At 35.7% G+C, this 137,868-nt stretch overlaps 1 protein-coding gene and 1 pseudogene across 5 annotated transcripts; both read right to left on the bottom strand.

The window, feature by feature from the left end:
• Positions 1-22,566: 22,566 nt before the first annotated feature.
• On the bottom strand, positions 22,567-38,930 carry LOC118010861 (annotated as a pseudogene).
• Positions 38,931-48,515: 9,585 nt separating this feature from the next.
• Positions 48,516-105,988, bottom strand: LOC118010479 (UDP-glucuronosyltransferase 2A1). 5 transcript variants are annotated; one of them, XM_035004870.1, is made up of 6 exons: positions 105,269-105,988; positions 93,713-94,340; positions 60,557-60,705; positions 55,243-55,330; positions 53,787-54,006; positions 48,516-49,570 (listed from the first exon to the last, which is right to left on the bottom strand). In XM_035004870.1, the coding sequence occupies exons 1-6, from the start codon at positions 105,986-105,988 to the stop codon at positions 49,291-49,293; spliced, it is 2,085 nt and encodes a 694-aa protein (XP_034860761.1). In that variant the 3' UTR covers positions 48,516-49,290. The 5 variants fall into 5 exon arrangements, with proteins under 5 accessions (XP_034860761.1, XP_034860765.1, XP_034860764.1 ...); XM_035004874.1 differs by lacking the exon at positions 93,713-94,340 and adding an exon at positions 57,920-58,051 and having other exon boundaries at positions 105,271-105,988; XM_035004873.1 differs by lacking the exon at positions 105,269-105,988 and adding an exon at positions 57,920-58,051 and having other exon boundaries at positions 93,713-94,430.
• Between the last annotated feature and the right edge of the window lie 31,880 nt (positions 105,989-137,868).

Here is a 137,868-nt window from a genome sequence, read left to right as displayed (position 1 = left end):
GTTGATTCATTACCATTAAACTCATAGCCAATAGTGCTGTTACTAATGGAACTGAATGAAGTTTAGCTAACAAACATATTTTCTCCCTGATGCACATCTGCTTGTCTCTTCAAAGGAACACTAGAAAACACTTCAGCATTGTTTTCAGGGGCCATTCTAAACAGTGAAATCACCAAGAAAAAGCATAAAAATGCAAAAAAATGTGTCATTAAATACACCAGGAAAGGGACACTTATATACAGTATGAGATGCATACTGTTGACAGTCAATTTTTTGCTGTTCTATGTATATCCATGAGTGACCATGAAAGTACCACAAGTATTGATTTTGAAGTTACAAATAAATTTTAGTCAGTAGACAAGTTTAAAAATATGGCATCTGCAAATAATGAAGAATGACTGTCTTAGAGGTTTTTATTCTCACACCAATCCAATGAGATAGGTAAGTAAAACCCTTTTTTCCTTCCCATTTTTCTCTTTTTCTTGTACATCCATATTTTATAGGAAAGGTATTAGTACCAGGATTGGGCTTTGTGTATATTTACTGGCTATCATGTCATGTATTAAAACACAAGATTCTTTTTATCTCTAACATAGACTTGGAATACTGTCACATATTTTCACTGTACTATAACATTATTAGTATGTGATACTTTTAAATAGTTGATCACAATTTACTTGAATAAAATATGATTAGAGCTCCCATACTACCTCAGTCTTACTTATCATAGTATCATTTGTACTTTACTGAAAATAACTGCAAATACTGTTTAACATTTGTAGTTTTCATAGCTGCCTAGTCTATAAGTCCCCAAAAGAAATGACTGCATCTATCTCATTCAATGTCCTTCAGTGCAGTGTGAAATCTGAATACACATTTGTTGAAAAAATTATCCCTTCTTACATGTTGGACAGCAAAAGACTGTTTTATAATGTCTGTATCCACATGATCTTGCATTTCTTTCATACTTTTCACAACTGTTATGTAGCCCAGAATCATCAGTGATAATGAGATATGAAACACTATTATATGAGGGAATGGTGTGAAGAAATTTTATACAGTGCCCCGACTTTTTTCCATAACGTGTCTGAATTGCAGATGGAAAACTCTTTCCAAGAGACTCAAGTTTTACCTTAGACAAGGTTTTGGCAGGTTTACAGGGGAATGCTCCAACAAATTCAAAATTAGGTAAGGGGGGTGTGAGGAAATTCAAAATCCCAATATTTGTATCAGCCACATATCAGCTTTCCCCATCAATTCACATAATTTAGTGGATCTTCCTGAGAAAGGAAATAGAAAAATGAAAATACATAAGTTTGTGATTTTTTGTTTATATTTTCTTAGAAGATGTAGTAATAAAATTTCAGGTCTCTGTAGAGCAGGATGTTCAAAGTATACCAGTGTTTTAAAGTTTAAACAAATCTTTAAATAACAAAATGAAAAGAAAACCATGTATGTGAGAGAGTTACATATCTTTTTAAAATTTTATTTTGTTTTGTTATGTTATGTTAGTTTTTATGTTAAAATTTTATTATGTTATGTTAGTCACCACACAATACATCATTAGTTTTTGATGTAGTGATCCAAGATTCATTGTTTTCTTAACACCCAGTGCTCCGTGCAGTACCTGCCCTCCCTAACCCATCCCCCCAACCCCCGTCCCTCTAAAACCCTCAGTTTGTCTCTCAGAGTCCATAGTTTCTCATGGTTCATCTCTCCCTCTGATTTCCCCCCATTCATTTTTCCCTTCCTTCTCCTAATGTCCTCCATGCTATTCCTTATGTTCCACAAATAAGTGAAACCATATGATAATTGATTTTCTCTGCTTGACTTATTTCACTTAGCATAATCTCCTCCAGTCCCATCCATGTTGATGTAAAAGTTGGGTATTCATCCTTTCTGATGGCTGAGTAATATTCCATTGTATATATGGACCACATTCTTTATCCATTCATCTGTTGAAAGGCATCTCAGCTCTTGCCACAGTTTGGCTATTGCAGACATTGCTGCTATGAACATTGGGGTGCATATGGCCCTTCTTTTCACTACATCTGTGTCTTTGGGGTAAATACCCGGTAATGCAATTGCTGGGTCATAGTGTAACCTTATTTTTAATTTTTTGAGGCACCTCCACACTGTTTTCCAAAGTGGCTGTACCAACTTGTATTCCCACCAACAGTGTAAGAGGGTTCCCCTTTCTCCACAAACTCTCCAACATTTGTTGTTTTTTGCCTTGTCAATTTTTGCCATTCTAACTGGTGTAAGGAGGTATCTCAATGTGGTTTTGATTTGAATTTCCCTGATGTCTAATGATGATGAACATTTTTTCATGTGTCTGTTAGCCATTTGTATGTCTTCTTCAGAGAAGTGTCTGTTCATGTCTTCTGCCCATTTTTTGACTTGATTGTTTTTTGGGTGTTGAGTTTGAGAAGTTCTTTATAGATCTTGGAAATCAGCCCTTTAACTGTAGTGTCATTTGCAAATATCTTCTCCCACTCTGTGGGTTGACTAACTGTTTTGTTGACTGTTTCCTTTGCTGTGCAGAAGCTTTTTATCTTGATGAAGTCCCAAAAGTTCATTTTTGCTTTTGTTTCACTAGCCTTTGGAGATGTATCTTGAAAGAAGTTGCTGTGGCTGATGTCAAAGAGGTTACTGCCTATGTTCTCCTCTAGGATTTTGATGGGTTCCTGTCTCACATTGAGGTCTTTCATCATTTTGAGTTTATATTTGTGTATGGTGTTAGAGAATGGTCAAGTTTCATTCTTCTGCATGTGGCTGTCCAATTTTCCCAGCACCATTTATTGAAGAGACTGTCTTTTTTCCATTGCATATTTTTTCCTGCTTTGTCGAAGATTATTTGACCATAGAGTTGAGGGTCCATTCTGGGTTCTCTATTCTGTTCCATTGATCTATGTGTCTGTTTTTGTGCCAATACCATGCTGTCTTGATGATCACAGCTTTATAATATAGCTTGAAGTCAGGCACTGTGATGCCTTTCAGCTTTGATTTTCATTTTCAACAGTCCCCTGGAGATTCAGGGTCTTTTGTGATTCGATACAAATTTTAGGATTGTTTATTCCAGCACTTTGAAAAATGTCATTGGAATTTTGATCGGGATGGCGTTGAAGGTATAGATTGCTCTGGGTAGCATAGACATTTAACAATGTTTATTCTTCCGATCCATGAGCATGGAATGTTTTTCCATCTTTTTGTGTCTTCTTCAATTTCTTTCATGAGTGTTCTGTAGTTCTTAGAGTATAAATCCTTTACCTTTTTTGTTAGGTTTATTCTGAGGTATCTTATGGTTTTTGGTGCTATTGCAAATGAAATTGTTTCTCTAATTTCTCTTTCTACAGTTGCATTGTTAGTGTATAAGAAAGCAACTGATTTCTGTGCATTGATTTTGTATCCTGCCACATTACTGAATTCCTGTATGAGTTCTAGGAATTTGGGGGTGGAGTCTTTTGGGTTTTCCACATAAAGTATCATGTCATCTACGAAAAGAGAGAGTTTGACTTCTTCTTTGCCAATTTGAATACCTTTTATTTTCTTTTTGTAGTCTGATTGATGTTGCTAGGACTTCTAGTACTATGTTGAACAATAGTGATGAGAGTGGGCATCCTTATCGTGTTCCTGATCTTAAGGGAAAGGCTCTCAGCTTTTCCCTATTGAGGATGATATTCACTGTGGGTTTTTCATAGATGGATTTTATGAACTTGAGGAATGCTCCCTCTATCCTTATGCTCTGAAGAGTTTTAATCAGGAAAGGATGCTATATTTTGTCAAAGGATTTTTCTGCATTCATTGAGAGGACCATATGGTTCTTCTCTCTCCTCTTATTAATGTGTTCTATCACATTGATTTATTTGCAAATGTTGAACCACCCTTGCATCTCAGGGATAAATCCCACTTAGTCGTGCTGGATGATCTTTTTAATGTATTGTTGGATCCCATTAACCAGAATTTTGTTGAGAATTTTGGACTCCATATTCATCAGGGATATCAGTCTGAAATTCTCCTTTTTGATGGGGTCTTTGCCTGGTTTGGGTAATGCTGGTCTCATAGAATGAGTCTGGAAGCTTTCCTTCTGTTTCTATTTTTTGAAACAGCTTTAGGAGAATAGGTATTATTTCTTCTTTGAATGTTTGGTAGAATTCACCAGGGAATCCATCAGGCCCTAGACTCTTGGTTTTTGGGAGGTTTTTGATCACTACTTCAATCTCATTACTGGTTATTGGCCTATTCAGGTTGTCAATTTCTTCCTGTTTCAGTCTTGGCAATTTATAGGTTTCCAGGAAGGCATCCATTTCATCCAGGTTGCTCAGCTTCTTGGCATATAGTTGTTGATAATAATTTCTAATAATTGTTTCTATTTCCTTGGTGTAGTCATGATCTCTCCCCTTTTATTCATAATTTTATTAATTTGTGTCCTTTCTCTTTTCTTTTGGTTAAGTCTGGCCAGTGGTTTATTGATCTTATTAATTCTTTCAAAGGACCAACTTCTAGTTTCATTGATCTGATCTACTGTGTTTCTGGTTTCTAATTCATTGATCTCTGCTCTAATCTTAATTATTTCTCTTCTAATGCGTGGCTTAGACATCGTTTGTTGTTGTTTTTCTCATATATCTATGAGGTCCATCTGGTCCAGGGTGTCATTCAAAGCTCTTGTTTCCTTATTGATTTTCTGCTTAGATGATCTGTCCATTGCTGAGAGTGGAGTATTGAGGTCTCCTACAATTAAAGTATTTTTATCAATCTGACTCTTTATTTTGGTTAACAGTTGGCTTATGTAAATGGCTGCTCCCATGTTGGGGGCTTAGATATTTACAATTGTTAGATCTTCTTATTGGATAGACCCTTTAAGAATGATATAGCGTCCTTCTGTGTCTCCAGCTACAGTCTTTAGTTTAAAATCTAATTTGTCTGATATAAGAATTACTACCCCAGCTTTCTTTTGAGGTCCGCTGGCATGGAAGATGGATCTCTATCCCTTCACTTTCAGTCTGGATGTATCTTTAGGTTCAAAATGAGTCCCTTGTAGAGAGCATGTGGATGAGTCATGTCTTTTTATCTAATCTGCAACCCTGTGCCATTTTATGGGAGCATTTAGGCCGTTCACCTTGAGAGTGATTATTGAAAGATATGAATTTATTGTCATCATGTTGCCTGTGAAGACCTTGTTTTTATAGTTTGTCCCTGTAAATTTCTGTTGTATATCACTCTTGGGGTCTTTCTCCTTTTATAGAACCCCCCTTAATATTTCTTGCAGGGCTGGCTTAGTGGTCACATATTCTTTCAGTTTCTGCCGGTCTTAGAAGCTCTGCATCTCTCTATCCATTTTAAATGAGAGCCTTGCTGGATAAAGTATTCTTGGCTGCACATTCTTCTCATTTAGTACACTGAATATGTCTTGCCAGGCCTTTCTGGCTTGCCAGGTCTCTGTGGATAGATCTGACGTTATTCTGATGTTCCTCCCTCTGTATATAAGGAATCTCTTCCTCCTAACTGCCCTTAAGATGGTTTCTTTGGTTCTAAGATTTGTGAGTTTTACTATTACATGCCAGGGCTATCACTCACCGGTGGTGAAGGATCCCCACAGCTCCCTCCCCATTCCATTTATCCTTCGATATCTGCCCACAGAATCACAGCTCCCCACTTCATACCTCGAAACCAACTGCCTGTAATATTCTGTTTGTAGAGATCCAGATCTATCTTTTTACATCTCAGGCTGATTTCATGGGTCTTCAGAGTGGTCTGGTGGATACCCAACTCAATTCTGGGGACTGGTTGGAATAGGGTCCCCTACTCCCCTGTCATCTTTTCAGGGCTCCAAGTGAGTTATATATCTAATAAAATACTCTCACTTCTGCATCTGTCTAGGTTCAAATATTCAATAAAGTAACTTCTCATGTATTACAAATTCAAGATAACTGGTACATTATATTTCTAAGTCAATATTCCTCTGGATCATTTCTATGATTAATATGGCATTCTAAATGGCCATCTTGTTTTCCATTCCATAGTATTTGGATTTTATCTGTCTTACGATATTTGTGATATTTTTACTTAATCCTATGGCATTTTAAGCATGTTTTGTTTTCTATACTAACTGGTGATCCTTATCATTTGGGGAAGACCCATGTGACAGAGTTTCACATGGGCTATGGGCCCAACTCAGAAATTCAGTTTTTTGCTCACTGAAAATGAAATGCCCCAAGGTCGATGTCAGTGGTTGAATGAGAAATTGTTTTCTAAAGCTCATACTGATCTTCCACATTAAATATGGATCTGCAGCCTGAAGAATTTGCATTGATCACACTTGTCTCAATCTAGTCTCCAGTTGTATTCAGCCAACTACCACAGCATAGATAGTTTGTTAGAAACTGACTATCCTTTAGGGGTGTAGGGAAAGGCAAGCAGAGAAACCCCAGTGGCTCAAAGGTCCTCCCTAATGATGCAGACCTCACCACGAATCAACAAGCCTTTCCTTCCATAGCTTGCAGACTCATCCTTGCTTGTATATTTTACAGAATAAAGGTTATTGCAGGACCAAATTCCTGGACTTTCTGAAATCAATAAAGTGCATGATGAATGAGATACACTAAATGAAATGATTTCTTTCATCTTCATATCCATGTCATTTATTTTCTGTCCAAAAAAACTTGAAACATTCTGACATGTATTAATTATTATGATTTAATGTAAAGGGGAGGCTGCTTGTTAACTGGTTGGAAAAAATGGGAGCTCAAGAATTATACCATGATTCAGTCCATCAAGTATCTTCTTGGATCTAAATTTTTGTCTCTAGTCTCTGGAAAAATAATAAAATGGAAAAACTGAAGATAAATATTGCTAAGTATGTGGGAATGGGTGCTAAGGGAGATTCACTCACAAAATGCTGTAAATTCTCCTTTTTATATATTTGTAATTTGACCAAGAGATCCCTTTTGTCAATTTCTATCCCTAGAATAAATCAGCAATGCTGTAATGGGTGCCTGTTCAGGGAAAGGTAAACTACTTCTGGAAAGCCAGGCTGAAAAACTGACTTTGTTATAAAAATCTATTTGCATTGATTTCTTGCATCTCTGTCCCCTTATTTATCTAAAATGTTTCCTATGCTTCTTTTTTTGTCTCTTTTTTTCCCCTAATTTTTTATTTCAAAATTTTTAATTTAAAATTTCTATTTAAATTTTTATGGCTAGGATTCCTTTGTGTGTATATTTGTGTGTGTGTGTATCACTTCTTCTTTATCCATTCAACAGTAGATGCACACTTGGGCTGTTTCCATAACTTGGCTATTGTAGATAATGCTGCTATAAACATCGGGGTGGATGGATCCCTTTGAATTAGTATTTTTGTATTCTCTAGGTAAATACCTAGTAGTGCAATTGCTGAATCATAGGGTAGCTCTATTTTTAACTTTTTTAGGAACATCCATACTATTTTCCAGAGTGGCTGTACCAGCTTGCATTCCCACCAGCAGTGTAAGAGGGTTCCCTTTTCTCCACATCCTCACCAACATTTGTTGTTTCTTGTGCTGTTAGTTAACATATAGCGTAATATTGGTTTCAGGAGTAGAATTTAATGACTCATCACTTACATATAACACCCAGTGCTCATCATAACAAGTGCCCTCCTTAATACCCATCACCTATTTACCCATCCACTATCCACTTCCCTCTATCAACCCTCAGTTTGTTCTCTATCGAAAGAGTCTCCTATGGTTTGCTTCTCTCTCTCTCTCTTTTTCCTTCCCCTATGTTCATCTCTTTTGTTTCATAAATTCCATATGAATGAAATCATATGGTATTTGCCTTTATCTGACTGGCTTATTGCACTTAACATAATACACTCTAGCTCCATCCACATCATTGAAAGTGGCAAAGTTTCATTGTCTTTTTTGATGGCTGAGTAATATTCCATTGTATAAATATCAGTTTCTTCTTTATCCATTTCATATGCTTCTTTGTGACTTTGGATTATTTCATCTTTTATTCCCATTGACCCACCCACCATCCACCCATTCCACTCACTGTCTATCTTTCTACTTTGATTGTTTGTCTTTTGATGCCCAGTTTTCTTTCATATTATGTGCAAGCCCTTATATAACATTATCTAAGAGGTTATTCTCTATGACCTATGATTCTTGGTTAATTTTTAATAGATTTATCTTAGAAATTTTGGTCTTTGTATTATCTGTTTAGTGTTTTTGTTTGTGTGTTTTGTTTTGGCTTTTGGTCATGGATCTGCTCACCTTCTCATCTCACTCACATCCAGCTTTTTATTTTGGTTGTTTGTCATTTGTCCTATTTTCCTTCACATTACCTTGCAAGAACTTGCTATGGAATATCATACAAAATTCATACAAAGTAGTCATACTTGCTTACAGATAAAGTATATTTTTCACTAGAAACAGGTTTGGAAAATATATTTCCTCACAACAGACCATCATTTGATTCCATAAATGTATTTAATAAAGTTTCTTGCTGTAGTATATTAAAAATGGCTATGTATTCTTCTTTTTTTTTAATTAGTTTCAGAGGTAGAACTTAGTGATTCATCAGTTGCATATATAACACCCAGTGATCATTACATTAAGTGCCCTCCTTAAAACCTATTACCCAATTATCCCTTCCCCCCACCCATTTCCCCTCCAGCAGTCCTCTGTTTGTTTCCTAGAGTTCAGAGTCTCTTATGGCTTGCCTCCCTCTCAATTTTTATCTTTTTTTATTTTTCCTTCCCTTCCCCTATATTCATCCATTTTGTTTCTTAAACTTCCACATATGGTATTTGTCTCTGACTGACTTATTTTGTTTAGCATAATATTGTCTAGCTCCATCCACATTGTTGCAAATGGCAAGTTAAGAAAATCCATCACCATGTGATGCATATTCAGTTAAGACTGGATTTTTTTGATAACTTTTTCTTCGTTTTTTTTTAGATGTTCTTTTGGACAGAATGGTCTCTCTAGTATTTATTTCACTGACAACTCTGCTAGGAATTGCTGAGTGGAAAAAAGGTTATCATCTCCTGCCAGAAACAGAATATATGCAAGAGGCATTAGAGCAGGGAGAAGATTTAAATCCAAATATTCTAATGCTAAATTCAGTGCCCTTTCTCCTAAGTGACGTCTATCTTTAAGAGAAAAAGAATATTTTTTTCTTTTGCTTTTATTGAAGATATGAATTCAAGTTCTGATTCTAGATCAGATTCATGTTATGCTGAAAAGAGAGAGAATAGAAAAGACAAAGTCATGAAGAAGATAACTTGATAAACTTATTCTTCTTTCCAGCACATCCAATTCTATTTTCTTTGCTATCTTGTATAAGAGACATTTTATAATGTAAAATTCCATTTTTTTTTTTGCTTGGATCCCCACACCTGGAAGCCACTACCACTTGTAGAAATGGATCCAATGATATTTAAGACAATGACTTTATCTATAATCCTTTTGCTTAAAAAGTTGATTTTTTCCAAGTAATTAATCTATAGGAAATATATCACAATAACATTATCATTTTCAATATCACAAGAATTTGACTAATAAAAAAGAGGATTGAGCAATTATTCGGTTGATCACCATATCTATAAATTCTACTCCCACATTGTATATTGATCTGTTCTTCTTTGTCAGTCTTTACTATCACTTTAATCCTAGCCATTTTCATATCCAAGTTGGATTTACTGCAATAGCCTTCTAATATCCTACTTTCATTTTCACACTGCTGTAACCCACTTTCTACGAAGAAATGTTCCCTATTTTTAGAAAGTCTATTTCAGAGAATGTCAGTATTGAGTAAAATACTTTAATAACTTTCTCTTTTATATAGGTTAAAATCTATATTCTCTGAAATGGCCCCCAAAATATCCTGACTAATATTCTAATCTTGTTACTCTACTTTCTTCCTCCACCCATATCAACTTTCTTTGAGCTTGTTTTCTTCTTCAAATCTTCATTTAAATTCTAGTTAGTTAACATACTGTGTGGTATTGATTGTGGGAGTGGAATTCAGTGATTCATCACTTACATACAACACCCAGTGCTCATCCTAACAAGTGCCCTCCTTAATAGTGCCCTTCACCCATCTAGCTCATATCCCACCCACCTCCCTCCATCAACCCTTAGTTTGTTCTCTATAGTTAAGGGTCTCTTATGGTTTATTTCCCTTTCTCCATTTTCCCCCCTCCCATATGTTCATCTGTTTTCTTAGATTCCACATATGAGTAAAATCATATGGTATTTGTCTTACTCTGACTGATTTATTTCACTTAGCATAATACACTCTAGCTCCATTCACGTCATTGCAAATGACAAGATTTTATTCTTTTCAATGGCTGAGTAATATTCCATTATATGTACATATACACACATAATATATATGTATATATACCATTTCTTCGTTATCCATTCATCAGATAGACATTTGGGCTCTTTCCTTAGTTTGGCTCTTGTTGCTAATGTTGCTATAAACATTAGGTGCTGCATGTACCCCTTCAAATCTGTATTTTTGTATCCTTTATACCTAGTAGTGCAATTATGAATTATAGGGTAGTACTATTTTTAACTTTTTGAGGAGACTCCATATTGTTTTCCAGAGTGGCTGCACCAGTTTGCATTCCCACCAATAATGCAAGAGGGTTCCCCTTTCTCCACATCCTTGCCAACACCTGTTTTTTTGTGTGTTGTTAATTTTAGCCATCCTGCCATGCGTGAGGTGGTATCTCATCATTGTTTTGATTTGTATTTCCCTGATGATGGGTGATGTTGAGCATCTTTTCATGTGTCTGTTTGACTTCTGGATGTCTTCTTTGGAAAAATGTCTATACATGTCTTCTGCCCATTTCTTAACTGGATTATTTGTTCCTTGGGTGTTGAGTTTGTTAAGTTTTTGTAAATTTTGGATACTAACCCTTTATCGGATATGTCATTTGCAAATATCTTCTCCCATTCTGTCGGTTGTCTTTTAGTTTTGTTGATTGTTTCCTTCACTGTGGAGAAGCTTTTATCTTGATGAAGTACCAATAGTTCATTTTTGTTTTGGTTTCCCTTGCCTCAGGTGACAGGTCTAGTAAGAATTAGCTCTGGCCAAGGTCAAAGAGGTTGCTGCCTGTGTTCTGTAAGATTTTGATGGATTCCTGTCTCACATTTAGGTCTTTCATCCATTTTATTTTTATTTTTTTATTTTTAAAAATTTTATTTATTTATTTGACAGAGAGAGCACAAGCAGTGGGAGCAGCAGACAGAGGGAGAAGCAGGCTCTCTGCTGAACAAGGATCCCAATGCGGGACTTGATCCCAGAACCCTGGGATCATGACCTGAGCCAAAGGCAGCCACTCGACTGACTGAGCCACCCAGGCATCACCTTTCATCCATTTTAAACTTATTTTTGTGTATAGTGTAAGAAAGTGGTCCAGTTTCATTCTTCTGCATGTGGCTGTCCAGTTTTCCAGCACCATTTGTTGAAGAGATGATCTTTTTCCCATTGGACATTCTTTCCTGCATTGTTGAAGATTGGTTGACCATAGAGTTGTGGGTCCATTTCTGGGTTTTTTATTCTGTTCCATTGGTCTATGTGTCTGTTTTTGTGCCAGTACCACACTATCTTGATGGTTACAGCTTTGTAATATAGCTTGAAGTCCGGAATTGTGACACCTCCAGCTTTTCTTTTCCTTTTCAGGATTGCTTTGGCTATTTGGGATCTTTTGTGGTTCCATGCAAATTTTAGGATTGTTTGTTCTAGCTCTGTGAAAAATGCTGATAGGGATTGCATTAAGTGTGTAGATTGCTTTGGGTAGCATAGACATTTTTAACAATGTTTGTTCTTCCAATCCATGAGCATAGAATGTTTTTCCATTTCTTTGTGTCCTTTTCAATTTCTTTCACGAGTATTCTATAGTTTTCAGAGTACAGATCATTTACCTCTTTGATTAGGTTTATGCCTAACTATCTTATGGTTTTGGTGCAATTGTAAATAGGATTGATACCTTGATTTCTTTTTCTACTGCTTTGTTATTGGTGTATAGAAATGCAACAGATTTCTGCACATTGATTTTATATCCTGTGACTTTGCTAAATTCCTGTATGAGTTCTAGCAATTTTTTGGTGGAGTCTTTCAGGTTTTCTACATAGAGTATCATGTCATCTGCAAATAGTGAAAGTTTGACTTCTGTGTTGATTTGGATGCCTTTTATTTCTTTTTATCGTCTGATTGCTGAGGCTAACACTTCCAGTACTGTGTTAAATGGTAATGGTGAGAGTGGAATAATCCCTGTCTTGTTCCTGACCATAGTTGAAAAGCTCTCAGTTTTTCCCCATTGAGGATGATATTAGCTGTGGGTCTTCTGCATATAACTTTTATGATATTGAGGTGTGTTCCATCTATACCTAGTTTGTTGAGGGTTTTTATCAAGAATGGATGCTGTATTCTATGAAATGTTTTTTCTGCATATATTGAGAGGATCATATGGCTCTTATCCTTTCTTTTATTAATGTGGTGTATTACATTGGTTGATTTGCAAATACTGAACCACCTCTGAAGCCCAGGATAAATCCCACCTGATTGTGGTGAATAATTCTTTTAATGTACTGTTGGATTTGATTTGCTAATATCTTGTTGAGAATTTTTGCATCCATGTTCATGAGGGATATTGGCCTGTAATTCTCCTTTTTAGTGGGATCTTTATCTGGTCTTGGAATCAAAGTAATGCTTGCCTTGTAAAATGAGTTTGGAAGTTTTCCCTCCATTTCTATTTTTAGGAACAGTTTGAGAAGAATAGGTATTAACTCTTCTTTAAATGTCTGGTAGAATTCCCCTGGGAAGCCATTTGGCCCTGGACTTTCATTTGTTGGGAGAGTTTTGATTATTAATTCAATTTCTTTGCTGGTTATGGATCTGTACAAATTTTCTATTTCTTCCTGTTTCAGTTTTGGTAATTTTTAAGTTTCTAGGAATTTGTTCCACATTGCCCAATTTGTTGGCATATGCTTTTTCATAATATTCTCTTATAATTGTTTGGATTTCTGTGGTGTTGGTTATGATCTGTCCTCTTTCATTCATGGTTTTATCTATTTGGGTCCTTTTTCTTTTCTTTTTTGATAAGTCTGGCTAGGGGCTTATTAATTTTATTAATTCTTTCAAAAAATCAGCTCTTATTTTCATTGATCTATCCTCCTGTTTCTTTGGGTTTTTTTATTTCTATATCATTTATTTCTGCTCTGATCTTTTCTTTTTTTAAAAAGATTTTACTTATTTATTTGAGAGAGAGAGAGAGAGCACAAGCAAGGAGGGGGCAGGCAGAGGGAGAAACAGGCTCCCACTGAGCAAGAAGCCTGATGCAGGACTCAATCCCAGGATTCTGGGATCATGACCTGAGCTGAAGGCAGATGCTTAACTGACTGAGCCACCCAGGCATCCTTTCTGCTCTAATCTTTATTATTTCCTCTTTTCTGCTGGCTTTAGGCTTTATTTGCTGTTCCTTTTCTAGCTCCTTTAGGTGTAAGATTAGGTTGTGTATTTGAGACTTTTCTTGCTTCTTGAGGTAGGCCTGTATTGCAATATACTTCCCTCTTAGGACTGCTTTTGCTGCATCTCAAAGGTTTTGGACTGGTGTGTTTTCTTTCTTTTTTGTTTTTTTAAAGATTTTATTTATTTATTTGAGACAGAGAGAATGAGAGAGAGAGAGCACATGAGAGGGGGGAGGGTCAGAGGCAGAAGCAGGCTCCCTGCCGAGCAGTAAGCCTGATGCGGGACTCGATCCAGGGACTCCAGGATCATGACCTGAGCTAAAGGCAGTCGCTTAACCAACTGAGCCACCCAGGCGCCCCTGGACTGGTGTGTTTTCATTTTTATTTTCTTCCATGTAATTTTTTATTTCTTCATTAATTTCCTGGTTGACCTATTCATTCTTTAGTAGGATGTTCTTTAACCTCCAAGTATTTGTGGTCTTTCCAAATTTTTTCTTTGTTTGACTTCAAGTTTCATAGTGTTGTTGTCTGAAAATATGCATGGAATGATCTCAGTCTTTCTGTATGTGTTGAAGGCTGATTTGTGACCCACATGTAATCTATTCTGGAGAACGTTCCATGTGCACTTGAGATGAATGTGTATTCTGCTGTTTTAGATAAAATGTTCAGAATATATCTGTTAAGTCCATCTGGTCCAGTGTGTTATTCAAAGCCATTGTTTCCTTGTTGATATTCTGCTTAGATGATCTGTCCATTGCTGTAAGTGGGATGTTAAAGTCCCCTACTATTACTGTATTATTGTCAATGAGTTTCTTTATGTTTGCTATTAATTGATTCATATATTTGGGTGCTCCCAAGTTGGGGGGCATAAATATTTAACATTGTCAGATCTTCTAGGTTGATGGACTCCTTAATTATGACATAATGCTCATCTTCATCTCTTGTTACAGTCTTTGTTTTAAAATCTCATTTGAGGGTTTCTGAGTGGTTCAGTCCGTTGAGTGTCTGGCTCTTGGTTTCCGTTCAGGTCATGATCTCATGGGTTATGAGATTGAGCCCCGTGTTGGGCTCTGTACTCAGCAGGGAGTCTGCTTGAGATTCTCTCTCTCCCTCTCCTTCCCACCCCTGTTCTCTCTCCCTCTCTCTAAAATAAATAAGTAAATCTTCAAAAAACATCTAGTTTGTCTGATAGAATAATGGCTACTCCACCTTTCTTTTAATATCCATTAGCATGATAGATCATTCTCCATATCCTCACTTTTAATCTGCAGGTGACTTTAGGTCTAAAATGAGTCTCTTGTAGGCAGTATATAGATGAATCCTTTTTTTTTTTTTTTAAGATTTATTCATTCATTTGAGAGAGAGGGAGAGGTTGGGGGGAGGGGCAGAGGGAGAGAAAAGAGACAGACTCCTCAAGAAGACTCCCCACTGAGTGCAGAGCCTGACGCAGGGCTCAATCCCAGGACCCCAAGATTATGACCTGAGCTGAAATCAAGAGCCAGACACTTAATGGGCTGAACCACCCAGGTGCCTCTGGATCTTTTTTTTATTTTAATCCATTCTGATACTCTATGTCTTTTGATTAGTTCATTTAGTCCATTCACATTCAAAGTGATTATTCAGAGATATGAATCTAGTGCCATTGTGTTACCTGTAGAGTTGGTGTTTCTGATGATGTTCTCTGGTCCTTTCTAGTTTTTGTTGTTTTGGTCTTTCTTTCCTCCATAGAGTCCCCCTTAAAATTTCTTGCAGGGTTGGTTTTGTGGTCACAAACTCCTTTAGTTTTTGTTTGGGAAACTCTATCTCTCCTTTTATTTTGAATTGACAGCTTTGCTGGATATAGAATTCTTGGCTGCATTTTTTTCCCATTCAGCATGTTGAACATTTCCTTCCACTCCTTTCTGGCCTGCCAAGTCTCGTGGACAGATCCACTGAGAACCTGATCTGTCTTCCCTTGTAGGTTCCTTTTTCCCTTTGCTGCTTTCAGGATTCTTTCCTTGTCTGTGTATTTTGTGAATTTGACTATCATATGCCTTGGTGATGGCCAGCTTTTGTTGAATTTTCTAAGAACTCACTGAGTTCTTTAACTCTTAGTCGTGGTCAATTACCTTTCCCTCTTTTCTTCAGCCTCATTATTTTCCATAATTTTATCTTCTATATCACTGATTTGCTCCTCTGATTCATCCATCCTCATTTTTACGAATTGCATTTGTGTTTGCATGTTGGTTATAGCATTTTTAATTTTGGGCTGACTAGATTTTAGTTATCTCTGTAGTAAGGTATTCTGTAGTGTCTTCTATGCTTTTTTTCAAGCTCAGCTAGGATCTTTATAATCATTGTTTTAAATTCTAGGTCAGACATCTTACTTATATCTGTATTGGTTAAATCCCTGGCCATGAGTTTTACCTCATGTTCTTTCTTTTGGGGTTAGTTCCTCCATCTCATTATTTTGTCTAGAAAAGAAAAGAAGAAAGAAAAAAGAACAACAAATACAAAGACAAACAAACAAAAAAAACAACAAACCCAAACAGACTAGATCCTGGGTGTGTTTTGGTCTGTTAGAAGAATCTAGATCCCCAAATAAAAAAATAAAATAAAATGAAAATAGACCAAAAAATATATATATGAAAATTACACATATAAAAATTTAAAAAATTAATAAAAAAATTTTTAAAAAGAATTGAAAATATAAGAAAATAAAAATAATAATAAAAATAGAAGAAACAAAGAATAAACATAAAAAGTAAGCTTGGTCCTATTTCTCCTAGAGCTGAAGCTCTGCAGCACTCTATGATCAATAAACTTTGTGCAAGTGAGTTTGTGCTGGTCTTCTGGGGGAGGGGCTGCTGGGCTGATTCTCTGGCTGACTTGTTTCAGTGGAAATGCACCTCCAGGCCTCTGGGAGGCCTCTGCGGCATAGCTCTTGTCTCCACTAGGTGGCGCTGAAGGTTTTTAACACTGATGGGTGGGGTGAAAATGGCTGTGCCCTACCCTCCTCTTTAGCCCCAGAGTAGCCCCATACTCTTCAGTAAGCCCTCACAGAAAAGCAATCAATCACCCTATTTGTTTCCCTGGTTTTCTGTGAAACCTGCACTCGCCCTACCCATGTCCCAGCCTTTTTATCTCAGGCATGTGACTTTTCAGTTTCAAAACTCCAAATTTCAAGGGATACCTGTGGCAAGGACCCACACTGTTCTTCCAGGGGAGAGTCTCAAGTGCTTGCCTCCCATCCCAGGAAAGTGGTGGCAGGACCACAGGTCAGTTCACAGTTGATAGCAAAAAGCTAGCACCAAGACCTGCTACTCTCTGCAGGCTTCCTGGCTTTTATGCCTGGGAACAGCACAACACCTTGATGCCCATTTTTCCTGTGACTTAGGGGTTCCTCAGACTACGCTGTCATTCCTGGGATTCTGCCCCTCTTTGTCACCTGAGCATCTTTAATCCAGGCACCTCCCCCATGGTAGCGAATTTAGAAGTTCGATTTTGCGCTCTGCTGCTTCTAATACTTTGCGGTAGCGTCAGTAAGCAGGTTCCTTCCCCGTCTCCGCATCCACAGCTATGTCTCCTCCAAGTGAACTTCCACACCTCCTACCTTCCAAAACATAGTCCCCTTTCTGCTTGTAGCCTTGCAGTTTTTGTTCTCTCAGACCTCTGATTGAGTTCTTGGGTGTTCAGAATAATTTGATAACTGTGTTTGAAGGTCAAAACAAGCTCAGGGTCCTCCTACTCCTCTGCCATCTTAACTCCCTCCCAAGACATATATGTGAAATCTAAAAAAAGCGAACTCATAGACACAGAGAATGGAATGGTGGTTTCCAGAGATTGGGGTTTGGGAGAAACAGGGTAATTATAGTCAAAGGGTACAAACTTCCAGTTATAAGATGAATAAGTTCTGGGATCTAATGTGCAGCATAGTGATTATTATTAATAATGCTGTATTATACTTGAAAGTTGCTAAGTGAATAAATTTTATATTTTCTCATCACAAAAAACAAATGGTAGTTTGTGATGTTACAGAGATGTTAACTAATGCTAAGATGGTAATCATTTGCAATATAAAAGTATATCAAATCACCTCAAACTAACACACCGTTGTATGTAATTATAGTTCAATAATGCTGGAAAATATTTATGATTTTAAAATAACACTAGTATATGATTTAAAAATCCCCTAAATAAAACATTCTTCTGAATTATATATGTTATGTACCACAGAAGAGCTAAGGCCTTTGACCCTCAGTCAAGGAATTCATCCGTTATCAATATTACTCTCACAATGTTATTGGGTGCATCCTGGCCTGAGTGTCAACAATTTTGCTCTTTATTAGGAAAAAAGGTGCTTGTTTTTTGTTTTCTTAATTTTAGTAAGTCTGGAAAAATAAGAGAGTGTACTTTCTCTCGGATGAGTTCTGTAGTCACTACATGTGTACATTATTATAAACTTGTTACAAAGTTTCCTCAGTTTCTGCTTTCATTTGTCGACTCAAAGACTATTCCAAGTTGTTTGAACTGCTTAAGAAGGTATTGACTTCCCTTTCTGGCTATAATGGCATACCTGGGGCCAGACTAACCTTCTACCATAAATAACTAGAAAATTGGACAAATTATGATAACAACTATTTTCAGATGAAATATACGTATCACAGAAATATGATAACTAAGAGAGGGTAAATGAATAAGGTGAACCCTAAGATCTCTTGAGCTTTCCAAGTATAGAAACATTCCAGATTACACTGAGGAAGAACAGGATCTCCAGAAGAAACTAAGAAAAAGAAAGTGGAGTTTGAGGAGACTAAACCTTTGGAATAGAAACACATAATTTGGAAATTCAAAATAGCCTCCACTATTATCTACTGAAAAATTAAGCTATTCAGAGAGGGCTTTGTTTTGACATGTTAAAGTCAGTTTTCACACATGGCCTTAAACTGTATTCACTTTAATATCACTTTTATAGCTCTCAGCCTTGTCAGCTATTTACACTGAACATTCCAGGTTGGTGGAATGTGACCTTTTAGCAGGGCCAATGCAGATAATAAGATAAACTCACTGGGGTGTCCGGGTGGCTCAGTGAGTTAAGAGTCTGACTTCTGTTCAGGTCATGATCTCAGGGTCCTGGGATTGAGTCCCACATCGGGCTTCCTGCTCAGCAGGGAGTCTGCTTCACCTTCTCCCTCTGCTCCCTTCCCCCCACACCTGTGTTCTCTCTCAAAAAAAAAAAAAAGATAAACTCATTAACAGTATAAGTAGCTATTTCTGTCAGGGTAAATAGTCAGATGGAGGGATTCAATTTAGGAAACTGGCCCACAGGCATCTGGTTGTTTACTCAAAAGTGCCATATCAAGCACTCAGTGTTTGATTCTATTGCTAGCAGATTTGATACTCTAGACACTCAATGTTGGGAATAGTTAGATCAACTTTGGTAAATGGGGGTATATACATTGAGGTCTATGCATAGCCTCATTCTGTTACCACAGTCACTTTGCTAATTTGCTCTTGTGGTCAGCATTGTGGTGGTTGATGATAGAGGTTGGCTGATGTCAACTGGCTGACTCATTTTGCCTTTTTTATTGTTTAGCACCTATTCTGTGATGGATGTTGTCTGGTGGGCATTAACATGGTGTCACATGGTTGAGTGCTCCGTCTCTTAACAGAGCCCTATAGCATGCCAGGACTTGATTTTCCAGTCCATGTAGTTCTTCAGTCCAGATGGCATTGTCTCACTGAGTTTTGATTCTCGCGTTATACTTGCCACAGACTCCACACAGCTTCTTCTCTCACTACTGATTTTTTTTTAAAGATTTTATTTATTTATTTGACAGAGAGAAACAGTGAGAGGGGGAACACAAGCAGGGGGAGTGCGAGAGGGAGAAACAGGTTTCCCGCTGAGCAGAGAGCCTGATGCAGGGCTTGATCCCAGGACCCTGGGATCATGACCTGAGCTGAAGGCAGACGCTTAATGACTGTGCCACCCAGGTGCCCCACTACTGATACTTTTAATACCATAAAACATACCTAGTAATACAGCCTAAGACAGCCTAGACCTACTGCAGAGTACTTTCCTGCTCTGGAACCACGTAAAATTAGTAGTCTCTTATGTTACCTGTTATATTAGCCAGTAAATGGAATATGCTTACTTTAATTCCTGAAAAGACCTACAAGTTACTGTCTTCCTTTTAATGGTATCAACCAATGAAAGACAAAACTAAAAGCTGCAAAATAAAATGTGTGCGTTTATTTGGGATATTAGGAATTGCAATGGGGGAGACATAGAGTTGACTAAAATCAATACGGTACTTTGGAGAGACAAAGGAGGTTAGAGTTTTTAAAGAAGAAAGACAATAAGTTGTTTTGAATGAAATCTGATTGGTTTTGGCATAGCTGTAGTACACTAATCTATATGTGATTGGTTGCTAGGGCAAATGCTAGGCAGAAAGTCCATTTATGTCTGTTCTAACATGCAGCAGATGCCTTGGCTTTTAGCTGAGTTCTGCAACAACTCTGAGAATTAGAGACAGGAGATGTGCATAGACCCTACTTCCTCCATGTCCTCATGGCTCCATTTTAAATAACCCTTTTAGCAATGTTTATTCTATTTCATTTTATTCTCTCCATTATCAATAGAGAGAAAGGTAAAATGTGAAAATCTGTTCTCTATTTGGGAATGATAACCTCAAATACCCTTAACTACTGGATCTCAATTTTTTATTGATGTGCCGGGGTTTGTCTCACATTTCCTGGATCTCATGTGTTTTATACAGGCCTCCAAAATCCCAGCCACTTCTTGAACATCCTGTCTCATTTGCATAATGTCATCAACATAGTGGGTTATTGCAGTTTCTTGAAGGTAATCCATATCTCTTTGGTCTATCATAGGAAGGAAGAGGAGAAAGTTTATTTTATATAATCCTGAGGCAGAAATGTAAATGTGTGCCATTGACTGCTCCAAGAGAATGGAAATTGTAAAGAATGAGAAATGTTTCTGATCCTCATTCTAGATAGGAATGGAAGAGAGCACTTCACCAAATCAATGTCCTCATACCATGTACTCGAAGATGAGTTAATCTGATCTATCAGGGATTTCACATTGGTACAGAAGCTGGGATTGGAACAACTACTTGGTAGAGTTTCCAGAAGTCTACTATCAGTCTCCAGGATCTGTTGGTTTTGCAGGGGCCATACTGTTAATCGATGGAGATGTAATGGAGTCCGTCATCCTACATCCTTTCAATTCTTTGAGAATCTAAGATCTTTAACTTAAGATCTTTAATTTCTACCATCCCCAGAAATGTGATGTTATATTCTATTTGTACATTGACTGTGGTTAAGGTGGTGGTGGAAGGAAGATGTTTCAAGGATATGGTGGGTTGAATAGCGGTCCTTCCAAAAATATGTTCAAGTTGTAACCCCCAGAATCTATGAAAGTGAACTTATTTAGAGAAAGAGTCTTTGCAGTATAATTAAGAATATCAAATAAGTTCATACTAGATTTAAGATGGGCTCTAAATCCAATGTCAGGACTACTTATAAGAAGAAAGACTGAGGTAGATTTAGATAAATGCAAAGGAAAAGGTAGTGTGAAGATAGAGACAAAGATGGAGGGAAGTCATAGCCAAGGAACACCAAGGGTTGTCTCGGTAGGCATCAAAAGGTAGGATAGAGGCATGGAATGGATTCTTTCCCAAAGCCTGAACTTTGATTTCAGATTTCTAACCTCCAGAACTACAAACCAATAAATTTCTATTGTTTTAAGCCACTAAATTTGTGGTAATTTGGTACAGCAGCTTTAGGAAACTAATGAAAAGTGCTTCTATTTGCCTTTTTTCCACTATGATCTTATCCCATAGGCCGAGGTTGCAATTTGGGGCTTGTGCCAATGACAAAGTACATCTATTCATTATATATTTCAGGGACTGAGAAAATCACCAGTTGGGATGCTGTTGTCTGTTTGGGAAAAAATTGAGGGGATCATTAGCAAGTACATGTACTGTGATGTTACAGGATTTTTCCTCTGGAGAACCCAGTCTCTTCATCAATCAGTGTCACAACCACTAGTGCCTTTTCTTTCAAAAATATATAGACCCATTCACCATTGCTGAAAGTAGGAAAAGTTTCACAGTTATCACAATTCAGGGACTAACTCTGTCTTACCTCAACAGTGGAGTATTAGGTAAGTGAATTGTTTATTTATTACATTTTCCCTGCAGTAGTTAAATAGAAACCTTATTTGATTTGTGTGTATTATATAATAATAATAATAAATGTTTATTTAAAATTTTTTTTTAAATTTTAATATTTATATTGTATTATATTTTATATTTTAATTTTTATTATTTTTTAAAATTTTTATTATTTTATAATATATGTTTCTATTAATATATAATATGTTTTATTTTATTTATATATATGAATATATATTATATATGTAACATATATAACGTATGTAACATGTTATATATTACATAACACATATTATATAACACATAACATGTTATATATTATATGTTATGTATATATCACATATATTATATGTAACATATGTGTTATACATAATTTATAACATGTTACATATATATATAATATATATTTATATATATAACTAAAAATATTTTATATCTTTTAGGGGTAGTGAAGAAGTGGAAATATGATAGTTTCTCAGTTAAGATGTATTTAGACCATTATAGACAGTTTGTGCAAAGTAACCTGTAATACTCTACACCTCCCTCCAGTTAAACATTGGTCCACTATATTTACATTCTTAGGTCTTGTTTATTTAAAGAACAACATATGCACTGTGTTTTTCACAAATCCTAATGTCTATGTTATTTACTGCTGTATAATCCGCCATCTTACATCTTAGGTTTTAAACCAGCAAATATTATTTTCTCATTATCTTGTGGACCAGCAATTTGGGCTGGGCTCAGGGAAATGTTTCTTCTTTGGGGCTTACCTGGGCTCACTCATTATGCAGTTAGCTATCAGCTTAGCTAAGGAGAAATGGTCTAGGACTAAGTGTCACTCACATGGCTAAGGTTTGCTAGATTAACAGGACACTCTGATTCTCACTTCATGTGGCCTCTTCAGAGGGCCAAACTTAGAAAGATCTATTCCCTCCTTTTCTTCTTTCCTGTTTTACCAAATTTTTGACAAGAGAACAAACAACATTTTGTGACCAAGAATATAGCAGTTGCCACACAGGCCAGCAGGAACCCAATCACATCCAAAGAGTGGTACTGGAACTAGGTGTGGTTGTGGGCAGCTGGCTGCAGGTGCTTGGATCCTTTGTGGCACATGACAAACTCAATCCAGAAGACTGCTTGATCCAGGGACTTCACAGGTTGATCGCGGTGAATCCTTGATAACCACGTAGCATTCTGTTTATAACTGGAAGGCAAATACAAAGAAATTAATGAAATTTTGTTAAAGTTAGTTTTGTAATATGTGTTCTAAAAATTAAACAATATAAGGTCCATAGAAATTGTTGTTATATGAAGTCTGCTCTTTGCATAGGATTTTAACAAGTATAGTGGGGAAATTGAAAAAGAACTATATTATTAACATAATATGGTTAAATTCAGACAGAAAAAATCAGAATATACCTGTTATTAATTTAAGCCTTTTTTTGTTCCCAAGAAGGAAGTTTAGTACTGTATGAACTATCACTTCCAGGAGATTTCCCAGATCAAGTTAGTGAATGACCCAAGATTGTGGGAAAAGATCCACTGAAAGGTTCTTAAGCATGACTGCTAACATTTTCTCATACGGTGCATAACACAACCAATGATAATCCTTTAGAAAGCACTAGTACTTATGAAGGATCATTAATGACTCTTCTCAAAGCACTGAGAAGATCTGCACTTATCATTGTATTGATGTTCACCTCCACAGCTGCTCCTTTGATCTTCATATGGAAGACGTTATTGTGCTGATCAGCAAACATGGGAACTCCCACAATAGGGACTCCATGAAAAATAGCCTCATAGATCCCATTTATTCCACCATGAATGAGAAAAGTTTTGGTTTTGTAATGACCTAGTTAGGGGTTATAGTGAGAAGTGGGTGAGGATTTCATTATAATAGGTTAACAGGATTTCAGAGACAGAAGAGGAAAACCTATGGGATAAGTTATTGAAAGAGGCAGTATTTTCTTCAGAGGCTAAGCACATTGCTACTACAGAAAATTGCTATCCCAGGAAAAGGAAGCATTAATTCCTTCTGTGTGGCCTGAATTTTTTTTTAATTTTAGCAAGTATGAATCTATAAAAGTAATGACCACATCTTTAATTGTATCATTCAAAATTGAGGTAAAATGAGAAACACTTAAAAATTGTTAAATATCAGTTGAATTTATTAACTGTTAAACAATTATTCATCTTATCCATCCTCCAACTCTACAACTTTAATTCCCCATGATCTTACCAAGATTATTCTAGGGTATCCAATCATGGAGCTGAGTATTTGTTCCTAATGTGGCCAGTTTATTTTCTTTGTATCTCCATAAAATCTGTAGAAGGCAGTGCATATATTTCACAATTAAAACCACAGGATAATGACATCTTAAGGTTGTAGAGTTACTTATTTTTTTTTAAGATTTTTTTTTTTTTTTGAGAGAGAGAGAATGAGAGAGAGAGCACATGAGAGGGGGGAGGGTCAGAAGCAGAAGCAGACTCCCTGCCGAGCAGGGAGCCCGATGAGGGACTCGATCCAGGGACTCCAGGATCATGACCTGAGCCGAAGGCAGTCGCTTAACCAACTGAGCCACCCAGGCGCCCTGTGGAGTTACTTATAAGTTAAGCATCCACCTTGTTTTAGGTGACAGTTGAGAGAAGAGTATATAGGTTTTGGGGAGGGTATGTGTTGTGGGGAGCGCTGTGTTTTGTGTAAGATTCATGAATCACAGACCTGTACCCCTGAAAGAAATAATACATTATATGTTAATTTAAAAAAAAGAGAGTAGGGGCGCCTGGGTGGCTCAGTTGGTTAAGCGACTGCCTTCGGCTCAGGTCATGATCCTGGAGTCCCAGGATCGAGTCCCGCATCGGGCTCCCTGCTCGGCAGGGAGACTGCTTCTCCCTCTGACCCTCCCCACTCTCATGTGCTCTCTCTCTCATTCTCTCTCTGTCAAATAAATAAATAAAATCTTAAAAAAAAAACCAAACAAACAAAAAAAAAGAGAGTATATAGGTGTAAACACTGAAAGACATAGTGGGACTGTTTACAACCACTTTTTTAAAAGGGCTTGCACTAGTCCTCTATTAAGGATACAATTTGTCTGTTGTCACTTAAACTTATTTATTATTATTTTTTAAAATTGAATTATAGTTGACACACAATGTTACATTAGTTTTAGATGTATAACATTGTGATTAAACAAGTTTATACCTTATGCTATGCTGACCATAAGTGTAGCTACCATCTGTCAGATTGGTTATCTTTTCCTGCTCCTTTTCTTCCTACCTCCTTTTACTTCTTTTTTCTTTATTTTTATTTTAGGTAAAAATGACATAGTGGGTTTGCTGATATTGCATTGTTCAACAAAGTATCTTGTTTATAATTAGCATTTCAACTGCCTTTTAATTCTAGAAAGCTCTAATTAATTAGAAAGACTATATGAATGTAGACTTCGGCTTTCATGTTCAACTGCAGTGGATCAAATCCTAAAACAACCAAAGATGTGGAAGATATTTTTGAGCATGATTCAGCTCTATCTTTGTTATGTTAGTTCTACCTTTTCCTAGTCCTTGGAGTGAATACACTTCAGAACTATTTGGGGAGAAGTCAGCACAGGCCTTAAGATTTCAAATACTAAAACACGAGCAGTATGCTTAATGTTTCATCTCTATTGTATTAAAAACAAATGATTCCAAAAAGATATGTTTCCATAATAATGGCAAGTCTCAGTAGGCAGGGCTCAAGTGTGCCAACACATGTTACTGTAATGTTTACAAATTTTTACTAATACTGCTACCTGTTATGTTACATGTAAAATGAGATTTAATTTTAAATGGAAAGACACCATTAGCCACACTCTCTTTCCAGTTGGTAAATAGCTGCCCAGCAGAATCAAAGGTTATACTTAACCTTCTCTGGAATCAGGGCATAGGCTGCAGCAATGAGGTTGGCCTTTTTTTGTGTGAGATTTTGGATAACTGTACCCAGAGGAAAACACCACAATATGATCTTCACCTGAGTTCTGGACAAATTCTTCTATTTCCTGCAGAAAAAAAAAATTTCTTTGTATTACAAAGATGCAGCATCATAGGGAATAAAATAAAGTTCACTTGCACGTGTAAAATGAAGATTCAAGAGGCGTGGTTAGACTGTTTGTATCTTTTGACACCTAGAGCCAACTAGTCGCTCTCTCTCTTTTTGCCATCCAAGTCTCTTTAAGAAGAAGTATGTGTCTAAAACTTATGGCTTAAGTACATAATCATCGATTACTGAATAGCTATGGAACCAAGCCGTTATACAAAAGGATAAGGTGATAAGAATACAACACTTTTCATGATTGATGGACACCATTATTCACCAGGTTTAATTTTATTAAAAACTGAGTGATTTGCGAACTTTTAAAAGATATTCCTCAAAAGGAAGCCCTGAAATGGGTCTGAATTGGGCTTCTGAAATTATTATTGTAACAGTTTATATTAATAAATTATTACTGTGTTGATCTGCCCTTTTTAAAAAATATGGTTTCCATGGTAACTTTCTTACATTTAGGTATTCCCTTATTAATAGGGCTAAGAAAATATTTATTAGCATTGTGATATATAATAATGTACTGTAAAAGGGGATAACACATTTAAACTGCCTCTATAATTATAAACTACTTTTAGGGGACAATGATTGTCTGTCATCCTATTTATAAAAGCTCCCACCTCAATAGACATGACTTACATATCCTTAATTTGAGACTCAGCAAAGAACTGATATGTAGTTGCCTCTCTAAATTAAAGCCCTGCCATTTGTATTTATGCAAGTTGGCAGCTGCAAACTCTGGGGTTGGGCCAGTGTCATGTATTCTCTATGAAAACTTTTGTGGCATCATTGAAATAACCATGTTCTCAAATTAAAGGCTATTAAGTGATCAGAGAAGAGATGACATCAAAGTTGAGAGTAAACTTGCATTTTCAGCTTTGCTAGTATTAGCAGATAATTTCAGACATCCCAGAAATTATTATTTTAATATTTATATTGATTCATGTCCCTAAATACATGAAGTTTGAATTAAATTTTATATATGTATCATATGTATATATATATACTAAATTCATTGGATTCTTGATCAGAGGAACCCTCATTGCTTTTTTTCTTGTTTTTATTTTTAATTCCAGTTAATTAACATATAGTGTTATATTAGTTTCAGGTATACAATATAGTGATTCAAGAATTCCATACATCACCTGGTGCTCATCATGACAAGTGCATTCCTTAATCCCCATCACCTATCTAACCTATCCCCCCACCCACCTCCCTTCTGGTCACCATCACTTCTCTATAATTAAGAATCTGTTTCTTGGTTTGTCTTGCTCCCTCTTTTTTTCCCCTTTATTCATTTGTTTTGTTTCTTAAATTTCATTTTTGAGTGAAATCATATGTTATTTGTCCTTCTCTAACTGACTTATTTTGCTTAGCATTATACTCTCTAGCTCCACCCATGTCATTGCAAATTGCAAGATTTCATTCTTTTTATGGCTGAATAATATTCCATTGTATGTACATACCACATCTTTATCCACTCATCAATCAGTGGACACTTGGGCTGCTTCCATATCTTGGTTATTGTAAATAATGCTGCTATAAATATAAGGGTGTGTGTTACCCATTGAATTAGTGTTTGTGTCCCCTCATTGTTTTTTAATCTCTGTATCCAGTGTTAACCTCACATAACAACCATAAGCCATGATTGGTACTCATGCTGCACAAACTTCTTATCAGTAGGTAAATTGAACTTGTAAGGGGATAATTTTCCTCCTCTTCATCATCTTATCTGAGATGATCTGAAATTATGTGACTTTTGTATGTGTGTGTGTGTGTGTAAAAGTGGAAATTCAATGATAAATTATTTAGAATGGGAGATTATCTAGAGAGCCAGAGAAATTGTCACCTCTCTTCTGATATCTCTAGTTAGAAATCAGTTCATTATATTAAGTCTTAATAGAGTTTGGTTTGCAGCTGTAACTTGATTGGTAAGAAAAAGGGCATTCATAATCCTGAAATGAAATTTCATCAATATACATTTTACTAGAAATAGAAATCAAGAATTCTGGAAACATCATGTATCCTGCAATCTTCTTAAAAGGATTTGGTTAATATTCTCACAGTACAAGTAAATAAAGATTTTCTTCCTCACTCTTTATGGATAGTTAAATAGCTCCTCTTTTGTTTCTCAATACCATTTCCTTCCAATATCCCTGGTACTCCACATATTTTTCTTGGAAGCCCTAAAAATGTGGTATATAATTTTATTTTTCATTTCAAAAGGAACCCGTTATCAGATTGGTAAAAAAAAAAAAATCAATCCAAATTTGGAATTTTTCTCATTTTCATGAACTCTCCTTTATGCTGATGACCCTCAATATTTCCTTTGCTGTTTGCTAAGCTTTAGACCTCTATTACCCAAATGACTTCTAGAAAATTCTACATGAAAAGTCTACTGAGTAGGATTACTCCTCTAAGTGGTCACAAAATAGAGCTCATTGTATTAATTTTAAACAAATTGTAACTCTATGTGTTTCCTATATCATTAGAAGCCATCACTATCAAATAAACATTCAAAATGGAAATCCAGGAGCCTTCCTTCTTTCCTTGCTTTCCCTCAACTGTTATTTCCTTTCGTTCACTAAATACTGTGGAACCTATCCCAAAGTGCCTCATGAAAGCATGCTATCTCTCTACCATTATGATAAGTGCCTGTGTTTATAACTCCATCAGCTTGTTTAGGAAGACTACAGCAGTCTCCTTAGTGATCTTCATGGCTCTAGTTTCCTGTCACTTCAATCCATTATCCACTCTATAGAAATAATATTTTGAGATGTACTTCAATCATGCCATTTTTCAGTCTAATTTCTCAATAGAATGCCTAAAACACCTTTTTGTAACTTAAGAGCCCTCCTGACATGGAAAATGGAAATGGAGTGGCCAACCAAAGATGTTCAGTATCATGTCTTTGTTGCTATGACTAATCTTTAAAGGAAGATCAGGAGTCATATCATAAGGAATATAAAAATCTTTCAACATAACAGTCTTACCTTAGGTAAAGGTATGGTGGGCTTGCTGTGAAATTCTCTGACAAATTTAAAATTAAGTAGGTATGGATGAGGAAATTCAAAATCCCAATATGTTTGAATTAGCCAAATTTCAGCTTTCCTCAGAGTCTCCCATAAGTAGTGGGTCTTCCTGGAGAAGATGAAGGATTGGGTGGAAAGATTAGCCTATAAGTTAAATGAGAAAATTCCATCACCAATTTACTGATAAGCTATTAAGGGAAAAATAAGTTTAGGTCTTTTAGAATAATATGGCTTCTAGATGTGAAATGAAAGGGAGCATTACTGCAATGGTATGGAATAAAAGAAAGAGAAAAAGAAAGGAAAACATAGTTATATGTAAGTCTATTTTCACAACAGAAAATAAACCAAGGGCTAGAAGGAGGAAGATGGTGGAGGAGTAGGGGACCCTAGTTTCATCTGGTCCCTGGAATTCAGCTAGATAGCTATCAAATCATTCCAAACACCTGTGAACTCAACTGGAGATCTAAGAAAAGAATTGTTGCAATTCTACAAATAGAAAAATGACCACTTTTTGCAAGGTAGGAGGTGTGGAGAAGTGAATCCAAGGCAATGTATGTGAAGATAAACCATGGATGGAGGGAGCCTCTGTCAGCTGGCTACCAGAAAGTGATATAGCAGAGGAGCACAAAATTGGACCTTTTAGAAATCGGCTCTGGTGGAGGACTCCCTGCCTGAAAGGCACTCAGGTGGCAAAAAGGGGCAGAATCCTAGGTGGGACAGTGTGGTCTCAGGATCCCTGAGGTCACAGAAAGAATGGATGTGCCTGAGTGTGGCAGAGTTCACAGACATCAGAGCAGGGAAGCAGGCTGCAATCAACAACCCCAGGAGTGGGCTTGTAGCTCCATGTTGCCATAAACCAGGAACCACGGCATGATTGGGTGACCACTCTCCAAGCAGGGGCCCAACAAATGGCAGAACCATGGCGAGATCTCCCTCCATCCCCTGGGAGGAGCAGCACAGTTGCAGGCCACAAGAGTCTGCAAAGTTTGGAGACTCAAAACAGGGTTGCGTGCTGGAGATGAAGATGCTTGGTCACAGGCTGGGTGAACACAGAGTGTGAATGGAAACCAAGGAGACAAGCGTGATTAACTGCTTTTCTGTGAGAGCTCACTAGAGAGTGAAGGGCATGAACTTTCAGCTCCCAGACTAGAGTGGGGTGCCTCCATTTTCATCCCCCTCACCTGCTCCAGATCTCCAGAGTAGCTTACATTGAGCCCAGCCCCTGGCAAGGGTGGTGCAGTTTTGCTGGGGGGCAAAGACACCTGAGAATCAGCATAACAGGCTCCTCCCCCAGAAGACCAGTAGGAACTTCCAGCTAATAGCAAGTTTACCAATCACACAGAACTGTAAAACTCCAGTGCTAGGAGAAATTAGTATATAGAGTTCATGGTTTTTTCTCATGATTCTTTAGTCTTTCAAATATTTTTTTTTTTCCTTTTCAACTAATTTCTTATTTTATCAACTCTTTTTAAGTTTTTTTAATTTTCATTTTTACATTTATTTTTAATATATATATTTTTTCATTTTTGGCTTCCTTTCATTGTATTCAATTTTACTTTTGTATATATATAAGTTTCTCTTTACAATTTTGGGATCTAGTTTCTTCTTACAAACAGACCAAAATACATCCAGGATCTAGTGTATTGCTCTATTCTACTCACTTGTTTGATTATATATTCTCTCTCATTCTCTCTCTCTCTCTCTCTTTTTTTTTTTTTTTTTTGTTTCTGATCTCTTTTGATCTGTTTAGGGTAAATTTTTCCAGGGTTGTTGCTATTTTTGTATTTTGTTCTCTCATTTATCTATTCTCTGGACATAATGACAAGATAGAAGAACTCACCCCCCCAAAAAGAATTTGAGGCAGTACTGACTGCCAGGGACTTAATCAATATGGATTTAAATAAGATGTCAAACTAGAATTCAAAATAATTATTATAAAGATACTAGCTGAGCTTGAGAAAAACATAGAAGACATTTCTGGAGAAATAAAAGATCTAAAATTTAGTAAGGTTGAAATCAAAAAGGTTATTAATGAGATGCAATAAAAATGGAGGCTCTAGCTGTTAGGATAAATTAGGCAGAAGAGAGAATCAGTGGTATAGAAGACAAAATGAGGAAAATAAAGAAACAGTGAAAGGGAGATTAAATAACTACTGTATCATGAAGGAAGAATTTGAGAGACAAATAATACCATAATGCAAAACAATATTAGAATAATTGGGGTCCCAGAGGGAAGAGGAGAGAGAGGAGCAGAAGATATATTTGAGCAAATTATAGCTGAGAACTTCCCTAATCTGGGGAAGGAAATGGGAATTCAAGTCCAGGAAGCAGAGAGAACCTCCTCAAAACCAACAAAACTAGATCAACACCTTGACATATTATAGTGAAGCTTGCAAATTTCAGAGACAAAGAGAAAATCCTGAAAGCAGTTCAGGACAAGAGGCCCTTAACCTACAAGGGTAGAAACATAAGGCTGGCAGCAGACCTGTCCACAGAGAACTGTGGCAAGGTACTGGCATGATATATTCAGGGTGGTAAATGGGAAAAATATGCAGCCAAGAATACTTTATTCAGCAAGGCTGTCATTCAAAACAGAAAGAGAGATAAAGAGTTTCCAGGACAAACAGAAACTAAAAGAATGTGATCACTAAACAAGCCCCACAAGAAATATTAAAGGGGATCCTTTAAGCAAAGAGAGAGCCCAAAAGTAACATAAGTCAGAAAGGAACAGAGACCATATACAGAAACAGTAACTTTACAGGTAATACAGTGGCACTAAATTCATATCTTTTAATAGTTACTCTGAATGTAAATGGGCTAAATGCTCCAATCAAAAGACACATGGTATCAGATTAGATAAACAAGCAAGACCCATCCATATGCTGTCTAAAAGAGACGAATTTTAGACCTAAAGTCACCTCCAGATTGAAATTGAGGGGGTGGAGAACCATTTATCATGCTGGGGTAGCAATCCTTATAGGAGACAAATTAGATTTTAAACCAAAGAGTGTAATAAGAGATGAAGAAGGACACTATATCATATTAAAGAGTCTATCCAACAAGAAGATCAAGAATTGTAAATATTTGTGCCCCTAACATGAGAACAGCCAATTGGTTAAATAACAAAATTAAAGAAACATATTGATAATAACACAATAATAGCAGGGTACTGTAACACCCCACTCAGAGCAATGGACAGATCATCTAAGCAGAAGATCAATAAGGAAACAAGGGCTTTGAATGACACACTGGACCAGATGAACTTCACAGATATATTCAGAGAATTCCATCCTAAAGCAACAGAATACACATTCTTCTCAAGTGCACATGGAACTTTCTCCAGAATAGATCACATACTGGGTCACAAATCAGATCTCAACAGGTACCAAACGATTGAGATTATTCCCTGCATATTTTCAGACCACAGTGCTTTAAAACTTGAACTCAGTAACAAGAGGAAATTTGGAAGGAATACAAATACATGATGGTTAAAGAGCATTCTAATAAAGAATAAATCATTCAACCAGGAAATAGAAATATAAACCAAAAGAACAGTAGAACAGATCAATGAAACTAGAAGCTGGTTCTTTGACAAAATTAATAAGATCAATAAACCCCTAGCCAGACTTATCAAAAAGAAGAGAAAGGACCCAAATAAATAAAATCATGAATGAAAGAGGAGAGATCACAACCAACAACAAGGAGATACAAACAATTATAAGAACATATTATAAGCAACTATATGCCAACAAATTAGGCAATCTGGAAGAAATGGATGCATTCCTAGAAACATATAAACTATGAAAACTGAACAGACCCATAACCGACAAGGAAATTAAAGCAGTAATCAAAAATCTCCCAGCAAACAAGAGCCCAGGGCCGGATGGCTTCCCAGGGGAATTCTACCAAACATTTAAAGAACTAATACCTAGTCTTCTAAAGCTGTTTCAAAAAATAGAAATGGAAGGAAAACATCCCAACTCTTTCTATGAGGCCAGCATTACCTTGATCCCAAAACCAGACAAAGACCCCACCAAAACGAGAATTATAGACCAATTTCCCTGATGAACATGGATGCCAAAATTCTCACCAAGATACTAGTCAATAGGATCCAACAGTACATTAAAAGGATTATTCACCACGACCAAGTGGGATTTATTCCTGGGCAAGTAAGTGTGGTTCAACATCCACCAAAAAAAAAGCAGAAAAAGCAGAAAAAGCATTTGACAAAGTACAGCATCCTTTCTTGATTAAAACTCTCCACAGTGTAGGGATAGAAAGAACATACCTCAATATAATAAAAGCCATATACAAAAAACCCACAGAGAATATCATTCTCAAAGGGGGAAAAAACAGAGAGCTTTTCCTCTAAGGTCAGGAACACAACAGGGATGCCCATTCTTACCACCTTTGTTCAACATAGTACTAGAAGTCCTAGCCTCAGCAATCAGACAACAAAAAGAAATAAAAGGCATTCAAATTTGCAAAGAAATCAAACTCTTACTCTTCGTAGATGACATGATACTTTATGTGGAAAACCCAAAAGGCCCCACCCCCCAAATTTCTACAACTCATATAGAAATTCAGCAAAGTGTGCTCGCTTCGGCAGCACATATACTAGAAATTCAGCAAAGTGACAGGATATAAAATCAATGCACAGAAATAAGTTGCATTTCTATACACTAACAATGAGACAGAAAAAAAGAAATTAAGGAGTCCCACTTACAACTGCACCCAAAACCATAAGATACCTAGGAATAAACCTAACCAAAAAGGCAAAGGGTCTGTGCTCTGAAAACCATATAACACTCATGAAAACAAATGAGGAAGACACAAAAAAATCGAAAAACATTCCATGCTCATGGATTGGAAGAACAAATGTTGTTAAAATGCCTATGCTACCTAGAGCAATCTATACATTCAATGCAATCCCTATCAAAATACCATCAACTTTTTTCACAGAGCTTTCACAAACAATCCTAAAATTTATATGGAATCAGAAAAGACCCAGAATAGCCAAAGGAATGTTGAAAACGAAAACTAAAGCTGGAGGCCTCACAATTCTGGACTTCAAGCTCTATTACAAAGATGTAATTATCAAGACAGTATAGTACTGGCACAAAAACAAACACATAGAATCAATGGAATAGAATAGAAAACCCAGAAATGGACCCTCAACTCTATGGTCTTTGACAAAGCAGGAAGGACTATCCAAAGGAAAAAGAACAGTCTATTCAATAAATGGTGCTGGGAAAATTGGACAGCTACTTGCAGAAGAATGAATCTGGACCACTTTCCTACACCATACACAAAAATAAACCAAAATGAATGAAAGATCTATGTGTGAGACAGGAATCCATCAATCTCATAGAGGAAAATAAAGGCAGGAATCTCTGTGGCCTCGGCCGCAGCAACTTCTTGCTACACACGTCTCCAAAGGCAAGGGAAACAAAGCAAAAATGAACTTTTGGGACTTCATCAAGATAAAAGCTTTTGCACAGCAAAGGAAACAGTCAACAAAACCAAAAGGCAACTGACAGAATGGGAGAACGTAGTTACAAATGTCTTATCAGATAAAACGCTAGTACCCAAATCTATAAAGAACTTATCAATCTCAACACCCAAAAACAATCCAATCAAGAAATGGGCAAAAGACATGAACAGACATTTCTGCAAAAGCATACAAATGGTCAACAGACACATTAAAAAAATGCTCAACATCCCTTGGCATCAGGGAAATACAAATCAAAACCACAATGAAATACCATCTCACACCAGAATGGCTAAAATTAACAAGACAGGGGTCAAGAAATGTTGGAGAGGATGTGGAGAAAGGGAACCGTCTTACACTGTTGGTGGGAATGCAAGCTGGTGCAGTTACTCTGGAAAACAGTATGGAGGTTTCTCAAGAAGTTAAAAATAGAGCTACCCTACGACCCAGCAATTGCACTACTAGGTATTTACCCCAAAGATACAAATGTAGTGATTCAAAGGGGTACCTGCACCCCAATGTTTATAGCAGGAATGTCCACAAAGCCAAACTATGGAAAGTGTCCAGATGTCCATCGACAGATGAATGGATAAAGAAGATACGGTATGTATATATATATATATATATATACACATATATATATATATATACACACACAGTGGAATATTACACAGCCACCAAAAAATGAAATCTTGCCATTTGCAACAACGTGGATGGAACTAGAGGGTATTATGCTAAACGAAATAAGTCAATCAGAGAAAGACAACTATCACATGATCTCACTCATATGTGGAATTTAAGAAACAAAACAGAGGAGCATAAGGGACGGGAGGGGAAAATAAAACAAGATGAAATCAGAGAAGGAGACACAACATAGGAGACTCTTAACCCTAGGAAACAAACTGGGGGTTGCTGGAAGGGAGGGTGTGGGGGGTGGGGTAACTGGGTGATGGGCATTAAGGAGGGCACATGATATAATGAATAGTGGGTGTTAGATATAATTGATGAATCACTGAACTCTACTTTTACAACTAATAATACATTATATGTTAATTAATGAATTTAAATAAAATAAAATAAAATTTAAAAAAAGGAAATAAACCTGGGACACCTGGGTGGCTCAGTTGGTTAAGCATCTGCCTTTGGCTCAGGTCATGATCCCAAGGTCCTGGGGTCGAGCCCTGCATTGGACTCCCCCCACTCAGTGGGGAGTCTGCTTCTCCCTCTCCCTCTGCCTGCTGCTCTGCCTACTTGTGCTCTCTCACTCTCTCTGACAAATTAATAAATACATCTTTAAAAAAGGAAATGAACCAAAGATTTAACTACATCTCCAAACTATAAATAATTTACCACTTATTTTTTGCTCCAATTGAATAGTAGACAATAGATAAACTCTGTAATATCTATACCAACTCAGTTGTCAATGGTTTCTAGTTTCCTAGTCAGGTATTTGTTCATGCCCGACTGTCTGTTATAATTTAGGATCACTCATGTTGTAAGATCCCATCAGTATCAGCTCACCTTATCCTTCTGAGTTATATCTCCATCACTTCAGTTGATGGGTCACTATTTTATTAGTGAGAACTTCCTGAGTAATGCAAATTCATGATAACCCTCCTTTTAGAATATGAGGTAAACAGGTACTTGCTGCAATTATCATACACTTTGTTGTTGCCTTTTGCTGATGTGCTTTGAAGGGAACACATTTTGGGTATTACTTTTAGGATTTTTATGCATAAGAATGACTAATTGCAAATAACCAAGTCAGTCATTTCTATTTACCAAAAAATATGTTTTGTAACTGAGAGAAAGAGACTGAGATAAGAATACTTTCCACTCCAGGAGTCTACTCACAGTTGGTGGTGATATAACAGCCAGGGAGAAAAGCCTCATTTTAGAGTCATCCCTTTTTAATGTTTGAAATTATGTCCAAGGTCCACAGTCCAATGCCAATAATTTGATAGTAAAGTTTTGTCCAAATACATTTTGTTTGCAGTTGCCAGAAATTAGATCAGAACTCCATTTCTTAGCTTCTGAATTAGTGTTTTTGCCCGTTAGATGTCTACTTCCTTGTGAAACAAATTCTGCCTTAATTATGAACCCCTAGGTAATTATTTTCTATTAATCATTCTCTTGTTTCACTTAATCTCTCCCCACCCCACCCCCAACCAGATGAGTTAGTTTACATGACCTTAGGCTTCATTTTAGAAAGATAGTACTTACAGCAGTAAGTTTAAACCATTTAAAGCAATGGTTCACAATAACTAGTAGAGAGAGGATGAAAAGAAAGAATGAAAGTAAATTTAAGTATAAAAAAGCCTGTAAATGATTTTGTAACTCTCATTCAAAATGTTAAACATAAGGAAATACAGACATGAATTGGTGAAATAAAATTGACCAATATGCCTTTTCCTTTAGTTATATTATTCACATATAGTTGAGTTATAATCATGGTAGATAATTCTATAAAACATATATAATTAAGTTTTTATTAAATTTTAGCTACCAATTATATATTATTATCAAATGAATCTATTATTTTAAGCTACCCAGAGAGCCAAGTAAGATAGTTCTTAATTTTAAAGAATTCTTGGGGATTGCCTGAAGCATGGCCAGTATACACTTTTGCTTAATAGATAATGCCCTTCCCCCCCCCACTTCTTTGATAATACTTCTGTCCTCTTGTTATCAACTTGAGTCCTTCCAGAGGTCTTTACTCATAATCCTATTTTACCGAAGTGTGGCAGTGACTTATTTATAGTTCTATTTCTTTAATTTGCCTCTGAAGGTAGACTTGAGGCCAAGATTCTTACTTTTTTTTTTTACCTAAATCTATATAGAGCCTAGCATGTAGTATGTATCTGTAATGTGTACTGATTATTAAATTAATTAATTATAAAAAATCATGCATTTAAATTCAAGTCATGTCTAAATCTAAGGATTTTCGAAGTGAGCTCCTTTGGACATTAGTTCTTTGAAACAACTAGACATTTAGTGAATTAGATAATATTTTCTAATATGAACCTCTGTTTGTTAGTTCATATCTGTGCATACTATTCAAAGATAGTTGAAGTGGAAGCCTGTCTGAGTTGAATAATTCAAATCATACTTGAGTTTATGAAAACTGCAGAGAAAAAGCATTTTTAGCAGAAAAGGCAAGGAAATGAAAACAGGTAGAATAAATGTATCTCAGTGAAGTAAAAAAAAAATTACTCTCTTTTACTGCTAAGAAACAAAGTTTTTTAATTTTCTAGTTACTTTTTCAGGTTTTTCTGTGTGGCACTCCCTCCAAGAAGTATAAAGCATTCTAGGAAACTTTTCAATGACCAGACATGATAAAACTTTCCAAATAGGATTTTCTGAAATTTCATCTACAATTTATGAGAGGGACAAAAATGGTGAGCATTTGGTTCCAATAGGAATGGTACAAGATTTGGTATAATCATCCCCATTTATCAACAACTTTTGGAGCAGATTCAGGCAAATTACATTTCTTTGTTAATTTTGTTGTTAATGTTGACATTTCAGTTTATTACTGGTGTCAGTAAGTAGGTTATCTTACTCTTAGAATAAATATTATACTATTTTTGCCAAGAATATCTACAATTTCCTCCAATATGAAAACTCCTGGTATTGGACTTATATGTCATATCCAAATATGATGAACAATCCATTTTTCAGAGGATTAAAGATCTTGTGTGTTTTGTTTTGCTTTGGGTGTGAATTTAACAAGTATGAAGGTATCTTATGGGAAATGATTTGATAACTGTAAAGAGTAACCATAGCAAGAGATTTCTTGTCTCCATTCCCACTTAGTTTTTGATAACCAGATCATGGCTATCACTTGTAGAGTTAAAATGAAAGATAGGTGTTTTAAAATGTATTTCCTTCAATGACCTAGATTTCACTTAAATCTTTCTAAATTTCTTGTGATAACAGGTTTAAAATGCAGAGCAGAGTCTTTTAGCTAATGCCTCACTTCAAACTGTTCCCAAAAATGAATGTCATAATCCTGGATCCAGAAGTCAAAGAAAACAGAAAGCATTGTATTTCTCACTCTTTCCAGAAAGGTCATTCTGTCTGTTAGTCCTTAACCAACTGAGCCACCCAGGCGCCCTGTCTGTTAGTCCTGTCATGTGACTAACATAGGAAAGTAGAGCTGGAAGTTTTCCGCAATGTTTCTCCTTCATGCTTCCTACAGAGACTCTTAAAGTGATCACAAAAGGGACTGCAAGCAGTTCAGCCACCAGCTCTCCACAGGCCATCAAAGGATCTATAAGCATTGCATTGTAGTCTGTTTCCTGAAGTGTGATTGTAGATTATACTCTCACATAGGACTTTGATTGTCTCTGTCATAAAGAAATCTCTCAGTTTTATTGTTGACTGCCAAGATGTTTACTTTGGCAAGACTTTAAAAGCTAGGTCTATAAGTTTATTATTTGAATTCTCAAATAATGTTTCGTTATCTGGTGAATGGATTCCCTTGAAGTTCAGGAGGGAAGTCTTCTTGTAGTCAATGAGGTGAGTTTATGAAGGAGTCGACACTGTTACCTCATGGCTTCTCTCTGTGAGTTTGTCCAGAATGATCTTTACGTTAAGCCAGTGTCTCACGTCGCAAGACCACCACCAGAATCTTCCCACAGAATTCACAACCAGAGTGGAAGAACTGCAGCAGCAGAGTCGCCATGGCCCCCTTCATGACATCATGACAGCAGCACCCTCACACACAGCTCTGCACTGGTCACAGTGTGTTGCTGCCGAATGCAGAGGTAAAGTGGCAGTTTAGCTACAGAACAAGTTAAAACTTAATTTTAAAGGAAAAAGTTGATTCATTGCGTGCAAGTTTTATGTTTGTTGAGAGAATAAAACAGGCAAAAATACCTGGGAAAAATTATTCCAAACTTGTAGAACTTAAAATACATGAAATAGAGATACATTTATTCTCTGGATTGGCAATGAGAGAAACAACAAATAAGGACACCCTCAAATTAATATTTCACACATAGGAACACACACCCAGTAACACCCATTCCAGACTATGTTCAAAGGTGCCCGGTGGTTTAGGCAAATATATTCCACATTTTTCTCCCAGTGTGGAATTGCAACTAGTTTGCTTAAATATGTTTGGATACCTAGGGGAATATTTTGATAAGAGTCATATAAATAGTTCAGGGTATTCAGAATTCCAGAGGAAGAACACAGTTATTCCTATTTGGAACAATTAGGAATAACTTTAGTAAGGCGGATAGCACATGGGGTGAGATGAAAGCTCTGGTAGAATGTAGGCAGAGTGCGGCAAAAAGGCAGATCTCACAATAAATAGAAGGATGGGAGCAGTTCACTGATATTGGAAAGTATTCCAGTGGATATGGAGCTCAGACAAAGCCATGGGCAATAGGTTATAGAAGAAAATTGGATTGAAATAGGAGACATTTAGTCTCGAATGATATACAATGACTTTAGATTTTAATTTATAGGCAAAAATTATTTACTCAGGTTTTAAAGAAAATCAGTCACAAGATCAAATTTTTCCTTTAGCAAACAGTTCTGGCAGCTAAACATAAATTGGCATACAAAGATAAGAGTTTAAAAGAAGAGAAATGATAAAAAGTGTGGATTAATAACTTAAACATAGAATCATAATAGCCTGAAACATGGGCAGATAATAGTAAATGTTAGAAACACAGTTGAAATTTATGTGTATTGATTAGATCTGTGGCTAGAAAAAATGTATTAGAGCAAAGATATATGGTTTTGTAAAAATATGTGAAGAAATGTGATTTCTGCCTCAATAACCAAAAGGCTGATAATATAATTATGTAAAGTATAATACACAAAACTCACAGCAGGTCTAAGAATTATGATCTATTTGAGATTTTTTTCTCATGGTGATTGATTTAATAAGACAACTCTATGGAAATGTTCATATGCCCCTTGGATATTCAGATTTAGGTAGATGATAATTTTCCAAGATATGAAGTGGGTAATCTTTCATCTACTCATCTATCTATCCCTTTATGTTAATAACTAATGTACATTAATGTAAATTCTTTTTCCTTAACACACTCAATAGCCAATTTCTACCCCTACTAAATGAAAGCTTTTCCAGAAGTTATGATGGGTACTCAAACTGCACAAGCTTTCATATTAATAGATGAATTTGGGAAAAGGGGAAGAGTATATTTTTTCCCATCTTGCATCATTGAGATGGCTTTGTGAAGAATCGTGAATCATACTGTGGTGTGTGCATGTGCATGTGAATGTCTGTGTATTTATGTGTGAAAAATGGAGGTAGAAGGAAAAATATAATATTATAGAATGGGAGATTATTTAGAGAGCCATGAAAAATGTCATATCTCATTTTTTATGTCTAATAAATATTGATTCATTATTCCTACAATAGCAAATCTCAGTAGAGGTTGGACTGAAATTATAACTTGACCGGGTGGGGGAAAAGAAGATATTCAGAATCTTGAAATAAAATTTCAAATATCAATACACATTTTGCCATTAACAAAAATCAAGAGCCCTCCTTGGAACACTATTTACCTTGAAATCTTCTCAAAGAGATTTTACTCATATTCTACAACCCAAGCAAAAGATAACCCCTCTCCATGTTCCCTATTATTAGCTGAATACAGTATTGTTACCCTATTTCATGACTATCTTTTCTTTCTCAATACTGTTTCTTTCCCAAATCCCTAACACTCCACATATCTCTTTTAAGACTTGGAATGTGTTGTACAATTTTCTTTTTTACTTAAAAAAAAATCTACCATCACACTGATAAAGAACCAACCAATGTTTGGGTCTCTCATTTCTATAAAGTCTCCTTTATGCTGTTAACCCCCAACCTATTTCTTTTACTATTTTCTGAGGTTGAGACCTTGTGTTATCCAAATGACTTCTAAGAATCTCTACCTAAATATCACTTTGGCTCTTTAAAGTGAATAAATTCAAAAGAGAACACAGCATATTAATCTCAAAGAAGTTGTTCCTCCCAGTTGTTTTCTATTTCTGTAAAAGCCAACTCTGTTCAAATACACTCACAAGGTAGAAATCCCAGAATCCACCTTAATTCCTTCTCTTCGCTGGACACATTCCTTTCACTGAACTTTTCTCTATGAAAACAAAATCTGGTAGGAGCTCTTAAAAGGCACATATTCTAATTTCTGTTGTTGATAAATGAACAAAAATAGCCATGTTAATAGTAGACAAATACAGAAAGACATAATGGTCATAAACTTCTCAATATTATTTTCATACCCATGTTTGTAATTCCTTTGTTTGGATCATTACTCATTTTTCATAGAGAAAAGTACAGTGTTTAACTTATTAACTATCATATCCTCTGTAATAACACAATGATTCTCCAAAATTCTTCCATGTTTTCTCTAAAAATATTTGTTGAATGAGTGAAAGAAATGAATATTGAATTAAGTTTCATATTTCTAGTCATTGTTCATTAGCACATATAATTAATACAAATGTAATTACACTTATATAAGTGTAATTATATGTATATGTAAACATTTGTTTTTCACTTATGATATTATATGTCCCCACAAAATAACCTTCAGTGCATATAGCTTTCTTACTCATTCTACTAAGATGAACATGTCTGCATCATGGAGTTGTTTTAAGTACTAGAGAAATGTATGAATCACCTAACAAAATACCTGGCAATAATTTATATTCAGTAAGTTCAAGCACTCATAGAATTTTCAGTATCTGCTCATTTTATTTAGCTGCTATTAATTCTTATAATTATTCAATTAAATAGGTTTAGATTTTCAGGTAAACAATTGTATCTGTACAGATACAATCTCCTCAGTGATAATTCATGTGCATTTTAAAAGTTAATGTGTTGTAGAAGGTTCCTTGGTTTTACATCACATATCAATGAGAATACTTAAATAATTTCACAATTATTCTTTCTCCCCTTCTTGGAACACCATCTTCTCCTGGTTTCCCAAACAATAAAATCCGTTTCACTCCTAATACCTAGTTTCTCTTATTCTCACTTTATATCTTCTATTTCTCTGTCTCTGTTCCCAATGGTGGCCCTGGAATGCTGTGATTATTCTTTATCTTCCCAGATCTATTATCCTCAACTTTCTTTTCTAGTTTTGGGTCTCAGGAGGCTCAGCTCTGTGAACTATATCATGTGAATTCTTCTGCCATGCGGCTTCTGGTTGGATTCAGATAGTGGTTGAAGAGAGCAATTATATATATATATATATATATTTTTTTTTTTTTTTCTTTTTTGTGGTTCCCTTCCTGGCTTGGGACCTTGTCTTAGGCAACCACTTTGTTCTTCCATTACTACATCTCTTGCCATTGATTTCTTCTTCCGCAGTTCCTATTTTCACCAGTCTCTGAGAACATAACTGCTTTCCTTTACATCTTAGCCTAATGTGTTAGTAATGGCCTACACTGTTGTTGTCTGTGGGCTTCACCATTCCTTTTAGTTCCCTTCATATTGTCCATATTGTTAAGTAATCTTTTCATTAAAATGTACTTGTTTGCGGGGCGCCTGGTGGCTCAGTTGGTTAAGCGACTGCCTTCGGCTCAGGTCATGATCCTGGAGTCCCGGGATCAAGTCCTGCATCGGGCTCCCTGCTCGGCAGGGAGTCTGCTTCTCCCTCTGACCCTCCTCCCTCTCATGCTCTCTGTCTCTCATTCTTTCTCTCTCAAATAAATAAATAAAATCTTAAAAAAAAATAAAATAAAATGTACTTGTTTGCAATGAGATACCACCACACACCAGTCAGAATGGCTAAAATTAACAAATCAAGGAACAACAGATGTTGGCGTGGATGTGGAGAAAGGGTAACCCTCCTACACTGTTGGTGGGAATGCAAGCTGGTGCAGCCACTCTGGAAAACAGTATAGAGATTCCTCAAAAAGTTGAAAATAGAGCTACGCTATGACCCAGCAATTGTATTACTGGGTATTTAGCCCAAAGATACAAATGTAGTGATTCAAAGAGGCAACTGCACCCTAATGTTTATAGCAGCAATGTCCACAATAGCCAAACTATGGAAAAAGCCCAGGTCTCCAAAGACAGATGAATGGATAAAGATGTGGTGTGTGTGTATATATATATATAGTCCATTAAATATGGGCTATTATGCAGCCATCAAAAAATGAAATCTTGCCACTTGCAATGATGTGGATGGAACTAGAGGGTATTATGCTAAGCGAAATAAGTCAATCAGAGAAAGACAATTATCATACGATCTCACTGATATGTGGAATTTAAGAAACAAGGCAGAGGATCATAGGGGAAGAGAGGAAAAAAATGAAACAAGACGAAGTCAGAGGGGGAGACAAACCATAAGAGACTCTTAATCATAGGAAACAAACTGAGGGTTGCTGGAGGGGAGCGGGGTGGAGGGATGGGGTAACTGGATGATGGACATTGGGGAGGGTATGTGTTGTAATGAGCACTGGGTTATATAAGACTGATGAATCATAGACATGTACCCCTGAAACAAGTAATACATTATGTGTTAATTAATTGAATTTAAATTTAAAAAATTAAAAAAAAATGTCCCTGTTTGACACACCTTAGGTGACTTTTGTTATCTGTATGGAAACTGAGTGATTGAATCTGATTAAAAAATGGGCAGAAAATCTGAATAAACATTTCTCCAAAGAAGACATTCAGATGGCCAACATGTATATGAAAAGATTCTCAGCATAACTAATCATCAGGGAAATGCAAATCAAAACCACAATGAGACATCACCTCACACTTGTTAGAGTGGCCATTATAAAAAAAAAAAAAAGATGAAGCAGCATTGGCAAGGATGTGGAGACATTGGAATCCTTGTGCACTGTTGTAAAGTAAATGTATGTAATGTAATACATAGGAAAAGGAAAATGGCGCATCCACTATTGAAGATAGAGATTCCTCAAAAAATTAAAAATTGATTTTTTGATATAATATAGCAATTCCTTTTCTGGATGTTTATCCAAAAGAATTGAAATCACTATCTCAAAGAGATATCTGTATTCCCATGTTCATCATAGCATTGCTCACAATAGCCCAGATATGGAAGCAACCTAAATGTCTATCCATAGATGAATGGATAAAGAAAATGTGCTATATGCATAAAATGGAATATTATTCAGTATTAAAATAGACAGAAATCCTGTCATATGCTACAACATGGAAGAAACTTAAGGACATTATGCTAAGTGAAATAAGTCATACATAGAAGGAAAAATACTGCATGATTCCAGTTATAATGAGATGTCTAAAGTAATCAAACTCATTGAAGGAGAAGGCAGATGGTAGATGCCAGAGTCAATGGGAGTTTTTGTTCAAGAAGTATAACATTTCAGTTATGCAAGATGAACAAGTTCTAGAGATCTGTTGTACAACACTGTGCTTATAGTTAGTAACACTGTACTGTATATTTAAAATTTTGTTAAGAGGGTAGGTCTCATGTGTTGTTTTTGTTTACCACAAAAAAAAAAAAAAGAAAATCCAAGGGTATCTGCCATGCCTGTAGCCGATAGCAATGTTAAATAAACTTTGACAAACTCCAAAAAGAGAATCCTAGGATTTTGGAGCAAAACTATGACCTATTTTCTTGGTATCTCTCCTTCCTAGAAAAAACAGCCCCTGCCTTGTTACTGAGTTCTGGCTAAGACTGAATACCTAACCATAGGCACCAAGTGACTATGCTACTTGTGATGGTCTATGCTGTGGTAACAACAAAAATATGACTGAACATTAGCAGCAACATTCTACAGTTAAATAGATATAGTATATATGAGAACAGGTCAGAGCCATTCCAGAAATACAGATAAATTGTCTCTGCAGATGGCTTAGACTCCCATGGAACCTACCAATGTTTTGTTTTGTTTTGTTTTAAAGATTTTATTTATTTATTTGACAGAGAAAGACACAGTGAGAGAGGGAACACAAGTAGGGGGAGTGGGAGAGGGAGAAGCAGGCTTCCCGCGGAGCAGGGAGCCCGATGCGGGGCTCGATCCCAGGACCCTGGGATCATGACCTGAGCCGAAGGCAGACGCTTAACTGACTGAGCCACCCAGGCGCCCCTACCAATGTTTTTAAATAAATCTGTCAATCCCCTTCAGACTCACAAGGGGATTCCCAAATGAAAATAGGGAAAACATTCTCATACATCCCAATTTATGTATGAGTACACAGGATATTCTCATAGCATCAGGGAGTAGCCACTGTTACAGCTCCACTCAAGGGTGTCTCTGAATGGTAGTGGTGGAGTAAAATCTTTCCAATGGGTAGAATATCAAGCAATACATCCAGGTGACTCCATTTTTACGGAGAAAAAAAGTGATCTCCTTTCAGATCTATAGATTCATAGGCCAAGGCTAATGGATTGACTGGTTTGTCAAAGATTTGGGAATAATTAGAGGGAAGTTGAAAGGTAAGAACGTTTGAGGTAGAAGTATGTGAATAAACCTCCTGGAGCTTGCATGGATTATGAAGATACTCATATTCTGTGGAAATTCCCTCTATAGTGCTACAGACAACTGTCTCAATAATAAGGTGGTTTGGGGTCGCTTGGGTGGCTCAGTCAGTTAAGCACCTGCCTTCTGCTTGGGTCATGGTGTCGGGGTCCCGGGATGTAGTCCCCTGTCAGGTTTCCTGCTCAGTGGGGGGTCTGCTCCTCCCTCTCCCTCTACCCCTCCCACTGCTTGTGCTCTCTCTCTCTCTCAAATAAATAAATACAATCTTAAAAAAAATAATAATAAGGTGGTTTGGATGAGCAGTCCTGCAAATGTTGATGTCTTTTTCCAGACCCCCCAGAATTTGATCTTAAAGCTCATGCACAGGGGCGCCTGGGTCGCTCAGTTGCTAAGCATCTGCCTTCGGCTCAGGTCATGATCCCAGGGTCCTGGGATGGAGCCCTACATCAGGCTCCCTGCAGCGAGAAGCCTGCTTCTCCCTCTCCCACTCACCCCTGCTTGTGTTCCCTCGCTTGCGGTGTCTCTCTCTGTCAAATAAATAAATAAAATCTTTTTTTTTAAAAAAAAAAAGCTCATTCACAAAGGAGCAATGGAGACTCGGGGGGAAACTATATATGAATGCACAGCACGGACTTCACCTCACCAAGCCTCGTTTGGCTACTCCAGCTGTTACGTGCTCAACTTTTTAACAGCAGGGATCCCCCCCACCTCCTTCCCAATATGGTAAACTCCCAAGGGTTCTAGCTAGCCAAAAAGTAGAAAAATTGCATTGGTCACCTTCATCCTAGAGGCTGCACCATTTTTTCTTCAGAGAAGTAGTTATAATTTCCAAATAACAGGTTTTCCCCTAAATTCTCTGTATTATTTCTGCCAGATCACAAACTGTGCACATGAAACCTTAGTAAAAATGTTGGTGTTGATATCAACACTGTGCATGACCAGGAAACATATTAACCATGAAGGAAGTGCAACAGTCTAATATTCATGGAATTTGCTGATTTTTACCAAATTCCCCCTTAGCTAATGAGAACTTCTCAGGGTTTTAGCTGGGAGACAATATCCTATATATTTTAGGTGCTGTTTTAAAGGATGCAGTGTACGCTTCAAATCATAACCTCATATATATGCTTTTGTATTTTAGTTTGAATACATGGGTTCAGATCTCAAGGGGCTGAAAGTGGGAATGAGTCCCCTAACAAGTATGCCTCACTATTTCCCTTAGACAAGTTTGTTTTTCATTATTACAACTTGGAGTCTGGTAAGGTTTGGAGGTTGCCTTTCTCAAGGGAGGAATGATTCCACCCAGGGATATAGCCATGATTTACTTAGATTATTAACTGTGAATTATTTTGAGCTTGATTATTTTGAGCTCCTCTGCTTCAGAATTCAGTCAGAGAAGGCATTACTCTCTTGGCTGTATAAGGATTCACAATGCCAAAGATAAACTTGGCTGGTGACATTTATTTGGAGTGCATGAAGTTTTGGATCATTCTATCAGGTAAAGAATCCTAACCAGGGGAGTTGCTGCCAGAAGATGAGGGGAACATGTAATGTTTATGAACAAAATAAATAAAAGTATTAAGTGCAGCCTCCCGAATAGCTCCAGGGTCTGAGAATGTAAGAGCTATGTAACAGTGCTCTGGTTAATGGGATTTGGTTTCTGCTTACTAAGGATGAGAGTTTCTTCATCTGAACAGTTTTGCAAAAGACAGCTAAGGAAAGTCCATTCTCTCCGTGTATATATGTATGTGTGTGTTATTTTTATTTGTTTATTTGTTTGTTTATTATCCAAATATATGCTGCAGTTAGACTGACTAATGCAGTTGGTATCACCGAGGAATTTTTGCCAGCTGCCTTCTGGTGTTATTCAGGCAAAGGAAGAAACCTGCAGATAATCAGCAGGAGGGGAGAAAACTGGTGAGCAGGGACTATCTCTGTGCAGAAACAAATCTCTGTGTTGTGGGCAGCCAGTCTCAGAAACCAAATGGGTGCCTGAACTTGGTAGTGCTCAACACCATGAATCGCTAGCCCACCTCTCATTGGATCTTAAGCCATTTGCTGTATTCCAAAAGCAGAAAATAAAGTAGGCACAGAGCAAACATAAACAGCTTTTCTCAGGCCATGACCAAATTGTAAAAGTCAAAATATATCAACATGAATCACCTTTTAAAAATGTTAACATTTAACAAATAAATTTTTAGCCTTCACAAAAAAATTTAAGAATTTATTTGCATTTTTGGTAATATACATATTAAAAAAGAAATACATATTCTTATATATCATGCAGTTATTTTTAAATTGGAGGTAATTTTCAATATGCCATGTTAAAATGAATATGAATTTCAAAATTTTCAGTAAGCCAACGGATGTCATTCATCAACTCAATTATATATGAAATACTGAAATTAAAACTTTAATTAGAATATATCATTAAGTTTATAAGGGGTAAAGAAAGTGCAGTCTTGTTAAATTAATGCAGAGCTAATTCATTATGAATTTTAATTAGTGCTTTCCATGATAAATATTTACTAAAACATACCCTTAGTCAAGCAGATCTATTAATATCTTGCTTATATCCTTGGCATAATACTTAATTGATAAATTTAAATTTGTAAAAGATACAGACCGAAAAATAATACAATGATCTTACATTCCAAGTAAATATTTGTTTTTGCTAGAAAACTAAACCTTTGATTATAAAGAATGATTATAGATTATGGGCATTACTGATTTTTCAATATAATAAATTGACATTTAACTTTAATGTTACCAATATACTGTTAATTAAAAATTTCATAAAATTTTTTCTATATTTATTAATTATTTTCTCTATAAATGATCTGGCCACCTTTAACATATTGCTGACATTCTCTGTCCCTGAGAAAAAATAATGACTCAATTAATCTCTTTTGTTTGAGGGCAGTCCCCAGACCCTTGCATTAAAAGGCACACAAGAGGGCTAGTTGATTGCAGGCAGGAACACAGGCCATAATTACCTATGGATTGAATGGGAATTTGTAGACCTTCCCTAGTATGATACACTATAACCATTGTTATCAATTTAGGCTCTGACCCCAATAACTTTGGACAAGCAGAAGGGCTTATTTTTCATGAAAAAAGAAATCATTATGCTTCCTATAGCATACTAATGTATGGTGATTCCTTGATTTGTATATTCTAGGGGAACTTGTGAATTTTATTCTTCTATATTCCCTACATCCATCACATTCAACTCACATGTTGTGTGCTCCTCAGGATTCAGCATATTGTTAGTCAGCATATTCTTAAGGTTAAGCGTAATGAAAATAATGATATTTTGAATAGAAGATACATAAAATTATTAGTGTCCCTGTCACAGGAAAATGAGAAGAAGAGGGTAAAGGCACCTGGGAAAAGACAAAGGAAGACTGGGACATGTTCACTAATTAATGATCATGTTGAATTCTAGGCTTTATCTCTAGGCTAAGGTAGAGGAATGGGAATTTTGAAAACAGGATGGAGATAATCTGTTTTCATTAAGGTCACTGTGGTTAGAATGAACAGGATTGCCCATTAATAGGCCTTTGCCAAACTTAGATCTATTCCCTCTTTTTCTTCTTTCCTGTTTTACCAAATTTTCGACAAGAGAACAAACAACATTTTGTGACCAAGAATATAGCAGTTGCCACACAGGCCAGCAGGAACCCAATCACATCCAAAGAGTGGTACTGGAACCAGGTGAGGTTGTGGGCAGCTGGCCTCAGGTGCTTGGCTCCTTTGTGGCGCATGACAAACTCGATCCAGAAGACTGCTCGATCCAGGGGCTTCACAGGTTGATCATGGTGAATCTTTGATAACCTCATAGCATTCTCTTTATAACTGGTAGGGAAAAATTTAGAAATTAGAGAATTTTTGTTTTCATTACTGGTAAGATGTGATACATGCTATATGTTATGTAAGCCAAAGGCCATAGGTACATTGAGTCTTGCTGAGATGTGAACTTTGTTGGTTGCATAGCATCTTAAGAATTGTGAAGGGAGGATGTAGAAGAAATATATTCTTAACAGAATGTGGTGAAATGCAGACATAAAAAAAAATAGAACGTTTGTTGCAGATGTATGACCTAATTTTTCCAAGGAGGAATTTTGATATTGTGTATATTTTCCACGATTGTTCAAAAACCAAGACAGCAAATAACCCAAGCATGGTCTTTAATCTCTGGCTACTTCATGATTACAGACAAGAAGCTGATAATTGACATTACTAAACCATTTCTGCAGTGTCTAAGATCTTGGCACTGGGATAACTTCTCCATTGCACACACTGTGTCTTTGTGATGCAAGGGACAGTGTCTATATTGGCAATATCAATATTGGTGAAGATACTAGGGTAATTTTGGAAATGGCAAGGATATAGACTTTGAATTTTTAAGATAAATAGAAATATCTTGCTAGAACTAGAGCTCCCAATCAATAAGCATCAAAGTAGCAATGGTTATATGGAGTTAACTCTAATGTCTCAAACAGTAATGGGTATAGGTATGTATTTGAAAGGCAGGTTTTATCTTCACTTGACATTTCTTAGTTGATGAGCCAGAATTAGTATATTTCCTTTTGGTTTTGTGTTACAAATAATAGTTGCAACTTGGAAACATGAAGATATTGGAAGGTAAGTGATTTGTGAAGAGATGCCCTGGTGTGAGTTAGACATTTCTGGGATTGGAGAAGAAGAAATGTGATCATCATTCACCAGTGAACATGGTATGCTAGATCCAGTAGGAGGGGATAATTTACTTGTGTTCTTTTTTGTGTGCAATGTGAAAGAATAGTCCTACTCTTTCAATTGGATTGAAATATAGGTAGGGTTAAAGCAGTAATTTCACGTGGTTTGTCCTAAAATATTTCAAGCAAACTACAGTGACAATAAAAGCTTATCTTTCCAAATAAGCTTTTTTGTCCAAGGTTTTCTCCATTTATAGATAGAGATTTAAAATCTTAAATACATATATACTAGATAAACTTGTACTTGTGAATCCAAATAAAAATAAAGTACGCTTTCCTATAAATGAGACAAGAAAGGTCTATGCTCATATTTAAAATGATTATTTAACATCTTATTGTACACTAATGTTACATGACTGTTATCTTAAAATATTATAAGTAATTAAAATTACTATGCTTTATGTATTTAAGTGTAATATTTTGTGTTCCTTAATTCCTTTAAGAAGTAATAAATGGAACACAAATACATCCATATATGCACTCTATACTAAACTCTATTGTTCCCAGATGATTTCTGAGTTAGAATTAGGTTTACAGTTAATATTAAGATATTTTAAAATAAATCATTTTAGGTATTTTATTGGAAAATCCTGAGTACTTATGTTTCTGTCTTTTGCATCAGTAGTTTTCAAATCAATAATAAAATTTAATGGTATTCCATGAAATAAGCTAGAGTTCTAAAAAATTACAGAACTTACTCTTATTTAGTAAAATGAACCAAGTTATCAGCAATAACAACTCAGTAATAGTTTAATGCATTAGACCTCAAGATCATCATTTATGAGAAACAGAAGATCATAGTCAGCCTTCCTGAAGCTCTTAACACCAGCTCCAGCTCCTGAATTGATGATATCTATATTTTGAAAATTATGACTTAAACATGCATCATAATAAGAGTCATTTGATGGGAATGTGTGTGAGAGGGGGAAATGGACCACTAGCACTGGCTTTTTAGGTTGGATTCAAGGCAAACATTCCCTTCTGGGGAGCAATACATTGACCCCTTTGTGTAAAAAAACCTGCAACTAGGGCTTAGAATAGATGGTTTTACATAGACTAGATCCACCAAAAAAAAGCTGCACAAAATTGCATTTGAGTTGACCTTCTCATCTACCTCCTCAATTTCAGGTTTCAGTAAGACAAATGGAATGTTTTAACCATCCTTTGAGTTTTGCCTCTGAATAAAAATAATTGAGTCTGAGATAACCTGGAAACAAATTTAAATATAAGGCACTTATACAAATTCCGAGTAAATACTGAGACAGCTAGATGAAAAATATGCCTTGATAACAACTTATACAATATGGGGGGGAGCCATAAAAATGATCGACTTAGAATGTAAGTAAGCATAATACATAGTTCAAAAAAGAGGAGAGTTGAAGTAAAAGAAGAATGCAAGGGTTATGAATAAAAGACAAAAAATTAAGTTATAAAACAAAAAGTGGTGATAAAGGGTATAGGTGAGCTGTTGAAATAAATTGGCAAAAATACCTCTTAAAGGATTAATAATGAAATTAGAAACTGTAATTTTCTTTTTTTCTTTGTGCTTTGATAAGACATTTATTAGATTACATTTCACAGAGTTGCATGCTTAGTAATTCTGTACATTTTTATGACTTCTCTATAAAATACTCAGATCTGTGTCATATGTCAGCTGAGAACTAGAATTTTTACCTTCTTTTTTTTTTCTCCTCCATTTAAACTAATGATGTAATGTGTGGTGATTAATGTATCATAATAAAAAAAAAGAAAAGAAAAGAGAGGAAAGTAACAGCTGTCAGAAATGTGAAAATAGAAAGGAGGGTATAACCTAGAAACTGTAATTTTCTAATGGCAAAAAAGTAAACTTACCAATTTATGGATTGAGGGAATCCCAGTGAATTAAGAAAAGTAGAAGATGATTAGGGCACTTAGAAAATGATAGAGAAGGAAAACCAAAATATTTTAACATAGAGAATGCTGAAGTTTGATGTCCCTGAAATACAGATAAAAGTGGAACTAACATTCTAATAAATAACAAAAAGATAATTTCTGAGAAGAAAAATAATTTTTAATCTAGATTAACAGTATTGAAAGGACATATTATAACCCAGGGAAAATGTAGAAAATAATTTATCAAGATACATCGTTAATTAGGTTTCTGAATTTTTTTAAAAAATGATTTTTTTCCAAACTGAAAAAGAAACAAACAAAAATGATCAGACAGGCCTCAAATTCCTATAGAAGGATTTAAAGCCAGGAGACCATGAGTCATATTTACACAATTCTGAAGAAAAGAGAGAGCTAAATATCTTATATTCAGAGAGGTGAGAGATCATTCTTATATCAAGGTAATCAGCAAATATTGCTAAACGATCTCAGGAAATTTAATATCCATGAATCTTTATTGAAAGAAAATTTCATATAGTATATTCAGTAAAATTTCATATAGTATATTCAGTTAAGAGTGAATCCAAAATATTTTGGAATAAAGAATCTCAGAATTAATGGCAAATATTGATTCCTTTAAGATGCAGCAAAAAGACTAAATTTGAGGAAAATAAGTGGCATAAATATTGACAAATTAAAATCTTAAGTAATACATATTAGAGATGAGATTACTTCTATTTTTTTAGATGAGATTATTTCTATAGCAGGAGTTCAACTGTTGCCAAAATCAAAAATACATAAAAATGAAAACTTAAAACTGTATTCATATATTAATTCTTAACCTTGATGAGATTTTTCAGAGAAAAAAATAAGATACAATGATATATACTTAAAGTTAAATATAGCTTATAGATTCATTTCAATTAATCTTTAGCTAAATCAGATAAAATTCAAAATTTTGTTCACACATAGTAATAACCAGTATTTGTAAAATTATTACCTACTTAGTATCTCTCCTCTCTGTGTATATGCATATAGTGATGAATGATATATATAGTCAGTGTTAATGATGGCTCTTTTTGAATGATAAAGTGAATTATCACTTCCAATTTTGTACTTACTTATAATACTTAAATAGGCATATATATGTGTGTCTATACGAACAAGCAGATTATTCAAAAAATGTCAGAGAACTTATGTGATCATTAAAATGATTGATTTTGAAAAAAGCATTGATAAAATATTTGAAGTAATAGTATTTTTTCCCAATTTCAGCAAATTACTTCAATGTTAGGGAAATGAAATAATAAAGGCATTTTCATATTGGTCATGTTATAGTTGTTATTTGAAAATAAACTCATTAACAAAGTCAGGAGACATTGAACATTTCCAAGTATGATGGGTAGCATAATCAATGGTAAGCCTTTTAAAACAGTAGTACTTACGAAGGTTCATTAATGACTGTTCTCAAGGCATTGAGCAGATCTTCACTGGTCATTGTGTTTATGTTCACCTCCACAGCTGCTCCTTTGGCCTTCATGTGAGCGATGTTATCAGGTTGATCAGCAAACATAGGAACTCCCACCATAGGAACCCCATGATAAATAGCTTCATAGATCCCATTGGTTCCACCATGAGTGATAAAAGCTTTTGTTTTGGGATGACCTAGTTTGGGAATTGGGTGAGGATTTCATTATAATAAGGTAACAGAATTTTAGAGGGAGATGGGGAAAAACCCACAGAGTGGCTCAATGAAGAAAGCATTTTCTAGAAAAGCTGAGAGCACATGGGCTATTGCTATTTCAGAAAACTATGATCCCAGGAAAGGAGGAATTAGTTCCCTCTGCATTGTCTGGAAGGACTTTACTGAGGAGGAAATATCCAAACTGGGACTGAAACTTGAAGAGTGATAGAGTCTTAACTGAAATGCTATTTTGTGAATCAAAGAAAGCATTGAATCTATAAAATTAACTGCCAATTCTCGAATTATTTCTGCTTTAAAACTGCAAGTAAAATGTGACATTTTATTTTTTCTAGCTTTATTTATTTATTTTTTAAATTTTATTTTTAATTCCAGTATAGTTAACATACAGTGTTGTATTAGTTTCAGGTGTACACTATAGTGATTCAACACTTCCATACATCACCCAGTGCTCATCACAAGTGCTCTCCTTAATCTCCATTGCCTATTTTATCCATCCCCCCATGCACATTCCCTCTGGTGACCATCAGTTTGTTCTCTATAGTTAAGGGTCTGTTTCTTGATTTGTCTCTCTCTCTCTCTTATTTTTCCTTTGCTCTTTTCTTTTGTTGTTGTTTTTCCTTAAATTCCTCATATTAGTGAAATCATATGGTATTTATCTTTCTCTGACTTATTTCTCTTAGCATTATCCTCTCTAGGTCCATCCATGTTCTTGCATATGGCACAATTTTATTCTTTTTGATGGCTGAATAATATTCCATTATATATATATACCACTTCTTCTTCATCCATTCATCAATTGATGGACATTTGAGCTGCTTCCATATCTTGGCTATTGTAAATAATGCTGCTATAAATATAGGGGTACATGTATACCTTTGAATTAGTGTTTTTGTATTCTTTGGGTAAATACCCAGTGGTGTGATTACTGGATCGTGGGGTAGTTCTATTTTTTGCTTTTTGAGGAACCTCCATACTGTTTTCCACAGTGGCTGCACCAGTTTTCATTCCTACCAACAGTGTAAGAGAGTTCCTTTTTCTCCACATCCTCTCCAACATTTGTTGTTTTTTGGGTTTTTGATTTTAGCCTAAAATGTGACATTTTTAGCTATTAAATACTTACTGAATTATTTGCTGTTAAACAGTTACTTTACTTGCCCATTATCCAACTGTACAGCTTTTCTTTCCCCCAGTCTTACCAAGAAGATCATTCTGGGGTATCCAATCATAGAGTCGAGTATTGGCTCCTAATGTGTCTGGTTTCTTTCCTTTGTATTTCCATAAAACCTGTCGAAGACAGTGCTTTAATGTTGCAAGTAAAAACACACAGTGAAGGCATCTTAATGCTGTAGAATTATTTATAAATCATGTGGCCCACCACTACTTTATGTGATAGTGAGAGAAGTGGACATAAGGGGTAGTTTGCAAACATGGTGATATAGTAGGACTGTTTACATCAACCCTGTCAAAAAGGGCTTGAACTAATACTCTATTAAGTATAGTTTTATCATTTTTATATTTATCACTTAAAAGTTTTGAGGTATGAGATTATAAGTAAAGATATATAAAATGAAAAGACTAGTTTAATCAATCAGAGCATGGGGGTTTAAAAAGCATTAAAATATGGGCGCCTGGGTGGCTCAGTTGGTTGGGCGACTGCCTTTGGCTCAGGTCATGATCCTGGAGTCCCTGGATCGAGTCCCGCATCGGGCTCCCTGCTGGCAGGGAGTCTGCTTCTCCCTCTGACCCTAACCCCTCTCATGTGCTCTCTCTCATTCTCTCTCTCAAATAAATAAAATCTTAAAAAAATAAAAATAAAAATAAAAAGCATTAAAATAAACATGAATACTGTGTAAATTTACTAATGTCATAAGGCCATCCTCTCATGTTTCAAATGTAATGTTTTCCAAAAATATAATTAGCTTTAAATTTTTGTTGTCTAGTTGCTGAATGATTGTCTTTCCTTCTTTCCTTCTTCCCTCTCTCCTTCCCTCCACCCCTCTCTTTCCTTCCTTCCTTCCTTCCTTCCTTCCTTCCTTCCTTCCTTCCTTCCTCCTTCTTTCTTCTTTTCTTTTTCTTTCTTTCTTTCTTCCTTTCTTTCTTCCTTCCTTCCTTCCTTTCTTTCTTTTTCTTTCTTTCCTTTCTTTCTTTCTTTCTTTCTTTCTTTCTTTCTCTCTCTCTCTCTCTCTCTCTCTCTCTTTCTTTCTTTCTTTCTTTCTTTCTCTTTCTTTTTCTCTCTATAGTTTTGAGGGAGGAAGAGCTGGAGGTTTGTTTTATTTCATTTTTTAATGAAGTATCTTGTTAGGATGTTAACCTTTTGTTACATACTTTTTGCAGGTGGGGGGAGCTCTGTAAGACAAAGTTCAGATTAAATATTAATAGGTGGCAAACTTATTTTTTAAAGTGTTTATTTTATTCAACAATTCCATACCTCACCCACTGATCATCATGACAAGTGCACTCCTTAATCCCCATCATCTATTTAACCCATGCCCCCACCCACCTCCCCTCTGATAACCATCAGTTTGTTCTCTATAATTAAGAGTCTGTTTCTTGGTTTCTCTCTCTCTCTTTTTCCCCATGCTCATTTGTTTTGTTTCTTAAATTCCACATATGAGTGAAATCATATAATATTTGTCTTTCTTTGATTTATTTTGCTTAGCATTATACTCTCTAGCTCCACTCATGTCTTTGCAAATGGCAAGATTTCATTATTTTTTATGGCTGAAAAAATATTCTATTGTGTATGTATACCACATCTTTTTTTCCCCAAATTTTTATTTACATTTTAGTTAACATATAGTGTAATATTGGTTTCAGGAGTAGAATTTAGTGATTCATCACTTACATAATACCATATCTTCTTTATCCATTCATCCGTCCATGGACACGTGGCCTGCTTTCATAATTTGGCTATTGTAAAGCTGCTATGAACATCGGGGTGCATGTATCCCTTTGCACTAGTGTTTTTGTATTCTTTGGGTAAATGCCCAGGAACACGATTACCGGATCAGAGGGTAGTTCTATTTTTAACTCTTGGAGGAACCTCTATACTGTTTTCCACAGTGGATGCACATCAGTTTGCATTCTCAATAGTGCAAGAGAGTTCCTTTTTCTCCACATCCATGGGTGGCAAACTTTTTAACAAAAAAGTTAAGAAATAAAAATTCAAAGATTTAACAAGCCTAATTAGTATGCTCACCTTTATGGAGTTTTATATATTTTAACTAATATACCAATATGAAGAGTTCTAGGGTATTTCATAAATAGGAATATATAAAGAGTAGAAATCTAGAACTATAATGACAACAAAATTAAAGTTAATTGAATATCATAAATCAGAAAATATAAATTGTTTGATAATAATATTGGGATTTTTAACTGTTTTTAACTGTAGAAATTTCAGTTTAGAAAGATTAGGCTTCTACTTTTAAACCAACTAGATCCTGATACAGCATCAATTAAACCTAAAAATATAAAGTATATCCTTGAACATAATTCCTATCTACTCTATGTATAACATCTCTCTTTTCCTGGACCTTGGAGCTAACACACTGGAGAATTTGGGGAGTAGTCAATGCGGGTCATAAGATTTCAAATAGTAAAAAGTTATTAGGATCTTAACATTTTCATCTCTACTTCAATGAAAATAAATGATTGTATAAAAAGATGTATTTCCATAGTAATACAAAGGCTTACTAAGCAAATGATTAAATGTGCCTCAATACATCATTTTAATGTTTTAAGAAATTTTTACTTGAAGGAGGTACCAGTTATGCTCAGTGTCTCAGCTTTGATCTAGAAAAAGTACTGTTAGTCACACTTTCTCTCCAATTGGCAAAGTAACTCTTCACCAGGACCCAATGTTGTACTGACCTTCTGTGGAATCTGGGCAAAGGCTGAGGCAATGAGATTGGCTTTTTCATCTTTGAGGTTTTTGACCATTGATCCCAGAGAAAACACCACAATACCATCTTCACCTGAACTTTGGACAAATTCTTCCATTTCCTACAGTGATAAAATTCTCTTTATTACAAACATGCAGGATCATGGGGTGGGGGGAATTTCATCTATTCTTCTAAATAGGCAGAGTCAAGAGATGTGTCAGAGACGTTAGACTCATTCTATCTTCTGCCAAAGAGAACCATCTAGTATCTTTAAGAGGAAGTGTGTTTCTGAAAACTATGGCTTAAATATATAATGAGTGATTACAGATAAAGGCATAGAACCAAACCATTATAGAAAGAGAATGGGCAATAAGAGACAGCTCTTCCCATGGTTCATGGAATTCTTACCCTCAAGGCTTAATTTTATGAACCAGCAGAGATGTTTGCAAACAGAAATATTCCTTGTAAGGAAACCCAAAAAAGGGTCCTAACTAGACTTTTAAAATGTGTACCATGTCAGTTTACATCTAATAAATTATTAATAAATCAATCTAACTCCCTGTTAGGCATTCGGGGTATTTTTCTCATGTTTATTCTTTTTCTGATTAATGGGGCTAAAAATGATTTTTTTTTTTTTTGGAATTGAGATATATAATAACACATTTTAAAAGGTAAACTTCTGCTATTTTTTTTTTTTATCATGATAACATTTATGACACAGTGTTTCTCTACCTTCCCACAAGTAGCTGACATGCCTTAATTTGAACCTTAGCACAGTGGTAAATATAAACTTCTCTACAAATAAAATCCTCTGGGTCACCACTTAACAATTGTGCAAGTTAGGCACTGCAAAATCTGGGACTGGGGTCTTTTGCATTATAATCTATGTGAATGTCAACTTCTAGAGATGTGTCATGCATTCCCTGTGCATTTATTTGTGGCTTCCCTGCAATATTTCTCAATATATTTATTATATTTCTCAGTTATATTTATTTATTTATCAATGTATTTCTCAATTTAAGGCTAGTAAAATTACTAGGAAAGGATGATGTCATAAATGAAAGCTATCTTTTAGCTTAGATAATGTTAGGAGAATATCTCTGAAGTCCCAGGAATTGGTATTTTGCCATTTTGATTCATCCCCTATGAGACAGTGATGGAATAAACACACACATGCACAAACACACATATATGAAAATTTACAAATCTAGCAGTTGGGTTTAGATTCCTGATTTGGCTGTCTTTCATTGCTTTTTTTCTGTGTATGCAGTGACTGGCATAACTTTTTCATCAGAGATACAAGCTTTGATTTGTGTTCATATTGCCCAAATGTTTGTATTAGTAATTGGGTTTGGAATGGAATAATTTCTCCCTCTTGTAAAACATGTCTGAGTTGTTTTGTGAAATTGTATATATGAAAAATGAGGATGGGAGGATGAATATAATAGTGTGGCACAGGATATTATCTACTGAGCCAAGGATATGTCCTGTCTCTTTCTGTACCTTTGTTTAGATATTGGTTTATTATTTGCTATAATAACATTCAATAGAGCTGCAGCTATAACTTGACTGGTAAGAAAAGCATATTCAGAATCCTAAAATAAAATTTAAACTTAAATGTGCATCTTACCCTAAATAGAAATCAAGAACTCTCCTGAGAACACTATTTAACCTGCAATCTTCTACAGAGATTATGCTATTTTACCTACAACCCAAGCAAATGAGTGTCTGCCTCCTCAATCCCTTGATGATAGTTGTTGCTAAAGATAGTTAAATACAATATTTTTATCATGTTTATCTATTAGTCTCTTTTATGTTTCAATATTGTCTTCTTCCAACACTTTTGGCTGTCCACATTTATTTGTTGGTGACTTTGGAATGTGGTATCCTTTTCATTTCAGAAAAAAACAGACATCATGATCTTAAAGAAGGAATTCAGGGTTTGGGTCTCTTAGTTCTATGACGTCTTTATTTTGATGACTCCTAATCTGTTTCTAATGCTCTTTGCTAAAACCTAGACCTTGCATTACCCAAATGATTACTAGAAATATTCACCTGAAACTTTATTTGGCTCCTTAAAGTGAATAGGTCCAAAAGTGAATTCATCATTGTCATCTCAAAAGAGTTCTTCCATGAATTATTTTTTATCTCAGGAAGATCACTATTATCCAAGAAGTGCTACCTGATTCCATGTCTTCTGTCAATACTTACTTCTTCTTACTGACAAAACTCTGGAATCTACCTGAGAGTTCTCATGAAAGTATCTTTATCACTCAAACAATCAGAGTTAACTGTCCCAATTCATAACTCCATCATGCTTGTTAGGAAGACTATAGTAATCTCCTGAGTAATTTCCAAGGCCCTACCTTCCTGTTGCTTCAATCCAGTACCCAAACTGTAGACACACTGAAATTTTAACATGCCACTTGATTCACTTCTTTCTTTAGCCATAATGTCAAAGTGAAGTCTAAAAAAGGTAATACCAGTAATAAGAGACCTCTATGATTTGTAAAATAGATTAGGAGTAGCAAACAGCATATCTCTGTTATTGAGACAGTACACCTTAAAGAAATATCAGCATTATCTCATAAGGTACAAAAGAAATCCTCCACTGTAATAGACCTACCTTAGGTAATGGTTTGGCAGGTTTACAATGCAACCCTCCTACAAACTCAAAATTAGGTAAGTATGGACGAGGAAATTCAAAATCCCAATACGTCCGAATTAACCAAATTTCTGCTTTCCCCATAATCTCACATAATGTAGTGGGTCTTCCTGGAGAAAATGAAAAAAGTTGTGTGAAGGTTATTTATATATATTTTTGTTGGGATACAATTTACACTAATTTACTAACAAGCTATTAAGGAAAAAATAAATCTATGTCTCCTGGATTATTTATCACATCTAGATGTTAAAAGGAAGGGGAAATTACAAATTTTAGGATTAGTCATTCCATTTCTTTGAAAAAAGTTGATGCTATTTTGATAAGGATTGCATTAAATGTGTAGATTGCTCTAAGTAGCATTGACATTTTCGCAATATTTGTTCTTCCAATCCATGAGCATGGAATGTTTTCCCATTTCTCTGTGTCTTCCTCAATTTCTTTCATGAGTATTCTACAGTTTTCTGAGTACAGATTCTTTGCCTCTTTGTTTAGATTTATTCCTAGGCATCTTATGGTTTTGGGTGCAATTGTAAATGGGATCGACTCCTTAATTTCTCTTTCTTCTGTCTTGTTGTTGGTGTATAGAAATGCAACTGATTTCTGTGCATTGATTTTATATCCTGCCACTTTACTGAATTCCTGTATGAGTTCTAGCAGTTTTGGGGTGGAGTCTTTTGGGTTTTCCACATAAGGCATCATATCATCTGCAAAGAGTGAGAGTTTGACTTCTTCTTTACTGATTCAGATGCCTTTTATTTCTTTCTGTTGTCTGATTGCTGTGGCTAAGACTTCTAGTACTGTGTTGAATAGCAGTGGTGATAGTGGACATCCCTGCCCTGTTCCTGACCTTAGGGGAAAAGCTCTCAGTTTTTCCCCCATTGAGAATGATATTCGCTGTGGGTTTTTCATAGATGGCTTTTATATTGAGGTATATACTGTCTATACCTACATTGTAAAGAGTTTTGATCAAGAAAGGATGCTGTACTTTGTCAAATGCTTTTTCTGCATCTATTGAGAGGATCATATGGTTCTTGTTCTTTCCTTTATTAATGTATTGTATCACATCGATTGATTTGCTGGTGTTGAATCAACCTTGCAGCCCAGGAATAAATCCCATAGGTTGTGGTGAATAATCCTTTTAATGTACTGTTGGATCCTACTGGCTAGTATTTGGTGAGAATTTCTGCTTCCATGTTCATCAGGGATATTGGGCTGTAGTTCTCTTTTATGATGGGGTCTTTGTCTGGTTTTGGGATCAAGGTAATGTTGGCCTCATAAAATGAGTTTGGAAGTTGTCCTTCCATTTCTATTCTTTGAAACAGTTTCAGAAAAATTAGTATTATTTCTTCTTTAAATGTTTAGTAGAATTCCCCTGGGAAGCCATCTAGTCCAGGGCTCTCGTTTGTTGGGAGATTTTTGATTACTGCTTTAATTTCTTTAGTGGTTATGGGTCTGTTCAGGTTTTCTATTTCTTCCTGGTTCAGTTTTGGTAGTTTATACATCTCTAGGAATGCATCCATGTCTTCCAGATTATCAAATTTGCTGGCATATAGTTGCTCATAATATGTTCTTATAATTGTATTTCTATGGTATTGGTTGTGATCGCTCTTCTTTCAGAAAAGACCCTGAATGATCAGAGGAATGTTGAAAAAGAAAAGCAAAGCTGGTGGCATCACAATTCTGGACTTTGAGCTCTATTACAAAGCTGTAATAATAAAGATAGTATGGTACTGGCACAAAAACAGACACATAGATCAATGGAACAGAGTAGAGAGCCGAGATATGGACCCTCAATTCTATGGTCAACTAATCTTCGACAAAGCAGGAAAGAATGTCCATTGGAAAAAAGTCTCTTCAACAAATAGTGTTGGGAAAATTGGACAGCCACATGCAGAAGAATGGAACTGGGCCATTTCCTTACACCACACACAAAAATAGACTCAAAATGGATGAAAGACCTAAATGTGAGACAGGAATGTATCAAAATCCTAGAGGAGAACACAGGCAGCAACCTCTTCAACCTCAGCCGCAGCAACTTCTTCCTAGAAACATCACCAAAGGCAAGGGAAGCAAGGGCAAAAATGAACTATTGGGATTTCATCAAGATAAAAAGCTTTTGCACGATAAAGGAAACAGTCAACAAGCCCAAAAGACAACCGACAGAATGGGAGAAGATATTTGCAAATGACATATCAGAGTAAGGGTTAGTATCCTAAATCTATAAAGAACTTATCAAACTCAACACCCAAAGAACAAATAATCCAATCAAGAAATGGGCAGAAGACATGAACAGATATTTCTGTAAAGAAGACATCCAAATGGCCAACAGACACATGAAAAAGTGCTCAACATCACTTGGCATCAGGGAAATCTAAATCAAAACCTCAGTGAGATACCACCTCACACCAGTCAGAATGGCTAAAATTAACAAGTCAGGAAATGACAGATGGTGAGGATGCAGAGAAAAAGGAACCATCCTACACTATTGGTGGGAATGCAAGCTGGGGCAGCCACTCTGGAAAACAATATGGAGGCTCCTCAAGAAGTTGAAAATAGAGCTACCCTATGACCCAGCAATTGCACTGCTGGGTATTTACCCCAAAGATACAAATGTAGTGATCCAAAGTGATAGGTGCACCCCAATGTTTATAGCAGCAATGTCCACAATAGCCAAACTATGGAAAGAGCCTGGATGTCTATCAACAGAGGAATGGATCAAGAAGATGTGATATATATATATATATATATATATATATATATATATATATATACACCATGGAATATTATGCAGCCATCAGAAAAGAATGAAATCTTGCCATTTGCAACAATGTGGATGGAACTAGAGGGTATTATGCTAAGTGTTGCTGGAATGGTAGGGGGAGGGAGGGATGGGGTGGCTGGGTGATAGACATTGGGGAGGGTATGTGTTATGGTGAGCACTGTGAATTGTGTAAGACTGATGAATCACAGACCTGTACCTCTGAAACAAATAATACACTATATGTTTAAAAAAAAAAAAAGAAGATAGTAGGAAGGGAAAAATGAAAGGGGGGAATCGGAGGGGGAGATGAACCATGAGAGACTATGGCCTCTGAGAAACAAACTGAGGGTTTTAGAGGGGAGGGGGGTGGGGGGAAGGGTTAGCCTGGGGATGGGTATTAAAGAGGGCACATATTGAATGGAGCACTGGTATTATACACAAACAATGAATCATGGAACACTACATCAAAAACTAATGACATAATGAATGGTGACTAACATAACATAATAAAATAAAATTAAAAAAAACTGTTGAAGTATAAATTTATATAATCATTGTTGAAGTATAAATTTTTAAGCAAAGTCTCAGATTACATGGTAGGGGAAAATATATAGTTTATACTTTATTTATACTATTGCTCTTATATAACAGGAGACATATACAAATGTTCATAACAGTAGCATTACATAAAAGCTGTATACAGCCAGAAGTCCATCCACAGAATAGCATGGTGTAGTTTCACAGTAAAACACTATCTATAGATAAAACTCTATCTATAGAGCTTAAAAAAAAAAAGAAAATACATGATTTCATCACCAAAAGAATATTGAGCATAAGTAGTGAATCTGTTTGTATTTGTATATTATTCAAAAAACTAAACAATAGTTTTGAGAGAATTGCATATAGATGGCAGATGCAAAATTTTCAAAATGTTCACCAAAGTCAGGCTTATAGTTTCCACTGGAAGAAATGTGTTTCTAAGGTACTGGCAACAATCTATTTCTGAACTTGGTTATAGAGTATACAGAAGTTAATTTTATTATTTCTTTCAACTGTACACTTACATTTTATATACCTTTTTTGTTGGTATGATATTTTCTAAAATCTGAAAGTAGATGCATAATATTTTAAAATGGATATAAAATATTTTTATGTCTGTGTAAATTAGTTGAAAGTTCCTAAGTCAATTGATGGGTTTAAAATATATTTGTATTACATATTATAGAAAAAAGGCTTAAATTCCCTAATATGTTAGTTACAGGTCAGTAAGATAAATAGATCAGAAGAAAATGAACTACTATGCACCTCAGAAAAGGTCTGAGGATAAAGGCTAAATGATCCAGCAATTTTAGAGAACATTGGGGCAAGGATGTAAGTGCAATAAATTTAGGACAATATTTTTTGTAATACCAGATTTGGAACAAACCAAGTAGCTCTCACAACTAGACTAGTTCAATGATTTGTTACATCCATTAAAATGAATACTATTATGTGAATGTAAAGAATAATGTAAATTTCAAAATATTTTGTAGAAAGATGTCAAATCTAGATTTGGTGAGAAGAAAGGCAAAAATGAATATTTAGTAATTCCTCCTATTGAAAAAGAAAAAAAGTATATAAATACTTATGTTTAGTAATGCATAGATAATGTCTTGATGTAAAGACAAGAATAGTTAATAGTACATATTTAAGAGAAATATGAAGCCAATTATCATTCATTATATATATTTTTGTTCTGTTTAAGTTTTTTAGCCTTTTGTATTAGTTATTTTTATTATGAGATTGAGAATGAAGTTATACTCATGGTGCATTCAGAATTCCCTGATAAAGAACATGAAGGAATGAAGGAATGAAAATCAACAAAAATACATATAGCAAACAAACAAACAATCAAACAAACCCGTTAAAGATGATAGAGTTAAAAATTTGCCATAGATCCTAAGGACTACATATATTCCATAATATTTATACACGCAGAATCCTATAACTTTCCCCTATTTATCATAGTATGACAAATGTCCTAAAAATTATTGATTAGAACTGGAAAAGCATCTCTAATTATCAGAATATGTTTATTTTTCTATGTCTTGCATTTATTTCTGAGAATAGGGTTGAGGCCAAAATCCTGTCTTCTTTACTTTAAATCCATAGAGCCCTACACACTGCCTACACTCAGGTAGTGCTTCCTGGTTCCAAAATTATTTATGGTGAAATCAGAATAGTATAAATTTAAATCATGTATAAAGCTAAGGTTTTTAAAGTGGATTCCTTTGAATATTAGTTTGTGAAACAAAGGATCTGTTAGAAAGTCAGTGTTATGGACTGACTTGTGTTCCTCTAACATTCATGTTGAAATCTGATTATATTTTGAGATAAGTTCTTTAAAGTCAGAAAAATTCTTAAATTGAAATGAGGTCCTAAGAGTGGGTCTTAATCCAATATGACTGGTCTCCTTATAAGAAGAGGAAGAGACACTGGGTTTATGCACGTACAGAGAGAAGACCATGAGAGGATATAGCAGGAAAAAAAAAAAAAAAAGCCACATACAAGCTAGGAGGACTGGCCTCTAGAGAAACCAGCTCTGGCAACACCTTCCTTTGTCTTGGACTTCTAGCATCCAGAACTGTGAGAAAACAAATTTCTGTTGTTCATGCCACTTAGTTCATGGTATTTAGTGTGGCAGACCTAGCAAACTAATACAATCAGGGAGTTAAATTAGTCAATATTTCTAATACTCCAAATGATCTTTTGTTTGTCAGTTCATGTTTCTTCATGATTCTCAAAAACAGTTGGAGTAGAAGCCAGCTTCAGTTGATGAAATCAAATAAGAGCTATATATATAAAACTTGCAAAGCAAAACCATTCCTTATTAGAAAAAGCAAGCAATTAAAAAATAGAGTATGTGTAATTAGTGACATAAAAAAATGCTATCTTTCAACAACTCAAGCTCTAAACTTTTTTAGTTTTCTATTTAATTTTTCAGTTTTCTGTGTAGTACTCCCTTAAGAGGTATAAAACATCTAGAAAACTTTTCAGTATGACCACCTATGATGAAACAGTTCACATAAGACTTAATATAAGTTTCACCCCACATTTATGAAAGAGATAAGAATGGCAGAGAATGGTCCAACAGGGGAATAATATACATTTTGAATAAAATAATCGATGAGTCTCAAAATTTGTGGGTCAAAATTCAGACAAAGTAAATCATATGCCAAAGTTAATCCCATCATTAATATAGTTCAGATTTCAGTTTATTACTGGAATCAGGCAAGGAGATTATCTTACTCTTACAACAAACATTACACTTTTTTGATCAATAAAAAGTCAAATCTCCTCCACTATGAAAACTCAGCATACAAGACTTACTTGTGATATCCTATATCTGATAAAAAATACATCTTCCATTAGAGTGACATTTATTAGTGTGTTTTATATATTTTTTGTTTTGATAACAGTCTATTACGTATCAAGGTATCTTATAGAAATGGTTAGATGACTGTAAAAAAAGGGTAACCATGACAATATATTCTTGCCTTTCCCTCCCAATTAGTTATTGATAACAGTTCATTGCTATCACCTATAAAGTTTTATGTGGAAGGGAAATTTTTAAAACTTTTCATTTTCTAGACTTTTCTTAAACCTCCTAAGTTTCTTTACATAACTACTTTAGAATGAAAAGCAGTCTCTTACCTAATGCTTCACTGTAAAACTGGTCCCAAAACTGAGTGTCTGGTTGGTGGATCCAGAAGTTAAAGAGAATGGAAAACATTACATTTTTTACCCTTTGCAGAAAGGTCATTCTGTCTGTCAGTACCGCCATGGTAACGGGCACATAGGAAAGTGGAGCTGGCAGTTTCCCACAGTATTTCTCCACATTGTCACCTATAGAAAACCTTATCGTGTACACAAAAGGGACTGTCAGTAACTCAGCAATCAGCTCTCCACAGTGTACCACAGGGTCTATGACCATTACATTGTAGTTGGTTGCCTGGAGTTTCTTCATGAATGACTGGTTGTGGATTACACTCTCACATAGGAGTTTTAAATATCCACTTATATTAAAAAGGAATTCTTGCAGTTTTATGGCTGACTGCCATCGTGGCAATGTTGGCATAACATTAGTAGCCATGTCTAAAAAACCACTGAATATTTTTTCAGCAGTCTCTCTGTTATGTGGCATAGGGATCACCTCATATTTCAGTGTGGAAGACTTGTTGTAGTCCATGATGAAACTCTCCGGAGAAACCAACACAGTCACCTCATGGCCCCTTTCAGTGAGTTTCTCCAGAAGAATCCTCATATTGAGCCAATGGCTCATGTCACAGGGCCACACCAGCACCTTCCCACAGAATCCACGGCCAGTGTAGCAGAGCTGTAGCAGCACAATTGCTGAAATCCATTTCTTAGATACCATGACAGCAATTCCCTCACACACTGCTTTACAGAGGTTAAATGTTTGCTGGGCACAGAAGCGAAGAGGCAGTTTAGATACAGATCAAGTTAAAAATTAATTTCTAGAGTTAGGAAATGTCTATGTGTAGAGAACTTTGTCATTGTTGCTGGGACACAGTACCATAGAATATTTGTTCAGGAGGAGATATGAAATATTTAAATATTTTGGAGGAAATAGCTGCAGCATTTTAGGAGTTAGTTTCAAATATATTAAAATAAAAATGATATATTTTAATTGACAATTTTTTTAAAGATTTTATTTATTTATTCATGAGAGGCAGAGGGAGAAGCAGGCTCCCAAGGAGCAGGGAGCCCGATGCGGGACTCGATCCCAGGATGCTGGGATCATGACCTGAGCCGAAGGCAGACACTTAACCATCTGAGCCACCCAGGCGCCCGACAATTTTTAAATATAATAAAAGAACCCATTTAATTAAGTCTAGTAGATAATATGGTTTATCTCATAGAACATGATGATTGATAATTTGGGAAAACAAAAATGTAGATCTTGCCATAAAGTTGGTTACATGCTAATATATGGATAAGATGCATACATCACATAATAACAGGAGGAATATGCTAAATATTATATTAAGATACAGCATTTCAGTGCCCCAGAAGATGCTGTCACCCCAATGTGAAAAAAATCACAAAAAGCTTCAGGATGTAGGGTGCATTTCACCTGAGCCCAGAAGCAAAGGTGATGGAAGGAGGGTTCTGAAAGAGAATGAAAGAACAGGAGAAAAAGAATGCTGATATAGAAATCATGGCCATTTATATATATAGTTATCATTTCAGTATGTTTAGAGTGAAGGCCAACACAGAACAGTGCAGACAAGGAATATACTAGTTAAAACAGGACACTTTGGAGAGTCTTGAATGCTATACTCTGGGTTCAATTTTAATCTCCACAAAGAGGTCTACTGAGATTTTCAAGTCAGGTTTGGAAAATGATTATATGTGTCCTATAATGAAACTATTCTAGCTTCTAAATAGGATTTGAGTGGTAGAGATAAAACAATGTGTAATGGGCTAAAAGTAAATATTAGGAAAGCAAGATCTGATGAGAGTATCAGGGAGAATATAATATTGGTTTGTGAATGGAAAGCATAGAATGATGGCCGTATGATTGATGAGAAGTGAGAGATGACTGGTAATTAAAAAACAATGAAGTGCTCAGTTTATAGTTTGAGCAACCAGAGTATGATAATGACTAAGAAAAACCATGATATACAAAAAGAGTAGTAGCTGTGGAATGGTTTTTTGACCTGCAGTGTGTGAGTTAATAATTGGACATGTCTGTGGAAATATTGATTTGGCTCTGAACACTAAAATCTCAAGGGAGGGGTAAATTTAGAAATTTAGATTTTGTGTCCAATCGTCCGTCTATATTTCAACCCAATTTCAATTCCTCTACAGATCCTTTAATATTTCATACTTTCAAAAACAATTTTTATAAAATGATCTCACTGATATGTGGAATTTAAGAAACAAGGCAGAGGATCATAGGGGAAGAGAGGAAAAAATGAAACAAGACAAAACCAGAGAGGGAGACAAACCACAAGAGACTCTTAATCTTAGGAAACAAACTGAGGGTTGCTGGAGGGGTGGGGAGGTGGAGGGATGGGGTGGCTGGGTGATGGACATTGAGGAGGGTATGTGTTGTGGTGGGTGTTCTGTAAGACTGATGAATCACAGACCTGTACCCCTGAAACAAATAATACATTGAATGTTAATTTAAAAAACAAACAAAAACCAAAAACAAACAAAGAAAAAAAGCAATTTTTACCACACAGTGTATGCCAGATTCTGTACTATGCACAGGGCATAAACAAGAAAGATCATTTCCAGTTCAAAATGACTTCACAGATTACTGTAGAAAATGTCAGTTAAACCAATACTTATTTTACAGACATGAGGGGGATGGATCTTAGATGGTCAGGATGAATTGAGGAGGGCAAGCCCATAAAGGAAGTTGCTTAGTGGAGGAAGAGAATGATGAAATAATGCTTTAGCCAAGTCTTTAAGAGTGGTATTTAGCAAGCTGAAAAGCATCACTTGGAAGTAAAAGAGAATACTAATATATCTGTGTTCTAAGAAGTATGACATAGTTATATCAATGCTATATTCAGTTACAAAATTCTATCAAAATATTTGACAATGATATATTGAAATTTTAAATCCCTTGAGAGTTTTTCTGTTGTCCTAAAGAGATGATCAAAAGTAGAACTGTTTAGAAGATGCAAAGATAAATCTAGGGTCAAATCTCCAATCAACCCTGCTCAATTAGAATTTGTTTATAAGGAAACAAGGGTTCATGACTGCGAACCAGCAAAACCAACAGAAAACACAAATATTAACACAGTGATTTGAAATATTATTATTATTTGAAATGAGATATAAAATTATTTTGTTTAATATATTTGAGCAAAACCTGAAAACATAAGCAAGGAACAAGAGATTAAAAAGAATAATTGTGAAAATTTGCTAAAGAGCCAAAGAGAATTTCTAGAAATTATAAATTCAACAAATGAAATTTAAAGAGTAAATTAGACACAGCTGTAGAAATAAACAGTGACCCAGAAGAAGAATCTAAAGATATTACTTAGAATTAAGTTCTGAATAAAAAACATGGAATAGAAAACATGATAGAACAGTTAAGAGACATGGAGAATAGACTAAGATATCCAAATCTAGTTGTTGGTTTGACCTACTTGGTATTTCCTCTCTCAACTCCCTTTCTACTCTATGGAGTAGTAAATCTAGTCCTTTTCATGCAACTAGCCTGCACAACTAAGCCCCATGTTTAAGTTCTTTCAACCAAATCTCCCAGTTTCTTTTAATTTTTTTATCATCATTTTAGGCATAAGAAAGTTACAAATGAAGTATAGAGACTTCCATATACCCTGCAGTAATTATTACTATGCTATTTGCCTAATGGTGATTTACTGTTTTCATGATTTCTTCTGTAGTTGTTAATTGGAATTTTACTGTAAAGGATTGTGAAAGTATGTGTAAATATATGGTTAGTATGATTTGCATAGACTCACAGTAACTCCCTACAAGATATTTATTAATTACATAGGGAGGATCTTGAAAGACACCATTTTAACTAAGTGATCACAATTATTGTCACTAGGACTAATCTGTCTATATTATGTGCCTCCTGATATGCCACACTGTAAAGGACACAAGACTGCTTCTGTAACATTCTTACCAAAAATGCATAATCTCTCTCTAATCATGAAAAAATATCAGAAAAACCCAAATTAAAGGATATTCTAAAAAAAAAATAACTAGCCAGTACTCTCCATAAACAAGAGGCAAAGAAATACTGTGACAACTGTCACAAGTTGGAAAAAATAAGGACACTGGACAAATAAATTCGAAAGGGGAGTCTGGATTATATATCAGAAAGAAATAACATTAGGATAATTGACAATGTTTTAATAAGGATTCCTAGTTTTGATCATTTTATTATGGTAATGTAAAAGGTTAATATTAAAAACTTAGTCAATTAAAAATCTTTCATTCTATTTTTATTAATTGGAATTTAAGAAATTGGCTGTTTATTACAATTATTTATTTACTTGTATCAGTATAACTCATAAATTTATTTTAGTTTATATATTTTATTCAGTTATTATCATTATTATTTTATTGCTCAAAGTGTCCCAGATTTTGGAAACTGTTTTATATATTGATTTCTATGTCCTTTTGATATGACCCCATTCTTTTATTTTTAGTTTTTTAGAGATTTTATTTATTTATTTGAGAGAGAGAGAACACGAGTAGGGGGAGGGGCAGAGGGACAAGCATACTCCCTGCTGAGAGGCGGGGCCTGACATGGGCCTCCATCCCAGGACCCTGAGATCATGACTTAAGCAGAAATCAGATGCTTAACTGACTGAGCCACTTAGGCACCCCAGACCACATTCTTTTAAAGCATTTTTTTACTTTCTGTTACCACAAGATACTTCTGGTTTAAGGAGGGCACTTGTGAAGAACACTGGGTGTTATAGGTAAGTGATGACCCACTAAATTCTACACCCAAAACCAATTTTATCATCTATGTTAACTAACTAGAATTTAAATAAAATCTTAAAAAAATAAAGTTAAGAAAAATTTTTCAAAAAATCAGGATGAGTATGCTAAGTGTGTTCATTGCTACTGAAATGTTAGTTTTATTCAGCAGATGAAACTAGTAAATATAATTGCACATCCTAATACTGTCATATATGCCTATCTATAGTTACTTCTATATCTAGCCTTTTCTGTTTATTCCCAAGTCCTTTCAACAGTGAGAAACCTGTCTCCCAGCACCACTCTGTACTTACTTATCTGCTCAGTTTTAGTAAACACATAAAATAGTTTTAGGATTGTTAGCCCATAGACCTGTAAAAAATTTTTTTGCAACCAGACAATATTTGCCTTATAAAGTTATCTTTTTTTTAGATTTTATTTATTTATTTATTTGAGAGAAGGAGAGAGAGTATAGGGAGGAGCAGAGGAAGAAGGACAAGCGGACTCCACATTGAGCATGGAACCGGATGCAGGGCTCGATCCCATGACCCCAAGATCATAACCTGAGCTGAAATGAAGAGTGGGCTGCTTAGAGCCACCCAGGCACCCCTATATTTATCTCTTAATAGAATTGAGACAGCAGTCTTCCCTTGCACAAAGTAAATAGTACACCCATATGATTTTACAGGTATACTCTAGCAAATTACAAGTAATAAATCTTATTCCATAGGCTGGGGGGGGGTAGAAATATTCACTTCATTCATTCCAAAAAGGTAATACAGTCTTATTAGAAAAGGAATGAAGGAGAAACATTCAGGATCTGCAGGAATTCACAGTGCCTGGCTAGAGAAGATTTAATAAACACATGCCTCTTTGGATAAGACTAGTTGAAAAGCAAAGAAGGAGTGTCTGGAAAAATGGGCCTCTTTAAGGTTTCTGGGCTGAAAACAGGCAGATTCTTGTTGGTGCTCAATGCACTCATCCAGGGAGTAAATGCTTGACTTAGGAGAAACATTTATCTTTGGAGGTCACGCTCTCCATGCACTCCCTGTCTGCACGCCCATCAGGAGCCAGCTTTTTCTATTCACACAATACTCCCTTATGCCACTGTGCCGAATTATTACAGTTTCATATTCCTTCTTGTTTTTCGTATTCCCTTGTTGTATTGATAACATTCACAATAAAGGCGGAGGCAGAGTGTGGCTCGGGACCTTTCACCACTAGAGCGTCTGGTCCCCAGGCCTCTCCTTTCTCTTTCTAAGGTGTCTGGAGTAATCTTTCCATTCACCATCTCAGGGTTTGCTGGCCAAACCCAAGGATCTATAATCACTCATGAAAACAAAAGTGAGTATTTCTATTTCTATCAAAACATGAGCAAAATGGACTCAACGATGAACAAGAAATATAAAATATCAGTATTGCATTATGATTAGTTCAATGATAGAAGAAAACTCTTCAATGTTATATACACTGCAGATTAAAAGAAAAAGAGAAAACCTTATTACTATTTCATTAATGGATAAAAAAAGCATTTGGTAAAACCTTAAATTTTCAATGAAAAACATTTCTTTTTTTTAAATTTTATTTTATTATGTTATGTTAGTCACCATACAATACATCATTAGTTTTTGATGTAGTGATCCACATTTCTTATAAATTAGAGAAGGAAACTTCTTTGAACTAATATGAATAGTTGTATATTTAACTTTGTTTTAATGAAAGGAAAAAATTAAAAGCATTCCCTTTAAAATCTAATATGAGATTGCCCTAGAATGACCACTTCTATGTAATATTAAGTGGAAAGTCTCAGTCATCACAAGAATAATATATTAAATACTAAGAACTAAAAAGAATATAACTGCCATAACTTTCAAATGCTCTAATTGTCTATATTGAAATTCAAGGAAACCTACAGCCACTACCTGTTAAAATTCTGCATAGAGAGAGACAAGCTTTCAATTTATATATATATAAATTATTATGAATTATAAATATTATATACAATATATATAGATATGTTAAACATCTAATGCTATAATATTATAATACCATGGTCAATATATATAATGTTACATATATTATGATATAAGATGTTATACGTATGTGCTGTTTTTTAAGTTGAACATATGTGTATTTAACTATATAATACATAATACTACTTTATATAGATTGATATGTTCCACTTTAAAAAACACTATTGGGGCACCTTGGTGGCTCAGTGAGTTAAACATCCTACTCTTTTTTTTTTTTTTTAAGATTTTATCAATTCATTTGACAGAGAGAGAGAGAGAGCATGCACACAAGCAGGGGAAGCAGCAGGCAGAGGGAGAGGGAGAAGCAGGCTTCCCACTGAGGAGAAAGCTCTGACATGGAGCTCAATCCCAGGACCCTGGGATCATGACCTGAGCCAAAGGCAGACGCTTAACCACTTCACTGACTGAGCCACCCAGGTGCCCCATAAATGTTCTACTCTTGATTTCTGTTCAGGTCATGATCTCAGGGTCATGAGATGGAGCCCCATGTCAGGTTCCCTGCTGAGTGCAGAGCCTGCTTAAGATTCTCTCTCTCCCTCTTCCCTTCCCCACTCTCTAAAAAAAAAAATACAATAAAAATTAAAAAACTATCAACAACATCACTATGAACATAGATACACACACACATATATGATATTGATGATTTTGGAATCAGAAAGTCATAAGAATAACAAATAAACCATTATGAATAATTTAGTAAAACAATGCAATTCACGACTGCAATGTCAATTTCTTTGTAAAATGTTTTCTCCATACCCCGTAATCTTAAATATGTAAATATAGCAAATATTCCAAATATAGCATGGAAGTATTTTATTTTAATTTATTTCCCAGATTTAAATGAATTTTGAGTAGATATTGAGGATTATATAAAAATAAATGAGCTCAAGTCCTACCTAGTGTGTTGGAACTTTTATGAGAATTTATTCTGGTAGAGGCTTACCTTTCTCTTTGTTTTAAAGAGGATTTACCAATAATAACAGCTCAATCTAAACATGGACATTCCTCCAGCATTTTTTCTCCCATATTTCTGAGGCAGCTGGAATGGAAGAAACCACATGCATCCAGACCCTTACAAAGTTTCCTTTTCCCCAGATGTGCTTTGGGTCATCTTTATACCCCATGATTTTCCACTCCCACCTCCATCCCATTACAGTCATGCTGACAATGCCAAAGCTATCTTTGTCATTTCCCCGGGACCATAAGCCATCATTTTCTTGCACCACTACTATGCCATCTCCTACTTTTTACAATCTTCATTAGAGTTCTGCAGATTTTATGATATTTGCATTTTCCATTTGGAATCCCTACAGATCAATTCAAATATTGATCTCCCTCACACTAAGTAGAAGAAGTTTATAAACAGGGAATTATGAAATAAGCATCTAAAAAAAAAAACTCCAAGAGAAATGCAAATAAAATGATGTGGATTTTCAATGGTAAAGCTGATTAAAAAATTAAAACCACTGATCATAGCTGAGTTGTCAAGGACATACTAAAATTCTACACCTCAAATATTTCATTTCGTTAGTAGCTTGGTATTACTTAGGACAAAACCATGAATGCAATCCTATGGCTTGGAGAAATCACTCAAGAACTGGTACTGCAGTGCACACACCATGCACACACAATTGCACTATATATCAGTTATACACATATCGACGTGAAAAATGATTACATTGTGGTGTTTACCAAAGAATCCATGACTAAGTGACAGAATAGTACTTAAACACTCTTAATAACTGGCATGTGTTTTCTGTATGGGATCCCCCACTCCCTAGTTATAGAAAACATTAATGTAACTTTCTTTACTGTTCACTTTTGAAGGAATTTTTTGTCATCTTCCTACTCTGGAAAAGAAAATCAGTGTTACCTGATTCAATATCAAATGATTTTTTTTTTTTTTTTGTCTTCCCATTGACTTCTTTGTCTAAAAGCAGGGAACTAAGGCTTGAGTTAATCCTAGAACCACAAGAATTTCTATGAGATATTTAGTGATATTAGTTGCGTGGACTTTGGGAGTAAATAGATGTAGTTTATGTATTGGGCAAAATGATGTTTATGAATGAGAGACTTAATTTTTTTCAACTTTTATTTCATTATCCATAAAAATGGAATTAAGGATAATAATTTGTTAGTGTACTATGAAGATCATAATAATAACAAATGTTTAGAAAGGTGCTTCAGTGGAGGGTTAAATCACATAGATTTTATTTATTTAGTTATTTAAAAAATTTTTTCTTTTCTTTTTTTAAAATTTTATTTTATTATGTTATGTTAGTCACCATACAATACAACATTAGTTTCTGATGTAGTGATCCACGCTTTATTGTTTTCGTGTAACACCCAGTGTTCAATGCAGTACATGCCCTCCTTAATATCCATCACCAGGCTAACCCATCCCCCCACCCCCCTCCCCTCCAGAACCCTCAGTTTGTTTCTCAGAGTCCATAGTCTCTCATGGTTCGTCTCTCCCTCTGATTCCCCCCCCTTCATTTTTCCCTTCCTTCTTCTAATGTCCTCCATGCTATTCCTTATGTTCCACAAATAATAAAATCTAAACTGAAGATTGTGCCACAAGAAAGTAAGCCATCCACAGATTAACCACTTAGACATTGATATTGAGAAATAGGTTAGTGACATTTGCACATTCCAAAGTATAACAGAATTCATAATATTATTTTGAACAATAGTATTATTAACATAATCATAAAATTGACAGACAAGAAAAATATGCTTAGTATGGAAAATAGAAATTAAGAATGAAAGTTTCATGTTGATTTTCATTTTTTTATTATTTTTTATTTTTTTAAAGATTTTATTTATTTATTTGACAGAAAGAGACACAGCGAGAGAGGGAACACAAACAGAGGGAATGGGAGAGGGAGAAGCAGGCTTCCCGCTGAGCAGGGAGCCTGAAGCGGGGCTCAATCCCAGGACCCTGGATCATGGCCTAAGCCAAAAGCAGATGCTTAATGACTGAGTCACGCAGACGTCCCACCTGTTGATTTTTATTTAGCTGGCTGGGTTTGGAAAGATGTGGAGAAAATATCTAGAAGAATATACAACTTAGAATTTAAAGGGTGCAGCAAATATAAGATGATTTTTAAAATTTTAAAGTTTTTATTCAATTCTAGTTAGTTAACATACAGTGCAATATTAGTTTCACATGTACCATATAATGATTCAACACTTCCATACAACACACAGTGCTCATCACAAGTGCTCTCCTTAATTTCCATCACCTATTTCACCCATTCCCCCCACCAACCTCCCCTCCAGTAACCCTCAGTTTGTTCTCTATAGTCAAGAGTCTATTTCTTGGTTTGCCTCTCTCTCTTTTTTTTCCTCTTTGCTCATTTGTTTTGTTTCTTAAATTCCACATATGAGTGAAATCATACGGCATTTGTTTTTCTCTCACTAACTTATTTTGCTTAACATAATACTCTCTAGCAACATTCATGTCTTTGCAAATGGCAAGATTCACTCCTTTTTATGGCTGAGTAATATTCCAATGTATAGATATACCACATCTTCTTTATCTATTCATCAGTTGATGGACACTTGGGCTCTTTCCATAATTTGGCTATTACAGATAATGCTGCTATAAACATCGGGGTGCATGTATTCCTTTGAATTAGGTTTTTGTATTCTTTGGGTAAATACTTAGTATAATTGCTGGATTGTAGGGTAGTTCTATTTTTAACTTTTTGAGGAATATCCATACTATTTTCCAGAGTGGCTGTACTAGTTTGCATTCCCACCAACAGTGTAAGAGCGTTCCCTTCTCCATATCCTTGCCAACTCCTGTTGTTTCTTGGGTTGTTGATGTTAACCATTGTGACAGGTGTGAGGTGGTATCTCATTGTAGTTTTGATTTATATTTCCCTGATGATCAGTGATGTTGAGCATCTTTTCATGTGTCTGTTGGCCATCTGGATGTCTTTGGGAAAATGTCTATTCATGTCTTCTGCCCATTTTTTAGTTGGATTATTCATTTTTTGGGTGTTGAGTTTTGAAGTTCTTCATGTATTTTGGGTACTAACCTTTTATCAGATACATCATTTGTAAATATCTCCTCCCATTCCATAGGTTGTCTTTTAGTTTTATTCATTTCCTTCACTGTGCAGAAGCTTTTTATTTTGATGAATGCTAACAGTTTATTTTTGTTTTTGTTTCCCTTGCCTCAAGAGATATTTAGTAAGAAGTTGCTATGGCCAATGTCAAAGAGGTTACTGCCTGCATTCTCCTTTAGGATTTTTATGGTTTCCTGTCTCACATTTAGGTCTTTAATTCACTCTGAACTTATTTTTGTGTTTGGTGTAAGAAAGTGGTCCAATTTCATTCTTTTGCATGTTGCTGTCCAGTTTTCCCAACACCAGTTGTTAAAGAGACTCTTTTTCCCATTGGATATTCTTTCCTGCTTTGTCAAAGATTAATTGACCATATAGTTGTGGGTTCATTTATGGGTTTTCTATTCTGTTCCATTGATCTATGTGTCTATTTTTGTGCCAGTGCCATACTGTTCTGATCTACCATTGTATCATACAGAATAGTTTCACTGCTTTAAAAATCCCCTGTGCTCTGTCTATTCATCTTTTCCTCCCCTAATCGTTGATAGCCACTGAACTTTTTACTGTCTTCATTCTTTGTCTTTTCCTGACTATCATATAGTTGGAACCATACCACATGTAGCCTTTCCAGGCTGGCTTCTTTCACTTACTAATATACATTTACAGTTCCTCCATGTCTTTTCACAACTTGATAGCTCATTTCTTTTTAGTGCTGAATAATATTCCACTGTCTGGATCTACCACAGTATATCTATCCACTCACCTACTGAAGGGCATGTTGGTTGCTTCCAATTTGGGCAATTATGCATAAATCTGTTAACACATCAATGTGCAAGGTTTCCTGTGAACATAAATTTTAAACTCCACTGGGGAAATACCAAGGGGCATAATTCCTGGATCATATAGTAAGATTATGTTTAGTTTGGTAAGAAAATGCCAAATGTCTTCAAAAATGGCTGTTCCATATTGCACTTCCACTAGCAGTGAATGAGAGTTCCTGTTACTCCACATTCTCATTAGCATTTGCTGTAGTCTGTGTTCCACATTTTGGCCATTCTAATAAGTGTGTAGTGGTATCTCGTTATTGTTTTAAATTACATTTCTCTAATGACAAATGATGTGGAGCATCGTTTTATATGCTTATTTGCAATCTGTCTATCTTCTTTGGTAAGGTGTCTGTTAATGACTTTGGCCCATATTTTAATTGGGTTATATGTTTTCTTACTGTGGAGTTTTAAGAGTTCTTTTTACACTTGTAACTGTTCTTTATCAAACATGTCCTTTACAAATATTTTCTCCCAGTCTAGAGATTGTTTTCTTATTCTCTTGACATTGTCTTTCACAGAGCCGACGTTTTTAATTTTAATGAAGTACAGCTTAAAAATTACTTCTTTCATGGATTGTGTCCAGAAGTGAAGACATAGCATAATATTACAAAGTTAAAAAGAATTAAGTTTGTCAGGTTAATGAGGCACCTGTATTTAAAATGTAGTAATTTTTTTTCCATAACTAGAGGTAATTCCTTCCTAATCTATAAGTAGCATAATTCTAATATTGCACCATTAAACTGACATGTGGATCAAAATATTTCTTTTCAAATTTCTGTTTGAAATGTTGCCTTCATAAAATATATAGCATGGTGAGGTATCTAATTTCTATTATCTTTACTAAAGGCTAGAAAAGTGTGATACATCAGGGATCCAGTATTTCCTTGGTATGCCCAGTATGCCCCATTCTCAAATGTTAATAAAAAACATGCCGACAGGGTACCTGGGTGGCTCAGTCAGTTAAGCATCTGACTCTTTTCAGTTCAGGCCATGATCTTAAGGTTTTGAGATTGGGCTCTGTGCTGGGCATGGAGCCTGCTTAATATTCTGTCCCTCCCCTTGTGCCCCTCCCCCCTCACCTCTCTGTCCTAAAAAAACAAAAACAAAAACAAAACATGATGGCCTTTGTGTTTTCCATTTTTAATAGTGTCCAAATGGTCTTAAATTTCAGATTTAGTACACATTTACATTATCTGTGAAATATATAAGCAGTAAAAGTCATGAGACATACAGAACAGTTGGCCTGATCTAAAAATACTAAATTCTAAAAGCAATTACTAATTTTTAATAAAAGAAATTTATGAATACTATATGAGATACTCAATTGTTACTTTTCATTTTCTTTTCTTTTTCCTTCTCTTTTATATAGGTATCCAGTGCATAAGAGACATTTTATTGAAATTTCAAGCATCCTGTTGCAGTGTTTAAGATTATTAGATGGCATAGTATTTCCTAGAAAATGATCTTTCCTAGAAGGTAAACTTTATCATAGTATCTTGGAAGATGTTGGGAAAGGAGAGCCATTCTATCCATTTGACTTTTCAGAAGTATTTAAAAAGTAACAATTTTCCTGAAGAGTAAAAAATGATGTATGTTGGAAATGCATATATTGATAATATACATAAGTGGAGATGGGAGTGTTGTAGCTATAAAAATGAACTACAGAGGAGGGCATTTATTTATTGCCCAAGATTTCTCTTGGGGAATAGATTTCTCCAAGAGAGAGAAGCTTCTGCTTTACTAAGAAAAGAATTTGTATATGCTTGCATTTGTATCTGGGTATAATATTTATAGGCCCAGATACTAGGTCTGCAGCATGTGTTGGAGAGTACAACATTTTTCAGCATAACAAAACTTGTTTCCATGAACTTTATATTAATATAAATTCATATTAATGAATCAAAGCTGGTGTCATAAAGGGATCTGCTAGAGGTTATCTGGACCTGACTATCACAGGCTCATGAAAGTTAATTGTTAATTTCTACGTGTTTTTCCAAGCTGGTTGTTACATCACCACTAGCTTGAAATTAGTCAAGGTGGGAGGAGTTACACTACAGATATTAATAAATGTTATACAAATGTGTTTTTTTTTTTCTTTTTACACCACAGAAAGCCAATTGTTAAACATTTATAGCACATCACTGGATACCAAAGTGCAAAAAAGGGAGTGCATATGTAGAGGTAGAAGCAAAATAAAGGTCCAGGATTTAACAAATGGAGTACCTCAAACCTAGAAGCCTTTTTATTCATTTTCTATTATTAAAGGACAAACTATCCAAAGCCTTATAAGTCTTAAAACAACAACTTTCTATTTACCTCTGACTTTGCGCACAATTCTGATCTAGTCTAAGCAGAGCTATTCTGTGCTGACCTTTTTTATGATCACATGAATCTAAGTCATCAAAAGGCTAGCTGATACTAGAGGTCATCACACGCATGTTTTGCAGTTGTTTGGCTCATATCTTTGTGGGTAAATACCCTGAGCTGTGTGTCCCTCGTCATTCAGCAAGCTAGGAGGTTAAATCACAAAACGAAAAGTTCACAGCAACATTCTTGGACCTTGAGGACATCATGCTAAGTGAAACAGGTTAGAGAAGGAAAAATACTGTATGATCTCACTTATATGTAGAATCTAACAACAACAACAAAGAAAAGAACAAGCTTATGGATACAGAGAACAATTGCTGGTTGCTGGAGGCATGGGGTGAGTGAAATGGGTAAAGGGAGTCAAAAGCTCCAAACTTCCAGTTATAAAATAAATACTCATGGGGCTGTATACCCCATGCATGCTGTAATGTACAGCACAGTGACTATAGTTAATAATATTGTATTGCATACTCGAAACTTGCTAAGAAAGTAAATCTTAAAAGTTTTCATCACTCAAAAAAATTCTGTAACTATGTATAGTGATAGATGTTAACTAGACTTACTGTGGTGATCATTTTGCAATATATACAAATATTAGATCATTATATTGTACACCTGAAACTAACATAATGTTGTATGTAATTATACCTCAATTAAATAAATAAAAATAAAAATTTTTAAAAATTTAAAAATTATGGAGCCAGAATTTGGTCTATGGAATGTTCTTTCAAAACTTACAACTATTTTAAAACTTTTTTTTTTTTTAAGATTTTATTTATTTATTTGACAGAGAGAGACATAGTGAGAGCAGGAACACAAGCAGGGGGAGTGGGCGAGGGAGAAGCAGGCTTCCCGCAGAGCAGGGAGCCCGACGTGGGGCTCGATCCCAGGACGCTGGGATCATGACCTGAGCCGAAGGCAGATGCTTAACGACTGAGCCACCCAGGCGCCCCAAAACTTACAACTATTTTAAAGGAAACTTGACAAAGGTTTTCTCAAATTTGGCAATAATTCTGAAAGTTTATCTGATATGACCCAAAAGCAAGTTGTGAAGCAGAAAAAATTTTTTCTTTAATTATCAATAGTAAAAAATAAATTTTGATCCACCATGCTAGAGAGCAGGTTGAATTATCCTTATTTTCTATAGAAAATAGAATTATAAAATGTCATGTGAATAAGACAATTAAAGAATATTCAGCCAAAGAAATTACAAAAAAAGGTTATAAAGAAATGCCAGGAAGTAAATTTAAAAATGTGATTTTTTCTGGATTTTGTGTTGCTTATGGTATTTGTCAGTTTTTACAAAATCAATATTTTGTAAAGGTTTCTTATTCTAAATAAATATTTCCATTAATATATATATATTTAAATATTACAGAGCAGGGAGAGTAAGCTGCTTGCAAGAGGCCACTTGTATTACATTCACTAAAGTCACATTGGCCAAAGCAAGATAAATAGCCAAGACCAGAGTCAGCATGGAAGATGACTACATATGGGAATGCAGTACAGGGAAAGCAGAAAAATCATAATAAAAAGGAACTCTAAAAATGTAAAGAGAGTAGATATAAAGAAGACACTTTAAGGGGCAGCTGGGTGCCTCAGCCAGTCGAGCAACTGACTCTTGATTTCAGTTCAGGACATGGTCTCAGGGTCATGAGATGGAGCCCCATATAAGTCTCTGAAGGGAGTCTGCTTGAGATTCTTTCCCTCTCCCACCATTTCTCCCTCTACCCCTCCCCTGGCTCATGTGTGGTCTCTCTCTCTCTCAAATAAATAAATAAATCTAAAAAAAAAAAAAAGACACTTAAAAAGCCAGTTACCAGGACTCTAAGAAAATACATTTGATGACTTAAGGATGGATAAATTATATTATCTCTCTATCATCTATCTATCTATCTATCTATCTATCTATCTATCTATCTATCATCTATCATCTATGTAACATTAACCAAAATTGACAGAAGTCAAAAAAGAAAGCTTCTAAATTTTAAGAAGTATATATATTGCCAAACACTCTCCTGCAATAAATTCCCCAGCTCAAGATATTTTACAGAAAATTATAACAAGCCCATAGCTAACATCATCCACAATGGTGAAAGATTGAAAGGTTTTCCTCTAAGATTGGAAACCACGCGGATGCCAACTCTCAGCATTCCTATTCAACATAGCACTGGAAGTCCTAGTAAAAGCAGTCAGACAAGAAAAAGAAATAAAAGACATCTGAATTAGAAAAGAGTAGTAAAATTTTCTCTGCTTGAAGATGACATCATTTTATATATAGAAAATTTTAAAGACTCCACCAAAAATCTGTTAGAACTAATAAATGAATTTAGTAAAAATGCAGGATACAAAATCAACATACAAAAATAAGTTGTTTTTATACACTAACAACAAAATAGCAGTAAAATTAATTTTTAAAAATTATTTTTATCCTATTTACAAAACAGTACCAAAAATAATAAAATACTTAGGAATAAATTTAACCAATAAAGTGAAAGATCTGTACATGGAAAACTTTATTATTTTTTACTTTTAATTCCAGTATAGTTAACATACAGTGTTATATTAGTTTCTGGTGTGCAATATAGTGTTTGAACAATTCTATACATTACTCAGTGCTCATCACGATAAATGTACTTTTAATTCCCTTCAACTATTACATCCATCCCCTCCCATCAACTCCCCTCTGGCAACCATCAGTTTGTTCTCTATAGTTAAAAGTGTCTCTTTTTTCTTTCCTTCTTTGTTTTGTTTTTTAATCTTTTTTTTTTATTTATTTGATAGAGAGAGAGACAGCAAGAGAGGGAACACAAGCAGGGGGAGTGGGAGAGGGAGAAGCAGGCCTCCCGCTGAGCGGGGAGCCCAATGCAGGGCTCGATCCCAGGACCCTAGGATCATGACCTGAGCCTAAGGCAAACACTTAACGACTGAGCCACCCAGGCGCCCCTGTTTTGTTTTTTAAATTCTACATGTAAATGAAATCATATGGTATTTGTCCTCTGACTAAATCATTTCACTTAGCATTATACCTTCTAGATCCATCCAGATTGTTGCAAATGGCAAGATTTCATTCTTTTTCATGGCTGTACAGCATTCCATTGTGTGTGTATCTATTCATTTATTAATGGACACTTGGGTTGCTTCCATAATTTGCTGTTGTAAATAATGCTTTAATAAACAGAGGTGTGCATATATATTTTTTGAATTAGTGTTTTCATAGTCTTTGAGTAAATACCCAGTAGTGGAATTACTGGATCATATGGTAATTCTACTTTTAATTTTTTTTTTTTAAAGATTTTATTTATTTGACAGAGAGGCACAGCGAGAGAGGGAACACAAGCAGGGGGAGTGGGAGAGGGAGAAGCAGGCTTCCCGCTGAGCAGGGAGCCCGATGTGGGGCTCGATCCCAGGACGCTGAGATCATGACCTGAGCTGAAGGCAGATGCTTAACAACTGAGCCACCCAGGCGCCCCCTACTTTTAATTTTTTGAGAGACTTCCATACTGTTTTCCACAGTGGTTATGCCAGTTTGCATTCTCATTAACAGTGCATGAGTGTTCCTTTTTGTCCACATCCTTGTCAACACTCTTTTCTTGTAGTTTTGATTTTAGCCATTCTGACAGGTGTGAAATGATACCTAACCTCACCTGCTTTTGATTTGTATTTCTTTGATGATGAATAATGTTGAGCATCTTTTCATATGTCAGTTGACCATCTGTATGTCTTCTTTGGAGAAATGTCTATTAAAGTCTTCTGCCCATTTTTGAATTGGATTATTTGTTTTTGGGGTGTTGAGTTGTGTAAGTTCTTCCTATATTTGGGATACTAACCCTTTGGATATATCATTTACAAATACCTTCTCCCATTCAGTAGATTGTCTCTTAGTTTCGTTGATTGCTTCCTTCACTGTGCACTGTGATGTAGTCCCAATAGTTTACTTTTGCTTTTGTGTCCCTTGCCTTAGGAGACATATCTAGAAAAATGTTTCTATGACCAATGTCAGAGAAATTACTACCTGTGCTCTCTTCTAGGATTTTTATGGTTTCAGGTCTCACATTTGGACCTGTAATTGTACATGGAAAACTTTAACTGATGAAAGAAATCGAAGTAGATACAAATAAAGGGAAAGACATCTTGTGTTCAGGATCATACAAGTTAATATTCTTAAAATGTCCGTACTACCCAAAGCAATCTATAGCTTCAGTGTAATCCCTATTAAGATTCCAATGGCATTTTTTACAGAAATAGAAAAATGACCCTAAAATTTGTATGGAACCGCAGAAGATCCTGAATAGCCAAAATAATCCCAAGAAAAAAGATCAAAGCTGGAGGCCTCACACTTCCTGATTTTAAACTACATTTATAAGGTACAGTAATTAAAATAATATGATACTGACATAAAAACAGACACATAGATCAACAGATCAGAATTGGGAATTCAGAAATAAACCCATGCATATATGGTTAACTAATATTTGGCAAGTAACCCAAGAATACTCAATAAAGAAAAGATAGTCTCTTCAATAAATGAAGCTAGGAAAACTGGATATTCTTACGCCAAAGAATGAAATTGGATCCCTATCTTACACCACTCACAAAAATGAACTCAAAATGGTAAAGACAAATATAAGACCTGAAACCATAGAACTCCTAGAAGAAAACATAGAATCAAAGCAGCTTGATACTGGTCTTGGCAATGATTTTATGGATGTGACACCTCAACCACAAAACATAAGGGCAAAAATAAACAAGTGGTACCACATCAAACTCAAAAGCTTCTGCAGAGCAAAAGAAACAAAGTGAAAAGTTAACCTACAGAATGGGAGAAAATATTTGCAAGGCACATATCTGATAAAAGGTTAATATTCAAAATATGTAAGGGACTCACAGCAGACGACCTCAAATAATCCAATTAAAAATGGGAAGAGGATCCAAAGAGATATTTTTCCAAAGAAAACATAAAAATGGCCATCAGGTACATGAAAAGGAGCTCAACATCAATAATCACCAGGAAATGCAAATCAAAATCACAATGAGTTATCATCTCACACTTGTTAAAATGGTTATTATCAAAAAGACAAGTGATAAGTGTTGGCAAAACTGTGGAGGAAAGGAACCCTTGTGCACTGCTGGTGGGAATGTAAACTGGTGCAGCCACTGTGGAAAACAGTATGGAGGTTCCTCATAAAATTAAACGTAGAGGTACATATGATCCCGCAATTTCACTTCTGGGTATATATCCAAAGGTAATGAAATTACTGTCTTGGAAAGATATTTGCACTCCCATGTTTTTTTCAGCATTCTCACAACAGACAAAATATAGAAACAACCGAAGTGTCCGTTGACAGATGAATGAAGAAGTTGTGATGTATACATCACACAATGGGATAGAAATTAACCATGAGAAATAAGGGAAACCTGCCATTTTCAACAATATGGATGAACCTTGAGAGTGTTATGCTAAGTGAAGCAAGTCAAGCAGAGAAAGACAAATTCTGTCTGATCTCACCTGTATATGGAAACTAAAAAAAGCCAAACTCATCAGAGAGTAGAATGGTGGTTTCCAGGGTTAGAGGTTGAGAGGTGGAGGAAATGGGTGAAGGTGATCAAAGGGTACAAACTTCCAGTTACAAGATAAGTAAGTTCTGGAGATATAATGTACAACATGGTGACTATAGTTAACAATACTCTATAATATATTTGAAAGTTGCTAAAAGAGTAAGTTCTACCACACACACACACACACACACACACAGCTGTAACTATATGAGGTGATAGAAGTGTTAACTAACGTTATTGTTGTAGTCATTTTACAATATATGCATCTATCAAATCATTACTTTGTACACTTTAAATTTGCACAATATTATATGTCAATTATATCTCAATAAATCTGGAGGAAAAAGAATAGAAAATACTAAACCTTAAAATATCAAAAATAAAAAAACTTTTGAAGTGTGACAAGCATAGAAAAAGAAGGAAAACAAAGGTTATTTTCATGAAATGTCTGTGATATGGTTCCAAAATCTTAAAGAGATTGCACAAAAGTGGAATATTTTTTATTCTATTTCTATCCAGCCCTTCATTTATCAATAAGAATATATCCAGCAAAATATTAATGATATTTTACAAAAATGATTTAAAATCATTCCAGAAATAATTCAATAATAGGAAATCTATTCATATAATTCATCTATTAACCTGCCTAGAAAATCAAATAATTCTTGCCATAGGTGGAAAAAAAAGTTGACAAAACTTGACACAGTTCTGATGTACAAAAGAAAATACTAAGTGTAATAGTAATTAAGTAATTGATATTTTGTTCACATGGCTCATAAACAAGCAAGTTAATTAATGAATAAATTTAGTTATTTCAACTAAATTTAAAAATAAAAGATGAAGACAACTATCTTCACTATTATTAAATAAGTCTGAATTTATCAGAAGTAAAATTAGACAAGAGAAGGTGACCAGTGACATAAGAATTAGAAAGAGAGATGTAATTTATTTCTAGTATCAGTTTAATGAACACGTGTTTGGATGACTACTGTAAAGCATAGGATAATATGGACAAATATCAGGATATGAAATTGAAATTGAATGATAATTAGGTTTTATGTATACAAACAATGACCAATAGAAGAGAAAAGGAAGAGGGAACCCATTTATAAGGCCAACAAAAAAGCAAATCAGTTGGCTGAAATTTAACAACAAATATGTAAAACCCATATAAGAAACATTGGTAAGCATTCCAAAAGACACATAGATGATTTTTTTTTCTTCAAAGATTTTATTTATTTATTTGAGAGAGAGAATGAGACAGAGAGAACATGAGAGGGGGGAGGGTCAGAGGGAGAAGCAGACTCCCCACCGAGCAGGGAGCCCGATGCGGGACTCGATCCAGGGACTCCAGGATCATGACCTAAGCCGAAGGCAGTCGCTTAACCAACTGAGCCACCCAGGCGCCCCCACATAGATGATTTTTAAAAGTAAAATAATAATATATTCTTGGAATGGTGACAGTTAAAATGAGAGTTTAAACCAAACATTTGCACTTAACTGTATGCCAATGCAAATAACACTAGTTCTTTTCCTTCTCAAAAGCTAGTTAAGATTATTTCAAAATTCCTATAACACCATAAGCAAGCAGGAGAGGCCAAAGGTACCCAGGACTTGCATGCCATTCCCTGAAGACAAAGCAAAGTTCAGCAAACTCAGGACCACATACTTCTCTGTGACAACAGAGACAGTTTGCACCAAAATAGTCAAAGATTTTTAACTTGCAAAACAAACAAAATCTATCAAGTTGAAATAATGTCACAGCAGTGCCCTCAAGAAAGTTGGGTGAAAGAATGCTCACAGGAAACACCAGATCACCAAGCAAACAGTGGGAGTTGGGCAGACTTGTTTCTTTCTTTTCCCTACCTAGGACTTTTCATATTAAAATCCTGGAAATTATGGGGTGGTCATTATTCCTAGGAACGTGAATTTCTTTATGTAGTGGATTTAATATACATAGGGTCTTCTCTGGTTCGGTTACATATTTGGTGATTTCAGCAAAATCCTTAATCTTTCTGAATTTTGAGGGCTCCAATGTAAAAGATAATGATCATTCTTGGCTTGTGTATTGGATTACTAATAATGTCTGCATTGTACCTACCAAAGCTCTTGGTAGTTGTTTAGTAAGAGTAGCTATTTAATAAGTTAATAGCAAAGATGGTACAATTAGCAAGGGTGTTAGCTGCAGAATCACTGAGTAGAGCTAGACCAGAGCTGCTTGATGGAGCACAAACTGAATATGAGTGACAATGTAATCATGTTACTTTTAGAGTTAAAATTATTAGATAATGCATTTTAAAAGCCCACAAAAGGAAAAATGGAAGAGTTAAAATTATTAGATAATGCATTTTAAAAGCCCACAAAAGGAAAATGGAAATCAGAATGAAGAATAAAAACTAAGTGGTAAGAGTTACTCTCTCTGAAAGGGTGTGGAGAACAGCATTTTTAGAAAAGGAATCCCAGAAATTGATTGATATGCTGGTTACAGAGATATATACATTTGACAAAACAAATCACACTGTATACTTTATGCACTTCCTTTTACCATGTATAAATTAGTTTCTAATCTTTTTTAAAAATGAGATAACCCTATACATCAACAGCATGGTTATAATTTTTTCAAAAGGCAAAAAGAAAATACTAATTGTTAGTAAGAATGAAGAACAATTGGAATCTTAGTAAATGGCTGATGGGATTATTGATTGGCACAAGCACTTGAGAAACTAGATTTTAGTGGTATGTACTAAAGCTAAACAATGCATATCCTATGACCTAGCATTTCCACTCAGGTATGACACACGCATATTTACCAAAAGACATGTAAAAGAATGTTCATGGCAGTGTTTATCATAAATAGCCAAAACCAGGATAGTCTACATGTTTATCAACAGCAAAATGGATAAATAAAATGTGGTATGTTAATTCAATAGAATCTACATAACTCTGAGAATGAACAAATTATACCTCTATGCAAAAACTTGGGTGAATATAAAAAACATTAGTAAAAGAACCAAAATACAAAAGAGTACACAATGTGTGGTTCATTTATACAAAGTTTAAAATCAGGCAAAGTTAATCTGTAGTGTTAGAAGTCAAGTGGTTACCCTTAGGAGTTGTAGAGACTGGTATGAGGAGAAAGAGGAGCTATGGGTATGTTTTGTTTCTTGATTTGGGTGCTGGTTGCATGGGTAAGTTCATACTGTGAAACTTCAGTAAACTGTAAAATTAGGATTTGTGTATTACTTCAAAAGATAGGTTACACAGAATTTCAAAAACCTTACAGCACTGACCCTAGGGAAATTGCGTGTGAGAAGGAATTAGAAGCCTTATGTGAGGGAAGATTAACAGAGAGATAGATCCAAGTTTTCCAGAAAAAGGATGGGAGGTTGACAATGGGGATTAGAATGTATAACAAATAAAACACTGGGTCCAGAACGGGAACCAGAAATCAAATATATATTTAAAAAAATGTGATTAATCTAGCCCCGTTCCAGGCAAGTAAGGTAGAGAAGAAATGTTAAGAAGCTTTAAGAAACTTTTTGTTGTTTTGTTTTGTTTTGTTTTGTTTCATTTTGTTTCGTTTTGTTTCTTCATGGGCTGGGAAAGGTAGCACTAGTTCTAGGGAATCCATTTAAAATTTTGCAATAGGGAGAGAAAGGGACCAACATGGAACCAGTGTGGTGCTGATGTGTAAAAGTGGGCTCCACTGGCCAAATGGTGCCTAGATTAGTACTGGGCTTTCTGCTCTCTTGATCTGCAGTGTGCTTGGAAAGATGGAAAAAGACTGGTAAAATAAAAAGACACAGACAAATGGGGACATGCCGTTGCTATACCTGTTTAGTTCTACTACAGCATTCAGGCCCTCATCCTTCCTATAGCTGTAGCAAAAGCAAGTCCCAAATTCTGTCCACATTAGAGCTATTGCCAGTCAGCAGATCTCTCGGAAGCTGGGGAGAGATCAAGCTCAGTGCAATTTGAAGATGCCCTGCGGAACACTGGGCTTGAGCAAGATTAATTAGAGATTCACTCCTGTATATGAATAGCAATGATTGTCATATTTCCAGATAGGCCTGTTCCATTAGGTGTTAAAAGCATATTTAAAATTGAATTGATGAATTTTATTTGCTTCATCCATAAAATTTAAGATCTCACTGATAAATAAAACAGGATTTTTAACCAGTACAGTGAGATATTTCCTTCTAACTTGTTTCCTTCAATATAGAAATCTGGATTTTTTGTTATCACACTTAAACATGCTATTTTTCTAGTTGATTTTTCCCAGAAAACAAAAGATTAAACATGGAGATGGAAACTCTCCTGCAATTTGATGTTATTAAATACCCTGTGTTCTCCTATGTTTGATAATAATATCAAATGTAAGGTACCTGATCTACTTCACTATCAGTTTATAGCTACCAGGTGTCCCTAATACTTTAAGAATGTAATTTCAGTCAAAAGGCAAATTAGATTATACTACTCCCAGTACTTCAATTTGAAATAAAATATCCAAGGCAATTATTTGTTGTTCAAGTATGATTAGTAACATGAGGAATATAAAGGATTAAAGTAAATATGATATCTGATTTCTCAGGATGTAGGATTTCTGAAACTAGATTATGATCCTGTGAAAATGAGAAGACAAGAACATTCTGTTTTACAAAGGCTTTTGCATACATTATATAATCTGTCATGATTCCCTCTGAGAAGGAAGAGTTAGTTTACCCCAGAGGGCATTTATTCTTTGCTTATCTATATTGACTACTTAGTAAGCACAGAACCCCGGGCTTTTGTCATTGCGGAGTTCTTACATAGTTTGCTGTAAACAACATCTAACATAAGTACAATTCCTTATAATTGACATAGCATATCCATATATCATATGATCATCCTAAAGAGTACAGTAAAATAATTACCCCCTTTTAAAAAGGTAGAAATGTTGTGACTCAGAGTTTAAATCACTTGCCTGAAATTACACAGCAAATGGAACTTGAACCCAGAACCTCATGTGCTTTCCAAGAACCTTCACCATCTTACTTTTTGTATCCCCTTATTTAAGGAACAGAGACTGTTATCTCACTCAATACCTGCAATAGTTGGTATGTGATGCATCTATGGGCAAAGTAATTATTAAAGGACACATTGCAAATGTCTTGTAAAATAACATCTAAATTTAAATCAAAATATGTCATTGGGGCACCTGGGTGGCTCAGTCGTTAAGCGGCTGCCTTCGGCTCGGGTCATGATCCCAGCCAGGGTCCTGGGATCGAGCCCCACATTGGGCTCCCTGCCTGGAGGGAGGCCTCCTTCTCCCTCTCCCATTCCCCCTGCTTGTGTTCCCTCTCTCGCTGTGTCTCTCTCTGTCAAATAAATAAATAAAATCTTTAAAAAAAATAAAAATAAAATAAAAATATGTCATTGAAGCATATGAAATTTGGAACCCAGGGAAAAAGAAAATATAGTTAAGTGACATTATAGTGAATATAAAAACAAAACATTTTACTTTAAAAATTCTAATTACTGTATTTTTAAAGGCATATACAAATTTGAATTATCTTGCATATCTTTTATTTACATATGCATCGTAAGTTCAATATCTTCCCTCTAGACAACTCTATGAAGAAATTTAAAAGTTTAAGTGATGAAAAACTGGATGAAGAATATTCCAAAAACCAGAAAAGAAAAAAATGTATAGAAATTCTGCTTGTGAAAGGGAAGATTAAGGTCACATTACAGTGAGGATATTCCTGCTTCTATGGCTTGCCACAGATCTTTCTACTTGTTCTTATGGATGTCTAAACTGTTTTTCCCCCAGAGATCCCAATGGCTCTCACACTCACTGCCCTCAAGTCTTCATTTGAATGTCACCCTTTGAGACCTTCCCTGACCACTGGAGTTAAAAGTATAACCCTCCTCCCAAAACTACCTATTCTTATTTTACTACATAGCGTATATCACAGTTTAACATCTTATATTTTATTTATTTACTGTCTGTATCCTCTTACTAAAATGTAAGCTCCAAGAGGAGTAGAGATTTTGATCCATTTTGCAAAATGTACCTAGAAAAGTGGCAGGTACCGGGTTGGTGTTCAATAAATACTTTTTTTTTTTTACACAAAGAAAGCATAGTAGAAGAAAGGAAGGAGGGGAGAGAGGAAGGGAGGGAGGGAGAGAAGAGGGGAAGGAGAAAGAAAGGAAAATAAAGAGTGGGAGGGAGGAAGGCTGAAAGGTATGTAAAAGGACAATATTTTGCATATTATCTTTGTGAGAAAGTATCACTGGTAATATCAACGGTTAATTTTTGCTGTTAATTAATATCCCTGGTACTTACTACTGATAAATCTAGAGGAAAAAAAACCTTCAGGAGAGAAGAAAATAGAAAAATGAAGGAAGGTTCATGAGGATCATAAAGATAAACAACCATACAGAGCTGTTTGTATTGTTTTATTTGATCCTCGTAGGAATATGTGAGGCAAGGAAACTTGAGGATTGCCGAAGGATACAGAGAAATTAAGCTGGAGATGAGATGTGCTAGTCTAAGCACCCAGAGGAGCCTAAGATGGAGAGATAGAGATGGGGAGGGTGTAAACTCAGGTTTCCAGTGCCCAGTCCTAGGCTTTTTAAAGTTTTCTGCAGACAAAGAAAAGAATGAGGAATGAAGGAGGGAAAGGAAATCATGTATCACTTCAAAATGTTTGCCAGGTATTTTTTGGCAGCGCCACAATTCATCCTAGTAAAGGCACTTTCATTTATATTTGAAGGTTGATTTACTCATTGAAAACCCATTGCCTAAATAGGCACAAGATTATTTGCTCTGAAGCACTAGCATGCATAATAATACCACCATTACATTTTTAAGGACTTTATCCAAAAAGAATGATCTTGTATGAGGGTATTATATATAATGAGTATATTTACTTCAGCCTGGCATGTGCAGTGGGACAGAAACCATTTGCTGTTTTACCAACAAGAATAAATGGGATATCTGAAGACATTAATAAGATAATATTTTAGAGACTTACCTAGAACTTTGCTGTAGTAAGAATTCCATTCTCCCCAGTAGGACTGAAATATGTAGTCTTGCAGAGGATAAGAGATAGTATTTTTAACCCTCTCACCAAAGGTCATCTTGTCAGTGAGCTCTGACAAAGCTGCAGGTACATAGGAGGCAGGTGCTGGGATTTTCCCACAGTGTCTCTCAACTGTGAAGGCTGGAGAGAACCTCAATGTGTACACAAATGGAATTCCTAATTTCAGAGCAACGAGGTCCCCACAGATAGTTACTGGGTCTGCTACTAACACATCAAAACCACCTTTCTGAAGTCTTGCCATTAACTTGGGGTTATTTAATACTCCATCACAGATTTGTATATTGATTCGAAAAAAAGTATCTAGAAGTTTTCCTAGTTCTTTATAGAAAGTCCAGAGTGTGAGAAGAGTTGGTCTGTGGTCTAGCCACACCTTTATCATGTGTTCAATTAAGGATTCTATATTGCTGTTCAAATAGGAGACAGGTATCACCTCAAAATTCACAGAAGAATCAGGATTAGAGTTGATGAATAGAGCTGTTGATGAAGCCAGGACAGTCACATTGTGATTTCTTTGAATCAGCTCCTCTAGAATGATCTTAATATTTAACCAATGGCTACCGTCCGTTGGCCAAATGAGCACATTTCCACTTAGAACAATTTCAGTCAAAGTCAAATTAAAAACCAGCAGCTGGACAAACTTCTTGGGCATTGTGATATCCATTCTGAAAACCATCCTACTGTAGATCTTTTAAGATAAAAAGAAATTTTCAAAGTATATTTAGGTAGATTATTTTCTCAAATAATGTTTAATGTGATAGGCATACTCATTCATAGGTCAATTGATCTATAGATTAAAAGGAAAATGATATAATTCAAACCATTATATGTAATAATATTATTATTCTAGCAACAGAAATAAATCAAGTCCTATTTGAAAGTAAAAGAAGAAGTCAAATTATAAGCCTTGGGTCTGTGTACTCTGTGATAATAATTACAAAATGTGTCTTTAATTTATCTTTCCTAAAATTAGGTTAAACAAAAAATAATAATTCTTACTGCTAAAGCCACTTTCTCAAAACTTACAGTAACTTCAAGTTAGATATCTATTACGAGGCATTTTTACATACATTGTCTAATTCAGTCCCTTCCAGAGTCGTGTGGCATAAATTACTTGCTACATTTCATAGATAATGAAATTACTGTTGAGTTGCATACCTAAAAACATATGACAAAGTAGGGCAACTGGGACTATTATCATAACATCATTTGAGAAATTGCTGGATTTCCACGGTATTATGCCTCATCTTTGTAAGTTTTAGAGACTTTGGCAATGCACAATGACCAGCATTATTATTACTTCCCTATGGCTCATATTTAGGAAGAAAAACTAAAAACAACCTTCACTTAGAAAAGGTTTTCTCAAAGATTTCAACATGTTTTAGATTAATTGGGTTATAGAGTAAATTATTACACATTTGTCAGAGGAGAGTTTTCTTCTCTGATAAAGCATACTGATAATCATCTCCTTGTTGCACAGAATTTTTCACTTTCTTTCATATGACATCTTCATATACAAATCAAGAAGATAGGGCCTAGCACCTCAATAAGTTACACGCTTTTTCACTCAGAATTGTATAGTAGCTTAAATTGGGTGGACACTAGAGTTCAATAGCCCCAGATTCAAAAACTGTTCTTTTACAAGCTTTGTGACCCTGGAAAACTACCTAGACCCTTTCAGCCTTGGTTTTCTCATGCATAAATGAGAGATAGTGATGTTAATTTGTTATATTACTTTGTGGATTAGCAATAATATCTGCAAAGTTGCTTTGTAAACTGCTTGGTTCAAAGCAAAAATTTGGAAATGTTTGTTAATAAATTTGCCTGAAGATTGATCGGTAAACCACTGGGCTAGCTACAGAATGACCAGCTAGACGTAGATATAATGACATCTGTCCGTTGAGATTCTCAGTAAATGCCAAACTCTACAAGGGTAACCATATATTGATGCTATTTTAAAAGCTAAAATCATTAGAAGTTGCCATTAAAAAGAGAAAATAAGAACAAATAATGTGATTAAAAGGATAGAAACCAGGAATTGAGAATGGAAATTAAGTGGCTTGTTTTCTTTTCATGCTCTGTTGCCTTTAAACTGACTAATTACAGGACTTGGAGTAACAAAAAGACCAGAAAGACAGAGAAAGGGGAAGAAGAGAGAGAGAAGCGATGCTTTTAGAATTACTGTATTTGTGTCCTTTCAAGAGTCAGCCTCAATTTGAATATAATGTCTGTACTTTTAAAGTTAATTAGATTTTGAAGCACAACAGCAAGAGAAGAGTATCAGTAACCCCAATGACCCCTAAAATAGGCCTAGTGAAAAGAATGTGATGTATCTTCATAATTCTGTTGCTGTCATGACCTTCCAATACAGAGGGGACAAAACACAACAACATATAAAGCATAACCAAAAGCTTATCTATAAAATACTTAGATTTGTCCAGTTACTGAGGTCCATGTAAGTAGAATATAATAATTAATTAGGGATCGTTCATTAGCAACAGTTATATTAGCACTTAAAACTTATCAAAATATATCCCCAAATCAAATACACGACTTACCCTGAATAAAAGAAAAAAGAAGAGTTCGAGGAGTCCATTTGCCACTGTTAAGTGGCCTTTTCAGGACAGTAACATAATTATCTAATTTACTGAAGAGCAATTGCAGATAATAGAATTTATTAATAACTAACATATCTGTTTTTTGTTTTCAAAGTATACTCCGATGTTACAGTGTTGTTTAATTTCACCAGTGTCAATGTAGATGTCTGTTATATTTATTCCCCAGTTCCCTGTATGCCTGCAATATATCATTGCAAATTCAAACATTTTAAGAAGATAAAAAATAAATTATGTTTGGGGATATATATATGTAGGTATAATCATAGATTTAAATTTCCATCAATGGGAAAAAATAATAACTCCTGACAAATATTCCAAATGACAAAAATGAAGTTCAGTGATTTAAAATGATCACATGTTTACTTGCTTCATGAGTTCACTAATAGCTTTTCTGAATAAGAAGTGAGTAAGAGCATAGTGGGGTTGGCATTCTGGAGAAAGCATGAGTTCAGTTTGGCCAACTCCATCATTTTATATGTAAGAACACAGATCGAGAAAGTTTTAAATATTCTCAAAGTTGTATTACTAGTAAGTGGCAGATGAGATGAATGCCTAAGTATTCCAGTTCCCAGCCCAATGTTCTTTCTTCTTTCTTCTATTTTTTAAAATGTGAGATACAGTTTATAACAGCAAAAATTAGAAAACCACTACATTTTATAATTATGACTATTTGATAATATGACATCTTAAACATAATTAAAGAGCCCAGAAAATAATATTTTTAAATATGTCTATGAAACATCAATATATGAGTAGCATGGGTGAAAAATAAGTCAGCCAGAGAAAGTTTGCACCAATTAGAATATTGTCCTTATACTATGAATCAAGTTCTCATTCTTACTCTGCTTGCTTTGAAAGGAAGTACTCCAAATGGTAATAAAATAGATATAAAGTTCTCAGAATCATATTTAATAAGATTTGTGTTGTTAAAAAGAGAGGCACAGGCCCAAATGAAGTCTTGTTAATGCCCCACGTCAGTAAACCAAGACTTAATCTAACTGCACCCCACTCTCCCCCAGGCATGTAACCTTTAACCTGCCAACTGGAATTTCCTGGTCAAACACTAGGAGGTAATCTGCTGACTTTTCTCTTCCCCTTAGGAAGGAAACTTTGCCTAAAACATTGCATTCTTTGCTAGTAATTCCCTTCAATCCACACTGTTTAAACCTTTCTTTTCTACAGCTCTACAGAGTTCCCCTCTACTTGCTAGATGAGATGTGTCCTATCTCTGAACCATTTAATAAAGCCAATTAGATATTCAAATTCACTCAGTTGAATTTGTGTTGTTTAACAGTGTATATAACACTTGCTTGAGAATGTGTAGTTCATCTGTATAAAATTAAATTAAGATTAAAGTTCTTTAAAATATGCATAATGCTATTAGTTTGAATTGAGAATCCTTGAAACAATATTTTTGTATGCAAGTTCTTTCTTACAATTTTTCCCCCAACTACATACCCTGAATTAAAGGTCTCCCTTCCTGTGAGCATTTCAATGAATGGCTAGAATTTAATTGTGCTAATCCATTTCTCATTGTCTCTTGGATTGGAGGTGGTCCCAAAGGCCATAAAGATGTCCCAAAGATGGCTTGGAAACCATCTTTCATACTATTTTTAAAAACTGAGTAATCAACTCCTTAGTAACCTTAGAGTTTTAACTTCACATTAGAGCTTCAACTTTTTTTTTAGTTCCTTGAATTCATTTAGTTAATGCATTCTTGAAAGCTTAAAATTCGATGTACTTTTTCTTCCCCTTTGTTTTATTGTATATAAACTGAGTATCTTTCTAGAACTTTTCTTTTAGCTCAGGGTCTCGCATCAAATGCGTCACCACTTTCTTCATTGTAACCTCAGGTGAGTTACTCACCCTCCTCATTACAAAATGGTGGAGAATCCTGGTGCTTATTTCTTATAGTTGTGAGGACTGAATGAAAAAAATGCGTGCACATTATTCGGAACAGCATCCACGCTCAATAAATGTTAGCTATATTTGATAACGTAGGGAGAGAATCTTACTTTAAAAACTACCAGTTTAACCAGATCTCATCACCTAGACCCACGTCTTCCACTTCCCAGATAATGGTCCTCTGGAGTGTCTGAGCTTTGGGGCAGGTCTTCCCAAACACCACAAGTTCCTTTACAGGTGTCAGTCATGCTCAGTCTTGAGGCACATCACGAATGATATGTTACTAACAATATATTCAGTACCAGAGTTCACAAGTGACTTATTTTAAGGAGTACACACATAGAAAACTCAAGATTATATCCATAAAAATGATCATCTCCATTCCCTTTCATTGAGTGGGAGCAAAGAGTGACAGTGCCCTTGAAATTGTGCATGTCCCATAGCAAATTCCATCTTGGATGTCTTGCTTATGTCTGTCATTCCATTCATGGGTCATTATGAAAAAGGGGATGCTAATAGAAGTCATTTGAAAGATTCTAACCAAACAAAATTAATTTACATTAAAAAATAGAGGAAGAAAGGAGGAAGAAAGGATAGAGGGAAGCAAGAAAAAGACTGGGAAGAAAGAGAGGAAAAAAAAAAGTTCCAAACCAACATGTAGTACTCTTCAGGGAAAGAACCCTGATACATTTTTCTCTCCTTTAAAATGACTATTGGAAATCAAGCACTTTGGAGATATACACGCTCACATTTGTTACATTTCTAACACTTCATTTTACATTAATTACCTGTGCTCGGTGTTTAGTTCATGTAAAGATCTGAATATTATAGTCATAATTTTTTTTGAAGATCTGTTGTTTTTTCTATTATACTTACAGGAAAGTCTGCTGTTATAGATGGCATTAGTTCTTAGAGATTAATCACCTAATTATTCATGTATAATAATACATTATGTATTCATATAAATCTAACATATAAAGATTATTCACACAAAAAAGCTATTTGTTTCTATACAGGCCGAAAGGTATAACTGTTGGTAGCAATAGGTAATGTTTATGGATTATAAATATTTTTACTGGCATTAAAATGCTACATTATTTTTTTCTTAAACATTCCCCCAATTTTGGTGGGGTTTTTTGTTGTTAATACGTACATAAAAACAAAATTTACCTGGCTCAACTTTAAATAAATACATTTGAAATCTGTAGAAGCCTTTTCTTTCAGTTAAACATGGCATTTTAAGTTCTCTTAGGACCAGATACCTATCCTCAGGCAACTCGCGCAGGCAACAGTCATATGGAAACCTTTGCCTAAAGAAACAGCAAGTTACCTAGTGATAACATAAGCCAATTAAACTCCAGTTAGCAAACTTAATATAAATAAGAAATAGAACAGCAGACTTCATAAGCTAAATCCACTGAAAGGAAGAGGAAAAGTACTGGAGTAAGTTTAAACTTAAAATATTCTGAATAATTGATAGAGTTGCACCTGAAGTTTTAAAAACAGAGAAATTTTTTCTAGCAGTTTTGGTGTCAGACTTTCATTTGAAAACTATTTTCTCCTACTAGTCACTATATAATTTTATTTTAGCAACTGATATTTCTCAGCCGCAATAATCTCATCTGTGATAGTAGTTTTTTCTTCACAAATACACTGCAAAGATTAAGAGATATAACATGTGAAAGACTTATTATAGTGTCTAGTACACAGGAAGAAATCAACAAATATTAACTATTATTGCTATCATGATTTTGAACCATGAGTTTGAACCAAATACCCATATGCTGAAATAAAAGAAGTTATTTAAACATTATAATATCTGACCTAGCAATTAGCAGAGATTAAGGACTCACTCTGAGGTTATTGCATTCCACTGCAGAGCAGAAAAGTAATCTTACAGAAAGATGTCCCATTTATTTACTCAGGTGTGATAATTTGAGACCTGTGGATATGGGCTCATTGCAATGACTTTGTTTAGAGCACTTAAATTAAAGTAAAAAAAAAAATCAAATTACACATTGGAAAGAAGTGATTTTTATAAGTCAGTTCCATTTATCATTCCCATTTGTCATTCTACATGTACAAAGGCTTGCACAAAAATGAATTACTCTGTCATTTAAGTACTTTTATTTCTTACCTGGTCTTTTGAATATGAGTGTTCATGTCCCTGGACCATCAATAAGAATATCGTTCATAAAGACAAACTTAAATAGTCATTTTAAGTCAAAAGAGTGTAATTTGATTAGAAACATGATAGTATCAAAATCAGAGGATAAGAACATTTTTATAAATCTTCATTACATTCCCACGAACAAATTGTTAAGAAAGATTAGTTTCACGCCTTATGACTGGGAAAATTGTGTGGTTTTATTACCCGTATTCACTTACAAGCACAATACAATGGAATACGTGATTCCGAGACTGCCAGCATGAGGAAGGTTTATCTGGCTAATAATCTCACCAATATGAATAAGAAGCATTGTGATCATAATTGTTATTCCAAGACTGAGAACAAGTCGTTGATAAAAACATAAGTAATGAGATAAAAACGTAAACCTATATCGTGACTAAGGCACTATGTACACACTCCTCTATTTCATTAACTGAGATTCTGCACATATTCAGATGTGTTTGTTTACTACATGCATGAGCAGATTAAAGAGATTTTGCAGATCCTGACAGCTTGGTTGCCTCATAAAATTGCCATTTCTTCATCCTTTTTCTTCATTTTTTTTAAGATTTTATTTATTTATTTGACACAGAGAGAGAGAAAGCACAAGTAGGCAGAGAGGCAGGCAGAGGGAGAGGGAGAAGCAGGCTCTCCCCTGAGCAGGGAGCCCGACATGGGGCTCGATCCCAGGACTCTGGGATCATGACCTGAGCCAAAGGCAGCTGCTTAACCGACTGAGCCACCCAGGTGCCCCCTTTTTTCTTCATTTTTAAAGATCCAGTTTTAGCCCTACAATATTGACCATTCACTTCTATCTTCATAGGGTAGTTTATAATCAACATAGTAGATATGCTTATTTTCTCTGAATAACAGAATAGCTCAGTTTTCATTTATATCCCAGGAGACAAACATCTATTTTTGAATTTGGGGACAACTATTTAGCATACCCAGAGGAGATGATGAACCAATTGTAATTAACGCTTCTCTTAACAATCCTTGCCAAAGAACCTACACTTATATGGTCAATTAATTCATTACGAAGAAGCTGAGAACACACAATGGGGAAAGGACAGCCTCTTTAATAAGTGGAAAACTGGGCAGCTACATGCAGAAGAATGAAACTGGATCACTTTCTTACACCATACACAAAAACTAACTGAAAATGATTTAAAGACTTGATCAATAAGACCTGAAACCATAAGACTCCTAGAATAAAATATAGGTGGTCAGCTCCTTGACATCAGTCTTGGCCATGATTTTTTTGATTTGACACCAAAGGTAACAAAAGAAAATTAAACAAGTGCAACTACATGAAACTAAAAAGCTTCTGCACTGCAAAGGAAACCATCAACAAATGAAAAAGCAACTTACCTAATGGGAGAAAATATTTGCAAACCAGACATCTTATAAGAGATTAATATCCAAAATATATAAAAACTCATATATCTCAATAGCAAAAAAAAAAAAATGGCTAGAGGACATGAATAGATATTTTTCCAAAGAAAACATACAAATGGCCAACAGGTACATGAATAGGGGCTCAACATCACTCATCATCAGGGAAATGCAAATCAAAACCACAATGAGATATCATCTCATACCTGTTATTTATTGATTGATTTTTTAAGTTTTTATTTAAATTCTAGTTAGTTAACATACAATGTAATATTGGTTTCAGGAGTAGAGTTTAGTGATTCATCACTTACATATAACACAGTGCTCATCACAAGTGCCCTACTTAATACCCATCACCCATTTAGCCCATCCTTTCCCTGCCTCCTCTCCAACAACCCTTAGTTTGTACTCTGTAGTTAAGATTCTCTTATGGGTTGCTTCCTTCTCTTTTTTTCCCTTTGCCTATGTTCATCTGTTTTGTTTCTTAAATTCCACATATGAGTGAAATCATATGGTATTTGTCTTTCTCTGACTGACTTATTTCGCTTACCGTAATACACTCCAGCTCCATCCACGTTGCTGCAAATGGCAAGATTCCATTCTTTTTGGTGGCTGAGTAATATATATATATATCGTGTCAGTGGACATTTGGGCTCTTTCCATAATTTAGCTATTGTTGGTAATGCTGCTAAAAACATCAGAGTACATGTGACCCTTTGAATCAGTATTTTTGAATCCTTTGGGTAAATACCTAGTAGCGCATTTGCTGGGTCATAGGGTAATTCTATTTTTAACATTTTGAGGAAATCCATACTGTTTTCCAGAGTGGCTGTAGGTTTGCATTCCCACCAACAGTGTAAGAAAGTTCCCCGTTCTCTGCATCCTCGCCAACATCTATTGTTTCCTGTGTTGTTAATCACCTCACACCTATTAGAATGGTTATTATCAAAAAGACAAGGTATAGCAAGTGTTGGCAAGGATGTAGAAAAAAGGGAACGCTGGTGCACTATTGATGGGAGTATAAATCGGTACAGTCACTATGGAAAACAGTATAGAGATTCCTAAAAAAATTAAAAATAGAACTACCATATGATCCAGTAATTCTACTTCTAGGAAACAAAATCACTATTTCTAAGAGATAGCTACATCCCCATGTTCATTACAGCATTATTTACAATAGCCGAGGCATGGAAACCATGTAGGTATCCACTGGTGGATGAATAAATAAAGAAGCTCTGGCATATATATCTACAGTGGAATATCATTTAGCCATAAAAAGAGAATCCTGCTATTTCTGCTAATGTGGATGGACCCTGAGGGCATTATGCTAAGGGAAATAGTCAGAGAAAGACAAACACTGTATAATCTCATTTATATGTGGGATATATATATATATAAAAAAAACCCACCCCAACTCATAGATACAGAGAACAGATTGGTGGTTGCTAAAGGTGGGGGATAGGTATGGAGGAAATGGGTGAAGAGGGTCAAAGGCACAAACTTCCAGTTACAAAATAAATAAATACTGGGGATATAATATATAGCTTGGTGACTACAGTTAATACTGTATTGTATATTCGAAAGTTGCTAAAAGGGTAGCTCATAAAGATTCTCACCACAGAAAACATAATTTAACTATGTATGGTCACAAGTGTTAACTAGACTCACTGTGGTGATCATTTTTTGAATATATACATACATAGAATCATTATGTTTTACACCTGAAGCTAATATGTTATATATCAATTATACCCCCCAAAAAAGAAACCATCTTAATCTCTTCCTCATGCCTCTTAACATGACTTAACCAATTAGCCATTAGCTTTTATTAGTTTCACATGATAAACAGCTAACACAAATTGAATGGTTTCTAGCTCCTAGACACTATTGTAAAATCCTTTTCTATGTTAATTAATTTAGTCCTTACAATAGCTCTGTTAGAGATTGTGTGAATAAGTGCAGGTGTAAAGAGAATTAATTACTTCACCATGGTCACACACTTGTAAGTGGAAATTGTTTATCAAGAGCCTACACTCCTAATTGCCTTACGACGTAGTCTCATCTGCATTATTGTTTTCCATTTATAAGCTACTTCACTAGTACATGCTCTTACCACATCTTTCCTGGAGTTATGCAGAAGCTTATAGTCTAACATCTTTTCACTCTAGGTCCACATCTGTCCAGATATTTTATGTAAGATGCAATCTAGTCATAATACAGCCCTTTAAACTGTTCTCAGTTATTTAGTAGACAAAACCCAAAATGCTTAGCATGACATACAAGAGACTTTGAAAATATTTATTTAAATTAATTCATTTTTGCAATCCTGACATCTCCATGTTTCTTTCTCACGCCTCCCCCCCTTACCTTTTGACCTTCATAAATAATCATCAGTAATACCCAGCACACATATGCTACTTTCAGATTTCATAACATTGGACATAGTTTCTTTTCCCACACTTGTTTTGCAGGAAAATTCATATTAACTGTTTAAATTTTTTTCTGTGTATCACCTCAACTCTAGTTTCTCAGAATGTCACTCTCTCCTGTTACATACTGCCCATCTCCTTTATACTATCTTTGTTCTTTATACATATTTTCATTACCCACGTTGTTCATACTGCAAGTATTCACTTTCTTGTATGACTTCTCTGCTTGACTGAAATTCTTGAAGCCAGGAACTTGATCTTAGTCCTTGTTGTAACCTCCCTACCTGGGGGGGGGGGGGGGGGGGTGGCTAGTAAACAGTAGGAAATATATGAACAATGATCAGAGATTGTCCATACGCATGTATGTTTTTAAACACACACACACACACACAAATGCCTATATTAGTAATGGACTTATAGGAAACTTAATCTCTTCCAGTTTTCTCTACTCACCACTGAAATTTCTTTCTTTTTTTTTTTTTTTAAAGATTTTTTATTTATTTACTTGAGACAGAGAGAATGAGATACATAGAGCATGAGAGGGAGGAGGGTCAGAGGGAGAAGCAGACTCCCCGCCGAGCAGGGAGCCCGATGCGGGACTCGATCCCGGGACTCCAGGATCATGACCTGAGCCGAAGGCAGTCGCTTAACCAACTGAGCCACCCAGGCGCCCACCACTGAAATTTCTAGGCAATTTCTATTGTCAATGCAATATCTAAATGGGAATTCAGTCCTGATTTTAAACTCTTGCTACATGTTATCCATAAAAGAACTTAGCTGGTATCTTTGAGTCCATAAAATTAGAAAACAACACACTATAGTTACAAAGCATATTTTTTTAATCTTCCTTCCTGCTCTCAAATGATACTAATAGATAGTTATCAATATGTAGGATTGAAAAATAACAGCTACAGGGAAATAAAGAGGTGATACAAAACTCTGTTCAAATTCAGATATTAAAAAAAAATTACATACCCAAAGCTTCACTATAGTAGGAATCCCATGATTTCCAAAGAGTGTCAAACATGTAGTCCTGCAGATGGTAGGAGATGAAATTTCTTACTCTGTCAGTGAAAGACATCTGGTCGGTGAGTTCTGATAATATAGCAGGAACATAGGAAGGAGGGAATGGTACCTTCCCACAATGCTTTTCCACTGTTGAAGCTGGAGAAAACCTCAAGGAGTACATAAATGGAATTCCCAATTTTAAAGCTACTATATCACCACAAGGAAATACTGGATCTGATATCAGGATGTCAAATTTGCTTTTCTTCAGCTTGTCCATCAGCTTTTGGTTTTTGAGAACACCATCACAGATTTCTCTAGACAGTATGTGAAAGTTCTTGATGACTCTGGCTATCTCCTGATAGAATCTCCAAATGGTTGAAGGAGATGGCCTATTTTCCATCCATGTCAAAACAAAGTCCTTGATGACTCCTTCTATTCTTTCTTTGCCAAAGGGCACCTTATATATTTCAAATATTAGAGATGGGTTAGAGGTCGGCGAGATGAAAAGTGCACCAGAGGCAACTAAGACAGTCACGTTATGCTCCTTTTTAATCAACTCATCTATAAGTATCTTAATGTTCAGCCAATGACTCCCTTCCATTGGCCAAATCAGAACATTCCCACCAAGAGTGATTCCTAAAAGACTAATCGTAAGAGATAACAGCAGAATGTTCTTGTTTAACATGATGTAGCTTGATGTAGAAGACTTGATGAGATGTGACATAAATGAATTTCTCTGCTTTTTGAGCAAAAAGGAAAGGCAAATTATTTTTCAGTTTTGATTCAAAACAATTGATACCCTTAAGAGTCTTCCCTCGACCAAATGATACTACTCATGGTAGCACAATATTTTATGATAATTACAGGCTTGGGGTAACATGTGTCTTACTTCTCAACCTGTTCCTTTAGCTGGGTTATGATTCTTACTCTCTGATCATTTTCTTAAACTTGATCCTTCAAACCTTTCATTACATCTCATAATTGTGAAATTCTTACTATTAAATTCCATGAAGCCACTATATATCTCAACTCTACACTCAGGCCTGGGTACTGAAATATCAAATTGGGTCAGAACTTACTCAGAAATGTAGACATGCCAAGGCTATAAATTTTCCAATATTTAATAAATTTAATAAAATATCATTAGCAACAATTAAATATTATTATAGTAGTAACTGGTTCTTTTTTTTTTTAAAGATTTTATTTATTTGAGAGAGAGACACACAGAGATAGAGACAGAGGTAGAGAGAGTAGGTGCAGGGAGGAGAGGGAGCGGGGAGGAGAGGGAGAAGCAGGCTCCCCCCTGATCAGGGACCCCAGTACAGGGCTCAATCCCAGGACCCTGGGATCATGACCTGAGCCAAGACAGGTGCTTAATGAACTGAGTCACCCAAGCACCCCTAGTTACTGGTTCTTAATAGATAAGATTATTACAAAGAGAATACTTACAAGAATGTGATGTACAAGCAAATAGAGTAAGTGTAGTGTTTATTACTACTTTAATAATATGTTTAGAAAAATATTTTTTAAATTTTTTAAAATTTTATTTATTTGAGTGGTGGGGAGAGAAAGAGGACGAGCATGGGGGAGGGGTAGAAGGAGAGGGAGAAGCAGACTCCCCGCTGAGCAGGGAACCCTACTTAAGGCTCCATCCCAGGACCCCGAGATCATGACCTGAGCAGAAGGCAGATGCTTAACCTACTGAGCCACCCAGATGCCCCATGTTTAGGAAAATGTTTTGTGTTAGTAATCACCGAGAAAAAATTATAAGTAAATGACTAAACTGTGTATAAGTATACATGCAAGAGATGATGGGTAATGTTACTAGTCAATAGGAGTTCTTTGAAGAGAATTGCTAATTCAACTTTGCTTCTGTGGAAAGTGCTGCTCAAAAGCTAGCTGGTCTGTGTGAGGAATAACTACTATACATTTAAACCAAACCTTTCATAATTGCTAGTATTAATTAAGCACTTGCTGTGTGTCAGACACTGTGCAAAGTGTTTTACATACGTTAATCTCATTTATTTCTCACTAGAAAAAGATTCAATGAAGTAGATCTTACATTCTCACATCAGAGAAGGAACAGAGAAGTTTAGTAATTTGCCAAGTTCATATAGTAGAATAAGAAAAAACTGGTGGGAGTAGCCTTCAGGCTCTTTGGCTCCCAGATCCTACTGTATTAACCACTAGAATACATTGTCCTATCAGAGTGTATCATGTCCCCTTATCAGCTGTAAGAAACCTATCCATATAAACCATAAAGTGCCCCAAACATGATGACACAGTATAAAATGCACAATATAAATTTGTGTAACCCAAACTGGATAAAGTAGGACAAATAATCTGGTAAAATAATCTCTATGAAAATTGTGCATGTGTATGCATATGTCCATGAATAAGCAGAAATGACTTTTTTGTTTTAATAAACCTGTTGAAATTAAAAATCTTATATTTTTTAGTTATGTCTTTCCTGAGCTCCCCTATCACCAAAGGTAATCTATAGGGAAACACTGATTGCTTCTTTAAAACAGTTACTAACTTTTACAAAGTACTATTCAGAGTTTGGCAGACTAATCATATAGTTTGTGGTGTGTATTTCAATTCAAGTCTCCATATACTAAGATTTTATGGTATGTACAAAATTTCTGCCTGCTAGTGTCAACCTGATCCATAGTTATTTGCCAGGTTACTTTAAAGTAGTTGTCATGATTCACTAGAACGAACAATTTGTAACAATTCCCTGTAATATATTCATTTTATTCACTATCATGGAATCAGATTCAGTTTTAAACAATTAAAATATAGTCAGTATATAAAATATAGTCAACAAATAAAATATTCAGTTTATTTGTGTTTATTGGGTGCCTACTAAACAGAGAACTCCCTGCTAAGTGAAAGATGAATCAAAGAGATAATTCTCATATCCATTTTATGCTCTCAGTGGAGGCAATTGCATATATAACTATAATAAAAATCAGTATAGTATATTAAAGTCAGCATGATAGCATAAGAATTTAGACCTTAGAATCAAAAACAAAGAATTCTAGTTTAACATTATGCTGCTTCATATTGATGAGACCCACTTTTCTCATCTATAAAATAGAAATTAAAAACAATTTAAGAGGCTTTTATGAGTATTAAATAATACAAGAGAAATAATAAAATGTTTATTAATATATAATAAATGTATAACTATTCAATAACTACTATAAATTATGTAATATGAACAATATATGAGATAAAAGTTATATTTAAATAAATAAAATAATATTGATTAAGCTATAATCACAGTGCCTGGAGTAAAAGACATATATAAAATCTCTTATCTTTCTCATTTAATTGTTTCTCCTCACTAGAGAAAGAGACAAGTGCCTTCAGATAAAATGACACAGATAAAATGCATCAGAGCTCTATATAGAGATTGCTTTCTGTTGTTTGGGAGTTGGAGGTGGGGGCTAAAGATAGGGAAGTTTTATTAAAGATGTGGTATTTGATGCTCATCTTGGAGTTTGAAGTATCTGGACATGAGTGATGAGCAATGTGCATAAAGGAAACCAGTGTTATGTCACAAACAAACTTCAATTTTTGAAAAAGCATCTCAATAATGGAACAGTATTAAGAAGCTTCTCCAACTTTTGAATTTTCATTTTAGATTTGTGTTCTTAAATTTGATAGAAAGCTAAATGAAGAAATTACATTGGCCATAAAGACTTAAGAGGTGGTAAATTAAGGTTTTTTTGAAAATGAAAAATGTGATTGTAATTATTCTGATCTTAAGATCACTGAAAAGCTAATCTACTCTCTCCAGAAAAATTTTTGGAGACTACAGCTAAAAATATGACTAATATATTCACGAAATCAGATGAGTTCAAAGGAAAAGCTAATGTAATTAAAAAGAAGTTACTATATACAAATTTTTAAATCATAGGTCATGATAATAAAAGATGTGCTTCAATTAATTGCATAAAAAGGGAGCACATAGGGGCGCCTGGGTGGCTCAGTCGTTAAGCGTCTGCCTTCGGCCCGGGTCATGGCCCCAGCGTCCTGGGATCGAGCCCCGCATCGGGCTCCCTGCTCCACGGGGGGCCTGCTTCTCCCTCTTGCACTCCCCCTGCTTGTGTTCCCTCTATCGCTGTGTCTCTCTCTGTCAAATAAATAAATAAAATCTTAAAAAAAAAAAAAAGGGAGCACATATAGTATTTACATTACCAAAATTGGTTCTAGCTTTTACAACAGGATTTTCTTTACAGAAACTTTAAATATCCCTTTTTTAATAAATAAATTTGACTTTTCATAAAACTTATTTGATATATATAAATTTAAAATATATAAATATAAAAAAATATATATATACATATAAAAAATCCATTGCACAACATTAAGAAAATAAAATAACCACCAAAGGATGACATCTTGATTCTTATACACATGCTATCTTAAAGACTGCAGTAGTCACTTGTGAGAATCATTTTTGCCTTTATGTATTCACTTTATGTGTTACTTACTGAAGGACCAAATGAACTGTCCACTGTAGGAACTAGAGCTAATAGATAAACCTTTAAAGAGGCCAATGAGCTCACACTGGGATAAAACTTTCACTTTACTGCTCTATAAAACAGTTCCCTCAATATCTATCAAATTATTCTGAAGTATAATACCTGGGGGAAAAAAAATCCAAATCTTTAAAAATAGAAATGGAAACTTTTTTAAAGTAATGAACCATGCTAAAAGTTAACCCACAACCTTGTGATGATTGATATTTCTTTTAGAAGAAAATATAAATCCAAATATACATCATACATTACTTATATATTGCTTGTCATAAGATTTTTAAATTTCTTACCTGAAGTTTTCAGCCAGAACTTCAATAGTACTCATTTGCTATTTGAAAGTTGAATTTAAATAGATGCTACTTCGGTAAACATAATATGGTGAGAAATATGATCTTAAATAAAGAAGAGATTGTACAGATTTGTTTACTCCTAAGGTATTCCACTTCCATTCCATTATTAAGCAGATTAACCTTGTGTTAAAGGTGTTCCCTTCTATTGGTTTTCTGGCAACTATTTGCATTAAATATTGCCTTTGCTATTATGGTCTCCGCAGCCCTTCACCTTCCCTCCTCCCAACCCCCAACTGTCTGGATATATCTGAAATAATGACTGGTAATAATTAATAATCATTGATTATTATTAAGAAGTATGGCAAATATCTCCCACACCCATGCAACATAAAATTATTATTATCACTACTAATTATGAAAAGAATTTTTTAATTGATTTCTTTTTTTCCTGATTTGTGTAATGATCAGAGGGGATTATGTTAGTTTACACAGTAGGAGCTACAGCAGAACTGAATTGCTCTGCATATGGAAGAAACATCTCAGAAAAATTCCGGTGTTTCTATTTTTGTATTTATTTTTTTTTCAAAGGTACTGCTTTATGTTGGTTCATAACCCTCCCAGGAGCTTCCCTGGCATAATCTGAAATTGGCCCCTGTATTCAGAGGGCAGGGAGAGACCAAAGAAAGAGGCAGTTCACTCCAGATTAGCAGGTGGCAGTTTTAATAAGCAAAAGGAATTTACACATGAAGCTTCTCTTGGGTGGCAGCAAGATGAATGGATCCTTGCACCCACCTGCAAAATCTTAAAAGTTTATAAAGAGGTCTTAACTGAGTTCAATCACATATACCCTGTAGGTTTTCCCAACACCACATAATTATCTCAAGGCAACGTCCTTGGAACAGCAAGTGGAACCCACAGTCCAAAGACAGGGGAGAGGTAAGGATCCTCTGAGTGTCGGGGTCCAGCTCACAGGTCAGCTGAGAATAGGCCGAGAAGATACCCCAGGGGCAGGGGTGCTGGTTTCCTCAGCCAGACGGAGGATGGCCAGTCCTGAGCTCTTCCCTGCAGGAGGGCAGGCTGCAGCAGCACTGCTGTGGGGAGCACTCTTGCTGCCCCCCCTCACTTACCGAGGGTAGGTCATGTCCCAGCAGAGGGAGCCCCTCTGCCCACGGCGGCCCCCCTCTGGCCAGCCAAAAGCACTCAGAAACTGAGCCCTTCCCTTTTCCTCTTCTCCACATGGTGCTGAGGCTCCCTGCTGAAAGGAAAAAAAAAAAAAATGACCTTCCCTAAACATTCCACCCCTCATGACCGGATCTTACAACCTCACATGCCCTCCTCTTGTGCGATGGGCCCTGAACAGGCAGCCAAGGATTTCACTAGCATGGGGTGGCTTGTTTGGCAGCCATTTGGCTGCAGTGGAAGGAAATATCACAGCAACAATATAGGCACATGTAAGAGAAAACACAGATTAGGACAGTAATTTCCAAAATCAGTGACAACTTTTTCTACAAGAGCCCATGATCTGAACCACTGATTTATCAGTTCCCCTAAGCTGTGGGTCAGATCACTCAGGGCATTCACTTGTGTCCTCATGTGATTTGATAAATATGATACATTAGTAGGCTCATTCATCAGGTAGGAGCAAACAACATTCTGTTTGGATAATGGCACAGATGCTTCCTTGTGAGACAGTGATAATGTCTAAGTTCATTTTATTTTGGAGAACAGCTTTTCTCATCAGATATTTCAGTGTTCGGCAAGGATAGTCTTTGTTGGTTATCATTTAAGGCTTACTGCATGAATTTAGTAAGGGCTTCTATGTGTGTTAAAATGTCCTATGATGTGTTAAAATGCCGGGACGCTGGGTGGCTCAGTCGGTTAAGCGTCTGCCTTTGGCTTAGGTCATGATCGCATTGGACTCCTTGCTCATCGGGGAGCCTGCTTCTCCCTCTGCTTTCCACCCCCCTGCTTGTGTGCTCTCTCTCTCTCTCTCTCTCTGACAAATAAATAGATAAAATCTTTAAAAAAAAAGTCTTCCAGGCCAATGGAGGGAAGAAAACAGTCAAATTATCATAGCAGTAGAAACAGAATGTTTCCTACTGGTCCTGAAGACAGAGAAGTTGGCAGCTTTAGAAACTTGAATTGGTTGAACATACAATACATGTTGGGCAGGGGATACAGCACTGTCAGGCATGAGAAAATGGACTGGAGGGTCGATAATCCAGATCAAGCCCCACATCTTCTCCTCTCTTTTGATGTTGCATGTTTCATTCCAGGCATTGTGCATTTTAGCAGGTGCAGTTTGCAGCAGGACGATAGGATCTCAATGGAGATTATTTCCCCCTCTCCTAGGAGTGGGAAGTAACACATCCATCTTGGTGGGATATTCCACTGTAAATTCCAGTAGACAACACCTTTTCCAAGTAGCATACCATATTGATCCACAGTGAGAGTTGGGGCAGTGTCTGTTTCCCATGATTTCCATAACTTTACAGTATCGGGCACTTTGGCAGGGTCCCTGGTCTGGCATATACAGCAATAGGCTCTAGTGGTTGATTGTTCAAAGGTATTAAAGCTTGGAACAGTATTTTAGTCCACCCAGCTGGTAAACCAGCTGAGGTGGTTTTACCAGTTATCAATTTAATTTGCTGCTTTAATATTTCATTTTCCTTTCCCATCAACCCTGCTGAGTGTGGGTTATAGGGGAGATGGACCCTCCATTTAATGTCATGTGCTATTGCCCATCCTTGCAAATCATGACCTTTGAAATGTAACCACCGATCACTATCCATATATGGTAGTCAGTTTCTCCTATAACTAGTGGTGGCAGCCTGGTTTGCATGGTGGCAGGGGAAATTTTGGGTTAGGCCAGATGCAAACCAAGGCAAATTTAGAACATGCACTCCAAGGGAGAGGGCGATTATGATGAATTTGCCAATCCCTTACCAGATGGGAACTAAAATGGATGGTCTAGATTCACTTGGTAGTCGCCTTTGCTGTTGTTCAGAACACACAGGACATACTCTACTGCATTAACTAAGTCATTGTACCTCAAGAACAGTCTGACTTCCCTGGCAATATGCCATCCTACTCAGGCACTCTGATGAGCCCAATCTGCTCTATCTACTAGAGGGCCAGTAGCTAAGACTTGTACCTGAGCTAAGGCATCAGCTTCCTGATTGTCAGTGCCTTCTGAGCTGGGATGGGGAAAAACTGTGAGGGCTGCCTCAGGCTCTTGCAGACAGACCAAAATGTCTTTTCACACATTTTTCCCCCACAAAGGTTTTTTTATGATCATCCACACTTTGATTTTCCATTATCCAAGCCATCGAGCTCTCTTTTTTTAATTCTTCTTTAATTTCCTGTTTGACCCATTCATTCTTTAGTAGGATGCTCTTTAGCCTCCATGTATTTGAGTTCTTTCCAACTTTCCTCTTGTGATTGAGTTCTAGTTTCAAAGCACTGTGGTCTGAAAATATGCAGGGAATAATCCCAATCTTTTGGTACCAGTTGAGACCTGATTTGTGACCTAGGATGTGATCTATTCTGGAGAATGCTCCATGGGCACTAGAGAAAAATGTGTATTTTGTTGCTTTGGGATGGAATGTTCTGAATATATCTGTGAAGTCCATCTGGTCCAGTGTGTCATTTAAAGTCTTTATTTCCTTGTTGATCTTTTGCTTAGATGATCTGTCCATTTCAGTGAGGGGGGTGTTAAAGGCCCCTACTATTATTGTACTGTTGTCGATGTGTTTCTTTGCTTTTGTTATTAGTTGGCTTATATAATTGGCTGCTCCCATGTTAGGGGCATAGATATTTACAATTGTTAGATCTTCTTGTTGGATAGACCCTTTAAGTAGGATATAGTATCCTTCCTCCTCTCTTATTATAGTCTTTGGTTTAAAATCTAATTTGTCTGATATGAGGATTGCCACGCCAGCTTTCTTTTAGTGTCCATTAGCATGGTAAATGGTTTTTCACCCCCTCACTTTCAATCTGGAGGTGACTTTGGGTCTAAAATGAGTCTCTTGCAGATAGCATATCAACGGTCTTATTTTTTTATCCAGTCTGATAGCCTGTGTCTTTTGATTGGGGCATTTAGCCCATTTACATTTGGGTAACTATTGAAAGATATGAATTTAGTGCCATTGTATTGCCTGTAAGGTGACTGTTACTGTATATTGTCTCTGTTCCTTCCGGTCTATGTTACTTTTAGGCTCTCTCTTTGCTTAGAGGACCCCTTTCAATAATTCTTGTGGGGCTGGTTTCATGTTTGCAAATTCCTTTAGTTTTTGTTTGTCCTAGAAGTTTTTTATCTCTCCTTCTATTTTCAGTGACAGCCTAGCTGGATATAGTATTCTTGGCTGCATATTTTTCTCATTTAGTGCTCTGAATATATGATACCAGTCCTTTCTGGCCTGCACGGTCTCCATGGATAGGTCTGTTGCCAATCTAATGTTTCTACCATTGTAGGTTACAGATATCTTGTCCCGAGCTGCTTTCAGGATTTTCTCTTTGTCTCTGAGACTCGTAAGTTTTACTATTAGATGTCAGGGTGTTGACCAATTTTTATTAATATTGAAGGGGGTTCTCTATGCCTCCTGGATTTTGATGCCCATTTCCTTCCCCAAATTAGGGAAGTTCTCTGCTATAATTTGCTCCAATATATCTTTTGCCCCTCTCTCTCTTTCTTCTTCTTCTGGGATCCCAATTATTCTAATGTTGTTTCTTCTTATGGTATCACCTATATCTCGAATTCTGCCCTCGTGATCCAGTAGCTGTTTATCTCTCTTTTTCTCAGCTTCTTTATTTTCCATCATTTGGTCTTCTATATTACTGATTCTCTCTTCTGCCTCATTTATCCTAGCAGTTAGAGCCTCCATTTTTTATAGCACCTTATTAATAGCCTTTTTGATTTTGACTTGGTTAGATTTTAGTTCTTTTATTTCTCCAGAAAGGGTGTCTCTAATATCTTCCATGCTTTTCTCAAGCCCAGCTAGTATCTTTAAAATCATCATTCTGAACTCTAGTTCTAACATCTTACTAATGTCTGTATTGATTAGGTCCCTGGCAGTCAATACTGCCTCTTGTTCTTTTTTTGAGGTGATTTTTTCCATCTTGTCATTTTGTCCAGAGGACAATAGATGAATGAGAGAACAAAATGCTAACAGGGTAACAATGACCCCAGAAAAATATACACTAAGCAAATCAGAAGAGATCTGAAACCGGGGGAAAAGAAAGAAAGGGAAAGAAAGAAAAAAGAAAAAAAAAGACTACGATCAAACATGATCAGGCTGGTGCATAGATCAATGACACACACTTGATTTTGGGCATATTTTGGTCTGTTAGAAGACACTGCCTCCCAAAGTTTTAAAGAAAGAAAAACTTATATATGTACAAAAATAAGGGTAAATACGATGAAGGCATGGAATATGACTGTAAAGATGAAAATTATAAAAGATTTTATAAAAGGAATTAATAAGATAAGAAGTTGGTTAAAAAAAAAAGAAGAGGAATTTAAAAAAAAAGGGGTAGAGAATGTGATCAGGCAGGAGACTAAAACAAAGCCATACACTAGAGATTTAGGGTATATTTTGGTCTGTTAGAAGAAACTGTATCCCAAAATTTTAAAGAGAGAACACTTTATATATATACCAAAAATAAGGTTAACTACTATGAATGGATAGAATATGACTCTAAAAATGAAAAATAAAAAATATTTTTAAAAAAGGGATTCATAAGATGTTGGTTGAAAATGGGAAAAAGAAAAAGAAAAAAAAGAAAAAGAAACAAGAGAAAATTAAAAAAATTAACTTTGAAAGACTAAAGAATCATGGGGAAAAAGCCATGAATTCTATGTGCAGTATTCACCTAGTGCTGGAGTTCTGCCGTTCTCATTGATTGGTAAACTTGGTCTTGGCTGGTTGTTCTTGCTGATCTTCTGGGGGAGGGGCCTGTTGCCGTGGTTCCCAAATGTCTTTGCCCTGCCCTTGCCAGGTGGGGCTAGTAACCTGCTTGGGTTTGCTCTCAGGAGGTTTTGTTCCCTGCAAGCTTTCCCTACAGCTTTGCAGGAGGAGAGTGAAAATGGCAGCCTCCCAATCTCTGCCCCAGAGGAGCTGAGAACTCGGGCCCCGCTCCTCAGTGAGCCCCCAGAGAAAAGCCGTCAGTCACTCCCGTCTCCCCGGTCTCCGGCCGCACTCCGTGCTCGCCCGGCCTGTGACCGCGCGTTTCTATCTCTGGCACCCGACCCCGTGTGGAGTCTCCAAACCCAGCAGATCCCTGCGGTGCACTCCCGCGCGGCTCCTCCCGGGGGAGGAAGGTGAGTCTCCCCGGATCTGCCGCTTGTTGGGTCCCTGCTGGAGGAGCAGGGGCCCGACTGTGCCGCGGATCACGGTCAATGGCCACCCCAAGCTGAGAGCCCGCGCCTGGGCTCCGCCTCTGCAGCCGGCTTCCCTGCTCCGATACCTGGGAGCTCTGCCACACTCAGGCACCCCCGGTCTTTCTGTGACCCCGAGGGTCCTGAGACCACACTGTCCCAGAGAGGGTTCCACCCCCCCACTTAGCCACTGGAGTGACGTCCCTCAGCGGAGCAGACTTCTAAAAGTTCTGATTTTGTGCTCTCGGCTCTATCACTTGCCAGAAGCGGCTGACGGAGGTTCCCCACCCCCACCATCTATCTTCCCAAATATCACCTGGGATTTACTTCTCTGCACTTCCTACCTTCCAGAAAGTGGTCGCTTTTCTGTTCGGAGAGTTGTTGCTATTCTTTTCTTCAATCTCCTGTTGAGTTCGTAGGTGTTCAGAATGGTTTGATCCTTATCTAGCTGAATTCCTGGGACCAGACGAAATTTAGGTCTCCTACTCCTCTGCCATCTTTCTCCTCCAGTTCTTTGCATTCTTTTAAATTTCTTTGTACTATTATTATTTTTATTATTATTATTAAATAACCAAGTATTCTTTTATATTTTTAAAATCTTTATAAAAATATTGTTTCTTTTGTTATATGTGTGCATATATGCATACATATGTTTTATATATATTAATATGGCTAGATCTAATCATTAATTGAATAAAACATTAGAAAAACCCTCATGAAATTGAAAAACATAAAAGAGAAAAATAAAATATTTAATGACTAATAACATGTGAGTCATGAGGGGTAAATGGAGTTAAAGTGCCATAAGATAATACATTGTTCAAGAGAAAAATGAAAATGCTGATTAATGTTATGCATTGATAAATTTAATAAGAAAGTTAAATAAAAAAATGAAGAAATAAGTTAACCAAAACTGATGTAATAAGGAAGAATAAATCAATTTGTTCCAAGAACCATATAAGAAATTCAATCAGTAATTAAATAAATTCCCACAAAAACATTCCAGGTCCAGACCGGATTTCTGAGCAAGTTTTACCAAATACTCAAAGAACAGGTCATTTTAAATTCCACCCCCTCCCTCCGCTTGAGGGTAGGTAACCATGATACCAAAAGAGAAGTGACAGGAAAATCACACTGATAAGGCAATTAACACAAAAATTAGCAAAACTTTTTCAATTATGTGTAATAATCTTCAAGTACAAGTCAGGATTATTCCAGGAACTCAAATTTAACATTCAAAAATCCATTAATAAAATTGATTTAATTTAATTGTTAATTAAATGTTAATCCACAACATTAACAGATTAAAGGAGGAACAGTAATAGGGTAATTTTTATAGATGTAGAAAAAGCCATTAGTAAAATTCAACATCTATTCATGATTTGAGAAAAAAAAAATAGACTACTAAGATTCAAGGGAACTTATTTAACCTGGTAAAGGGTATCTACAAAAGCAGACTCTTCCTAAATAGCTTCTAAAAGATGTAAAAACAAGTAAAATTGAGCTACATTGGTCTAGTGATGAATTTGTATCTGGTAAAATTATGAAAGAAAACAAAAAGATTTATTATCAAAAAGTGAGGATAATGGTAACCTCTGAAAGAAAAGGAGGAGGAAGTAATTGGTGATGAAGGGTTTTTCTAAATTATCAGAAGTGTTCTGGTTCTAAAATGAAGGGTGGTTACATTGGTAGACACTTTAGAGTTATCATTTAGAACACTGGAGAAATTTTTGATCTTTATCATTCTGTTCTCATGTGCCCTTTGCTTCCTTTTACAGTGGGATCTCCCACCAGATCGATTAATCTGACTTCCTGAATTTCTGCTGTCCTTATTTTCCTGCTCCAAAATATTTTCAAGAGAACTATAATCACTCCAGTCAAATTCAATGCATATTCCCTTTCCCTCAAACACACAAACACCCTACCTTGCAGACCCATTTTTCTATCTATGTAGCTGTCCAGTATGAAGAGAAAATCTTGCATTTAATTCTGGCCATACCACAATGTAATAGAAAGAACAATATATGTAGTTGGTTCACAAATATTCAAATTTTAGCGTTACTGCTACTACTACTATTCCTATACACACACACACACACGCACACACATACACATGCACACACACACATTCTTGGACAAGGTTTTAACATGAGAGCTTTAGTTCGCTTACTTGTGAAATAATATTTTTGTCATAGAATTTTGTGAAGATTATGTAAGATATATATTAAATCTATTTATGAAAATATCCAAACCAGTTTTTCTGCAATTTGAATCTATTTAGACTTCTAATTGAACAGCTTTGAAATAACTAATTTCTAAGGCCTGGAAAATTTGTTCTTTTATTAAATTGCAAATGTGAATGATTTCCAAAAACCATATTAAAACAGAATAATGTTAGGACAATGACACCTTGCTTATCATTGCTTTGCTGTCATTACTCTTGTTGGATTTTTAAATATCTCACGGAACTAGGGAATGAAATTCTATTGGTGAAACAAAACTATTTTCCAGCTATATTTTGAAACCCAATCATATTTTATTTCAATAGTCTCAAAATTACATTAGAAAATCTTAGATATTTATTAAATTGTAATGAAGGTATTTTTAGAAATGTTCATAGCTAATAATAAGTAATAATTTATATCATTTTACTGTTTTAAATTCTTTTATTCAACATGTCAGTTAGTCCTATATGTTGCTAATGAAATCTGCTTAAACTTTTAATATACTTATTATTTTAACTTATAAATTGCAGTGGCCCTAATCTAAAAAGACCTTTCTTGCTAGATAGCAAGGAAGCTAGTGATTAGAGAACAGCCATGACATTTTCTATTAAATATGTTGTGTATGTTAATATTGGGTTTATGTGTCTATATGCTTACACAGCATACACACATAATTTGATATCATATATTTGTGTTATATACAAACATATTTGTGTTACATATTTATATAAACACAACAAATCTATGATATACACAAGTACCTCTCGATGAACTTTATTTTTATTCCATTAACAAACAGGAAAATCCTAATAATTTAGACTCGTAACACCTGGTCAGCATTATCAACCACCATCCACGTGGTGGCAGCAGATCCTAAAGCTAGATGAACTAGTGGCAGGAAAAGAAGTCCCGAGTGGGATCCAGGTTTAACCTAAGGCCTAATAGTCACAGCTGCCGAGCCATACACATTTGTAGATTATAGTTTCAAAGGCACTTTACAGTTTTTTGTTGAATTGTCATAAATTTCTGTGACCTTTATTTTATAGATGAAGGAATCAAGGCCAGAGAAATTAAGAACTTCCTGGCAACTGAAAGCTTTGGAATTATAGCTCATTTCCACCAATTACATAATTCTCATTCTCTAGCCTCTAAGTTATTCTTTTCCTTTCTCTTCAAATTTTATTAGCTTTCCCGTTCAGATTTACAACTATCACACACACACACGATCATGGCAATCAGTGAAGGATTTCAAAGCTATTTAATGAAAAATTTGATAATTTTTTCTTCTTCTCAAGCTTTTCATACTTTCCCATTCCCATGGCTAATGTCAGTCATTTGTCATGTATTTTTCCTGACTACTTACACACTCCTACACATATGAACCCACATACACTCTAATACGTATGTGTGTGGGGCATGTATATGTGATTTGTTGATGTTGTTGCTGTCTATGACATGTTTTTATTAAAATGATACCACATTATGCACATTAATCTTGAGAAAGAAAAAAGTAGTTTTGACAACTATCAACTGGTCTGTCCTACACCTTGGCCATGTTTCCTACTGAACACAAAAGATTTCACAGAATACCAAAATCAGATGAGGTCTGTCTGTGACTGGATAAGTGAGACAGAAACACGATCACTCTGTAATCGTGTCTAAGTCCAGCCAAAAACAAGAATACTGTGGAAAAAAAAATTAAATATCCTTCTCTCTCAGCTAACATGGGTGACTGATAGTTCTCAATGACAGCTTTAGCCTCGCTCCATCCTTCCCACCACCTAAATAAAATATTAAGATACTCATCACAGAATCGCTCCCGTTTTCTAACCAGCCCAGTGCAGGATAAACCCCAGCTTCCTGACCCCTTTCCCAAATCCCTTAAACCCAACCAGTTTCTCGATGCAGTAAATAACAAATCTCACTTTTTGAAAAAGTAATGCCTACACCCAACGTGGGGCTCAAACTCACAACCCTAAGATCAAGAGTTGCATGCTCTACCGGCTGAGCCAGCCAGGCACCCCAACAGATCTCACTTTTTTGACAGGTGGCCCTTAGCACTATACAATTTGCTTTTTTAATTTGCTATACATCATGGGCTTCCTCAAGGTCAATATAATTGACCTATTCTATAGATTTACCACAGTTTTTTTAACCAAATCCATACCAGTGAACAAAAATGCAATTTTTGTTACCACTGCAAACAATGCTACAATAAATACATACTGTTACTTCTATTTCTTTAAAAGAGATTTCCCAATAATGACATTGGTGGGTTAAAAATATGGTATATTTTTAATTATAATAAACTTTTTTGAAAAAAGCCTGTTACAGTTATATGCTTATCTTCAGCAGTAGATGCCACAATAAATTTCTTTGTCATTAAGAGACATTAGGTGAAACGATCTCATATTGTCTTACTAAGCAGTCTTCTATTAGTGTGCTTGAGCATCTTTTTCTGTGTCCATTTGTTTATTTAGTTAATATTATTTAGCACCTGCTACTTATTATTCTACATGTTGAGCATATAGTAGTATACAAGCAGATCAAGTTTCTGCCCTCTTGGAGTTTATATTGTTTGGGAAAAGACAGACTCTGGACAAATAATGAAATTAACATACGTTAGATGATGATAGATGATGTGGAGAAAAATTAAATTTGGTCAAAGGAAAAGGGATTGGAAAGTGAGCCTATTAGGTTTATAGGGTGTTCAGAGAAGTCCTCTAATAAAATGACTTTTTTTATTAGTCACTCTAATGTGACTCATGGTCACATGAGTCATCATGTGAGGAAGTGAGTCATCTGGATGTCTGAGGCAAGCAGGTTACAATGGCAGAGAAGAGCTCTAACCTGAGGCAGGATAATGCTTCAAATTCTCCAAGAATCGTAAGAGGTCAGACAAGACTGGAGAAGAGAATCAAGGAGGTCAGAGAGATAAAAGGAAAGATACATGGACCCCTGAAGTCCATTACAACATTAGTTTCTACTCTGAGGGAGGCATGCAGTGTTGCAGGAGGGTTTTAAGCTGGGGAGTGGCAGTATCAGATTCATGCCTTTATGGGAGCTTTCTGGCTGCTTGGAGGAGGGCTGAGGGTTGAGTGTCGAGGGCAGGGCTGAAGCATAGAGACCATTTAGGAATTGCTATCATCAAAGCCATTAGTGCCAGAAGTTTGGGGGAAAGTATTAGTGAGAGATGTGGGGAGAAGAGATCAGATTTGGGATATATTTTGAAGGTAGTGCTGCAAATCTTGGGAAAGAGTGGGGAATGATTCGAAGGTTATTTTACTTGAACAACTGGCATGACAGAGTTGACATTTACTGAAATGAGGCAGGATGTGGTGGAAGCAGGTTTGGAGGTTGGACTCAAAAATTCAGTTTAGGACACATTATATTTGACATGCTTATTAAAAACTCAGGTAGACATACTGGGTATACTTCTGCAGACAGAAGTTTTAAGTTTGAAGGAAAAGTCCAGAATGAAATGTAAACTTGGAAGTCATCAGCTTGCAGATGATTTTTAAAGCAAGGAAACCAGATGAGCTCATCCATGGAGTAAGTGTAGATAGAGAAGCGATCCAAGAACTGAGTTCTGGAAGACTCCAGTATTTAGAGGTTGTCAAGATGAGGGGAAATCAGCAAAGGAGATGGAGAGGGAGCAGCCAGTGAGGTAAAAGAACCAATTGGGAAAACAGACATACCTCTTTGTATTGCACTTTGCTGTATTGTGCTTTGCAGATAGAGCTTTTTTTTTTCTTTTTACAAATTAAAGGACTGTGGCCACCCTGTGTTGGGCACCATTTTATATCTGCTTTCATCAAGTCTATTAGCACCATTTTTCCAATAGCACCTGTTCTGTGCCATATTTTGATCATTCTTGCAATATTTCAAACTTTCTCATTATTGTTATATTTGTTATTGGGATCTGTGACCAGTGATCTATTATGTTACTATTCTAATTGTGTTGGGGTGCCACAAACCATGCCCATACAAGTCAGTGAGCTTAACTGATAAATGTCATATGAGTCCTGCCTACTCCATCAACCAGCCATTCCCCCATGACTCTCCATCTCCTCAGGCCTCCCTGTTCCCCAAGACACAACAATATTGAAACGAGGCCAATTAAAAATCCTACAATGGCCTCTAAGTGTTCAAGTGAAAGCAAAAGTCAATCAATAAGGGAAACTTGATTGTCATCTTATTTTAATAAATTACTACAGCCATCTCAATCTTCAGCAGCCACCACCCTGATCAGCCAGCAATCAACACTGAGACAAGACCCTCCAGCAGCAAAAAGATGACCACTCACTGAAAGGTCAGATGATAGTTAGCATTTTCTTGGCAATAAGGTATTTTTAAATTAAGATATGTACATTGTTTTTTAGACATAATTCTATTGCACACTTAATAGACAACAATATAATGTATATATAGTGTACATGTAATATGCACCGGGAAACCAAAAAATTCATTTGAGTAGTTTTATTGGGATATTTGCTTTATTGCAGTGGTCTGGAATCGAACCTGCAATATCTCTGAGGTGTAACTGTAGTGTTCCAAAAGCCAAATGGCAGCTTTCAAGAAGAAAATAACAATTAACTGTGTCCAATGCTGATAATAAGCCAATTAGGATTTGCCATATAATTTAGCAATATGAAGGCTTTTGGTGAACTTGGCAGGGCAGTCTGATGAAATGGTGGAGGTGAAAGCCTCACTGAGTAGATTCAAAGAGATTGTGATAGTAGTCAACACCTTCTAAGAGTTTGCTCTAAAGGGAACAGAGAAATGAAGTGATTGCTGGAGGCTAATTAGGGGAAAGAGATTTTTGTATTTTTTTTTTAACATGGAAGAAATAACGTTCATGGGATGAGGGAATGATGTGCAAGAAAAAGGGAAATACTGGTAGAGTGACATTCTTGAAGAGGCAAGAGAGTAAGTGAACATGGGAGCTAGTGCAGTTCTGGGAGGGATGGCATCATATGACCACATAGACAGTACATCCACAGGAAAAAGTAGGAAGAACATAACGAGTTGTGCCTAGGCTGGTTGACTGGAGTTTGTGGAAATTCTCTTCTGATTCCCTTTGTCATGAAATGGGAGGTGGTTTTGGAGGTTTGAGAACAGCACAGAAAGTATGAAATAGTTTTCTAGAAGAGTGGAGAAGTGATTGAAACCAGAATACAGTAGAAGTGTCAACACTATAATTATGATTACAAATATAAATGGTACTATCCAGCATAACTGTGGATTTTTCCAACTCCCTTCTGCTGCCAAGATTGGGATTTTGCCAGAGCAATATGAGGAGAGGGTAGAGGAGCTAACAAGTATATGATCAATACAACAGAGTGATTAATATAATGGTCCATGAAATCTCTGCTGGGTAAATAAGTAAATAAGGATGTGAGATGACATGATGGACAGTGACGAGCGGCAAAATCAATGGATTGTTGATCCCAGTGTGTTGAGAGATTGCTGAAATTATAATACTAGAGTGAGTTTAATGAACATTTGGATATCTCCTTGCCCAAAATTTTCTAGTTATATTCTTCACATTTTTTAAGATTTGTTTTATCAGGGCGCCTGGGTGGCTCAGTCGGTTAAGCATCTGCCTTCAGCTCAGGTCATGATCCCAGGGTCCTGGGATCGAGCCCCGCATCGGGCTCCCTGCTCCGTGGGAAGCCTGCTTCTCCCTCTCCTAATCCCCCCTGCTTGTGTTCCCTCTATCGCTGTGTCTCTCTCTGTCAAGTAAATAAGTAAGTAAATAAAATCTTTTTTAAAAAAAAGATTTGTTTTGTCAATTTTTATATTTTGAGTAATAGTCTTTTAACATTCATATGTTACAAATATTTTTATTAATCTATTGCAATTACCTTTTCTATTTTAAGAATCCTTTCCAAGCACAGTAACATGTATGCTTTATCATTCATTTCATTAGTTTCTGCTCAGCACTGCTCATTTCATCCTCTCCTATTCTGAGATCTTTATATTGGCTGAGTTATTTTTGGTATAACTACTTCTAATAATTTCCTCAAAAATGTAAATGAATTTAAATATTTGAATCATTAAATGTTCCCCAAACATTTTACTTTGATCTTACTACATGAATAGTATTTTGGCAAGGGCTAAGATTCTTAGGGCACAAATATTTATTTTTCTAAAAAACTTCAAACATTATAGTTTCCAGTGTTACAGATGAAGACGCCAGAAGTGGTCTGATTTTCCTCCTTTTGAAATCAAAGCAACCAATTTACTCTGACAGAACATAAACTTTTCTCTTCAAATTTTGAAATCTTTCCAGTGTGAGATTTTGTTTCCTAAATCCTGCCTTAAATTCACAGGCATATTTCATCTGAAATTTCAATTCATTTTCAACACAGCAAAATATTTTTTAAATAATTTTTTGATTATTGATTTTGTTTTCCCATTTCTTTATGCCTCTGTGAATCCCTTATTGTTCCTTACAGAGTGCTCTTCTCCATCTCTCCAGTATCTTATCTTGTCACTTATATTTTTCTTTTTTTTTTCCCTTTGGTATTTTTATTTATAGGATAGTTCTTTCATTTAACTTTTAAGATAACTTGATTTTCATGAATGTCTATTTCTGTTCTGCTGTTGAATTTTTAAATTTGGAAACTGATTTTCTTAATTGTTCTTTGTCACATTTCTAAGAATTTTTTCATTACATTTTAAAATCTCTTGTTTTTTTTCCCCATCAAGTCTGTTTAAGTAGGATTTTCTTGTTCTATGGGTTCTTTCAATATTACTTAAGGAAGACCTTCTTGTTGGTGTATTTTCATGTGGTCTTCCTGCTTGAAGAATATCGTAGAGACTTCAGTTAGTAAACACTTCATGATAGCTCATTCTAATCACCCCCCTTGTTTATTCATTCAGCTTTGTTGTTTCTCTCACCCTTCATCTTACTTGTTTTGCAAAATCCCGACCCTGATTAAATTTAACATTTCACCTACTTTGTGCCCAAACAAGACTAGAGAAAAAACACATTACCATGATCATTGGTCCTATTTTAAATTTAAGGCCATGGCCATACCCCTAGCTGTCTTCCTCTATTTCCCTACCTGCCACTCTCCTACTCTTCTGGAAAACCATTTCACATCTCTTTTGCTGTTTTCTTCTGCTCTACTCTCCATTTTATTTTTTAAGACCCCACTCCTTACATTCCTTTTTGTTAAAATGTTTTAACTCATGTTATTCAGAGTATGGTGGGGAAGGTGCATTAAGCAATATATTTAATCAACTTAGACATGTGGCAAATACATTTACACAGTGCACAGTGATTAAGACATATAAAATCATTTTATAGCAAGTCTACCCACGTTCAATTTTGTGAGGGCTTCATGGTGATGTAAAACGATTGTACACATTGGGGCTGTTTGTCAACACTTTAAGTAAGACTTCTTATCCATTAGGGACCCAAAATACCTTTAACACACCAGTTTACTAAGGATTCTCAGGGGACTGTAGAGGAGAACTTATTTTTGCCGTCCTTAGTTAGATCTCAAGCCCCATGCCCTTGCATAAATTCCAGAGTCCTGGAGAGAATTAGTTAAAATAAAATCATTATAAGAGTGAAAATTTACATCATACGCCCTGTAACAACAATGGAAGTGCATACTTCTCATTGCTTTCAGTGTAGATAAGGAGAAAGCACTTTCTTTTTTTCAAGTGAACATTGTTCTGAAAAGTAACTAGCCCAACAGATCAGCAAACTTCCAAGGTATGAAGATGCCATCCTTCTTTTTTCTTCTTTAATCAAGGGGGCACTGTATTTTATCACTAAGCTTTTATTTCTCAAATTTAACTTTAGCATTTTGCAAGAAGTATATGATTTAGGATGACACAAAGATAAGTCTTTCAACAATTTAATAAAAACAAGTCACCAATGGCAACAAAAATTTTGAAAGCCTCAAATATTCAGCCTTCAGGATTCTGACTCAGATAGAGGACCCCCACAGAGCTCAGAGACATCTGGAACCAGACCTAAACTGGCTGGTTTAACCTGAATATCACTGTTTTCTCCAGTTTTGTACTGTAGTCTTCTGAGAAGTTTCTATATGTAGATGAATTCAAGTTAAATTGTACTATTTTAATCAGAAAAATTTTAAGTGGTAAACTTGTTTTGCTATCTATTTCAGTATAAGTGACCATGTATGAATCAATTGTAGCCAAAAAATTCATTTGTAAATCACATATTTAGAACATATTTTTCTGGTCTTACCTGTTGTATAGTTCTCACCCAGCCTAAACAAAATGCTTTTTCCTAGGAATGATTAACTTAATGAAATATCATATGTGACAAATGATTCGATATGTCTTAATCTCTGTGCAGCAATAACTCTCTGGGTTGTGTGCTCAGAGTTCCAACTTGGAAGTGCCAAGCATGGTAGATGTCCCTGTTGGTGGCTGTACACCCGGTACCTTTTATTCAGACAAAAAACAACACAGGCTGAGATATATTAACATTTCCATCTCTACTGACTCATATGTCAGGAAAATAAATTAATACACCAGTGGGACAACAAGTTAGAAAAGAAGAGCCATTTTATAAATTGCTATTTCTGATTTTTTACCAAATAAAAAAACAGCCTGGAACTGGCCCACTGCTAACATTTGTGAGGCCAGAACAAGAGCCCAAATGGGATCCCTGGCCACAGCCCCACCTAGCTTCATTTACCACCCAAAAGGCCTCATATAAATGTATTTGGACCAACTAAGCCACAAGTTCAAGCTCTGTCCACACCCCTCCTTCTTAGCAGAAAGCCACCACTTGACCATCTTTTAAGCCTAGGGGTGTACCTGCCTGCAGCAGAGGTCTGCCCTGGGGAGGACTGACCTGGGAAGAACTTTTAGAGATCTGAGAGTAAGCAGAGACTATATGGGCAGGGAATTCCAGGACCCCTAAGACATGGTCTAGAAGGAGGAAAAATTCCTTGGCTCCCCAGACTCCTTGCTGCATAGAGAAAGGTGCAGCCAGAAAAAGGCCAAGAGTACGGCTCCTTAAAGCTTGTGAGCAAGTAATGGCCAAGAATATATTTCTTCCAACTAAAGTATGACTGACTAAAATGATGAAGATTCCAGAGGATGAAACATGTGAGAAGATGAAAGGAAAAGAACTGTAGTTCCATGAAATCCCAATCTAGTAGGCAGAACTTTGCTCTTCCTTTGCCCACTGTAAAAATCAGCTGTCTTACAACTTACCTGTAAATTTTTATCCCTAAGGAGAGCTCATAGCACTGTTTGCTGTTATTTCAATACTGGATAGAAAATATAGGGGGAGTAATCAATAATCCTTCCTAAAGATTCCATTGTTCTTTTACTTAGAATCAATAGGAAAATACAGTCATAATTAAAATCTAAGGATTTTTTTTTATTCCAATGAATGAAATAAAGGGAAATCAAGATTTCAGCTATAATAGGAAGTTTTGTTTCGATATTTATCTTTGACACTATTGTAGTGGTTTTAGAAAAAATGGATGTAAATTTTTAATACTCATCTCAGTAAGAGTGGTATTCTTTACCTCCCCTTGAGTATGGGTAGGCTTGTGACTACTTTAACCAAAAAAAAGACATTGGAAATGACACTGTTTAACTTTTTTAAAAAAGGTTATCTATCTATCTATCTATCTATCTATCTATCTATCTATCTATCTATCTATCATCTATCTATCTATCTATCTATCTATCTATTTATTTGACAGAGAAAGAGAGAGAGGGAGGGAGGGAGTACACAAGCAGGGGAATCAGGAGAGGGAAGAGCATGCTTCCCATTGAGCAGGGAGCCTGATGTAGGGCTGGATCCCAGGACCCTGGGATCATGACCTCAGCCAAAGGCAGATACTTAACTGACTGACCCAGCGAGGCACCCAACACTATTTAACTTCTGATGCCAAACCATAAAATGATATGTAACTGCTACCTTATTTACCAGAATATTTGTTCTTAGAGCCCTTCACTATCATGTAAGTAGTCAAGCTACAATGAGGCTGTCATTCTGTGAGGAAGCCCAAGCCACAAGGAAAGAACATGTAGCTCCCTGGTTTCCCTTACACGTTGAGTGTAGTCTTCAAGTCAACACAACCTAGGCTCCCAACCTGAGGTTAAAAATGTCCCAAGGAAATTTTGGCACCCAGGCACTTGAGATTTGAGTCTTCCTGGTTGAATGCCCTAACATCACAGAGCAGAAAGAAGCTATAGTCTCTTCATTTTGTCTGGATCCCTGATCCACAGCAACTTTGAGGATCATATAGTCCTGTTTTCCACCAGTACATTCTTTAATAGTTTGTTACATAAAAATAGATAATAGACAACAATTGCCTCAGTGTGTGTGTGTTCTGCATATGTATGAATATATGTCAACTATTACAATAAGTAATTAATCTATTTATAACTAGATTATAGAGTCAAATGTATGTGTTGGGAGATGGAAGAGACAGGAGTACACTAGCACTAATATTGTGAGAGAAAGGAAATTTGAAAAGGAAAGAAGAAACTTTCTTCCATTTTAGAATTTTTACATACAGCCCATATTCATCTGCATCATCACTTTATACATCATTTCACAAGGCATTTGATTATCAAGACAAAAAGAAAATATGCATGAATTCAGTTTGAAAATCATTCATACCTCTATAGTGTTGTATTATATTTTCACTTCAGAATCTTGTCATATTGGCATTCAGAATCCAAGAGTTCTTTTGTCTCTAATAAGTAAGGCGTGAAACAAAGTTTGACACTTGTTTAGAGGTTTCATTTACTCTTCAGAGGATTCATGTGGGAGTCTTAAAAGTTGGCTGCTATACCATTGTTTTTTAGCATTCACATCACAAAGTATCTCATTATTACTTATGTCAGAATGTTCTCACTATCTGAGAAATTTCACTGGAGAAATGCTTTTAAGCAAACACACCTTGGTAGTTGAATGGGGCAGATTCAACAGAGCTACAAAACAAGCTCTTGCCTAAGGCAATTCAGAAATGCTTTCCAGTTCCAAGCATGCCTGTGGTTTTCCCCCTTCTTTCCTTTTTCTTTTTTGCTTTCTTTCTTCTTCTTTTTTTTGGGGGGTGGGGGTTTGGAATGTGTTCTTAAGTGTACGTTTATACCAGATTAATCATATTTAATTTTGTTTTCCATGGTATACTTGTTTTTTTTTTTTTTAAGATTTTATTTATTTATTTGACAGAGAGAGACACAGTGAGAGAGGGAACACAAGCAGGGAGAGTGGGAGAGGGAGAAGCAGGCTCCCTGCTCAGCAGAGAGCCCAATGTGGGGCTCAATCCCAGGATCCTGGGATCATGACCTGAGCCGAAGGCAGATGCTTAACCGACTGAGCCACCGAGGCACCCCTCCATAGTATACTTGTGACAGATGGATTTGATAAGAATTATGAGGCATTGCTCTTTCTATGTTCTTTAAAATTCATTTTCTCTCCTAGCTTTTTTCAGACTGAATCATCTGGACACAATTTTCTGTTAAGGATTTTGGAATTCTGACATATTAAATTTAAAAGTTGAAAACACAATTCCGTCCATTATAATCCATTAAGAATTTACTGATGCAAGACACTATAAGAAAACTTTGATAATATATTATTTTCAAATGTGGTCCTTCCTTCACAGTATAAATTAGTAGCATGGAGATTAATACTCCTTTTAATACTCATTTTCTCCATGGGAATCTACTGGCTCTGTGTATGTGCGAGTGTGTATTTTCCATTCTGCCATGTTTGTTTTAGGCATATTATCTCATCTTTGCTTTTAGAAAAATTATGTTGCTTTCAGAATTAAATGTGTTTTTGCCAAGCCAGTGTCTAAAGATAGTAATATATTCATTTTCTGAAATGAAATTCCCTCGGAGAATGAGTTCACTAATGAGAAGAATATCTAAAATTTTTTGAGTCCTACTATGTGTGAATCACAGTTCTAAGAGCTTGACATGTTTACGAATTTTATCCTCATCTCAACACCATGAGTAAGAACTATACTTACACTCATTTTTACAGAGGAGGAAACTGAGGCAGAGGGATTAAGTCACCTGACCAACATCATCCTGCCAATAAGTGGCATGGCCATGATTTGAACATAGGCACTTAACTCCAAAGTTTATAATCTTAACAATTCTAACATACTTTTTTATTGAATAATTTCAATAAAGTACTACCAATATTAGCAATAACATTCCTCATATGCTTTTTATGTACTATGCATAAGATTTTATGCACTACATATGAAGTTTTGCATATATCATTATTATTTTATTTTATTCTCAAAACAATGTGACATATTTTTTAGTGATGGTGAAATGGAATCAGACATACTAACTAACTGGCCAAGGTTATGCAGCTAGTAATTGGAGCATCCAAATGTTGATCTAAGATTTTTCTTCAGAAAAATCTAAAGGCTAAAATCATTTTACGTTTGTACTTTGCTATTTTCTGTTGTTTTATAATTGTGTGTTTCATGATAACAGGGAGGACTTTGGACAGTTAAATAAAATAATAGTTTTCAGCTTCAAATAAAAGATTAAATCTGATACCACATTGTGCAAATAGAAAATATTGCTTTGAAGGGAACCATATATCTTAGAGAAAAAATCTAGATGAGACATTTGTAGACAAGCAAAAAGCCGAAATGATTTTTGGGGATTATACAAGTCATATAAATGTGTAAAGCAACAAGAGGGAGTAAGGGGGCTTGTGTTGAACTGGAGACTATAGGTTCCAGCTATAGATACTCAAATTCCTAAAAAAGTAAAGATCAAAGAAACAAAACCCAGGCACTAATAGCAACACCAAGAATTCTGCTGGCCAAACAAAATACTTGAAAAGTAAAATTCCAGACCTGAAATTCTAGTTTTCCACTTCATTGCAAACAATAATCAACATCTCATTTTAAAAAGTGAATTATTATATTAAGGATCCAAAAACAAGTAGATGAAAAGACTTTTTTATACATAAACGTATATAAATATTATATATAAATTCTTCAATGTAGTGAGAGGAACACCAATTTGTTTAAAGTAACTTCATATCTCCTACGAACTAGGGAGGGTCTGCTGCTTCCTATGATATTCAAAACTGGTAACCATTTTGATTCAAGTGAGAATTACCACAATGAAACCTATAAGTATAGATTATGCCCATCTTAGGCCACAAACATAGGGGTAAAGAAAGGGTTATACACACATTATGAAAACACTCTCTCTTCTGTTTTCATTTCATCCACTTTGCAAGAACTTTAGTTACCTTTAAATTCCTCCAGGATTTGTCTGGGAATTGTCAGGGGATGTCTCTGGTCTAGTCCCAGGCTCCTGATGTAGTTTCTGATTTCCTCTCTTTCATCCCAGCTCATGGAGACATATCTCCTCTGATGCCAAGTCCACATTGTAATCATTTACAGTGCCCATGTAAAGGCCATGACTCCTGAAATTATCAGTAATTGCCAGTCTCCATATTCAGTGTGCTGATGGGTGAAACCAAGAAGGAGTTTCTTCAGTTGTATCTGACCTTGTGGTGAAATTCTGGATGACAGGGATCCAGGGAAATCCAATGACAGTTCCCATGCAACACAAAGAATTACTTCACCCCTCATACTCTGGCCTCCAGTCTATGAACCAAAGTTTGGGCTTAGACTCGCTTTGCTATTGGGTGAGCATATTTAAATCTTTGATGCCACTACAGATATAACTATGCAACTTGCAGGTAAGTTTAAACTCACCATATGTATCACCATGTATAGAGGTTCATTATAGTACAAAGATTTTTTTTGGCGGGGGGAGGGTATTTGCCAGTGTCATCTTTTCTTAAAACCTCTACCAATAAAACCCAGGAGATAAAGTTTCCAACTCATACGTTATAGGCCAACCCATTTATGACCCTTATCAACAAAAATTTGAAAATATATTTTCTCCAAGGTTTAACAGAACAACAACAACAACAAGACAATTGTCTTATATTTTAGAATCAACAAGTATATCAGTAATACCCATAATCACTTTTCCAATTTATATTTGTAAAAAAGTTTACAGTTTACCTAAATATATTCAACAACCCTTTAGTGAATGCTTAGCTTGTGACTTTACTGTGCTAGGAACTGGGAAAAAAATAGAAATAGATAAGATATACTGTCATTTATAGATAATTAAAACAAATTATTTATGTATCAATGCATAATCCAGAGTGGTAAGAAATACAAGAGGTTAAAAAATGTGCTCTGTTTTTCAACAGGAAAGGATAACATAATAAACACACTATACATACATGTATATAGAAACTTTCATACTTAAGACTGTGACTTTCCTTTACACTTCTTTCTATCTTTCTAGAAATGTGTATGTGTATAATATGTGACATAAAAAAGATAGGGTTGTTAAATCAATGGGGGAAGGGTGATCTGATCGATGAAGTGGTATTGAGAGAACTATTTAGCTAGTTCGTTGCTCTGAAAAATCACATGCACTAGAAATGTGGCTAAAAGTTCCATATAGGGAAAAAAGCAGTAAAGGATGTTGGGACCGTTGTTTAATAGTTGTACCTGGCATAATTGGGAAAAATAATACAATTATGGAAACCAGATATTAAGATCTCTAAATAGACCCCAATATAGAGAATCCCTGTTCCCCACCTAAGTTCTGAGAAAGGACATAAAAGGTAAAGGTAGAAGGTAAAATAACTTCATTATTGATTGAAACCAAGTCAGTGGATTCAATTTTATGTTTGTCAGACAAATGGGCTTGTTTATACTGGCCTTGAAATTATGCAGACTTAGTTGCAGGTAATTCTGAAATGGGGTAGGTCTATAGGTCTATATGGGGGAAAGGGAAGTAGTCTATACCTAGAGGAGCAGAACAGAATATCTTGGTGGCCAGAACTGCTGTCAGAAGGTAAAAGAGTACAGCTGAACAAAATCTGCCCAGTTATTTCCCCCAAGTTTTCTAATTAGATATATGACTTAACTTCAGTTTTAGAATTAGTAAAGTACAAGAAAGAGGCTTTGAGTTAACCATCAGAATTCGTTCCACAGAAAGAAAACACAAAGAAGAGGGAACACTCCCACTAACACTCTTTCAATATTTGCTCTTTTTTCCCTTTGGCTTAATCACTGAACTATGATTTACTAGGGATAAGGTCATTCCTCTTGAATGAGATTAGCAGTTTAATCAGGATTAACCAGTGCCTCCTTTGCAAGACCACTCTTCTAATACCAGTCTATTCTTTGAACTGCTGGTGGGAAGTTAGATTTTACCTTTAGAGACCTATGAAATTACCCAAACAGCACATTAATTAAGTCAGTTGAAAGGCCATTCTATAATTTATCTCATATTCTATTTTTCAACCAAATTAGTTCAGCCCTACTGATTATCATCAGGTTGTCAGAGATTCTGTAATGAAATTAAATGATATAATTAGGATAAAATGCAAAAAAAATCCTAAAAAATGCTAACAGCATAAAGGTATCCCGAATTTGACTATATTCTCATTTCTTTTGTTAAATTCCTAAAGAAATTTAAAGGCTGAACATTAAGTCCCATTGCAACTCCAAGTCCAAAGAAACTAACTACCAAAATAAAATTTTCTTGCCTTTCTGATAGACACCCATGAGCCAAAGCCTAAATTTCTCTCAATTTGTAATTCTCAAGAGTCACAGCTAGATGGATTCTTAGTAATTTCATAGATCCTGGGGTTCTTTCAGCAGTTGTAACCTAAATTTTGTCATTAGAATGGATCTAGTTTCTTCAGGGTCTCAGAAAATCTAAGGCAAGTTTCTGATGTGCATTATATTTAGAAGTTCAAAGAGTTAGTAGCACACAAAATAATATCATAACCCCATCACTGCCTATACTACATTTAGAAAAGAAATTATTCCCTAAAGCAACTATTCCAGGTAAATGTGGGCTTCTGAACCACAATATTTAGTATTCATCAAGACCATAGCAGAAATTCAATGATATTCAAGGAAAGGAGAAATTATTCCTTGTTTTAACCTTTCCAGGGTGCCAATTACTTTATGCCAGTTACCCAGATACCATGTGAATTTTTCAGGATTCTCCAGAGAAACAAAAACCAATGTGTGTGTGTGTGTGTGTGTATGTGTGTGTTTATTTATTTATATTCATACATATACACACATACACACGTATATTCCTATATATCCAGATATGTGGAAGGGGAGTATGAGTGACTGTGGGTATGTGGATGTATAAAGAGGTTTTTTTAAGCTTATTTATTTATTTTCTAGTAATCTCTGCACCTAATGTGGAGCTTGAACCCATGACCCCGAGATCAAGAGTCACACTCTCTTCTGACTGAGTCATCCAGGCACCCCGAAAGAAATTTATTTTAAGAAATTTATTCACATAATTTTGGGGGCCAGCTAGTCCAAAACCCATAGGTTCACAGACTAAAAATTATGCAAGAGTTGATGTTACGGTCCTGAGTCTGAAATCTGTAGGTGTCAGGTTGAATGCTAGGGCAAGGTGTCTATGTATAGTGTTGAGGCAGAATTCTTTTTTAGGGAGGCACCTGGGTGGCTCAGTGGGCTAAGCATCTGACTCTTGATTTTGGCTCAAGTCATGATCTCAGGGTAATGAGATGGAGCCCTGCATTGGGCTCCATGTTGAGCATGGAGCCTGCTTAAGAGTCTCTCTCTCACTCTCCCTCTGCCCCTCCCATTCCCCCTCTCTCACTCTCAAAAAAAAAAAATCATTTTTTGGGAAACCTAGTTTTTTGTTCTTAATGTTTTCAACTGATTGAAAAGGCTGACCCACATTTGTGAAGATAATCTCCTTTACTTCAAGTCAACTGATTAGAAACATTAATCACATCACAAAATAACTTCACAGCACCATTTAGACTAGTGTTTGACCAAACAACCGGGCAACATAGTCTAGCCAACTTGACACATAAAATTAACCATCACACCATTCCCTGTAAACTTTAATTAAGCTGTGAACAAATTCCCAGAAAGATGTTGGTTTTCACACAAGATTAGAGAGAGGTGAGTACATGGGGGGGACCCATCTAAGATTCCCCTTGTTAAATCAGTCAATAGCCAACTTAAAATCATGTCATGGGAGGAAGGTAACCTTGAGTTTGTGTTCAGCACCAGATGGGTCCAAAGTTAGCTTTTCTACTGTTCTTCTGTGTCCCTGAGCACTGAATAAAATTTGAGTTAATGGTTCTACCATTGTCTAGATTCCTGCTAGAACCTGATTTTTAGAATGTCTGCTTTCTAGAACCTGATTTCTATAATAACAAGGAGCTCAATTGCTTTGCAGTTAAGAAGCAGTCAATACTGTTCTGCCAACTAATGACTAAAAAGCCTAAAGGGATTTTTCTCTATAAGACATGTTTGTCTCAGCTGTTACAGTTGAGGAAAAGCAGGGCTTGCTAAAGGACCTCAGGGCCATACTTTGTTAAGACCCCTTTGGTGTTCTTATGTATCTGTGCCTACAACGGAGTCTTTGACTCTCCTAAAACAAAGCAGAAAGTTCTGCTGGCATCTGCAAACTGTCTCGCAGACCTCCGTGCATTCTCTGAGGCCATTCATTCGGCTGCCTTTGGCTTGGGTCCTCTTCTGGCTCTTACCAAGGCTGCTCTCATGGGCTATACCTGTTGCCCAAGACCTGTTCAAAAAGAACCACTCACTTAAGGTTAAATCATATGTAAGCTGCAGTTACCTCTAAGGCCACGGTGCCATAGATTGATCCAAAGCTTCTCACCAAGGCTGCAGGGGTCAAAACTGGCCCAAAACAATCCTTATAAAAGCACCAAGGTCACAAATCTCTCCATTTATACCAGAGATTAAGGAACAGAAACAAATGCCCTTTTCATTCCAAAAGCCTCTCCTCATGTGTGCTTTATCTACAATTTTGTTATTTCATTTTTCAACGTTCTCAGTCCAGCACAACTGGGTCCTTTACAGACCAACAAAGACTACTCTTCTTGGCCCAGCTTCTGTACAATATTAAGAAATAAAACAAATGATTAAAGACAAAGCTAAATTATTGTCATTATTATTGACAGAGGCCAAGCTGGAAAATATGACTTTAGGTCTTAGCCAAAGAGAATTACTAAACCACAGAGTTAGACAGAATTTATCTCTTAAGAAAGAGTACAGGCTCACCCCCAGGAGAAGAGAGTAGCAATGAGCAAAACATGCCAGCCATTCTCTCAAATTTATCAGTTAGATAAGACACTTCACCTCTCCAGGAGCAGAGTGAGTCAAGGAGAAAATAGCTACTCAAAATTAAAACAACCAAGCTCCCTTCACTTTGAGGAAATCTCAGAAGTGTCCTCACTATCACTGGGCAATGCTCATCCGTTCACTCACCTGCCCCAGCAGCTAATTTTTATCATTTTGAGATTTTAGCCAGCCCTAATGAGGGCATGGCTCAGCCTGAGAGGGTGTTTCCTGGTGCTTAGCTGGAAAGCATGAGCAGCACTATTGTCCTGGGAATCACACAGTTGGGAGGAGTTCAGCAGTTCAAATATTTCTTGGTTCCTAGTCCTGCTAAATCCTTGGAAGGATACTTTTTGAACCTATAATCTAATTCTAACTGCATAGTTAAAGGAAAATAGATTTTTTGAAAAAAAGTACCTGAAGAAAAGACTATGGTTAATGAGCTCTATTGGAATAAAATAAAGGGTCAAATAGGTCTTCAGGGACCATCTGGCAAAAGAGTTCTCATAGACCTGAGGCATAAAGTGTAAGAACTATATGACATTCCTCAAATTATTTTTGTTGTTGTTGTTATTCTTGTGAGCCCATTAGATTAATTATCAATTAAAAGGGGCACAGACAAATTGGGTCTAAGATAGCGATTTGAGAAGGTGCAAATAATAGTAACAAAAATAATAAAGTGAGAAAATGTTGGATACAGTCTGTAGCCAGTTATTGGAGACAGATTATGAGGTATCAAATAGATGGTGACAATTTTAAAAATCTCTTACTAGATTTCTTTCAAGAAGAATTATTTACTTTGGAGATGATATTTCTACATCTTCAGACTTTCCTCTAATTCTGAGCCCTGAGACTGATTATGAACTATTATTACAAGAGAAAGAAATAGTAAGTGAGGAAAGAGAGTCATGAATTTACTATGGGTGAGGT

This window comes from Mirounga leonina, unplaced genomic scaffold (genome assembly GCF_011800145.1).
Source record: "Mirounga leonina isolate KUSES-001 unplaced genomic scaffold, KU_Mleo_1.0 Mir_129, whole genome shotgun sequence".
Taxonomy (NCBI): Eukaryota; Metazoa; Chordata; class Mammalia; order Carnivora; family Phocidae; genus Mirounga; species Mirounga leonina.
The sequence above is the reverse complement of the archived record's forward strand: the minus strand, read 5'-3'. Positions and strand labels throughout refer to the sequence as shown.

What these genes read in the sequence shown, in the direction of transcription:
- LOC118010479 (XM_035004870.1), bottom strand. Translation starts at nt 105,988, where the DNA reads ATGTTAAACAAGAACATTCTGCTGTTATCTCTTACGATTAGTCTTTTA. An exon ending in ACTATAGTGAAGCTTTGGGT is followed by an intron (nt 94,341 to 105,268) that starts ATGTAATTTTTT and finishes TGGCCAACGGAC; the next exon opens with GGTAGCCATTGGTTAAATAT. An exon ending in ACCCCAGAATGATCTTCTTG is followed by an intron (nt 54,007 to 55,242) that starts GTAAGACTGGGG and finishes TTCCCAAACTAG; the next exon opens with GTCATCCCAAAACAAAAGCT.